The sequence below is a fragment of the Myripristis murdjan genome, chromosome 21 (assembly GCF_902150065.1).
Source record: "Myripristis murdjan chromosome 21, fMyrMur1.1, whole genome shotgun sequence".
Taxonomy (NCBI): domain Eukaryota; kingdom Metazoa; phylum Chordata; class Actinopteri; order Holocentriformes; family Holocentridae; genus Myripristis; species Myripristis murdjan.
The window spans coordinates 16,661,795-16,805,000 of NC_044000.1; the positions used below are offsets into that span (position 1 = coordinate 16,661,795).

At 39.3% G+C, this 143,206-nt stretch overlaps 6 protein-coding genes and 1 long non-coding RNA gene across 9 annotated transcripts; 5 read left to right on the forward strand and 2 right to left on the reverse strand.

Moving 5' to 3' along the window:
• Window positions 1-71,580: 71,580 nt before the first annotated feature.
• On the reverse strand, window positions 71,581-83,922 carry lnpa (limb and neural patterns a). 3 transcript variants are annotated; one of them, XM_030080727.1, is made up of 13 exons: window positions 83,820-83,922; window positions 83,099-83,198; window positions 82,391-82,432; window positions 77,825-78,012; window positions 77,673-77,731; window positions 77,545-77,585; window positions 75,615-75,698; window positions 75,463-75,514; window positions 75,140-75,361; window positions 73,913-74,018; window positions 73,441-73,511; window positions 72,965-73,117; window positions 71,581-72,742 (listed from the first exon to the last, which is right to left on the reverse strand). In XM_030080727.1, exons 2-13 carry the CDS (start codon window positions 83,123-83,125, stop codon window positions 72,567-72,569), a joined length of 1,221 nt encoding a protein of 406 aa, XP_029936587.1. In that variant the 5' UTR covers window positions 83,126-83,198; window positions 83,820-83,922; the 3' UTR covers window positions 71,581-72,566. The 3 variants fall into 3 exon arrangements, with proteins under 3 accessions (XP_029936587.1, XP_029936586.1, XP_029936588.1); XM_030080726.1 differs by having other exon boundaries at window positions 83,837-83,876; XM_030080728.1 differs by lacking the exon at window positions 83,820-83,922 and adding an exon at window positions 83,390-83,408.
• On the forward strand, window positions 83,518-95,016 carry LOC115379815 (uncharacterized). The gene is made up of 3 exons (XR_003930280.1): window positions 83,518-83,756; window positions 83,850-83,965; window positions 93,924-95,016. It is a non-coding gene; the product is annotated as an uncharacterized LOC115379815 (long non-coding RNA).
• Window positions 95,017-102,506: 7,490 nt separating this feature from the next.
• evx2 (even-skipped homeobox 2) lies at window positions 102,507-104,775 on the reverse strand. The gene is made up of 3 exons (XM_030081143.1): window positions 104,382-104,775; window positions 103,766-104,007; window positions 102,507-103,121 (listed from the first exon to the last, which is right to left on the reverse strand). Exons 1-3 carry the CDS (start codon window positions 104,773-104,775, stop codon window positions 102,507-102,509), a joined length of 1,251 nt encoding a protein of 416 aa, XP_029937003.1.
• Window positions 104,776-120,340: 15,565 nt separating this feature from the next.
• hoxd12a (homeobox D12a) lies at window positions 120,341-121,622 on the forward strand. The gene is made up of 2 exons (XM_030081112.1): window positions 120,341-120,908; window positions 121,384-121,622. The coding sequence occupies exons 1-2, from the start codon at window positions 120,341-120,343 to the stop codon at window positions 121,620-121,622; spliced, it is 807 nt and encodes a 268-aa protein (XP_029936972.1).
• Window positions 121,623-127,298: 5,676 nt separating this feature from the next.
• hoxd11a (homeobox D11a) lies at window positions 127,299-128,852 on the forward strand. Its single transcript, XM_030080751.1, has 2 exons — window positions 127,299-127,938; window positions 128,617-128,852. Exons 1-2 carry the CDS (start codon window positions 127,305-127,307, stop codon window positions 128,850-128,852), a joined length of 870 nt encoding a protein of 289 aa, XP_029936611.1. The 5' UTR covers window positions 127,299-127,304.
• Window positions 128,853-133,186: 4,334 nt separating this feature from the next.
• hoxd10a (homeobox D10a) lies at window positions 133,187-135,005 on the forward strand. Its single transcript, XM_030080750.1, has 2 exons — window positions 133,187-133,946; window positions 134,731-135,005. Exons 1-2 carry the CDS (start codon window positions 133,202-133,204, stop codon window positions 135,003-135,005), a joined length of 1,020 nt encoding a protein of 339 aa, XP_029936610.1. The 5' UTR covers window positions 133,187-133,201.
• A 2,444-nt stretch (window positions 135,006-137,449) lies between these two features.
• Window positions 137,450-138,990, forward strand: hoxd9a (homeobox D9a). Its single transcript, XM_030080898.1, is given in 3 exon segments — window positions 137,450-137,467; window positions 137,469-138,027; window positions 138,746-138,990. Coding segments are annotated over 3 exon segments (822 nt in total).
• The last annotated feature ends 4,216 nt before the right edge of the window (window positions 138,991-143,206 follow it).

A 143,206-nucleotide genomic window follows, 5' to 3' on the forward strand; every position in this document is an offset into this window, starting at 1 on the left:
ACAGTACACAAGCTCTCTTACCCGGGGAAGGAGGAGCATTTGAATTGCTGGCTTGGTACCAGAACAGCCTACATAAGTCTTCTTTAACTGTTTTCTTTCCAAAATCCTTTAAACATCTTTCAATATATGATAATAATACACCCTGAATAATGAGCACAAGTCAAATTTGTTTTTTTCATTTGAACTCATACAATTACTATGCTTCTCCTGTGTTAGTATATCTTATATCCATCCTAGGTTCAGTAATAAAAAACAGTTTGGGCATATTCTTTATTTTTGCTATCTCAACACAAGCCGCAATATTAATGCCACTAGCTAAACAATGTGAAATCTTGTTGAACTCATTACCACTACATCTATATTTCAATCAAACTAATAATAATAATAATGATAATAATAATAATAATAATAATAATAATAATAATAATAATAATGATAATAATAATAGTAACTACCACTTTTTCACCTGAATGAAAAATCTGGGTGCATTCATTCTAAATTCACTAATTTGTATGTGGACTGAGTCAAATAATTTGCATTGGTTGATCATATTCTTCTGATTGCCCTTAGTGTTATGTGGCTATTTACCCTACCTGTGTGCGCGTGTGTTTGTGCATGTGTGTGCGTGTGATCCCCACCGCCCCCCCCTTTGTTTCAGTGGCATATAAGTGTAGATAATTACAGATGATGGGTCGGTGATCAGCTGCAGGTATGGGAGCCACCTCAGGCCTCGCCCAGCCCTCCACCTCCAGCATTGCCCGCTCTGTCAGGCATGTTTGGCAGCGTCTCCCTTCCCCAAGTCTCCAGCTGTCCAGTGGGGTGCGCCAAGTCACAGCAGGAATGCCTGCCTCTCCATCTATGGCCCATCTCTTTCTAGGAGCGTGGGTGTGTGTCAGTGTGTGTGTGTGTGTGTGTGTGTGTGTGTGTGTGTGTGCATGGGGGGGTGTTCTTTCTGTCTCTGCTCGCATTACTCACTAGCAGACGGAGCACACTGCCAGCACCCAGCATGTCCGCCCACACGCCCCTGCCCTGCCGGTCAGACCTCACGGTTGGAGGAGATGATGGAGAGAATCTGGGATCCAGGAGGGGGGTGGATCCAGAGGAATCTGAGAGAGAGAGAAAGACACAGAGAAGCCCAGAAGCTTACCTCCAGCCCACAGGCCGAGCTTTGGACAGCCCTCCCTGACATGGTACTCTGAGAGTTTCCTCACTGAGGTTCTTTTGGTTTTTTGGGGTGAGACGGGAGGGATGTTGCTCTGAAATGACAGTCAAATTTTAGTTCGCTTTTGTTTAATCCCTTCCTCATATAACTGCTGAACTAAGTATTCTACAGGCATCCCTCTTCCCACGATAGCTTGAAGCTGATTTTGAGGGTAACAGTATACTTTCAGTGTATTATTGTTTGCAATACCTGTGATGAATTTACAGCTGACAGTCTGCTAGACATAACTTTGCCAGTGTAGTTTATAGAACATATTTACAAGCTAGCATGCAAGTTACACCACTGTAGGGTGATTCCCCAAAGTTTAAGAAGTGCAAATATGTGCTTACTCTGTCCTTACTGCAGAAATCATTTGCAGAAATAGGATACAAGGATTTCAGGATAAAAAGAAAATACTGTAATAAAGACTGAGTTTATTTCCATCTTTCAAATTTAACCATCAGTCAGAAGTTAAGAATGCAGAATGGTGGGTGTAGAAATGTGTTATGATATCCCTGAGTAATAGTGTGTGTTTGAACAGTTCTGAACAGTGCTTTGGAGATACTGGGAAAAGGGTAATCTGATCTTGTTCATCCTGAACATTTGGACAAATTTGCAACATCAGACCATCATCAAAATATAAATAAACAGGGGCTAATTGCTACAGGCTAGCACTACTTTCATGTACCCACAGGGGGCTCTAGTGTACCACAGATTCTGCTGCCCAGGGTGACGCTCTGTTAGCTGCTTCTCAAACACTGAAGCACTGCCTGTGTGGAGGATAGACCTTTTGAACTGCTGTGCTGTACCATTGATATAAACATTAACCAAGCTTAAAACAGAATATAATCATTTTGTAAAAGCACAAACTGGTAATTGTAAAATAGAGCAAGACTGTACAAACAAAAAAATATTATTCATTATGGAATCAAACAGTATGTACACTGCATTAAAGTACCATGAAAATCAGTGAAAAGCTTCAGTAGCTACACGCCTATATTGGATCCTGATATTTCTCACTATATGTGTGTGTGTGTGTATGTGTGTGTGTGTCTATATGAAATTCCAAGGTGGTGAACAGTACTTGATGAGCTAGCTCTGGAGACCTCTGAATTTTAATGATGTTGGAGATGATATTGTGTGTCCTTCAGCTTGTTATACTGACACAAGCACTCCATAAATCATCATACCTAGCTATCGTAAAATCAATACCAAACTGCTACCTCAGCGCTAACCCGTAATAAGTTTTTCAGCCATCTAACAGCTTAAACTTTGCTGTAATGCCGTTCGACCTATAGGTTAAGATCAGAGCATGCTTAATTTGTTTTGTAATAGAGACTTTCTAATCCTTAATGAAGCGCCTATTAGTGAGGCTTTTGTTGGCACATTGGTGATCAGTTGGTGGAACAGCCACTGCAATTAAGTTTGAATCTTTGTCCTGGAGCAAAAAAAAAAAAAAAAAAAAAAAAAAAAAAAGGAAAGCTTGAACGGTCAATAAATGTTAATCCAGTCAGAACTCGTCTGTGCCTTTGAACAGGACTCACACTGGGTTTTTTTCACATGCACTTTTTTCATCCCTCTCTAAGAGAGGCCATCCCTTAAGGATACTGCCACTGATCCTGAGACCAACATACCACTCCCTAATAAGAGCCCATGTGTAAGCAATATTGTCCACATTACACACATTATTAAGGGGCTTTGTGTAAAACAGAAACCATAAATATATTCAGAGAGAGGGCTCTTTAAAAAACAACAGCTATGGACTTGCTGCTGATTTCAAAGTGGCATAGTCGAAAGTACAAATTAAAAGTACCACTGCAACTTCTTTTTTCATGGTTAGTCCAATGGAGAAAATTTTTTAATGTTTTTTATTTTCTTTTTGTATTTCAAATTTCCAGTCCATGCTTTATCCAAAGACCAAAGACAAATCAAATAACAAAAAACAATATGAAAAGCCTGATGTAACCTTCTGGGGATGTTTTTTTTTTTTTTTTTTTTTAAAGAATGATGGCTATAACTGGGGCAGCAATTCTGAGATACACAACATATGTAAAAGCCTTTGCACAAGAGAGAGGCTATTGCCACAATTTCTGAAGCGTAAACAGCTTATGAAAGTCAAATGGATATGTGGCATAATCTGACATGGAGAGTCGCTGCTTCAAAAACATCCCTAACAAACCACAATGCCAGACAACAGCAACAACAGTTGCATGTTTTTAAACGCTCCACAGGTGATCTCGCTATAATATCAGACACCTACATGTCGACAATGAAATTAAACGGGTGCTTAACATGAGAAAGTTACATACTATTGAGATAAATCCTTTAATTTCTCTGTTATAAGGGGGAATCATTAATGCTGTGGCAAATGCTTTTCATGAACGTCACTGATCTGATCTAAAAATAAAATAAAGCTGCAGACTTCTCTCCCTATTTCCCTACTTCGACCTGGGTGGCAGCTCCAACTTTCAGGTTCCATTGACTAACTAGTAAAAGTCACACGGCGCCACTATCAGCTTGTAATTCATGCTTTTTGGCAGCAGGAACACCCACATACCCATGGTTTTGGGGACTCTGGCATTGGCTGTGATTTATGCCCAGTAAGAGGTGGTGACCAATTGTCCGAAGTCTTGCTGGCTGACCCTGAAACATCTGTGTTTAGGGTCTGTTGCTTATTACACATAAGAGCAGACAATGCAGCTGAGAGAACTATACATCTCAGCTATGCTGCAGCCACAATGAGCTTTGACTTAAATGACAGCAACACATAATGCAATCTCTATTTTTTTTTTGTCCTCATATAGTAATGCAGATTCTGAAACTCTCTGTTCTCCATTAATAACAGAACATCACAGTGAGACATAAAAACAACTGGTGGACTTGCATTCCACAGGCTCTTGTGTGATGCTGGATCTGTTTTCTGTTTTGTTGAAAATTGTTTTTCAGAGGCAAATCGTTAATGGTAGGCCCTTATGGCTGAAGGTGAACTTCCCTGTCTTTCCATGTTAGCACCACTTTTTCTGATGCTGATGCAAAGATATAAATCACTCAGCTGGCAGTGTCACAACTAACTTCCCTCACTGTTTTAAAGGGAATATCCACCTTAAAACAGAACTGTATCCAGTACAGAATATTTCTGTGATCTTGGTTAGAAATGAGAGATAAAGATAGAAAAAGACAATTTGTGATGCTGTTGAGCCTACAGTGTTTTCCATTTGATATCTGCTAAGATAATCACAGAATGTAGGTCATTTGAGTGGAAAAGCATGCAAATTTCTATTTTTCTATTGTTTTCCTCCAAGAACCTATAATTGGCTAGACTCACATGCAGATTTTTACTTGGCGTAATTTACCCACTAAACCAGTTTTCTGAGTGGTTTTGAGTGAGTATGTGTGACTGAGTTTATTTATTCACACAGCAGGATGTTTCTGTCTTCCATATTGATCAGCATCAGGTACATAATGTGAGATTTCTTTGAAAATGCTATTTTTTTTTCTTTTGTTGAACATAAAAAAGTAAATCTTTATCATTCCAACAATGCTGAATTTTGCCACTTATGAATTTATTTTGTAAGCACACTGCAGCAAGTTGTTTAACTTGTTCTGTTTCAAATTAGCTGAATGATATTTTTGATAAAAAAAGATGAAGGAAAATTAACCAAGAGTATCATAACCCCAAGTAATAAGTAACATTTAAAAAAAAATGCATTTATTAAAAATTGTGGATAAATATGTTTTTTAAATTAATTCTTGGTGTTTTAAAAGGGATATGCATAAAATAATTATGGTATAATCAAGCTATAGTATTTACATAACAATTGCTGTAGCTTTAGTATTTCCTTAATTAGATTATGACTGACTAATTACTGTGTGCACATGTGCTCACTAAATGTTCCAGGCTCTGTCCTTTGATGATGTTACAAACTAGAAGTTTAGTTCTCTTATTTTTTACTTTGGATGAGATTTGTATATGTTCAGGGAATCCAAACTAACCAGTACAAGAACATACATGAATTATGTTTAAAGGTGAATTTTCCCTTTAAGACAAAGTAGTCGATCTGTTTTTGATGCGTTGTTCAGCCTCATTTCTAGTTGATTGGTCGGACATGAAAATGCAGAGCAATATCATGTTCTGCTGGTATATCCTCAACATTGGTTTTAATAAGGAATCAATATTGAAACTGGATGATTTATGCCCTTGGGGTAATTTACGCAAACTAGGGTCTTGTAACATCCTCAGAGTGGTGTGTGTGTCAGTGGCAAGTGCGGCACTGGCTACAGTCATGGACTTAAAAAGATGTTGACACGGTGATTTTGCCGAGAAGACTTTTATTTAAATACAGGGCCAAATTGGAGCACCCTGGTATATTGCATGTCTGTCACAGGCCTCCCAAGTGGCTCCGATAGGGACTGGCTAGGCCAGACTGGGGCAGGGAGCGAGGGGGAGGGGAGGATTTACACTTTAGGCCTGAGCTGGGAAGCGTCAGTGTGGGCGGGTAGGGTCGTTTTCAGTGTGACCTGCCACCTCTGACTGAGCTTTGAAAAGTGCAATCTGATCCTAATGCTGAGCAGTCGTCCCTCTGTCTCTCTCGAGCCTGCGTCATCTGAATAAAGACTGCATACTGTAGTGCAATAGTGTTCTATTTATATTGACTTTATTGTGCAATTTATAAGCCACAGACTAGAAAATAGTGAACTTATTCTATGTAGTCATTGTGAAATAAATAAAGAAATTCGAGAAAATTCTGATCAACTATGTGCAAAATTCAAATTATGAAATTCAGTAAAATGATGCCGCAACCTTATCTGCATGAAAAACAAAACATTGGCTCTAAATTATATCCACACAACAGTATCTGCCACTTTAGGACACCATGGATGTAGTTTTTCACAATTGTGTGATGTGCCAAAAAGTCCAGTCTCGCCCTTTGTTGAGCATCTCGAGAGGAAGAAACACGGATAATAAAGGTCTCTTTATGATGAGGCTCCTGCACACAGAGCCACAAAAACTTAAGAAAAAAGATCTATCAGGAGGTGGGAATTACATTGCCCTGTACTGGGGTGGGAAAAATGAAGCAGGCATTTCTGAGCTGGCTGGCAACATAACCTTCAGAAACATCCTATTTTTCATTAGAGCTGTGTCAGACAGCTATGCCTTTAATAACATTCATCCCCGCACCAAGGAGAGGATAACTCAAGCTTTAGGCACATAATGAATGGGAGAATAGGCCCTGGCGCTGTTAAGAACAGGAGGGCTTGCCAAACAGGCAGAGCAGCACTCATGGCAAGCCTTTCACTGCACAGCATCCCCCTGTATTAATGCCATGCAAATGAACAGTCAGCTGCTTCCTGAGGTGGCTCTCTAATGTGGCCTTGTTAATTACTGTCATTAGAGCAGGGGCTAGGAGAGAGGACTAACAAGCCACCGTCCTCATGATCTCTGCATTTGAAAGTCATCTTCAGCAATAAAAACATGTCAGAACCCCAGTAAGAAAATTGCAAATTGCCAAATTTGCTGACAGAGTGGAAATTTTTCTGCTGACTCGGAGCAGCCCGCCAGTGATGGATGCATTCTTGACATAGTCTTGGTGTTTAGACTTAAGAAATAATGAGTATCAATGTCCCAACTGCGGAATATGCAAAGATGAAAGAGCGCTGTGTGGGTTTAATTAAGGGAGGCAGAGGCAGGGACTGCTTTCAAACAGACTGACCCGATATGATCAGGTTCTTATTGCTGTCATTTCTGTGCTGAATTATGGCCAGTAAGGTACGAGCCTACAGTACTTTAATAAGACCGACGTAATGTCATAACAAGTGAGCTTGAGGCGGCTGGTGCATGATAACTATAGCCTTTGGCTATTTTATACAGTACTTCTAGATTTTGGAAAATAGGTTAATATGTGAAGCATGACAACATTGAAATAAGGTAGCACAGGTTTTTTTTTTTTTTTTTTTTTTTTTAAGAACTGTTGAATTGCCTCTTACTGCATCATTACAACAATGTGGGGTGTGGGTATTCATTGTTTCCAGTCAAAGTCAAAGGAAGTATTTTGCTTTACAAACGCCCTTCCAGCAGCTCACACTCCTTATATCATGGTGAAAAAATACATATTTCACACACTCCAGAGAGCAAACCAAAATATCTTCTATTATGTCTATGATGCATCAAATCCCTTCTGTGGCCTTGAATTTAGTTCTTCCCCCAAAAAGTAGAAAATGACACAGTCAATATATATTCAACACACAAGGCCAAGGCTAGGCTAATATAGAGAACTCCCCCCCTCCTCTCTCCCACTCTCTCTCTCTCTCTCTTGTTTCTTTCTCAAATGTCTGTGCTGTTGAGGACAAATCAAAGGCTCTATTTTACTAATGTAACACTGAGCAGACTGTGAGGTGGCTGTGGGGATAATGAGGGACTGCAGAGATGTGAAACAGACAGGCTGAAATGGATAATTAGGACAGAAAGTTTCAGCGGTGCCAGCGACACTCTACAGGAGAACAGGGACATTAAGTTCTATTGGAAAGTTTTATAGATATATATATAATTGCTCATCCTATTCTTACATTCATTACATGTGAGCTCTCAGCACCTCTGTTTAACTTCAGATGCAACCCTGACCTCTGCTTAAGAATGTCAGAATGTAGCCAGCATAACTATCTTTATAAGTACCTGTGATTCATTCTGCATTTACATTTAGCATAATTACAGTATTGACCTGGCAGTGAAATACATGACTACGTCATGTCCTGTGCAGCACTGCTCCTTTTTCCACTTATTCTGTAAATTCAATAGTGTAGTTGTGGCGTGAGTGTACAGGCATCTAAAATGCAAGTTGTAATGTTTCATAATTAGGGCAACATAAGGATGGAAAGGGTAGCTTATATAGGTCTCATATAGGAGTATTGAGGAATATTTCACACTATACAGGGGGATTTGGTAGAGGGAAGTTTGATAATGAGCCGCAGCAGCAGTTAAAAGGCATTTGAGGGAGATATCATGCCATGTTGCTCTGATGCTATTATGATTAGATTTCTCCTTGACAACATGAAAAGATCAAATCAATATCTACTGAGATTTTGATGATTCACAAGCCACCCCCCATCCCATTCCCCCTCCTTAGGCTCTATTGAGAGAGCATGATCTGACATCACCACAGCAGCGATGTGAGGGTTTTCTCCGCCACTGTGAAAATATGTAATGTCGATTAGTGAAATGCTGAACAAAATGACCCGTGGTTTGGATTCTTTCCCAAATGTTGCTGTTTGGGTGCTGATGACAGGACCCTTTGTGCTTCACTTTAAAGCAATTCAATTAGGAGTCATTAGGCCTCTGAGTGATTACCAGTGGCCTATCGATAGAGAGGAAGGACACACTAATTAAAGGGCATTTAAATGTTTCTCCGTCTAGAGTAATGGGGAGCAACATAGCATTTAAAATGCAGTTTGGAGGAAAATTTCCTTGCACAGCAAATGACCGATATAACATGTTCACTTTGCTCTCTGCAAATTCCCTTTATAGACGCATATACGGGAAGGAATGGATCCCTGAGGAATACTAAATGTGGTCATACAACAGTCACCGAGAAGCTACCAGCCCTGCTAAATTGCAGGTAAATATTCCTCTGTTTATGGTTTTTCACTTTTGAGAAAATTTGAAAAATAAATAGCAAAACAGCTGTAAAATCATGGTGGGTATTTACAGCACATATTTGAAATTGAATATAAGCATGCCACTAAAACCAAGGACTGCATTATCTTTCATTTTTAATTGACTGTCACTGTTGTGCATCTTTCTAGCCATTCTATCAAAGATGGATAGGTAGTTTCACTGTCTATCATGAAGTTAATGCCATTCTTAGATGAATGATGGTGATTATGTTGTAGGAAGGTGACTTACTCTAAATCTGCTTCCCTTTTTGCACTAGGTCACTGTCAAACTTAAATGCAATCACACTGTAAGAAGTGGTCTCAAAGATATATATCAGAAAAGGTATTTATAAAGAGGTTTATTGTGCACATTTAGATTTCCTACATACAGAATTATACAGTATTTATACAGGGTCACAAAATATCACTTCATTTCCAGTGGCAGTATTTTCCTAAGTCTTATTATCTCACAGCACATGGGCGCTACACCTGGTAAGGGTTGCTTTGTGTTAACATAGTGAGAGAGATATTGATTAAAGTATGATAAGAAGAAGCTCCAGTCCCAGGGCAGAGCCTCTACAGCTATGATTAAATATGCTGCACCAAGGAAGGACCTATATCTCAGAGACAAACAAACCTTGCCCATCTATATACAGCACATTATCTGCCCCACTAATATAGAATCAAAGTGTGTGAGAACCCTAAAACAATACAATTTCAGAATAATTATGGCTCTTTTGACATTGAAACAGACTCATCCGATGATGCAGTCCATGTCTGCATCCTCCTAATGAGAATTTGCGTCACTGCTGGTCCTAAGTACTTCGATCTAAATCCAGTATGTTTTTTCTATATTGCATGAGTACAGTTGCCCTGTCTTTTTTATCATTGTCCAAAATGGAAAAGGCAGAACGAAACAATGCAGATAAGGCATTATAAGGCACTACAAGGCACCATTATCAGTTTATAAGGATGTTGGGTGCACTGCAGTTCCATCATACAAATATCTAATGCATTGTAGCACAAAATAAATCTACAATAATGAACCATGTGTTTGAATTTTATGAGACTATTATACGCTACAAGTTTACTGTCAGTGTTTCTTTTTCTTGGATATATTTAATACGGTATGCCACAAGAAGTTTAGTGAAATTAAGTGACAGGAACTCACTAAAACTGAAAAAACAAACAAAAAAAAAACTTTGTAATACAGGTGCAAAGACAATGATTTTTTTTTCTTTCTCTCAGTAGTTAGTTTCAGTCAAGGGATCTGACTGGTTAAAGATGTGTTCAGCCAGGTTGATAATACCTGTAATGGAATGAGCTGTGCTGAAGTGACCAAATGCTTCATTAATAGAAAGGTGCTTAAATAAATTTCAGAAATATAAACAGGAGGAATTAAAGATCTAAATTTAGGGAATATTTTCTTGATTTTTTTTTTTTTTTTTTTTTTATGTCCGTCTGCAGATGTAAAATTAGCTTTTGAGGAGCTTTAGCTTGTTGTAGATTAAAATGCATATATGTTCTACACCAGTCTTTGCAAATGTAAATAACAAATACCAATAGCAATTGCACATAACAAAACTTTTGAGCCATAGATACTTGTAAAACTCAAACTTTAGTTGTCAGACATGGTTAGACCGTGCATTAAATACACTGCAGTGCGAAATAAATTGTCTTCCTTTCAATAAATCATATAAATAAAATTAGGAAGGCACCAGTGATCTAACATGAGAAGCCACTCAGTTACACATTTGACACTATTTGGCACTTTTGCTCACGTATGTCCTAGAGGGCAGTGCTGTGTTTACCACACCTAAATATACCGGGGGTGAATTAAATAAATAACATATATGAATAAGAATCGGTCATTGCGTTTGTTGCAACACAGAGTTTTGTGTACAGAATGTAATACAGCACAGGATGACAATAGCCTGTCATTGGATGCACTGTAGTAGAATTTAGTTGTGTGTATTGTGCTGACGCCACGCTACAGGAAATGCTTCCCTGCTCAACCAATCAGTGTTTGTCTGACACAGATACACTCAAAATGTAGCTGAGAGTTGAGGCTCTGTGCATCAGCTCATCTGCAAGTCTCGGCAAACTCCAGTTACCCAAAAATCTTACTCTGCAGAGTAAGATTTTTTTTGTGAGGGTGGTTGGTGTCCACCCTCACATAAGTATGTGTCCAGCCACAGAGACGCCCCATGTGACCTTTAATGCCAATGATTTTGTAAACATGTAACTAAAGACCAGCTCCCAACTTCATGTGCTCTTATCCAAAATTTATCTGAGACTTTTCCATATTTCTATCTCTATCTCTATCTCTATCTCTATCTCTGTCTCTATTTATCTATATACATGGCTTTAATTGGCATAGTAGACTGGAGCAGAACATGTGTGCTCAAGATCCAGTCAAATGCAGTTTTTAGCTGGAAAATCAGTGCACAAAAAAGATGTGAAGATGAAGTTCAAACTAAAATACAAATGTTTATTTTTATTTTTATGATCTCTGACATCAACAGGCAAGAGCTATTAAATGTAATTTTGAATGTACTGTAAGCCCATAGTGAAAAGGGGTTGATTTGTTCTTTGTGTAAGATATGTCAGTACTTTATGGTTTTCTTTAGCTTCATCTAAATTATTATAGAGTATTGTTTATGAAAAAAAAGGTCTAAAAATTCCAAATAATTAGGTTTTAATTTTTCTTGTGGCATGTCACTGTAAAATATCAGTCAATGTGTATACTCCATGAAGCTCAGGACAATACAGCTCTAATAAATACTGTTATACTGAATTCTCAGTTCTGTATTGTAATTGCATTGACATTGCATTCATAATGCTTTTATAGTGTGCTTATTTGGTACAACAAATCTGGAACAACTGCCTCAGAGAGTGTGTAACCCACTAATTTATTTGAGAAGAGTCACACGCTTTCCATATGTAACAAATTTGTTCATGACCAAAATTTGATGATACCACTAGGAATGATATGAGGAGTTTCACACATCTAATCAAACTGTTAGTTGGAAACATGATGTATAGCATGGGTGTGCCAAAGCCTGACATGAACTAGGATGGGACCTCACCACTTTACAAAGATTAAAACCAAAGATTTTGTAAATATGCCTCTTTCCACAAATCCTTCTGCTGTAGAGTGCTGCTCAGCGCTTCTGCCCTCACTGCTACTTGTGTAATTATGATAAAGAATGCTCCTTTGGATATTGCTACCATAATATTAACTGACTTTCTCAAAAATTGTGAGACCAAACATAGTTTAAGGTTTCAAATGACACCGAGTGAGCCAAAGCGATCAGGGATCAATGACGAATTAATTAAGGTGGTGTTTTTCCTCTGTAAGCTTGTTTTTTTTTTTTTTTTGTAAGATTTGCAACTTATACATTTTTCCTTTTAAAAATTAAATTATCCAATTTTGCATGCCTGCTGCATTCCTTGGTTTTAGCCACGCAACTGAAATAACTGTGAGAAATGTCCCCTTGGTCTGACTTTTATTCCTCACCTTATTCCCAATGTCATTCATTTGCCACTGAAGGTAACAAGCCTTTTCCACTCGGTGCTCTGTAACGGCAGACCTTTAATAGCCATTTCCCGGTGTGGCGAGGGGAGAGAGGGGGAACATGTTTATTTGTGTGTCTGCACATGCCTCTCCAGCGATTCTCTCTGCTCCACTCACCCAGCTGCTGGCTGGAGGAGTGATTCATGGGCCTGACAGATGCCTGGTGCAGCTGGATCTGTCCTTGATCATCCCAAAAGCCTGGACAGCACTGTCATTCACCATTGCCCAAATTATCTCTGTATTGACTGCAGAACCCTCTGTGACAGCGCCGTAATGGCTAATTACCCAGGATGCTTTGGGTACTTTTAAACCCCAGAGTGTTCTCTTGCTGTCTTGCTGCTGCTGCTACTGCTGCTGCGTGTCGTTGTGAGGGCCACCGTTTCCTGTAGCCCCACCTGAGTACCGCTGCCTAAGGATCCCAGAGCAAAACACCCATGCAAAGGAGGAAAAAAAGGCACATTATCCTCTTTTCCAGAAATTATGCAGCGATGCTGAAGTAACAAAATATTTCTCCTGTGGCCTCAGTGGGGTTTGGTGGGCTGTCGCTCGGGGCATCTCATAGGAAAAAGGTTTACACATAAATTACCATTTACTCTTTGTCTGTTCTCTATCCACTGGCTGTTCAACGTGCTTTCTCTAGACGTCTAGGGAATATCCTTTTGAAGCTTCCACTCTCAAGAAACAGTCAATTAGCAAAATCAATCTAATCTTGTTAGAGAAATTAGCTAATTGAAATCTTTCTTTCGTAGATTGTTGATATGAAAAAGGTGGTCGTCACTGAAATAAAATTATAATTCTTCTTCTAATAGATATTAAAGAAATATATATATATATATATATATATATATATATATATATATATATATAAAACACATATATCAAAGTTGAAAGTTTGGATGAAATGACCATTCAGTGAGTACCCAACAGGGAACGTATACCATAAGAACACTCATCTGAGATCGCAAAGCTGGAATGTTACTTTAGAGTATGAAATGCATTTTAAGAGGAAGGTGACAGAGGGAAGGGAAAAGGAATGAAGGGAGAGAGACAGTGAGAGGGAAGAGGAAGGTGAGGGAATAGAGGGTACAAAATCCCATCCTGACTGTTAGAGAAGATGATGAGGTCCCCTGAGAACGGACAGAGCAGAGAGGGAGCAGCTTTTCCTCACAAAGACTCCAGTAATTTGCCACATCCTGTCCGCACACCCGGCATGGAAGCCACTCTGTCCTTAATTACCAGGATAACAAACCCATCCCCTCCCTGCTCCTTTGGTCCCGTTCTCTTCATGTTACTTTCCCCTTCAGCCAGCATCGCCGCCACCCAGGCTTCCTGCGCCTCTCCTTCCCATCAGTGTCGGGGTGGAAATGGATGGCCTCTACTGCTATCTGCAGACAGTGGGAGGATGGACACCAAATAAAGTGATAAAAGCTGAGAGAACGGCGCTGCCTCAGTTAGCAGCTCTGATCTTGATGGACAGGGGTGCTGTAATGACCGCGTGACACCGCAGCCTCACCTGGCTAAACTAGCTGTTCTGACAGCCATGTTGGCCATACACAATGGAAACCCTTCATAGTCCACTACACCCATACAGACATGTAATGTATGTACATGTTGGGCATTTCCATATATTCCATATATGTCCATGTCCATGTGAAATGTCTTACAATTTAGCATTTTTAAAAAAAAAAAAATATATATATATATATGGACATATATATCTAACATATGTCACAAATACTTGGGAGAGTTTATATGTTTGGTTTATATTTTGCTATATGTATACCTGAAAAAAGACACTGAGGTGTTCAAGTAATGAAAATAAGTTTTGTTAAAAATAAGGCAATCACTCCTGCATAACGATCAGTGTTTTCAGAAATAGCCATAGTTTGTATTTGTGCAGTAAAATTCATCAGCTATAAACTGTAGAATGAATTAACTACTTCTTCATTGTACTTTCAGTCCTGGAAAAAAGTCCAGATGATATAAAACTTAGTAAATAAACTATTCATAAAACCCTCAAACATGCATCGTCAGACACAGCAAACCTGTTATGACATCACTGTCATGAGCCAACCACAGCACAGGGGCCATGGCCTTTTCGTCTGGCCGTCGTCTGTCATCTCCAAGATGGCGCCGCGTCTGCCTCGGCTTTATTTGCATTGGCTTTTGCATACGTATGCGTTGCTGCATGCATTCTGACTCCACAGAATCAAAACAAAGGGGAGTGAGCCAGGAGGGACTGAGATACCGCCCCACTACAGTAGCTATACATGGATCTGGCTCCAAGATGTGACTAGGCTGAATTAACACAGTATATATGCTGTTGTCACTCGCTTGCTAGCCAGTGAGCAGCCAGTGGGAGGATCTGATATTCCTGGGGGTGAAGGGGTTAGAGGGGTCTGTGTGTCTGTGTTACCAGTCACCTGCTGCTAAATCCTATTAGCAAGGCCTGGGGGTTAAACCAACCATCACCATTAAAGACATGTCAGGGGAAAGCCCACAAATAATAGGACTGATTGGTACAACTCACAAATAATAAGGTGCTTTGATGCAGGATAATCAATTAGGGATAATAGGGAGAGACATGGCACTGTGATGATGTATCAAAAAGAAAAAGAAAAAGAAAATGCTATAAAAGTGAAAATTTAAAGTTTGTTTTATAAATGGACAAAACCTTATTTTAAGGCAAATATTAAGGTGTCATGAGGTGCAAAACATATATTTATGTCTATATTTATATCAATATATTATGAAACTGTGATATAACTTGTAATGAAATGGTTGGCAGTAAATTACTAAATATATATATAGCTACAGAGTAAACGTTTTTTATACTATAAATTGTTGTTAATGTAAACAATGTATGAAATAGTCACTTCCTTATCAGTGAGCATGTATCCATCATCGATAATTTTTAAATATATGAGCTGAATGTTAAAGGTAACACTGGGTCTCATTGGAACAATCTGAGGTTAAACTTTGAATGTTATCTGTGAAGTTACATTGCAATCGCATCTGATGGCAACTTTTTTGCGGAATATAAAGGTTGTAAGTGTAACTTATTACAGCTCTATTTTCTGTTTTTTCTACAAACACGCAATAGGGGGATCTGTCTTAACCTGTGGACAAAGCTATTTTAACTGACAGAGCTTTATCTTCTTTAGTGGTGAAGAACAAGAGAAAACCACAAGATAGACTATGTTTGTCGACAATTAGAGTGTCAGCCTAAACATTCCCATATGTTTTATAAAGTGAGGAAAACGAGGTGAGAAAAAATTGGCAAAGCAAGTGTTAAATGAGATGAGAAGTGACAGTTTACATCTCCAGCCACAATTAACACGTTGATGGCGTTTTTCGCCGGGCCCCTCACAGTGATAATGCCTGTTGTCAAATCTGTTTAGCACGCCAAATCTCCTGGAGCCTTCAGCTAGGCAGCAAGCTTTTGACAGATTGAAGGTTCAGAGATAGGCTATCATGACAGATGGAAGCTGGCATCGATGTTCAGCTCTCGCCAATCACAGGGGACCTGCCCCCCTTATTCTGCAGGGCGCAGCTCCGCAACCTTCCCCCCTCTGATGGGAGCGGGGGATGGCATTGTTAAGCAGTGCATCTGTGAGACTCAGTCTCCTCTGATGGAAGCATAAGGCAAAGAGCTCTCAAGCAAAAGACGGCCACTGCTGTAAGCGCATTTCAGATATGATGGGAGGCTAACTCCAGGGAATTGTGGAGGAGAAAAAGTTTGAAACATTTTGAGGAGCAGAGAGAGACCCAGGAGGGAATAGAGAGATTGCAGCAAGCCTCAGCTATTCAGTAATGCTATCATTAAATTTGATTATCACCTGAATGCTAGCAAATGCTCTGCGCAGTCACAGTACAATGCAGTTTGACAGACAAATTTCAATATTGAATATTCTCTGATCGTTTTCAATATCTGATTAGTGGATTGACATTTTTTTTTTTATCAGACCAGCAGAATCTCACCTATTTAAATACTTAATATTGATAGGAAAATCAATTTACATAGCCTTGGCTTGTGTATAAAGTCCTCCTTAGAACTCATACTACAGTATGATTACCCTTAATGAGATCCATCTGAAAACTGTGGCACTGGAGGAACTCATTAAACTGAGCTTGTTCTAATCAGACAGGCTAATATGGATTTTGCAGACATCAGAAATTGTTCTGAAAAAGAAAAATACACTGGGGCCTCTGAAACAGAAGAGGGGATCTGATAATTAAGTATCTGCCATGCACTGATGATACCACGAGTGTTAATGATCACTATAATGACAGTTCACGCAGCACCCAGTTGATTTACAATACACCTACTGTGAGGCACCGCTGCGACAAACACTGTAGCAAACATACACAAGCAAAAACATTAGTTTAGATTAAAAAGCCATAAGTTAAACCCAATAGGCGCTTTGAGGGAAAGGAATGAAATGCTTACTTGCACTATAAAATTTCCTCAGGTAGGTAACTTTGAGATGCAGGGTTGTTGGTTTACTTGCTGGCAGGCAGCCTCTAAGTTGTTTGGTCTCTCCCTCCCTGTTTAGGCGAACACATTGTTGATTCAGACCCATCATGTTGAGGCTTGAGGTCACCCTGTCTCAGGCTTGGCTAGTTAGCAGCAGCCCACCTGATGGCCCAGAGGAAATCACAGCAGCCGCACTCACAGGAGAGGGCCTGACAGCCAGGCCCCGCACCAGAGAGAGGGGTCCAGCCAGGGGGGTGGAGAGGGGAGGGTCAGTATGGGGGAGGGAGGAAAGAAAGAGAGAGGGTTATGGAAAAGAGGAGGGGTAGGGTGGGGGGGCTCTCCATACAATCCTGGAAGACGGCTCCAGCTGAAGAGAAAGCTATAGTGAGTTGTGTTAAGGGTCGCGGTTACATTAAGTGAGGGAGAGCTTGGTAAGGGAAAAAAATAGAGGGGCCTCAGTGATGAAAGAAGGATGGATAAAAAAGAAGCAGGGCTCTGAGAGTGAGTGAGGTGCACTTATTGGTCAGTATACCAGAGAGCGAAAAGAGAGATGAGAAATGAGAAAGACAGCTGGTTGGTTAAGTCATAGAAAAGGAAGGAGAGAGAGTCAGAATAAGAGAGTGATGAGGATCCTCATTCAGACAGATGGAGGCTTGAAATTTGGGCTGAGGGAGAGGGAGTATCTGTTCAGGTATATGGATCCATACAGGGGGCCGGTCTAGTGGTCTAGTTGTCTAGTTTTTCCAACACCTAACAGCAGTTTCTATTCAAGCAGAAGCGAAACTGTACTGTGTAAATGAAGTGAGGCATCATTGTAAGTTATCCTAGGGCAGTGATGCTGCTCTTGCAGAGAAAACGTTGGCTGTAAAATGCTGTGATGAACAGCAGACATTTCCAGTTCACAAGTCTCCCAGTCTCTCCTGAGAGTCTGCTTCATCCCTATTATAGCCAATAATAGCCCATTGTAGTCAAATGCTCTTTCTCTTCACTGTGACTGAATGAGGACACATTATTTACTGAGAGGAGACAACGCTAATACACCAGCTTCATTCCACTGCAGAAAACTGCTGACAGGAAGAGGGCAAAAATCATAGCTTTTCCCTTCCAGTGGATGTTAGACTTCTTTATATTTATAGTTATGTTTAATAACATCCAAAAATTTGACAATACACCTCAAGACAACATCCACAGCCACTCTCACTGCACGTTCTACATCTAGGTGGGAGACTGAAGAGATAAAATCAGTGATGTTTTATTTCCATGTATGGACTCTGTTAAGGTCATTCTGTCTTGTATGCAATGAAATCCACCTCTTCAGAACTGATAAACCATGGATTGTTTGACACACAAAACCAGATTAGGTAATTTCAAGACAGCATACATAGGTTTATATATGATTATATGAAGAATAGGAGATTAAAGGCGAGGAAAACAACATTTTTAAATCGAATACTTTATACAACAAAGTTTACTTGTTTTCAATTGCTGTCAAACTCCATGGCGTTTCTTGATTATTTAAGTCAGTGTGAAAATAGAGTATTAAGATGTCATTAGTTTGCACTGATGATAAGCAATGCCAAAATGAGAATGTGAAAAAAAGAACTAATTAAATGTATATATTAATACCCAATAAAACCAAACTTAATTTCAATGGATAAAGGCCCTATCTTCTGAAGCATTTTAATGGGGCAATGACTGTAAAATGCAGATCAAAACCTCACTGTATCCATGTTCCATTGAGCACAGTTTCTTTAGATTTCCATTTTGTGCCTATGTCCAAAGGCATCCAGAGACAAATGCCTCACCACAAAGTCATACACCATTAATGCAGTCAGTGGTGCTGCAGCCTCGGAATCTTATTATCTTAGTTGGTTCAGCCTCATTAGCTGTTCTATGCATATTAATGGATGGGAAATGGAAAACTATACCCCATTTAAGAACACAACACGCTCAAAGTACTCGCTGCATCGAGGTTATAGGAAATAACTCACTCTGCAAATTGCTATCATCGAGCTCCTGGCAGAACCCTGCTGTTTTCTTTACCCAAAAGCCCCTGGTTCCTTCACAGAGACAAAGTTTCATTAACCTGCACTGCATTCAGATGCCATTATAGCTCTAATTATGGTACAGGCTCGTGTGAGGAGCCTGGGTTCTCAGAGACCATTGTGGCGAGCTGTCCTGTCGCCAAGGCCAGGGTTGCCCCCGCTGCAGCCGAGGTTCCAGATAGAAAGGAGATGTGCTAATCTCAGATGCATTGAAGCTGGCTTTGAAGACTTACGCGGGCTTATCTATCATGGTCACGCCTGCATTAGAGGAAAGACCTTAAGTTTGTAGGCATTGAAGTAGAAAGGGGAGCAAATTAAATTCTTCTCATCTACCTCCTCAGCTGTGTCCAGATTGCATCAGTCAAAAAACCCTGTGCACTCTTGGGGGTAATACTAGCACCTAGCAATGCAGAGGTAACTCTTTTACCTGTCTTTTACCTCCACCATAGCATGTAAGGGGATACACTGATTAGAAGTGTTTTTTGCCATTCCAGATTTAGCACATCTGCCAACAGTGCAATGGAGACCTTAGTTGGGGAACAAATAAAAACCTCTGTCCAGTGTCTCATTATCCATGAAAGTATCTCCTTGGCTTTCTCGGGTTTAATCAAAGAGAAAGGAAACCCATGAACAAGGTGAAAAATTCCAGCATGAGGGGGAATGAAACAGTTCCCTTAGCATTGACCACTGCTCACTCACAGTAGATAGTGAAGGTAAGAAGTTCCTTTGGCAGGCGCTCTGGGCTGTCAGGGCTGTAGATGAGTTCTGCTCCTGGATAACATCTTGCCAAATGCTAGAAGCTTGTCAGTTAACAGTCCGCCAGAAAAAAAGGTGGACAGCTACTAACCTCTCTGAGAAAAGACAAAGACCAAAAGTAACTGTGATTCATAAAACAGTACAAGAAAGTTTGAAGCTCTCTAGTCTCATTGAGGGAGTATGATTACTGTGACATTGATGGAGGTAAGCAACCTGGGCAAACAGTGTGTTTTCATCAGTCTTATGCAAACACTGCATGCAACGGGAATGTCTGATGTGTGTCCAACTCATAAAAAAAACAAAATTCAAAGGCCCCTTATTAAAGGTGTAAGAATCTCTTAGGAGGGGGTTTTGTTGTTGTTATTTTTTGAGTCTGACGAACCCCTTCAGAAGAGACTTTTCTCAGGGATTTTTTAGGGTACAATGTTTTTAACTATTTCTTTTTTTTTTTTTTTTAACTGAAATAGTCTCAGCTGTTTGAATTGCTAAATGTGACAATGTTCTAATTTAATCTAAATTCAGTAAGTCATGTAAGTTCGCTTTAATTTATGAGTGTATGTGTGTGTGCAATCAGTTTCTAGAGCCCTGTCAATAAATTAATGTATTAAAAAAATGTGCTTTCACTTTCTTTTTCTCTTTGACACTATTGGGTGTTAAAACTTAAGCTATTTAAGTCATCCAGAATTACTCTACACACAAAACCTGTGAATCAGAGACCAACTTTAAACATGTTTTGAGAACATGTCTTAATTATAATAAAACATGGCAACTTTTCTTTTCTTTTCTTTTTTTTTTTTTTTTTTTTTTTTTCCAAAATAATATATGCATAACCCTTCTACACTGTATGGTAACTATATGGCCATTATAGTAAAAATAATTTTGGAAAACAGTACAATAACATGGTGGGTAAAACAGCAGACATTGATATAAGACATAACTCAGGGTTTTTAATTACAAAAATGCAGGCACTGGTAAAAATGATAATTTACCTTCTAATATGTGTGCATACACATTGGCACTAAGGATATTTTGATTCATTTCCTTGATTGCATACACAGATGGCTCAAGGTAGAAGGATGCATGGAACTCCACCCATGAACCTCGACATTGCACCTGCAGTGTCTGAGTTCTCAAGGGACAAGCTCAGGAACCCTAAAAAGGTGCTAAGTGGCACTTTTTTATTTAGAGTGTACAGGTAGGTATAGTTTTGTTTTACTGTCTCTAACATCCAGCTGAAGTAGTCCCGTGAGATCCCAAAGGTGACCTCGTCTGTAAAGGGAGAACAGGAGCCCTAATCCCTCTCAGGTGAGCTCAGCTCTCTCTCCTCTGCCTCCTTTAAGCCCGTGCTGCTACACACATCCTGTCTGGCTCATTCACCTCGATTCCTGTGGCTACAGCAATGAATCTGACTTATTGAACTATTCTAATATGGCCACATGAGTGAATGGAGCACAAAGGCATTACATGGAGAATATGGCGAGTGTTATTGATCCGCCAACGTGAGCAGGGTGAGCCATCTGTAAACCGCTCCAGCTGCTTATCTTTGATGACTCTCAGCACTTCTGAAGATTTAAGGAGAGCTGCGGAGATGCTCTTGCTATAGCAAGAGGATGTCTTCCCTACCTTTCATTTCCTTTAGTGATACCTAAGGGCGAGCAATCTGAATTAATTTGACCTCATCATTGAAAACACAATTGAAGCACGCAAGTTTGCAGTGTGCAACACTAATTCCAATAAACCCTTTTCCTATCTAAATAATTTTGCTTTAATTATAACAGCCATAACAATGAGCCACAGTGAGATAAATAAATAACTTCACTGTCCTCCCTGGAATTGTGCTGATGCGGAGGCCTGCCTAGGCATTATAAACCTAATTAGCAGAAGATTACTATGCAGTGTGCAAGGCTGTGGTCCAGAAAGACATCATTAGGTCTTCTGATGGGGATATGCCTTCAGCACATTGATTCTTTTTTGCTCCAAGAACAATGCAGATTGCAGACTTTATAATTGGGCTTTCAGGTCACTTGTGACTTCCGCTATGTGTGGCTGGCGATCTCCATTCAAACAAAAGAAGCTGAGAACACAAAGACATGCCCTTTGAGCTCAAAGAATGGAGAGGATGTTGATGGATTATGAGACACACCAATGAGACTCGGAATAAATAAGAATCATGCGTGCAGTACATACTGTATGACTGTGTAACTCTATCAAACACAGAAAAAAGATAAAGTGTTATATTTTAGTCATCCACATATTCACTAAAACTACTAACAATACACATGCCAGTTAAATTATTGAGAATAATATAAGTGAATCTATTATGACCATTGCCTTCCACAATCAAGGTTGTAAAGAGACTTAGTGATAAAAACAGGCTGTTTATGTTTTAAATACACTTCATAATTTAATTTAGAGTTTTAATTCCAAAAGTATAAAGTCACTTAAGTAGAAATGCACTGTATCAGTAAAAGCAAAAGTTAAAATTATCAGTAAAAAGGAACACGTTAAGACTGAGAGTAAAATCTATAATAATGATAAATATTCCAGTGCTCTATTGTATTTGTCCTGCTTGGGCTGCATTTTGTTCGCTTACTTTGCATTCCTCTATGTGCTCTCATAAGAGAGCTTGTTTAATCAGCTTTGCTTGCTGCCTGCCTATCTGGACCCACCCGTCCGGTGCCTGTCTCAGGCACCTCTCTCTCTCCCTGGCTGGCGTTTGTAACAGAGCACTGCAGCCCCATTTGAGGTATGATAATCAGCTGATTAGCCGGCGAAGTCCTTTTCCCAGAGGCTCCTTTGTGTGCAAAATCCTCACACTCAATTGACATGTGGACATCATCAAGCTGATGAAATGCAATTGTAATGAACAAGTGAGGCAGAGCATCTGCAGTGGGACCCTGAACGAAAAGGACCCTTCCCTCCTGACATGCTAATGCTGAAAGCTGCTCTCTGCCTGTACTCCCCGTGGGTCCCTCATGGAAATGTGAAGAGATGCATATTCAAACCAGGGGGCTAGATGTACGGAAGAGAGGGTTTGAGAAAAAACCCTGTGTGGACTTGGCCAAATGCTAATTCTGAGACAGATTATATTGCATCACGCGCAGTAATGATCTGACAGTTCATTTGTGAGGAGAGTTCAGGATCTGAGGTTTAATGCTTGGGTGGACGCAGGTGCCGAGCCCCAGCTCCTCAGAGCTGTCAGAGGCAGGCAGGGGGCTGCTGTCAAATTATCCCAGTTAAAAAGGCTGAGGCGCCTGCAAATATGAAAGACATTTAAGAAATTAACGCATTCGTATTCAACACATATTGCAACAGTGTTTCATTAGAGGTGCTCTAGTCATATTAAAACTGACATCTGACCTTTCACATTTCTCCAAGGCACTCAGGAACATTCTTATTACATACATGCTAAAGTCAAAGAGAAGGTAATTGTGATAACTAGCAATAATTAAACAAACTGACATTTTAGTGCCATCATTTTCCCTGTTATTTCAGTTCTTATGTCACCACACAGCAGAATGGCTGTGAAAGCCGCATTTGTGTGTAAAAGATGTGAATTGAGAGTAAGCTGGGGCTCTGTCAGTGTCATTTACAGCCAAAGCAGTGTATACCTTCATTTTATCTCTTGGTTGTTTTTTTTTTTTTTTTGTATTGTTTTGTTGTTATCGAGGAGACTTATTGCCATTGGTACTTTGTTACTGCATAATCTCGCTGTGATTATGATAAGCATGCATAATGGAGACAAATTCCATTCAATTTCCCTGATCAACATTTCCTGCTTTCATGCATAAAATATTCATCACAAACAGATACAAAGAGGGAAGTCATAGAGACTATAAAGTCAAGATTTCATGAATTATAGCATCAGAATTTCTCATCACCATCCTTCCAACAGGAGTGTCGTGCAGCAGCTCGCAAAGTTTATCCAAGCAAATTGTACTTTTCACAAACAGACCAAATCATTTGTTTTAAACCAGTCACATAAACAGAATGGAGGGCTGTATTATGAGTGCAGCTCCAGGTACAGTTGGGAGAGGTCAAGGCAGATAAACAGACTGATGATGCCATACATATTGTTCTATATGGATAGATGTAGGTCACTACACCTATGGCCTCCAGCTGAGCTGCTTTGTGATGACAGGACCTCTGGGCTTGGACCTCAGAGACAGAGCAAATGGGCAGTCAGCAGGCCCCCTGGTTCCTGAACCTGTTGGGGCACTGAGGTGACAGGGGCTGAGAGGGTCACAGACCCTGAAAGGTAGACTCGCACACCTGAACGCTATCCCCAACCCAGTGCAAGCAGGACTAGACCTTAGGCTCCGAGGTGGGCTCCCTCCCACCAGGTGTTCGGGATGGCATACGTGTCTTCAGGGTATGGAGTGCCGCTGGCCACCCAGGACTACACACAGTGCTGGGGGTCAAACATGGAGCCATGCTGGACCAGCTGTCGCTTTGCTGTTCCCCCCAGCTCTGAGCCAGGCCCGCTGGAGAAGGCCAGATGCGCACACTCAGTCACTCTTCTGCAGCAAACCGCCATGTGGGTCTCATTCTCTAAAGTCAGTGCATTTGCATTATTTTGCCGAGATCATTACAGTAAAGTCAGCAGAGACTTTGCGATCATGGCAAAAAAAGAAAAAAAAAAGAAAAAGAAAAAAAAAGAAATCTAACTTTGGGACTTCTGCACAACAGAACAGAGAGTCTACATGACGTGACAGTTCCTGAGTATTTCCTTAATAATTGGCAGGGTCACTGTTCAGTGTTCCCCATCAGCATACAAGGGCATCCATTAATTTGAAAAGGCTAAGCTACCATGCTCACACATGTATGCGCCCACATCACAGACTGCGGGCTGCTTTGGAAGCTGCAGCACTCCATCTTCTGTCTAACTGCAGCTAAAAGCATGAAAGCAGCAGTGAGATTTCATTTGGCTAACTGACTGAAGGCACTGAGGGAGTAAAGCTTGCTGGAGAGATTTATACACCCAGCCTGATGCCTCCTGCTCCCTATAATAGAACAAAAGCTTGTTGTCTCTTCCAATTACAGATGTCAAAACGCTTATTTTGAGGGTTGTGATCTTTTCCCTTTTAATCTGCTAAGATAAAAGGTCTCGGCTTCATTAGCATGTGTTCTCTCCCCCCAGACTCAGATTCCCTGCAAGCAGCCAGCTCAGCCTTACAGCCTATTACCCACTCTTGGGGCCATTAAGGTCTAACATTAATGATGTGTAATTAGCATATGATGACAAATAATAACAATGCGCTCCCATTCGATGTAATGGGGGGTAGGATAATAACATGGAATCCCACTGTTTCAAACCTACATAAAGCTCACAATATCTATGTTTTATTGCCCATGCTGTTGTTCAAAGGTATAATGGAGTGGGATGCACTATGCATGCATAAATTATTCAAATGAGTTTGTTTATCGAGAAATATCACAATTAAACTACATCTGTAAGTAAAAGTGCTTAATCTGCAGAAAACCTGACAATAATTTAATCATACCTAATGACAGCAAATGTAAGAGATATAATGCATTTCCATGTGTTCATATTTATGTTTTATTTTGCCAAAAAACCACATGAGAATACTGGTAACTCCCCCATTATACTGGTCACCCGACAAGGTCTAAATGTATACACAGAATTTTTGTATCCACCCAGTAAGTTAAATGGAGCAAATGGACAGATAATGGCACATTTATAACCATCTCCAGATCTTAGCTACATCCCTAATTCATAACTTATCTATTAAAGTTTAATGACAGTGGGAACACAAGTTAAATGGAGGGGTATTAGTAGACAAGTGATCAATTATGCTGTAGAACAGAGGCGAAGCGATCAGAAGTGACAGACCGTCTTCAAACGGCTCTTCTCATCCATTAAACAAGCTGCCTGTTTGTGTCAGCTGTGGGTCTGGAAGAAAACCATACAATTAAAAAGACCCCGCATGTTTACACACACATTCATATGCAGCTCCAACGCAGAGCATCTTGTATTGTGTTATGTGTAATGCAACCCGCACTACTTTTTCATTTTCCACATCTGTCACAAAACAACCCATCACCAATTATACTGAAGCACAAACACGGCCGGTTTCAAATTTGTTGGTTACCTCCTGTAAAGAAGATGGTGGGGCATCTCTGAATCAAACTAATGAAAGCACCTCAAAAGTAGAAATTGAATGAATATATCGACAAACACAAAAGCGAGGTGCTGTTGAAATAAACAAGTGCAAGATGCTGTAAGACATCCCATCGTCAGCGTGTTTTTCATTTGAGTAGTAAAATTGGGTATATATATATATATATATGTGTGTGTGTGTGTGTGTGTATGTATAACTTTCATGCTTGTTATACTATTGTCAACATTGTCAAATTCATCATTCAGGGGATTTTTATATAAAATATAAAATTGTTTTACCGATTACCGATTATTTTTAAAAACAGTACAGATTGTTGTGTAGATTTAGCATTACATATATAATAATTTGTCCTATCACAATGATAATAATATTACTTTAGAAAGTATAACTAGTATCCTCAGAGAAACAAAGATAACAGAGAATAAGATAAAACACAAAAATCCTTCAGTTCATAAAGGCAAAAGTGCAAAAAAGCACACACACATCTTAGCAATTTAAAATTGAATTTGCTCCTTGGAAACCTAGACATTCCCTTTTTTTTTTCCAAGCGAGCAATGCAGGGCTATTTGAAACCCTGTTTACAGCACCCAGATCTCAAATTGACTTGCTAATGTTAACTTTTATTCCGTTGCCATGGGTTACCATGTCGTGTGATTTGACACCGAGCTACAGACACTGCTGATTAGTAGCATCCAGTTCTGTCCATCTCTGTGCATCACTGAACCATCTGGTCATTTATTCACTAATAAGCCCCTAATGGCCCAAATATTCAGCGGCCTGTCATTGTGACATGGCAGAAAATGCCTACATCTTTCAACTCGCCTTGACATGTTGCTTGTTTCACATCAAAACTCGTCATTTACAGGAGAGAAACTCAGAGGGGTAAAAACTTGACCTAATCTGCAGTGTTAACACTGAGGCAGGGAGCTTTGTTATCTGCTAGACTGACTGAAGGGATGTTAACGCATTCATTCCTCCCCACTTCAAAATCGTCTTTTCTGCCACAGGGAGAAGGATATGAGTGCTGTCAATAGGAATTTGATTATGCACACATTGATTCGGTGCTCAAAAAGGAAAGATTATGCACAGCTCAGACTGGGAGATGCTGTGAGAGAATGCAACATGCTGCTCTTTTCCAGGCATGGTTCTGCAATGCGTTCACGTCCAACCTGTCATTTGTCGCCAAAACATTGACTTTTTGCCATAAATATTTCCAGATGAACAAAGCCAGCTGGAATTGTAATTGGTGACATGCAACCATAAATTTAACCTTTCCAGAGACACTGGCGGCAACCAATTAACTAGCCACTGAATAAAAAATATCCTCAATTATCTGTCTCATTATGGCTATATTGGCCTGCGTGTACAAAGAGCAAAGAGCAAAGAAGTAGTTTCAGAATTTTTTCCTCGTGTGGGATTAATTTTTAGCAACTGCAGAAAAAAAAAAATCTTGGTCTGTACTGTACACAACCACAGCAACTAATAGCTTATTATGAAATGCATAAAAATATGATTCCAGTATCATTCACTATCACTATCCTCATATTTGTGACAAGATGAAATAAATATTTCCTATACTTTAATGCAAAATTCCAAATAAGATCCTGTAACTAAAACCACTATCCCCTTATCATTGCTCTGACTGGCGGCTGAATGAGCCTCACGTTGACCGACTGGTTGCCGAACCTCTCTGTCAACTTAACTAGCAGCCCAGGACGGTGTGAATGTATATTTAACTCCCTGTCACTTAGTAAGGCATGCACCCTGAGTCTCCATCAAGAGGAGCTAAGTAAGATGGAAGACGAGCAGGCTTTGGCTGGAAAGGAGACGGGAAATGCCACCTTTGGTGAACTCGCCAGGGACAGAGATCTCTCAGACTTATTTGAATGTTGTGCTAAGGGTGAGAGGATACAGAGTGTGTGTCTTTCACACAGTTAATATAAGTTCTATTGAAGAAATGCAGGGGAGTATAGCTGTTTGAAGGATTTGCTTCATACTTGAGGCATCAGCGGGAAAATCCCTATTCTAGCTGATCTTTTCCCTGAGCAAATCTCCTATCATGCAACGGCATCGGAAACTATACCACAAGCAGAGGAAATAAAATCATCTACGTCTTAAACCATCAGGCTTCATAGAAAAATAAAGTTGAAACCATGCATTTGATACATGAAAGCAAGGGGGAAATATTTTATGTATGCAGCATAGAATCAGAAGGGCTGAATGTGAACCCGAGTATATATTTTGAGTCCAAATAAACCCTCCAGCTCTTCGAATTAGCCAAAGTGCTCTGATACAAACAGTCCAGCCTGTCTGTTGCCACTGCAGCTCTGTGGGCTAATTTATGTAAACTTGTTCCATTATATAGGCTGCTGAGAGTATCATTAAGGTTTGGCTTGGTTTTTTGGGGCTCTTTTAAAGCAAACCTACAATAAAGCACAGCCAGCTCGTCTCATTTGCTCTGTGTGTTGGATGTGTATTCTAATGAACGGCTTACAACAATGCGACCTGCCAGTGCAAATAATTAACCTAAAGTGAAACCAATTACATACTTTTCTGCCGTCACAAAAGCCTCTAAAAGCAATCATGTATAGCTTTCTCCCAGAATGTTTTGCTGATAAAGAAACTAAGTAGAGGATTCTGGGCTATTCTGTTGCAACAAATGAACACTGAGAAGTCTCTTTATGCTCACAGAGATATCTAAGGAGGAAGAAGATAAACAACAATTATACTGCTCTCCCTGTCAGCACAGCATGCCTCGGGTCAGTCCATTAGAGATCACTGTTTGGTGCACTCTTGTGCTGGAATAAGAAGTGCACCCGTTTGCGGCCGGGCTTTTGACTGGCAGTTGGGACCTGGAGACTGTGTGTGTTGTGAGCTGCCTGCGAATGCAGAGGGGGATATCCAGACATAAACTTCCGCTGTCAGCATGGGCAATCATGGCACTTCATTGTCCAGCAGCATCATTACAATATGGTTATCATCTGAGCTTGAGTCTGACACCTTCTCCAGGACCTCTCCAATCACCCCCATAGTAGGCTTCAGTACCAGGCAGTCAGGGCAAATCTCTGCTTTGTGCTTGTCTGCCTTAATAGACTGGATGTCACTTCTGCCTGTGGAATGTGCCCGGTCTTCAGCTGTCAGTCAGAGGCGCGGGTGTCAGGCCGGAGCGTGGCTGGAGCCGTCTGGATTAGAGGGTAGTTACCATAGCTGTCAGATTACTGACAGCCTGACACCCCCTCTCCCAACTTCCTCTTATTGTTTCTTTGTTTCTCTCAAACATCCTCCAGATGGGAGAATTACCAACCAGGAGAGAGAGGGAGAGAGAGAGAGAGAGAGAGAGAGAGAGAGAGGGAAGAAGAGAGAGTGTGGGGGGGGGGATACAAAAGCCAAGGCGGGTTTTAAAAGTTCTATGCCACGTTAGCTTTGTGATGAAGTAAAGCGTGCTTGGTAGATTCCCATAGAGAGAGGAGGAAAGGAAGAGAGAGGATGAAAGAGAGAGCATTACACCTATTCCCACCTCTCCTTGTTATCTTTGGTATTCATGTCAAGATAGGTGATTGTGTTGGTCATTAGTGTTCCTATACCCAACAGAGTGTCTTAGTTAGTACCTTCCAGGAGAGCTCCATCTTCACTGAATATTCACCTCTATGACTGCACCTGTCTCATACATCTTGAGAAATGTTGGGAATGTTCTTTAATTTCTCTTTCTTTCTAAGACAAATGAACTAACTTAATGTGGAGATGAAACACGGTAAGTAGACAGGCGTGCTAAAATCACTTAGATATAACCCGTAATGACTTATGGAATCTTTTGCGGTTACTGGAAATATTTTAATGATTGAATATGGACTGGGAGTAGGATATGGGTCAGCACTCGTCTTTACATTTTTTCACCCTTTTCAATTCAGCAGGCCTGTACGGGCGACACTGTCATTCTGCCACTCTTAAATGACCACAGGACTATCAGCAGACTCTGCATTACAGAGAGAAATGATGACCATGTGAAAATCCACATACCACTGCTTTCCAGGTTAAAGGCCATCTGGAATTTCATATGAAAAATGTAGATTTGTTTTGATATTAAATCATATTTCATGTTTACAAATATTAACAAGGACTCAAAAAAGCAGCGGCAAAATATAATCAGAACAGGCTTGATTTTAAAAGAATAGTTTCTTAATTTCAAAAGAAGTCTCTTTCTTTCAAGAGCCTCAAGCAGTGAAGATCAGAAACAATTACATGTATGTAAAATGAAAGGAAATGAGGTGTTATGTTTGTAAAATACACTGATACACTGCTTGAACCCCATGCCATCTGATTCTACCATAAAAATAACCAAAGGCAGATTACAGTTTGCCCTGACCTCCAATCTCCTCTAACAAGCCCAGCTACTAAAATCAGCTGCGCCGTCATGTACGGGTAAAGATAATGAGGGCGGCTGCCTGAGGAGAGACCCAATGCAAAACAATTATAGTTAGTTACAGGAGCACAGGTTAATATTCTCTCATGTCCCTCTCCTCACGCAATCCCTTTTGTCCTACATCAATCTTAATGAAAGTTATGAGACCTGTCCGCAATGATAAGCAGCCACTCAGGCGTGGTCTGTGTCAAGGCTCCCACATTATGCCTCCCCTTCAGCCTATGTTTTGCATAGCCTAAAGCATCTATTAAAATCCCCTTGTAAAATTCATAAAACAAAAATGTGGTGGGTCAAGTCTAGAGGGAGCCAAAGTAAGCTGCTTATTAGCAGGGAGTCGAAAACACAGATCCAATTACAGATCCTGAACAAGGAGCACTAAGAATCAGCATTGGGGAATAAGTATTTTCCTTTTCTCTCTCCTTCAATTGGCCTAGGTGCAGAAGAGAGAGAGGGAGGTATCAGAGAGCAGGATCCACGAATGGTAATTACAGTGGGAGTGTTTAGTGCATGAAGCTAGAGTTGGAGCCATTCAAGTACAAACTCATGTAAATCTTCACTTTGCTTCAGATAGTAAATTGGTCGGGTTTAAGAGGAATCCCAGAAGGAGCGGAGGAGAGGGGCTGCGCAGAGAGGAGCCATGAGCTCCAGAGATATGTAAAGAATCTCTGTCTAGAATTTAAAGGGCTACAAATTAGACCAGACATTAGCCTTTTTCTTCTACAGAGCCAGCAGAATGTGAATGAAACAGAATAAATAACTATAAGACGGCTTTTCCCCCCTTCTTATAAGATGACATTAATCCTTTCATGTGCAATGACAGCTTACAGGGTTTGACCTCCTCCCCAGACAGCCATATAAAGCCAGGAGATTTCTTAAGATCCCACCAAGAACAAGCTTCTGTTAATAAGAGGTCCTGATAGAGGTCTCCACCCTACATTTAATACTCTAGTTTACATCAACTTATTCTGTTCAACATGCTTAACTGATGGCTCTCATTAAGCCAATAAACATTGTTATTAAGCATTTTATTCCATTCAGACTTTTATGGTTTTTTTTTTTTTTTTCGTTTGTATCAATGCACATCTGTAACAAGCAGACAGCACTTTTTTAATTTTTTTTCTTTTTTGTTGGGGTAGTGAAGGCTGAAGCGTCTCTCAAGCGTACAATGGCGTGAGCATTTGAGCCCTTTGAAAGAAAAAGATCAAAGGCGCCAAGTCCTTCTGCTGCTGCTGGGTTTTAACTGTAACCATCACAGACCCTCCTCTCCACATCTCGGATAGCGCATAGTGGTGGGTGGCGAGCTGACTGATTGCCAGGAGTGTACTGTCAGCATCACTCTCACCATAGAGAACCATGATGGGGGACAGTGTGCAGGCAGCCCATGTGGACCCTCACACCAATACTATCAATTCTGTAGAGGGATGGTGGCAGCATGCATCTCCCATGACCTCAGTGGGTAATGTATATTAGTGTATCCCTGTCCAGTTACACTAATATCCAGACGGGGTAATTCATTTGCACAAATGGACAATCAATCAAATTTTTGCAGACAATAAATTCTGCACCAAACTAAGTGGATGCTACATTTCGTTTTATACATTTCTTAAAAAATGATTGAATATTTTCAAATAGAAATCAAGAGTATGTTGTGGTTTCTATAACTAATATTTAACAGTATGCCATTTTGATGCATTTCCTGCATGTATTCTTTTCATTTAAGACTGAAAAGGCTGCTGTCAGGTAATCAGTTAAGTGTAACACAATACGTAACATAAATTAGAATAAATTGAGATGACTGAGCTGCACTCACATAGACATAAATTATCAGGTAATTAACAAGAAACACCAGTGATAAAATTGTAATTGCGCAGTGACTATCCATGAATAATTAGTTTATGGTTTATTATAGCTACAATATATATGGCCACCACAGTTGCCACATTGGCTGCTGGCTATGCCAGAGGTTAAGGACATTAATACTAAAATAATTTTAAAATGCAAACATTTGCTTGGCTCTGTGGGCTGGGGCACATGCCATGTGGCCATGAGTAATGTTGTGGTTTGTGGCCTACGTTGTGTTTCATCCACTCCCTCCCCAAATTTTCTGCGACTCTCCATAATATAGTCCACAATATAGTCTGACACTCACAATGGACTCACACACACACACACACACACACACACACACACACACACCATATATATATATATATACATACATACATACATACATACATACACATATATGCTCAGGGGTTAAACTAAAAACTAAAGTGCAAGGTCCTTGTATTCTTAAATAAATGTTAACATAATGGTATGAGTTAACAGACATCTCTGTACAATTACCAGGCGACGTTCCGCCGCTGACATTATCAGGAAGGAACCTACTTTACAAATGGTCTTCTCTTGAAAACAGCTGCAAACTGGCCACTTTATATTCAATCACCTCCAATTTTACCTTTCCCTGGCTCTTTTCTTATTTCCCCTCTTCCCACTCAATTTTATCTACTGCCAATGGGCTTATAGCAAATACAATTTCTATTTATGCAGCAAGATCAGACTCAAAGCAAATAAAATCTGCAAGGTATGCAGTCCACAACAACATTTGCTAGTCAGTGTATGCAGATTAATTGGAAGTCTTTGTGCTGTGATTTCAGTTGAGTGCAGTTTGACTAACATCTTAACCTACTTAGTGCAATTAGTGCTTCATTAGAGAGGCTAACTAACTATTGCTTCTCTCCATAATGATGTGCAAGAGTGTAGACATAAAAGTACATAATCAATGGTTTCCAATTACTCCACAAGTGCAACCACTATTTCAAATAAACTGGATAATAATATAGAGCCATTACAAAGTCTAAGGTAGCAGAACCATTTAATTGCAGTGCAGTTCTTCTCAGCTCCAAGATTTTTTCACACTAATGAAGTGTCATACAAAAAAAGGCTGTATTGATTTTTTCACCACACAGCCTCCACCACAAATATGTAATTATCCTTTTTATATCTGGCAGGGGATTAAAGTAATCTATAGTATCTAGCCTTTGCGCTTCCCTGACAGGGCTATGTGGGGCTTTTACCCTTTTCAAAATATGCAGCTTTTTGATGAATGAACTTTAGACAAAATGCTGTTCTGTTCTATATTGTTTTGTCTAAAAACCTGTATTCTGAAGACATCATGCAGCATGTATAGCTGCCTGAGCTTTCAGTACACAATCATGGCATTTCAAACCCTGTCATCTCTGGGCCAGGCAGTTAGAGCTAACCATCAGCTAACACCCACACACACATATACATCCACACATACACACACACAAACCCACAGAAAAATGGACCCAGATGCACGGTAGCATGCACTCACACAGTTTCTTTAGAGATGTGTGCAAAGGAGTGAACTCAATAGAATTCATCACAGCTGGTTAATAAGGTTAATTTAATCCAATAATGTGTCCATGAAAATCACTACTTCCTCTAGAGCCAATTTCACTCTGCACCACACAAAAGCTCCCTGCTGTGCACTGTCAAACACACAACACACTCACACTCATCCTCAGGCTTCACATAATAACAGCTCAGTCCATTTAAACTTTGGGCCGGCAACTCTTCTCCTCTCTCTCTCTCTCTCTCTCTCTCTCTCTCTCTCTCTTTCTCTCTCTCTCACTCGGTCGTTGCGTCTCCAGACCTGAGATGGACGAGCAACCTTAAGACTACCCCACGCTGGGCTGCCCTTCACGATAATAAAAAGCCATTACCTTGACCGCTGACACGAGGCCAAGTGTGAGGGTCAGAGTGATATTTATTGATGAAACTCTGAGCTCCCAATCTGCTGCACTCAGTGCGCATCATACAGCTGTCAGCACAGACAGGGATCAGGCAGCATGATGGCCCTCGACATGGCCCATCTATAATTTATGAACTACACAGAAAACAACCAGGAGACAACAGAGAAGCCCCGGCTGCCCAGGGATTACCCTCCAGCCCAGCTAAAGAGATCTGAACGAGAACCATCTAAGGGCCACTGTGGGCCACGCTGATATGGGGCAGCAGGTAAGCACAATAGCTTGTGTTCCATATTCAGAGGGGCCTCGCTGGGATCCATCTCTCTGGAGGACACTGTTGTGAATAATATAATAGACAGTGTTTACAGTGGGGATGTAAAGTGAGTGCGCTGGTGCATCACACACCCCAGCACACTTCAGCTGAGCCCTGTAAATGAGCTAACAGAGGGGCAGAAGATGTAAAGTTTCACACTTTTTTCTACAAAAAGCTCTGGGATAGCCCAGTGGCACGGACGGCCAAAGGTGACCACCATGGGGCATTTACAATTATTATTATTATTATTATTATTATTATTATTATTATTATTATTGTTATTGTTATCCTCATTATTATTATTATTATTATTATTATTATTGTTGTTGTTGTTGTTATTGTTGTTGTTGTTGTTGTTGTTGTTATTATTATTATTGTTGTTGTTGTTGTTGTTGTTATTATTATTATTATTATTATTATTATTATTGTTACCATCATCATCATCATCATCATCATCATCATCATCATCATCATCATCACTGCTGTAAGCTTTTTTTAGACTATACTGAGGTAAGACATAATGTGGGTCAAAGGTTGACTGAGGAATAATGACAGGAACATCTCAGGTGGTAGTAGTATTACTACAGTAGTGTGATATCACTAACTGTAATAGCTATGTGTGAAAAATAGCATAAGCACCCCAACTGGAGAAAATTATTTTGCTTTAGTTAGTTAATTCATAGTTTTGTTGTTATCAATTATTACTTCAGGCATCAACAAGAATAATCTTATTTGTTTCTTTGGTTTGTTTTGGTGTTTTTATGCAGTATTTTTTTTTTTTTTTTTTTTTTCAAATCCCACTTGACAGTTCTTTGTGGGAAACTTTAATTGTGAATACACTTCTGGCCCATTTTTAACACTGGGGTATTCTGTCTCCATTCTTGAATTCCCACCCAGATCAAATGCAATCCTTCATCGGCCGATTTCCTTGACACTTCCTTTTTATCCTCTGAATTCATCTGAGTGCTTTACATGCTGTAGACTGACACATATTGTTTCTGATCAATAAATAACCATATAATTGAATACTGCTGCATCCCAAATGAAGGCCTCATTTACCAAGCTCTAGTAAACAGGTTACATTCTCTGCCTATCTACAGCTGACATTTCAGAATTCAAACACATTCAGGGCAGTGTCAGTGCAGAGAGCACCGGTTTCCTTCTTTGGCTCTCTTTTCAGTATGGAACTATCTTCACCCAATAAATTATTCTGGGCATCTCCAAAGTCATTACACATTTATTTTGATCTCGCATCATAATTCACAGCTTGGCACACAATGCATTTTCTCAAAATGCATGGTAATTCCTTGGTGCAGAGCAAAGTTATGATTCATTTATACTGGAGTGACAGCATAATGCAGAGACGTCAAAATCCATTAAACTGTTCAATGTCTTGGGGTTTATTTTTAGATCCAATTGAGATTTAACTGATGGTGAAAAATATACAGTCAGGTGTGTTTACCTCACCTTTAGAGAATGTGTTATGGTTCCAATTAATTTGTTATTCCTGTCACTAAAGGCGTTGTCTATGTCAAAACTGTCACAGCGCTTTGGGCTTTGTTTTCTGGAGAATGGCATTTAATTTCACTGTAAGACTTTCATAACTATGCTCATTTAAAAGGTGTGCATTTTATTTAGAGCCACTTATACTAACTACATGCTGATTTGATTGCTTATCACAATGGCAGATTGCAAAATTGCTGGGTGTTGCCTCAACCATTGAGCTAGTTAAATGATCATACACAGTTTAAAAGACATTCAATTATCCTATGGGTCTCTCCAGAGATAGATGTGGGGAGGAAGGTTTTGCAGTTTGAGTAAATGCTAAATTGCATTACTATGGACATTATGCTACCTCTTAACACAGTTACCTTTGTGAATAATTTCCACTGTAAAACACTGCAAACCTACTGTACTGGGGCACTGCATGCTGACAACTTGCATTGTAATATATTTCAGGGGCATCATGCCCAAAGGAACCCTGAGGGCAGCAAAATTTTGTTGAGAAGTGCAGGACAAATTGAGCGTATTTTCTTATTATTCATGGTACTTTTTGTGTAACTTTGCTGTACGCCTTGGTTCAAAATCTGTTAAAGTATGTGCAAATTACATTGTGCAGTGATTGTGCACTCCACAGCACTATGGTTCCTTTGTATGAAAGCTCAAAAGTGCAATGAGTATGGCTAGCTGCTCAGTGTCTGAGATGAGGAGAGGCAGGCAGGAGGGATTTTTTTTTTCTTTCTTCTACAAGGATTTTTTTGTGTGCAGTTATGGTCCATCATTATTAAATGTCTCTTGTTGGATGGGAGAGGCGCTTTATCAAAAACAGCCATTCATCAGGCGCTGTGCAAGACAGCTCACATCTGACCTCTGCGGCAATAATGCCGCATCAAGTAGGCCAACTACCTAGTTTAGCGGCAGAGCAGGGAGCAGGGGCCGGCTCCAAGATTAAGTGCGCTGTTTCAGGTTTTCATTCCCAGGGGCTCTGCCGGCTGATGTTGTATTGATTGCAAAAGTTTACCAGTAAGTATCACAAACAACAATAGCCAGGTCAACGATCGGTGATGCCTGAACCGCTATTCCCCGGCGGGGGGCTACATGTTCAGGGCTAAAGCACTGCCATCATCATGGCTGTGTGCAGGGCGCAGAGAGGGCTCTCTTGAGCTGGGGGAAGAGAAGTGCACTGGCTGTTCCCACTGACATTTAGGAAAGCGATATGTCAGTGTGAAATGAGCAAGCGTGAGATAATTATAAGCCTTTGCATTATAAAAGGCTGCATCGACAAACTGTCGGATTGGCCTGCCACAAAGCACCCAGCACTGTTAGGTACTCCTGAATAGGCTACTTCTTATCCCATTTAATGGTTTGGTAATTTTTTTACATCCCAAGGAAAGACTACTGTCATTATGCACACATCTGTGAATGATAAAAATCTGACATGAGGCAAATGACTAATGGTGTAGCTTATTTCCAAACCACTCACTTCCTATATTTATAGGAGCAAGTCCACTAGAATAACTGTTTGAAAGCAATATTTTCTAAAAGGAAAAAAGGGAACTGTGCTGCACACTAAGTGAAAAGGCTGAGCAGTAAAGAACAGGATTCACCCTGAGGCCATCTCCGGCAGGCTGAATGATGGTGCATCCTTGGCCCTGCATGGAGGACAGCACACAACCCTCCATCACAGTGCCACCGGACCATTACCAGGGGACTGCAACGCCAAGCCGCAACAAGCAGGCCTCCTCCACTGCCCCATGGAGCTAATCATGTGATTTGATGCAATGACAGAGTAATGACACAGATTGGTGGTGTGTTCAGCTTCCCCCTGCTGGAGACTGCACACGAGACGGCCCAAGTCAGAGCCAAAGATGCCACGTTGTAAAGCAACCTAAAGGAGATCTCCCAGTACTCTCACATGTGAAATCAAGATTAATGGTGCTGCTGAGGGATTCTTTTATGTTCTTGAGTAACTATATTTCTCTTAATGAGGAACATTAGCTGTAATAAAACTACTCAGAAGTACAAGCCGTTAATTAATGCCTCCACATTACCAGAGGATGAGAATAACTGAGTTGTAGGACCCATTGGACCAAATATTAAAGGTGCAGTCAGTAGGCCCATAATTTCCACTGCTCAGTGCTAATTCATCATTTCAGCACAAAGACATATCCCCATACTAAATTTCTAAACTATGATGGTGAAACTTTGATTACTATATTATGCTTCATTCCTCATTAGACTTAAGCTGTCTTCGGCAGAGTTTTAAATTACAGTATTTGTTTACTGCTTATTGTGATGTATGGTAGCAATGAATGTAAATCCTATTTGCAAATCTGTTTTAATGGTAACAGTACACTTTTAGGGGTTGCTCCTGTTGGTTTTCTTGCTATTTGAACCTATCTTATTATGGGAGCTCCTCTGTCATGTTTTCTAAAAGTAATTTCCAGGTGTTCGACTATCCCAACACCACAGAAAAACACCTTTATAACCTCCCTCTTATAGCACCTTTATCTAGGCTATAATCCTGGCTGTAATGTGCCCTCGTTAGGCAAGCACTGTTGGCCCACACCAGTAGCAACACAGGGAAGGCCTCAGGCACCACTGGAATTAATTACAGACAAAAGCGATGGTGTTTGCAATTGTCATGCCAAATTTATCACTAGCCACTTAATGTGCCTCATCTGAACTGATCCACACTAGCTGAATTGCCCCAGGGCATCTATTCTTCCTCTTCCAAGGGTGGGGTTGTAGGGGTGTGTGTGTGTGTGTGTGTGTGTGTGTGTGCGTGTGTGTGTGTGTATGTGTGTATATGTGTATGTGTGTGTGTGTGTGTGTACACAGGGCAGTCTGCATCTGCTGGGGGCCTGCCTAAATCCTGGGCTGGAGGCAGTGTGTGCTAACAATGCCCCTAGCAAATACAGCGTGTAGAAGACCATAACAAATGCACCCCCCACGCTCCCCCCACCCACCCAACTATGTCTCCAGAGGGAGTTTCAAAGCCAATCCTGACATCTTTAATTCTGTCATTTTAGAGATGATAATCCTTGATGTGTTTGGATGTGGTGTCAGTAGTCATTTGCTCCACACCAAAAGTACATCTCAACACTGGCTTGTAATACATATCAAATCCTCAGATCAATGATGAAATTTCAAGATACTTTTGTCAATAAATACATATATTTATATATATAAGATACATGGTAGTTTTCAAATAAAAAATAGAAAATGGTGGGTTATAATATTTTTTCTGTTCTGTGTGCAGTGTGTACAATTGTCTATCAGCACATCAGGAATTGTGAATACGTTGTGACAATCTCAGCAGAGCTGAAATACAGTTCACATCATTTAGTTGTTTTCCTTAATCCTGTCATTTATATGGCTGTTTATATCAAAAGGACAAAGGGTCTCCCAAATGCACACTTAGACATAAGCCACCATTATCTTTCTGCTTGTGCAGCTGAAAACCTAATACCTTAGTTCAATAATAATGCGGAAGGGAAAGCTCATTGGTAGCCCAGTGGTACAAGAGTATAATAGCTCCTGAGGAGTCCTGCCTCTCTAAAACAAATATGCAGGTGCTTCAATTCAAGTTAGGAAAAATGCAGCAAAAATATTGTATCCACAAGTGCATAATGCCTCATCAACACCGATTGGTTATCAATTAAAGCAAAAGCTTCTCATTATATTAATGAATGGCCTCACCTAGTAATGGTGTGTCTATTGATGTTTGAACAAGGTAAGCATAAACTCCCTAGCACAGCTTGCCTTCAGCATCGAGATCCACAGTATCAGCAGCTGAGAACAGATTTGCAAGGGTGTAGAAAACAAAAAAAGGAAAAGCAAAGAGAAATTGAAGGACACAACAGGCTAGTCTCAGAGGGACTGCATTTATTCCAGCAATTGTCATGCAAGCTTTGTTGTAAGTAATAATGTGGCCTTTAATGATGGAATGATGGACCTGCCAAACACTGCCTCTGCCATATACTGTCTGCATGTCCCCGCCGTCCGCTGCTCACATACCCATCTGGGACATATTAGCATATCCTCGTCAATTCACAGCCCACTTTAACATAATCCATATTTGTTGGGTAAAGTCCAACAGCGAGCCTCCCGTACAGCGGTCATATGATGCTATGACACACTTCAAGAGCCCGGCCCACATAAAGCATGCTTGGGCAGCTAAGCAATTCAGAAATGCAAAATAGTGGGGCATACTGTTCCCTACCTTGTACCTAGAGGGACAAATCCCTTTTGGCCAGACATCTCCAGACTGTTACCTTGGTATTCCTCCACGACAGTACTTGTGATTTTTATTCTAAGTGTTCAGGAAAGAGGAGAAAAAGAACAAAAAGGAGCCTGCTGTCATGGCTGGCAGTGAGTGTGTAGAATACATTGAGTTGCTGAGGCATGTCAAAGTATGTATGCTTCACCTATCAGGGAATAATGCCATATTTTGATACACATTTGCTTGGTAAATATTCTTATTCTTATTCTTAGTCTTAGTCTTAAAAGGCACTGGGTGGACTGAAAGAACACAAAAAAATAAACAAAATACTAGTATGATTTTAAAACTGATTACAGAGGAAAAGGGGAATTTTTAACTTTTTTTTTTTTTTTTTTTGCTATTATGTAAATAACATTAGCTTCTACAATTTTGAACTGACTCTCCATAAATGGGAACTAAAATAACAAAGGGAATAAATACAGTCATGGTAAATAAGGTTATGACTGTATACGCTACTCCTACATGCACATGGATGATAGCTGACTCAGTAACTCATTCCATAAGGACAATCATTATTTCTGGGAATTTCATGGAAATGAATCTTGAATGTCCTGACATTTATTGATATTGTAATGTGACTGTAGATTTTATCGAGCACACTCTGAAAACAGTTTAAGAGAATATAAACCTCCATTGCAATCAATCTGCTAATCCAATCAGAAGGTGTAGACATAAATATCAACTAATGATTAACTATTGGACTAATATTCATTATCCACTGTGCTTGTAAGGCACTGGTGTCCGTACAGCATGAAATTGGTGATATTGGTCCCGATGTTTCATTGATGTGATCTTTTGAAGTTCTCCACAGCAAAGACATTCAGCAGAATTCTGTTTCTCGGTTGAAAGCAATACCTGTCATGAACCATCATCGCATAAGCCTTCTGAGATATAATCTCAGAGAACTTTTAACCCAGGAATTTCAAACCCTTCTGTCAAAGAGAAAGCAGAGATCTTGGGATCATGACACTCAGTCAGCAGCAGTCACACAGCTCTGGGCCGGGTGCTACTCAAGTGCTGGACTCCACTGTCTGGCAGCCAGCAGGGCCGGAGGCTGCATGTAAGTGGTGGGTTTCACATGCCTTAGTTGAACACTACTCTACTTGAATCCACTTACTGTACCGCAGCATACATGACACTATGTAAGAATACATGAAGGCTCCCTGCATGGCATTTTCATCAAATAAAAAAAAATCTAACACCACTATTGGGAGGTAAACAGAGTGGAGCAAACAGTAAACATCAAAAAGGCTATAAATATTTCAGCCGTATCAATTGTCAAACCCACCTAGTGTTCAGGCCAGAAATATCTAGTTATGGATGAATTCTAACAGAGGTTGACTTATGATAATGGGATTCATTCACAGCACGATCTACTATATATATTCAGCACACCTTTTTTCATTTTTCAAAGTTGTGCAAGTTTTTGTGTTAGTCCTTTTCAGCCTCAGATTCACACGCCGAGCAATTATAGGAGATCTATTTAACACGGCTTCAATATCTTTTAAAATCACACACAGCAAATGCATTCCTCCTCAATCAAACAGTGAAAACAGACCAATTTGAGTTGCGCTTGAGAGAGGTCAGGCAGGAACCCTGCAGTTCACGCTTCCCCCTTGACCAAACCCCCCTATGCGGCTGTGAGCAGGACGCTTCTCCGAGGGATGTCATGCTGCATGTCATCAGCCTGGTTAAATTGCACTGCCAGTGGGTAAGCAGCAGGGGTCACATGAGGCCCAGTGTGGACTGCAACACGTAACGCATGGAAGACCACAGTCTGAAGGCCGTCCAGTAATGACTCCAAAACATCCCGATAAAGATTGAGGGGCAGCTGTTTTCATCTAAAACAAGTCGTCTCTCTCGCTCTCTCTCTCTCCTTCTCTCGCTTTCTCTCTCTCTTTCTCTCGCTCTGTCTCACTCTCTCTCTCTCACACACACACATACACAAAATGGCTAAAAGGTCGAGTAAAGCCCTGCAGTGTAACCTTAAAAAGGGCTGTAAGGTTTTGGTTGTTTGCACTACAAGAATCAATATATCAATACTATGTCAATAGAATACATCCATAATGGGGCAATTGTTTAGGGGGTGGTCTTCAAGTGTAGATGATTCTCATTTTAAGTATGATTAAACAGGCTAGCGTATCAAGCTGAAGTAAAATATCTGTTTTGGATAAAGAGAGTCTAAGCATTTGCCCTTGTAAACACAAAGCCCACATGCGACTCAGAGAGGCCTCAGTTGGGCAGACAGCAGAGGGAGTTAACAAAGCTAATTAGGAGAGGCTGACATGTTAAAGTGAGCTGCGGCTCGGGAGTCAGCTCTATCACATATGTTTCCTTTGTGGCGGGTGAAGTGGCTCCTTTGTTTGTGAATTGATGGCGTTTCGCTCCGCCGTCCCTTTGGGTAGAGGCACTGACCTGCGGAGGCCCCGACAGTGAGAGGAGGCTCTTTCTCTGTCTCCCCAATGCCTGCTGCTCCAGCTGTCCCACTCCTCCCAAACCTAAACCTTCCCAGAGCTGTGGATGCTCAGTAAGATGGGCAACACCTGTAAAAGAGCGGGCACCCCCTCCGCCCAGGCACCTAGAAACAGCCTGCCCACCTGCTACTGAGCTCTCTGGGCTCTGCAGCTTAAACGCTCATTTTGTGCCTCTCAGCACGGGACTTATTGATATAAATAGCTGTGCACAAAGTGCACACTCTGTTTTCTCTTGGTCTGATGTAGTAGGTGTGTGTGTGATTATATTCAATGGCAGCCTCTTTCAGGTAGGGATGAAATATGAGCAGTTTGGACATAGGGTAAATGACAATCTCTGCTGGATTCACTGAAAATGATTATAGTAGGATTGACATATATCGAAATGGACAACATGATTCTGGCACCCGTCTTAAATAAGGATTCAATATCTAATATGAAGACACAATATGCCCTATATTAAACATTACAGATAATGCAATACATTTAATGATGACCTGACCATTTGTCTTTATATAGCATGTCCTTCCTCAGTGGTAAAAGGTAAGGTTTGTCCTTGAATAAGACAATCTATGGTTGTAATGAAAAAGGCTGAATTTAAGTCCATATATTGCAAGCATTGCAATTACTATTCTGTGTAAATTGCAAAATCTAGTTTCATAACATGTCTGTTAATGATTAACTTAATAATGTGTACCTTTGTGTGCATGACTTTTAATATGCTTGCCCATTGATCTGATAGAGGACAACAAAATAGTAGCACAAATCTCAGTAAAAAGCCTCTCAAAGCATGGACATTAAAGCGTTAACTTGCCTTGCGGGACCACAAACAAAGTTTGGAAAAAGTCAATCTCTTTCACTCACCTAAGCCTATATGGCAAGAGATTAATCCTCACCCATTAGGATGACAAGACAATTTGTGGAGAAGTTGAGTGTAAATAAATACATTGAGGAGGAGATAATACATTAGGCTGCTGACCAGGCTATTCCATTACAGCAGCACATTTGTTTCCATACACAGAGGAAGCCATTCAGCGGATCGTGTCTTTCCTTCATGAGGTGAAAGTGGAATCTTGCCTCCATGAAGAAAATAAGGACATCAGGACACCTCGACATTAACTTTCATCACAAAAGTCATCTCAAGCACTAGGTATAGAGGTTCTCTCCAGGCTGCTCATAAAAAGGAAAAGCTGTAATACACAGCCTTCAGTTTAAGGGATAACAATAGTTTTGTCTCCATTAGATGTTATAAAACAGCAGCAACAAGAGGTGCATCTGGTGCCTTGCTATTTCAGAAATATCACTGTAAAACACTAGCCTGCAATGATTCTACAGCAATGGCTTCAACACAAAATAACCTTAAAAACTTAATATTTGAGGTGTATTACACACACCTTTAGATTTACAAGCTGCTTTACCATTCCAGGTGATAGTTTGCAGGGGGGAAAGGAGGCAGCACGAGCCAAGTGGCTACATTGATTTTGCAGTAATTGATCTGATGGTTGCTTGTGATAATTGACAATTATCCCTGATTACCAGACAGGGGCTTAAAATCAGTCTAAGTAAATGACCAGCATTATGGGATGTTGTACAATGGCTGAACAAAGATAAATCAATACACCTCAGACAACAGCTGAGAAAAACAACACAAAAGAGTGTCACACCACAGCACATGCTGCTCTACCTCCAACAGTCCCACAACATACTGTACTGAGCTGAACACAGGAATCATTTGAGATTACAAGATAGGTCCAAATTATGCTATCTCTTACTATATCACAACTAATATTTTGTTACAATCTGGCAAATCCATTGCCCAACTGTTTAACGCATTATTGTGCAAACAACTATGTATGTCTGCATTTGTGCACCGTGTGTGAGTGTGTGCGTTCATAGAGGCACGTGTTCATGTGTGTAGCTACATGTCTATATTTCTCCGTTACTATGTGTCTGACCTCAGCTGATTGGTCGTCTTGATTCAACCAGACAGATGCAACTCATTGCGGCTTAATAAATATAGGGGCCCAGGGGATCTCCACTAAACAGTTCTATTAAGTTGGAAACATGTCAGCCAATATAAAAGCAGCCTGACCCCAGGAAAGGTCAACTGTGACACGCATGTTTACTCAGGAAAACAACCGGAGGCTGGAAGGTCTTGTTTTATCGGATGTCCTCAAAAGCGAGAGGGCGTGTGTGCCCCAATTGTTGGCATTATGTGATTCTGGGCCTTTGGAAAATTTGGTGTTATCACTGAGCTTTTTACTCTCTCCATATAGACTTAAACATCATCTCATATTGTCTGTGAAAAATTTACTGATATATATGTATACCACATGGAATATATATGGAACAATATATGTGTAGATAAACAGAAAGAAAGAAAGAAAGAAAGAAAGAAAGAAAGAAAGAAAGAAAGAAAGAAAGAAAGAAAGAAAGAAAGAAAAAGACAGGGGGGAGACACAGTGAGGAGGGAGAGAGACAAAAAGGAGCTGGCAGCCGCTCACCCTACCTGTGACATGAGTGTAGAATGGACTTGGCTGCACTGGAACAACCTTCCTCGTCATTTTTTCTGGCGCTTGAAGAGGCGTCAGGCACAGACCCCCTCCTGCTGCGGCAACACACTGAACCCTGTCGCTCACGAACAGCAGAGGTGAGAAGGCCCCGCTTCCTTTCCTCACTAATCTGCCTCTACAATGTTTAATCAGCACATCAAAACATTCAGGGAGAGGAATTTCCGTGCTTCGTGAGCATATTAGGGATGCAGTCACAGCGTTAACTAGCATTGATGAACTGTTTGCTTATGCAGTAATAATTAACTTCCATTACATTACTTTGTGTGATTACTTTCTTAATTGCCTGAATTATGCATCAATTTAATATCTAATAACCAGTCTCAGACATTAGAGACTGTTCAGACACAAATTGCATGTAGTTTCCGAGCTTTAATTAAACACACTAGAATAAATGAAACGTTGTAGGATGGATGTCTTGCAGTGATTTCCTGGGTGCTTAAATATGCTATTTATTATAAAAGCATATAAAATTCACTTTCTCCTCAGGAAAGCAAACCACAAGATGCCAATTATAGTATGCAAGTTGCTTTGCCATGGCTTTTTCAGAATCTAGACTAATAAATTTGTTGAGTGGGACTCATTGTTATATTATGCAAATACATTACTATGCCATTTTTTAAGTTTCAAAATTTGTGTGCAGCGCAAAACATGTCCCCAAAGATGATTTTAATTATATAGCAGAATGGATTCTTGTTTTGCGCTGTTATTGTCCTATACTAAGGAACTGGTGAGCCGGGACAAAAAATGAGAGCCTATGCAGATCATCACATTATTTTTCATCGCTCTTAAATCCAATATGGCACATAAATGTTCTTGGTATGCGATCTGAACATGTGCTCATTGGTTAAAGTTTGAAATGAAGTATCTAATGAGAAATAAAAAGACTATGGGGACATTGTCGCCATAGTGCAATTATAGGAACGTTATTTCATAGATGTCATGTGTCGCTGTTGGAAAAGTCCCAGGCTCAAACTAAATGACCTTACTCATATCTTTCGATGAATGAACAAATAAACTCTTTTAATCATGCTCTTTGTAATAAATATACAAAACTGATTTTAAAAAAACATTAACAAACCAACCCAGGGAAGCGCCAGGTCATTAAATGAATTACATTTGCTTTTCATCCTTATATCATCATTTAACACTCACTTAAAGATTGACATGTTCATATCAGCAGAAACAGAACAAATCTATTTTCATCATCAACAGCTGATTGGTAAACATGATCGATGTAAAAAGAGACAAAAGAAAAGCAAAAAATATTTCTCCTTGAAAAAATCTGATCTGATTAAACCGGATCAGATTTTTGAAATTAAATACAACACAAACCAACACAAATCAACACAGGCCTCACTGTGTGAGAACAATCACTTATGGCTGAAATCACACTCTATTTAGCTGATCTAAACCCATGCAAATCCTTGTGACTGCTGTTAGGCCTGCTAGCATCGTTAGTCTGCTTTTTAAATGATCTCCAGAGCTGGTGAGCTGCTGGCAATGCAAGGTTAGACAGAAAATGATGGCAGCACGCGGATGCTTCACAGACCTCATGATAGTTTCCGTCTGTCATTATTTACGTCTGACTAGTCGCGTCATGTCAGCTACCTAGAGAGACACTTTTAATGTGAGCCCCCCTCCGTTCTCCTATTGCTTTTCACAAGCAGTGTAGTATACCATTATTTCTTTGCTTCACTACCTTTAGGTGAAGCTTGCCCTCCCATCACCCAGAATCAAAGACAGATCCTCTGCTTGATATTATACATGCCTGTGTTCTTACAGAGTTGGCAGAGAAGCTACACAGCACATTGAGAAAGGCAACCCTGTATCTCATTTGACTAATTAAAAAAATGCTAAAGTGGTGTCAGGGAATTTAAAATCAGGATCCCAAAGATTTCGGAGGGCACGGCTGCACCAGCAGCTCCATAATGAGTGTCTGAAATGTTTCATAGTTACCTTTATCCTGTAAACTACTGTGCAATGTGTAGTCATTAGCCCACGTAGTATATTCTCTTGAATAGTAAAGTATATTGTAGGGTGTTATGGGTTATTAAGATGCCAACAAACTAATGAAATACTGAAAACAAGTCTAAAGCCCCATCTTAGGGACTCTTTCTGCAAACATACAAACGTATTTCACAAGTTACCCTCAAGCTCAATAAGATGGCCATTTATCACAGCGCTACCCATGAATCAAGTTACGTTGTAAAATCGATCATTGATTCACCTTATTCCCTTGTTTTTCCATCTGAGCCACATAATGATCATTAAACTGACCACAGCATGTCCAAAAAATGGATTTATAATCCACTGAGCAGAGCCCGAAACATCATGAGAAGGATATACTGAAGAAGAGAAGACACTGTTATAATAGCATACAAAAACAACAATAATTTACTCTATTTAAGATGGTTAAGAGTGTATTTCCTCTAAGTCTGGGCTGTGAAACTATACAAACTGAGGGACTCAAGCCCTGTTGGCTAGAGTCCATCTCCATGCTTTGTGCACGTGATCCCAGCCTAGATGAGCATGCTTTAATGGGCCTGCTTAGCCCCATCATGACCCAATGAGTGCTGGCTGTGGAGTGGATGTGCCTGGTGTGTGTGTGTGTTCCCAGCAGGGAGACAGTGCCTTATGAAGGTCACAACTGCAGTAGTCTGGGGCTCTCTAAGTGAACCCTGGAGAGGATAACAAGCCACATCTAACGCTCTCTCTTTGTGCTCTCACAGCCACTGATCAACCTGAGAATAATGCTAGCCTAAAAAACAGTTAGCATGAGAGAAACCCAAAATTCTGACACTGATGCGATAACCGTGCATTGAATTCCTGATAAAAATGCTGCTTCCAATTACTACAGCAAATTATTCTGCAAACCATAATGAATATCCGCCCAAAAACATATCAGCCCTCACTCAGAATGAGAAATGTAGTGTTTTGCAAAGCAATTCTTGTATAGCCTGTATACAATGAATGGAAAAAAATGACGAATACCATTTGCCTCTAGGGATTTTCAATTCAACCAAACTGTGTGACAGTATTGCCCTGTGTTATGGCCGCCTAATGGACAATGTAGCATTAATTCAGCTTCAGATGAACAGGCAGGACAGCAGAATCAAAAATGAGGAGGGGGCCCTAGGTGTATGAATTATGCATATTACATTACCATAACCCTACAATACAATGTGCGACAAAACAATGCAGTGAAAATTGGGCTGCAACTGAGATACTGAACAATTTTCTACATGGTTCTTGCCCACCTTAGATGTGAAATTGTATTTAGCCTCCTCAATAGCAGGAGAACCCATATGAGGTTTGAATGTTCACATCCAGTCCAGCGAACAAAACACTATGTAAACAAGTCAGGCATAATTGAAAAGAAAGTCTCCTCACTGCTTTCCCAGAGACCTATCATTGAGGTAGATGGGAATTTGGCAGAGGAGAATTACTTTTATTCATTGATTTTCCTTTAGAAATCAAAGGCAGGTAAATCAAATAGAGCAATTTACTTTGTCTTGCTCCGAAAGGGTATTCAAGTAGGGTGCAAAACATGTCAGAAACTATTATTTGCAATCATGTAGCTCTTATTAATCCAGAGAAAACATGGATAAATGAAAATGCACAAAGGGATTCACTGGGCTACAACATATTTTCAGTTTGTATTAGGCCACAAATGGTGGCTGGAGACTCAGTCAGCCATACGGAGTAAATTGAAAGAAAAATTAAAGTGAAACTTTTAAACTGTTTTTTTCCCGCACCATAATCTTGTGAGAATTAGCTTCAATGGTCACTATCAGTGATTGAACCAGTTGCATCTAAAATAAATTTTAGATTTTAAATAAGCAGTCTCATACTGGCATAACATCACAGATTGTAGGTATTTTAAAGGAAGAAACACAAAATAATCATCATACAACATTCAGGATTTTAAATCATTTATGTTGTTTTGAGCATTTTCACAAACACAACTTAGTCTAGTAAGCCTACAAATAAATCAAACACAACTCAACCTTATTCTTTAAATTTCAGTCCCTATTATCTGTGGCTGAAACTCCATCTCTCATTTGCAGATGACTCTTGTAATGGAGACAGCCTCTAGTTGGGGTATACATTTGTGTTGTGCTGCGTAAAACAGCATGTGGTATTGGTAACTGCTTCTGTTCAAGCCTTGTAATCATTACCTGGCATCTTATGGCCTCTGTGGCTTTTAAAGCGCCTGCAACCCCCCCAGAAAACAGAGAGCTATAGCTGATCTTTTATTAAAACTTTAGGAGAGTGTCCCCCTCTGGAGGGGGTGGAGGAGGAGTGGGACAAATTAGTGTTGACAGTAGACACTTAAAGCAGGAAAATCACAGGCCCACTGGGAGGCAAAAGCCACATGGGGCTCCCCGCCTGTGTAAAGAACACTCCAGATTTCACTTGAGATGCAGTCGCCTTTTAACAGGGCAGGGGGAATGTCAACAGACCCCCTTGAATGAACCAATAAAGCCACTAAAAGGACAGGATTAACCAGCTGATATCAGGGACAGCGGTTTGTTTTGAAGCCAGCCCCCCTCTCCGGAACATGATCTGAAACACGTTGGGTGGAACATTTCCTTTGCTGAGCGTGCTGCTACACTCATAGACAAAACTGTCCACTTAATTTTGCAAATATTTGATTAGGGTCAGCAGAGTGAACCGTATAATTCTATTTTGACTTCACCACTACTACTTCATCAGATGTATAAATATGCTGTTTTCTACTCCTTTCTATTCCTTTCACCTCCTCCTGAGCTCACCTTTCAGTGTAAATGCGGTTTTATCATGAGGCTATTTCACTCCACCCTTGTATGATAGCTGATATATTATTGTTTTTGTTATCCATTTAGCAGGGAACGGTACGAGTCATAAGTGAGGCTGCACAACATGAAACGGTAATTACAAGACATCAGGGGCTCTCAATCTCCTATTAATTTCCGAACAGCTGTGATGGAAAGCCCTTAGCCCAATTAATGTGTCAAAACATGACCCAGCAATGTCATGGCCTTCTCACAACCCCATGAACACCAAACTAAATAAAATGTTAAATATGTATATACTAGAGACACAATAGCAGTGATGATTGCAACAAATCACCAAATGAACAAGCAGAAATTTGACAGTTTCAGAAATCGGACATTTTTTTTTTTCCTTTTTTTGCAAAGGTATTTAACCTCATTGCACAAGTGCAGCTAAAAGGCACGTTAAGGAGGAGAGCTAAGCTGTTGACACTTGAGATGAGGATAAATATATCTTGGAGAGGTGAAGTTTTAAGGGCAAGCTCTCTGTATGGACAGCCAGTCTAATGTACAGGCTGCAATGTGAGAGGACGGTGCTTAATATAGCTCGAGCCTTGCTGAAAATCACCACAACTTTTTGCTGGTCACAACAAGGCTTCACTGATGTACTTGTGCTACAAGAAAATGCTTAAAATGCTTTTATTGTAGATCAAGCCTTGAGTCCAGCTGTCAATATTACCTTCTCTTCTTGGAAGACCTTGGGATAAAGCTTAAGACTAAGCACTAAAATAAAAAACAGAATTAAACTTGATAATCTGGTGAGAAAACATTAAATTAATGTTTCCTTTGAGGTAATTGTCTTAAGGCAAATTATCTCTGTTATTTATTTATTTATTAATAAAACTTACTGCTATCATTAGCAATTAATTCACTGGTTAATATCCAAGTTACAGAAGTTTCTGTCATGCACCAAGAATATGTAAAGCCATGATCTTGTGCATGTCAGGAATGGAGAATTAGGCTGCTCTTCTTTTAAAGTCTGCTCACAAATTAACTTGAATTTATGAGTTTGGACCACCCTAAAAAATTACTGCTTGTGTCTTAACCTTGGGCCAATGCTTTTCCCAACACATAAATAATTAGCTGAGATACTAGCGCCCATGATAAAACTGGAGTCCTGCTGCATGTCTCGCACTCTGCTACTGTGTTCTCTCAAATACATACAGCATCTTCAATAAACATTTTGATGATGGCCTTTTTCAATAAATACCATCTTTATGATTTACAGGGCTGCTGTGCATTCACTGAAGAGGGCTTACCTGTAGTGGTTCATATGTGTCTCAAAACAAGGGTTTTTTTCATGTGTCAAGTAGATAATTATGGTATTCCAAACCGGCAATGGCATATAAAATACAGGCTGAACAAATGTCACGTTTTATAATGACTGACTCTAAAGGGTTGATGTGTGTGTCATAGCAATGCTGTTAAATGCAAAGGAATTAAAAAAAGAAAAAAAGAAAAAAACTAGTTATGCCTGAGTTATATTACACAGGCAAAAATACAGTTTGTATTTTTGAACATCTATCCCTTTACTGGTGTGTTTTTGTTTCCTGTATCAAGCGAGGCAGTGTGAGATGAATTTAGTCATTTGCAATGTGCATCTAATTTATTGTGGAGAAAGTGAGGGTAAAACATTGAGGGATTTCCCTTTAATCAGATCTCTTAGGGCTCCATGTAGTGGACCAATACCCCAATGAGTTCCCTTTTAAAAAGCCAGGAAAATAAGATTGGCTGCATGCTGCCTCAGTTTTAGCCTCAATCAAGGGGAATTGAGGGGATTTTGTTCAATCTAAGAGCCTTTTACATCTCTGAAAAGTTCATTTCTCTTCATCTATTAACTCTGAATAAAAACCTACCATCATTTATGCATTTGTCCACTTATAAATCCTCAAGCTCGTGAGCTGTAGATCTGAGCCCAAATTTGGAGCTCACGGATGATCAATCACAGAGGTGCGTGCCTCAGAGCTGAACCACAAACGGATACTTCACAGCATTGTAAATCAGGACCTCAAAGAGTATTATTTAGCCTCAAGCAAAGATTGCTTGTTTATCAGATGGTGCCTGACTCTGGGATAAAAACCTTCCAGTAAATCTGGGTACCTTTTATGTGCTCGTGGAGACTGCCTGGCTAATTTGAACCTTAAAGCTCTCAAAAATTGCAGTGGTAACCACGCCTTTCATGTCAAAGAGCAGGCGTTGTATGATGAACCCCTGACAAGTCTAGCTGTAATGTAGGTGGTTTATGGGACCTCCAAACATATTATAATTGGTCTTAATGCACTCTCAATGAGAGTTTAGATCTGACATGAAGTCACTGGAGGTGTGGTCAACCTTAACACTAACATAACTTAGCCATTACAGCAGCAAACTAACCATAAACTGTACATCAGTGGCAAACCACGATAGTTTAAGGGTGAATTCAAGGTGAATCTTTGGGTTGGGCGAAGGCATCTTGTCCATGATTTAGTATCTGTTTTCACACGAAATGCCAGTACACGCCACAACACATCCTACACTATATGCTAGAAGTCATCACTGCTCCAGCAAGACTCCAGCAGATAATTTTCTGAATATTTTATTTTGTCGTCTGATATACTGCTGCACAGATATGGCAATGCTAAACCCCAGAAGATAAATCAAACGTGCAGTGGCTGCTTCTGATAACTCAATAAGCACCTGGACTTCCTAACATGTCACACCTGCACTTCTATATCGTTCCCATTCTCTAGCCTCACTGGGGGGCTCAATACACCTGCCTAGTGCATTTCAGCAGCCTACCAGCTGGGAGAGAAACATCATGCATGCTTAATTAGGAGGATCTGGAACCATGGGAACTGGATGGAGGTTTTTTAATCCATACTATCCATACTGTAACATCTTACAGGCCTGCACACATTAATACATTACATGTCACTGATAAAAAATAATTAGATACACCGAAACACTACTTAAATACACTATATATTTAGTAATCAATGAATGAATTCAGTGTATTATTTAATTTCTCAAGCCAATTAAAAAACAAAAAAGCCTTACATATGGTGAGGAGGACTAACAAGAGCTCCTGTTCAGATTTCACAACTGAAACACTTTTTGTCAGTTATCATGTTCACAAAAAAAAAAAAAAGCCCAAATGCCTAAATCTGTACCCAAAATGCTTTTATCACCATCATGTCTATTTTAAGATGGAAATAGTTCCTGTTTTAGAAAAGTAACATGAATGATTAAACCATATGACTTTCTTCTTGGTGTGTTCTTCTTTATTCACTCTGCAGAGAGTAATATAGACTTGATTTAATGAGTATATTTAACAAGGGGATGCTGAGGGGAGACTTTGTTGATCAATATTATTGTATATTTTCTATCCAATCAATTTAGTGTCTGCTTATGAGCCATTACCAAGTTTAATAAATAGGGTTTTGTTTAAAAAAAAATAATAACATACTGATTCTCAAAACCCAAAGGCATTTGTTAAATTGTATAGAGAAACGTTCGATGTCACATATAGACAACTCACAAATAAGCCATTCAATGAATAGACTGCATACTTTCTAATTGTCAACAATGCACCCAGTATTTAAACTAAACATTCACATCTGAACATTCCTGCTGAATTTAAATGACTGTTCCGCAAATGCAAGAGAAAATTATCACAAATATGTATAGTCAAATCAGCTTGTCATCAATGGCTTATTCCACCGAAAAATATTAAAATTCATGGCCATATTTCTGCAACTCTGAACTAAAGCAGGTGGTTGATACTTGAGGAAAAAAAAAAAAAAAAAACAAGAATCCATTAATAATGCATTCATAATCAAGTCTAAAGTCAAACCAAAGAAAACAATAACTATTTGGATAAAAAGAAGTATTTTCACATCAGACAGGTATACAGTATGTTTCCTTGAAGGGGGACGTGATTCCTGTGTGCTCTATAGGAAGACTACTCATTACAGCGGTGTTATGGCCACATGCACAGAGGTGGTAGTGCCTAAGAAGTCATTTCAGAGAGGAAGTAACATTTCCAATGAATTTTTTAGGGTTTTATGGGGCAGTCTTCTAGCCAGTGCAACACTATTGGCTTTAAGGTGAGACTCAGCACAACACAAGCTAGGCATTTATTACAGACTTTGTATCCTAGGCCCCAATCTGATATTGGGCCCAGCATTGCTATGGAGTGAACTCTATAAGCTCTGTAAGGGTGAGGACGGGAGAAGTAGTATGATAACTCAGAGCGTCCTGCTGTAATTATGGTATTCATGAAAAGATGAAATTGAGTGCAGAATAAATCTGTAGCTGCAGGCAAAATCAACATCTTGGAATTACACCGTGACCCCTGCATATCTTGAGGATACAGCACACATACCAAAACTTTGCTGTTTTTTTCAGTCAAGACTGAGGGAATGAAGTGCATCGATTGCTTGTGATTATTAACTAGACTGAGATAAGCCCTCTCCTTATTATGCAGATTACTGAGGCTCCCCGCTCCAGCATATTGTACAGATGCAAGGGAGCAGCTGCTCTTACAGATGGTGGGTACACGGATCTATCATTATGCCTCCATTGTCTCCACTTCAATTGTTTGGGGGACAACAGAACTGCATCAAAAAGGAACCCAACTGCAATGAATTAAGAAAGAGAAACGAAAACCATCAAGTAAATTTATACACCGGAGGCCATGGAACGGAGAGGAGCGTAAAGCTGAAGCTATTTCATATATACAGCCATGGAGTCGCCCACTCATGTATACTGTACCCAAATCTGTTGGATGCAACAATGTGCACCAAACATATGTTGTTTTTGTAAAATTCATGCCAAACTGGAAAGAGATATTAATTTCTTAAGATAAGATTTAGCTTTTTACCCAAAAAAAAAGACAAGTAACTTTTTCAACAGTGCATCTCTTTTTGCTTCCTCTCATCACCAACTTGAATTATTTCAATGGGATACAATCCTCATTACCTTTTTAGATTAGGGTTAATAAAATAACCCTTCAGATAATTCAAAACACACATTCATTTTCAACTAGCGCACAACTCAGGCTACAACTAATGAGTGGTCCAGAGCAGTGGATTATAAGTATTTGAAAACAAGCCACAAAGGCGTGCACAACGAAGGAAGAATATGCAGACAATGTCAATTTTGCCCTCAAGGGGAACCTCTGGTTGTCCATTTGCCTCACCACACCTCCTGCTGTGCACTGCTGAGATCAGGACACTGGTAACTCCTCTGATCAAACATGACATTCCACTAGAGGGAATTACATGCTCAGATTATAACAGAGAAGGTCACACTGCAGTATATTGTAAGTCATGACGGTAGTCTGACACTAGTCTGTGGTTAGCAAGGGTAATATTACTTTAAGAATTAATACACAGACATCAAAGTGAGTACAAGTTCCTACCTTTATCATGAATGCTGGTGATGAAAATTACGCTAAAAATACTGAATTAAAATGGGAATAAAAAAATAAAAAATAAAGAATCTTACTTCACTGATCTTGCCATGGCAGGTGACAAGCCATTAACAATTTAGCATCCAAGAAGAAACAAACAAACAAAAAAAAGAAATTCATAAAACACCTGCTATATCCCAGTATACACTTATGCTCAATAAAACAGCCTTACAAAGCAACTAATCCAGACTGTCAGTAAAGTGGACAAGATAACTGTAGACCTCACTCACATTATATTTATGGGAATGTGTTGAAGTATCAGGTTTTGGATTTTGGTGATCGTTGCCTTTGTTTGCATTTATAACATGAATCATGAATCAAACGGCTGATGGCAATGCCAGACACCCGATAGCTTTAGTGCATTTAAACCGGATACAGCATACTTGCTTTTAACACATTTCCTTGCACATGATGGCCACCTCGTGTACCCTGCATACATTTGGTGTGTTGGTTGTGCACTTCCTCCAAAATTAAAGCTACTCTCCACGCAGACGCAGGACATGCAAGGCAGCGAGTATATCTCCGGCTTAACGTTCTCATCAGGTAACGAGAAAACAAACATTATTTTCTCCAAATAGAAAATCAATTCCTCAGCAGAACCCCAAGGAAGCTACTGTATTGAGAGGACTTCCAAATTAATTAAGAAATCCCTTCCTACCATCTGTATTTATAGTATGTATGTATTCAGAATTCATGTAAAATTTATGGCATAAATAGGGCTTTCTCAAAATTTAATGAATTCAGAAAATAAAAGTCCTTGCATGAGGGTAAAAATGCACAATGGGCAGCAGCAGTATCACAATGGGTCAAAAGCTAACTCATATTTCATAATTAATTCCTTAACTTGTATCTGCTGCATTAAAAAAAATGTTGTTCTTTCTTCAGTCAAGTGTTCGTGGTGGGGGGAATGAGCTGCTGTCACCGCACAAAGCTCCCCTCAGAAGTCCACTTTGCCTCGTCTGTTGTTAGGACCTCGTCCACATGGGGCCAGATCTGATTGGAAAGCCCAAAGGGAGGAGCTCCACCAGTCACAGGGGCATTGTTAGTGCCTCCAAAATGGCTAGAGAAGAATGACTGATTATGCAACCACAGCCAGGGTTACTAATAGGAATTCTATTTGAATTTCTAACATAACAGATGTTTGCTGGGCACCTCCATGGAGTGTGCATACACAGTTATGCTAATTCACTAGTGTTTCCCTTCAAGTTAGCTCAGAGTCATTAGAGCACACAGCTAGCTTGGATCCCTCTGTCAAACTAATAATTGGCCATTATTGATATTAATTAACATTTTTGCTCCCTATCTCCTTTTTGACCTGCTATCTGTTGGTAAATCCAGTTACTGAGTCCTATTAAGGCAAAACAATCCAAGAGATTGTGAAGTACTTGTGAGCCATTTATCAGAAAGAGAACACAAAGCCAATTAGGAATGGGTGCAGACAGTTGTCTTCATTCTCCACTGACTGCTTTTTGATCTCCATTATAAATTGCTAATAGGGCAGATACTGCTAAGCAAGGGAGGAGGAGAAGAGGGTTGCCATTGCTCACTCCCGGGATGACAGGTGAAAGGGACCAGTAATAGTATTCTTACTTGATGAGGCGACACCGTCATCAGCTGGTATTTTCTGTTGAGACACATCACCGCTCCACCACCACTCCTGGTCAGTCACTTTAATTAGCTTAATACTATAATATTACAAGCCATTAAATTGGTGACGGTTCTCCTCCAGAAGTAATAACGTTTGGTCTCTCCGCCATTATGATGCAATGAGCATCGGAAGCATTGTGCTCTATAGGTTTATGGGCTCAGATCAACAAATCCTAATAGGTATCTATCGACCAGTTTATTTTCCACAAAACTCCGAAGAGACTGGTGGTTGCAAGAAAATATATCAAAAAGGCTATCAACAATGGTTGGATCTTCTGTGTAAAATCAATAGAGAGCCATAGATGGCTTGAGTTTTCACAGTTCTCTCTCGTCATTTAAAAAGACTGTGGGCTACATTGCAGGGAAGGGCCCAGGAGACTTCTGTAACATAGCAACCGTCCTATATGTTTGATAAGATACAGATTATCAATACCTAATCTGTTTTGCCAGTGGTGAAAATACAGCACACTTACTGATTTGAACTTGGTAACAGTGGAGTTCATTGCTGTTCTGACCATGCTTTAAGAATGGATGGTTCACCTCTGCAGAACAAAATGCCTCAATATCATGAAGGATTATGAGTTGTTGTTGAATTAGGTAGCGTAATGTAACCCGCATGAATCGCAACTTACACTCCTGCCTCCTGAATCCAGATGCTCCTGTGGCAGCCCAGGTCTGTGACAAGAGGTATAGCAGTCCCATAACTGAGCAGTATTTAATAGCCTGGCTTCAAGTGTAAAGGCTTTTTCCCCTGTGTATTACTCCCAGAACCTAATTACAAGTTTCATCATCAATCATGAGCATTATTTATTCAGTGAAATGAATTTCTAATTAATAACTGATGAGCATTATGGCCTTGAAGACTGTAAAGCAATTAATTATGTTCGGCAATGGGGAATATCCCTGTAAAGGACTACCTGGTGCACAGTCGCAGCACAGCAGTGCCAACAGGCTAATGTCCACAAAAAAGATGCACTGGATTGTTTTTCTACCTAAGCTTTATTGAGATAATTACTTTCAGAAACGTTGTCTTACGGCTGTCATGCTGTTGGGGATGAAACAAGGGTTCAGTCGTTTAAAAAAATGCAGGGAAAATACTGGAAAAAAAAATACTTTTAAATTTCGTTGAATTTTAGTCTGAACTGTTGCCTTCTATGTCCACATATAAGATGCTGTGCTGGACTCTAATCCTTTAGATTTACTTTTACTATGAGTGTTGGCCCTGAAAGCATCTCAGAGGTCAAGAACACGAGCTATACTGCCATTTCTCTGGTTTCTGATTGTAAGAAATTTGTCCTTGGAGATAAAAACAGTGTCAAGGGTGAAATGGCTTCATTGTGCATTTCTGTGGTCATGCTGTGGTCTTTATCTGAACCTGTGGCTCAGCTTAGTAATTTTCATAAGGTAACTCTTCAAAGTTTCTAAACCTTATCAAACTACACGGTTACTTATTAATATTTGCACCTGAGTAACTAGTAAATTACATTAGCGTAGTTATTTAAAAATATAAGTGCTTGAACAATGTACTATAATTTGTGCATAACTTACCTAATATTAATAGCTATACAGTTAGGCCTGCATCTACAGACATTTTCTTTACAAACGATGTTAGAAAATATTTTTTGCTCATTAACAAGTAATGCTCAAACATTTCATAATTACGTAACTGTTACATCGGACTGTACTTGTATGTAACCCTTCAGATAATCCTAACAGATAACCCTTACATACTCATGTATGTAAAATTATTTTTATAGTGTGTCACATTTTTGCATGTCTTTGCAGCCTCGACAAAACGCAACATGTTCATGTTGTGTACAAACAGGTATATGTGTTTTATATATGTCGTTTGTGGGAGGTGGGGGAGCAGCTTTCCTCTTTCTTACCGTGATTCAGATGAGAGGACGCCAGTCTCGTTCCGGTCCTGAACGAACCTTGCAAGGGAAATTCACCTTCTGGCATCCTCAAGTACAACATGCATATTTATGGGAATGCAAAATGAAAATATAAAAACAAGATATTCAAGATAATTAATGGTAGATACATTCGGAACTATCTTTGATAAAACAGTCGCTTGCGCTGATTGGCTAGCTGCACGCTGCACTCTTCCTCTACAGGTAAGTTTTGGGTTGCCAGTTTTGTATGAGTAGGCAGTAACAGAGCCTTAAGTTCTCAGTGTTGTCGACATGCTGGGATATTGATACATACAACATTTGATGTAAAGAAATAGCATATAGTAGCCATGGCTTTTATTTGCAACAAAAAGAAAAATAATGAATGTTAAATTAATTTTCAGTCTCCAATCTGGACCGATTTAACCCTCCTGTCGTGTTCGCGGTCAAATCTGACCGGTGTACAAGTTTTCTCTCCAAAAAATGCAGTTAATTTCATCTGTTTGTCATGAGGTTCCATGACTTTGTTCACACATGCCATCTGAACACATAAAATAAATTTGGAGAATTTTTATAAATTTTTGAATGTTTTATTTAACTTGTATACACCCATCGTGTTCCCGGTCACAAATGACCGGTCATTAGAAATGAATGGGTAAGACTACAATTAGTGTATAAAATAGAGTTAAACACATTCCCACACTCCTTTCCCACACCCCAACATGCACGTGTCTTTGAGCAGACACAGATGTGTGTGAACACACACACACACACACACACACACACACACATACACACCTTATACCCCTTTCTGGCTTCCATGGCAACCCCCACAGGAAAGTATCTCTCTGACTTCTTTCCCACACCCCAACATGTAGGTGTCTTTGAGCAGGCACACACACACACACACACACACACACACACACACACACACACACACACCTTATACCCCTTTCTGGCTTCCATGGCAACCCCCACGGGAAAGTATTTCTCAGACTTCTTTCCCACACCCCAACATGTAGGTGTCTTTGAGCAGGCACACACACACACACACACACACACACCTTATACCCCTTTCTGGCTTCCATGGCAACCCCCACGGGAAAGTATTTCTCAGACTTCTTTCTCACACCCCAACATGTAGGTGTCTTTGAGCAGGCACACACACACACACACACACACCTTATACCCCTTTCTGGCTTCCATGGCAACCCCCATGGGAAAGTATCTCTCAGACTTCTTTCCCACACCCCAACATGTAGGTGTCTTTGAGCAGCACACACACACACACACACACACACACACACAAACACACACACACACACACACACACACACACACACATGGACACAGACACACACAGACACACACAACTTTGCCCCTTTTTGGCTTCCATGGCAACCCTCACGGGAACCTTCCACGGGAACTGCCAACACCTGACACCTGTCAGGTGTCAGGTGTCAGGAAGAAGACCCAGCTGAGGTTGTGGTCACCTTTCGGTCCAAAAATGGTCATTTTTCCAGGACCTCATCCCCACCTGAGAGGAACAGTCAGCTTCCATGTGAAAATGTCATGAGCATGACTAACTAAATCATAGTGGTCAATGTTGACGGGAACACAAAAGATGCTATTTTTTTGCCACTATTTAGAAAATTGAAATGTTTTCAAAACAGTGTCCTTGGAAAACATTGAAATGAAGTACTCTGTGATAAATACTACAATATGTTTCATCTGAGTATTTGTTATAGTCAAAATAATATCTATATAATGTTTTTTTCCCTAAAAAACGAATGGTATGATCTCAGGTAAATTAGGCCTACAGCACATACATAGCAAATAGAAGTTCAAAACTTGTCATTTTCACAAGAGCAGAAGTTGATAAAAAGATCTAACACAACATTAGGTGATAATATGTATCATAGTGGATTTATAATCAAATATAATGTTACCGGTCACATGTGACCGGGAACCTCATGAGTGTTAGCCCAAAATGAACAGAATAGGAGGGTTAATTTATGGTTAGTTACTTTGAATGTGGATTCACACACACCATCAGAAGCCATCATGATGTGTTATCCACAGTTAAACAGAATGCAATACATAGTTGTGTAGATAAACAGAGGATGATGACACCTGATCTTTGCACTGACAGCCAGGTGAGTGCAAAGATCAAGTGATAGGGGCCTCCTAGTGCCCACCACTATAAACCCCTGCTGATGGTCTCCCTCACTCAACAACACAGACTGGGGCCCGCTGGGCTTGTGGTTAGAGAGCTATGCACAAACTCACTGAACTGAAGTTACATCCAGGGTAACCTCTGTTTCTATGTCATACATGCTCCGCACTCTAACGGGCTTTGCTGTTGGTTTACTCCGAAGGTGAAGGGAGTTAGGGATGAATGTACTCCCAGCTGGGTCGGACCATTGACACTGAATGGGTAGAACCATAGACTGTACATGAACCGGCTGTGGCTTTTGATTCATGGCAAATTACAGCATTTAGAGGAGTTTGTTTATGTCAGGAGAACTGATACATGGTTAACAGACACATGTTCTGTTGTGAAAATGAAAAAAAAGAATTGTGAAAATTTCTGATTTTGATTAAAAACAACAACAACAACAACAAAACGTTGGTTTTGTGAGGAGTTGAGCTTTACCCAGTAGGTTGTTGGTGGCTTTGCCAGAACATTATTCAATAACTTTGTTCATAACAATGCAGCTAATTAGGATTAACTGGGCTCACATCTAATTAGCTAATATTAACATTAGTCTGGATTAACATTATGAATTAGCTTCCAATCATTTTTAATAAGTTTAGCAGCATGCAGATGATTTTAATTAATTTCATGCTTTAACCTTATCTTCCTCCTTCGTTATTGCTAAGAGCTGCACACCGTTATACAGAGATCCACCAAACAGGCAGGTGCTTGTTTTGTAACAATGGAAGTGTCAATAAAGTCATTCAAACAAACTCTTCTGTTGATATGGTGACATCAGTGAACACTACAGCTGCTGCCTCTGCAAGGTGAACCACCTGGAAATACTCTGAATTGCCATGAAGCAAAGGCTCACAAAGGCCAATGCCAGCTCTACCCATTAAGTGTCTATGGGCTGGACTGACACAGGCCCAACACAGCTAAAGATCCAAGGGTGGTAGTCCAACACAAGCATTTTGATAGATAGGAGCTCCAAATCTGCTGAGCCAGTGGTTCAAGGCCGTCAGGCCGTCCAGAACCGTCTGTAGATCCCACTGAGGAGCAAAGCACCGAGTACAAGGTCTCCACCTGAAGACCCCTTGGAACTTCTTGTGGCATGGAAGTACAGCAACATGGAGGTACGTGATGGTCAGATCTATGGATGCCATCCAGCCCGCTGGCCAGATGTCTTCCAAAAGGCATCATTACATATGTTACATTTAGGGACCGGTAATGTACAAATGATGCACTGATAAAAGTGTTTTGCATTTAACTGTAACCAATAGTAAGCTTAGAATTGTAAGGCTCTAGTTGACTTAGAATGGTCAGAATTGAAGCATCCATGTATCACATGTATCAAATGTCATGTTACATGTGTGCTATGTTTTAAGTAATTTTTCAAGGTTAAATATTTAATTATATACTAAGAGCATTTACTAGTTTTGCTAGCTGGGATGCCAACTCTTTGATACGTGATGCTCTCCCTGCACACTAGCCATAAAGAACCTTAAAGCTTCACGCTCACATAATGGCAAGATGCTGGCTACTACTGAGTTATAAATCATGACTATCACATGAAAACCTTGCAAGTCCAGTTTGAGAATTTTCATGTTTTTACCTCGGTTGAAGGATCCCATGCTCCTCTAGAGGATGGGAAAATTCTATCGCCCTCAGGCTGATGAAAGCCCGTCAAAACCAATTCAATAACCTTAAAAATGCATGGTGTTGAAACAAAAAAACATTTTTTTTCTTGTACCTGAAGAAATGGTATTCTAGAGATGCAAGATTTTCTCAGCAAAAGGACAGAACCAGAATATTTATATGATAACTAAGTCATTCTGTTTGACTTTTATTATTCTTCATTGTTGACTTCACCTGTGTAGCCCTGTCCTAGATTAATGTTTTACAAATGAGCTTCATAGTGAAGACAAAGATATGACATAAAAACAAGGTTACACTGCAAAAACCAAGATAGAAGCAAAACACAGAAACAACAGTAAAAAAGAGAAAAGTGATCACAAAAAAAAAAAAAAAAAAAAAAAAAAAAATCTCCAAACAAAAAAACACATTTGTAGAAACAGGTCTTAAGAAGTGCTTTAAAAGACTTGGATTCTCCTAGCAAGAATCCAAGTTACCGAATCCAACAAGAATAAAACAAAAGCACAGGCAGCACTCTTCATTGGCCATATTAATGAACAATAAAAATAAATGCAACAATGTGAGCTTCCATATTGTGTTATTAAGGCCTGAGTACTGTCATTTGCAAATTATTGTTGGTGCTAAATATGATACTGTTAATACATAATATCTTGTGTTTCCCAGTGTTGTAAGGCACCTCTTAGTGTAGTTTAAAGGATACATCAGCATCAGACCTGCGTCTTGTCTTTTCTGTAATTGTGCTATGTTAGTGATTCTTTTCAAGGTTCATTTCAGTTATTGTGTCTCTGCAGTAACCACGGGTCAGACACAGATTGTTTAAAATGAAGGTAGATTATTGTATATTTTCATCTAGACATTACAATAAAATAGACAGATTATGGAGGAGACACAAAAAGAGTCAAAATTATGATAAAGAACCATGAGAGACTGTAATTCTTTCATTTAGGAAATGGAAATCAGCGAAGCAGCTCCTTAATTTATCTGTTGTTTCAATTCAGCATAAATTTTTGCACATTTGTGGCAGTTTTTTTTTGCATATACTCATCTCATAAACTCTATCCACACCAAACAGAGATGGATTGAGTCATGCGTGGCTGTTTGAGCCATCTAGAGTAAATGTAATAAATGTGCATGACTATAATGCTGAATTGCAGCAGTATCTTAATCTATGTGTGTGTGACTGCTTTTTGGGGGGTTGAAAGACTTCTTCTTCTTCTTCTTCTTCTTCTTCTTCTTCTTCTTTTTTTTTTTTCTTTCTTTTTTTTTTTTTTTTAGATCTCTTACTTAATTAAGTATAAAGTTACCACCCTGGCATTTTTCCTGACCAAAGTACAAGAATGTTAATATGATAAGTAACAGGATGGCAACAGGGTTTTCATCCTGGTCTTTCCAAACTCACAGGAAAGGCCTAATGTGGGTTAATTAGGTCAAAATCTTGATTGGACCAATTAGGAAGTCGCACACCAATCTGAATTAAACCAAATGGCAAAGGTCTTTTAAAATCAGTTAAAAGTTAAAAACTTTTGTTACACAACACTCTCAAATAGCCCTTATATGAAAACATAAGGTATTCAAGTAGTTACAGTTTTATCAGCACTTTTATTTCATGTTTTGCAACTAAATTATTAAAACATGACATTGCTCATCACTCCATCAGTGTTGGTATACATGTTTTTCTACTGACCAGTATTTTTTTCATAGCAGTGGTTATGAAAATATGGTTGGGGGACATAATGGGAAATTTGCGCATAATCTTGAGTCTTGTATCTATTATTATCGTAATTTTTCTCCTACATTTGATAGCACTGTGTACAGTGTAAGGGACAGGAAAGAGAGGGACCGAGTCATAAGCCATGTCAGTGCGTGGCAGGTGCCCATGTGGTGTGTGGCCTTATTCACATCATGTTAAGCAACATGGGTCTCATGCAGATTTGGGCCGTTCCTGTTCACACTCTAACTATTCAGTATGCACCGTGGATTTGGGCTTCCTTTGGTTACACGTGGATTCATTCAAAACCTTGTCTTCTCTGTCCTTCAAAACTATATGTTTGAAATTCAGGCCATGAACTTTTGTCCTGTTCATGTCTCTCTGCAGAGGCATTGTCTTTAAATGTCATATCAATTATGTCCATATTAGCTTTAGTTAAAACAACGGTGCACATAGACTGAACTGGCAACGTGTCCTTTGGGACATTATTCATTCTTTCATTCATTTTCTTTATGCACTTAATCCAATCTGAAATGATTTTGTATATTCCTCACCTTGTTAAAAAGAAATCACAGAAATGTGTTATGTCACAAATGGCTTTTATAAAAATGTAAAAATGTGAATGTGAAAGATGCAAATTTGCTCTTGTGCACCAGGCCCTCTAAAGCACATGAACTGATGATGATGTTTAGAAAGCAACATGATGGAATTTATCTTTGATTACGTGTTGTTTATTATATCACTGTCAGGTCAGTATTTTAACATCTACTATATATACTGTACTGTAATATCTACTTCCCGTCATTAAGAACTGTGTTACTCCCACATCGTCTTCAGACCCTGAATCCGGCTGAGGCAGCAGCTGTGGCCGGACGGCGCAGGAGGGCCGTCGCTGACCAAGCAACTTAGCCACAGAGTCATATTTATTGCCTGTAAGATTTTCTTACCCAAAAATTCACACCTTGTTTTTGTTTTGGGACTTTGGTGTTTATTAATATGAAAATTTCTTTCAGATTTATTGCATGGTTTGGGGGACTTAAGGAAAGGAGTTTGCAAATGCCGTAGGTGTTTTTCAAACCTACAGTTTTTGGTTCAGACTCTCCTGAATTTTTTTTTTTTTGCAAATTTCAGATAATTTTGACACCACATAGAATGAGATTTTCACTAAACTTTCAAAAAAAAAAAAAAAAAAAAAAAAAGCTCACCAGAAATTGCACATCTCGGTCAGCTTCAAACTGAACTGTTGTTGTGATGTGAAAGCATTTCAATAGTTTCAAGTTTGAGGAAATTGCGGCACCGGCACAGGGCCGTTTGGGGTTTACTGCAGGACGTTTTACTTTAAGCCTTGTAGCAGCTTGTAGTGCGTTGCTACATCATGATGGTGTGGCATCGAGTGAAATGCCTCTTGAATATCTGGGCAGAGGACTTTGGGCAGAGGACACTGCATCCCTGTGTTTCTACTATGTGCCATTCAAGTAAGTATCAAAAGGTTCCCTTGCAGTTATGGCAGGGTGAAATTAATCTTGAAATGAAGCAGTGTAAGTGGACTCTGATACAGATGTTATCTACACCATGTGCAAAGACCTTTAAAGACTTTAGCATTTTGTTTTTCTTAAAATTAGGCCTGCGTTTCTCATAAATCTTGTTAACTTCCTGTTTTAAAGAGGATATTACTAGATGTCCCTCTCCCTCTTCCTGCTGTCATCCCTCATGTTTGTTTTGAAGAGCAAGAAAAAGTATAAGAGCTGATAACCAGGTCTTAGGCTGGTTATTTCAAGAAGTTTCTTAAAATGCAGTATAAGGGAAGTGGAAGTATAAGGGAATGGTAGGTCAGGTGGTGGATGGGAATATGCATTTAAATAAACTGGAAAAAGCTGTGCCATAAAGTAGATTCCATTTGTACCATAATGTAGTCCAGGAGATTTTCCATTAAATCTAACCTGGAAAAACAGTGTGTCAGTCTTAAGTGTTCTTACTTCTTTACAGTAATTATAATAATGTCTAAGAAGTAAGTCAGTGATGATTTACTGGTGTCAAAATGATAAATGCATCAAAGCCAGAGTTTGTACATTGTCTGTGAAGATGCATCTGTTCTGATTCTGATTCTGGCCCTTAGAGAATAAGATATCAAGATGCTAGACATAACAGGATTTGGGATGGATGGAGTTGAAGGAAAAAACAAAATATGTTTCTAATAGTGATTGAAAACATCATATTTTTCAGTGTTGTATGAGTAGTGCACTACTAGTAAACCACTGAATTATTTTACACAAAGTTTAGTGGATTGTGTGATCTTTTTTTTTTTTTTTTTTTTTTTTTTGAGGTTTTAGTATAAGAGCGGTTTGTCGTTAATAGCAGTTGTTATTCACATAGTTCATAGTTAGCATGTGACATAACAGTTTTAAATCTCTGAACATGATCCAAATCTTACACATAGTCTTTCCTAGTTTCTGCGTCACTATCTGGGTCTCGACTTCCCAATTCCACCTGAAACCCTTGCTTTTTTTCCTGTGTCTGTCTTTAGAGACCCACACATCCCTGCCTCACTCCAATGACCTGAGCATGTACTCAGCGCTGTCAGCACACGGTAGCCTACTTTGGATGTAGATAAAGTGCATATTTAAACCAGCTACATTTCCAGGTTAGAGTGTGTGTTGTCTGTCTTTGTGTGAAGTAACTGCATATCCCTCTCTTGTTAATGGATTAAACAGAATCGGTTTAGAGAACTGGCCAAATGACAGCAGGTCAGTTCATTATACATTATGCCACTCTTACAGCACTGCCAGCTCGCCCACTGCAGGCTCTCCTGTGTCATTCCTCAAGATGAGTGAGACATATAGAAGAGACAGGACTGTGCACATCCCATAACTGTCCTTCCCTGCAGGTCTTCAAATCTCTCTCTCTCCCTCTCTTTCTCACACACACGCAAACACACACACACACACACACACATGCACACACACACACACACACACACACACACACACACTGAGAGAAAGCTTTCTTCTTTCCATCTGGTAAAGTGGGCTGTTGTGATTGATTTGTGGATTTGCTCCCCCTTTTTTTTCTCTCCATTTAAGTGAAATAATGTATGGAAGCAATCTGGCGACAGACATTTTGGAAAATCTATTTGAAATCATTTCAGCTGAAGCCATGGCAGTTTGTCTTCTAAGGGGAGAGGAGCAAAGTATAATTGTCTGCAGTCTAGTAAAACACAGTATAACTGCCATCACACTTGAGTGAGCTTATAGCCAGCTAGTCCCATGGCCTCTAGAAGATAGAGCAGTTAATGTTCCCTTTTATTTTAGAGGATATGTCACTTGTATCGCAGATTTATACCATGATACAGCAATTTTGTCCAAACAGATGGATAATGGTGTCACCAGGAAAAAGCCCTGTTTTTATTGAGTTTAGAGCATATTGTTTAGATAGGGGACTGTGCTGAACAGCTCTGCCAGCGCTTTCTCTCTTTATCTCCCTAATCTTGCCAGTATTAGATTTGATCATTTTTGTTTGAAGGAGGAAAATGTGGCTGTAATGGCTTCCTAATAGCGAACACAGGGGATACAAATCCAGGGACCCTGTTCTGTAGTGCTTCCATAAGCACCACTGATTTATAGAGGTCTTTATGACAGAAAGGAAAATGATCTGCTGCAGGTATAAATCAGGTGAGGAGTAGGAAATTGAACTTAGATATCATCTTGTCAGATGCTTAATGCTCTTCCTCCTGTCACATTCGATAGGACCAATTTGGAGAATCCTGCAGAGGTAAAAAGAAGACAATTAACAATGACAGTGCGGTAATAGATGAAGCCATAAAATGAACCTGCTGCCTGCAGGATGCTTTGTATGATTTCCACTTGAGGTAGTGCCAGGGGTGTGCTGTCCTGGCCTTCCATTTCCCCTCCTGAACACGGAAAATTCTGCTTTTGGTGCATTCTGGAACACAACATGAGACGTCTCTCGCCTCAAAATATTGTTTTTGTAAAACAAAACAGAGTTTCAGTTCTCTTAAGGTCTGCTCTGCAACAGATATGTTTATAGTCCTGCATATGAATGGACTTGTAAATTTAGGTAGACCCTGTTTGTCTGATATTGATTCCTTGGGCATTTTCAAAACGCTATTTTAAATTAATCAATACATCAATGGTTGGGCAGAAAATGCTCTACAGAAGCACTAAATGTGCAAAATAAATTCCATTAGTGTGTTGAAATATAATATGCATTCCCGTGTATGATAGTAGATCAATTTTAAGTTACATGATTATCTAACACAACAACTAAATAGATATTTTCATACGTACAGTTTCTAATACACTCCAGGAAATATAGAGCTTTTAAACCCAATGCATTCTGGGTTTCTATAGTTTTGCCCTCGGAGCTCAGTATACAGTGAGGGTATGACAGTATGCTGTTTACAGTAATAATTGTTAGAATTGTTTTGAAGCTGCAGCAGATCTCATTACTCAGTTGTGTAATGAGTTCAGGATAGGACAGAGAATGACAATGCTCTCTGATCCCTGAATGTCACTCTGCCGCAAACTAAAGCACAGTGGTTTATTGCCAGCATCATGCATTCAGTGGCATGCGTTCATGACTTGACAGATAGAACATGCGGGGGAAAAAAAGGAAAAAGAAACAGGGTGCAGCGGTTTCAAATGACCTGAATTTTAAAAACTAATTTCTGTGAAGCTGATGACCTTTTGTGAAATCCCTTTACGCTGTTCAACTTTGTCAAGTGGCAATTCAAGTCCAAGTAGCTAAGAACTAATAACCAGAGATCTACTGCTCAGGAGCCATCACCTCTCATAGCTCATCAAGCCAAGCTCTTGTGCGATCTAATTTGATTTTAATGCTTCTCTGAAGGGGATGGTGCTCTTATTACTGTGTAATGATGCTGTTGTCAAGAGCCAATGGTGATCTCTAATATCCCAGTCATGTTAACTGCTTTTGTGACACTCATCTCAGCATTTTCCACTTTGTCTTCAATACACAATGGGCTGTGCAGCACATTTATTATTTTGTTATTCTTTCTTTTGCCAACTACTTTATTATTGACAGAAACATGGTAAATCTTTAAAACTCCCTCCTTTATTATCTCGGTGTGATGTGGTACATTTTGTATTCAGTACAGTAGATGGAGGATAACGATGAAGGTCTTCACTGAGATGAGGAGAATTTTGAAGTGCTCACACTCGGGGGCAGCAAATGGAAAAGTGACAAGCCTGGTGCACTTGTCTATTTTACTTATTCTGTGCCTCTGTTTCATATTCTGCCTCGCACTGTGGGGTTATTTTCCTCCAGGGTTCAGGAGGGCACGCTCTTTCATTTCTTCAGAAAATTGTTTCGCAGGATTTCAATCTTTGGCTGCTAGATATGACAAAACACAATATCAAGAACACTTATGTTTCTTATCTGCCATTTTTTCTGGGTATAAATAAAAGATCAGTATAAATTTAAGTCAAGTGGCCTCGAATGCACATGTGAGAGATGAGTATGAAAACAACTATGGACCTTGGGACAGCCCCACTGTACATTTTCATCGCTTGCTCAGAATTACCTTGGCACTGGGGCTTTGTGTGTCATTTGTCATCCTTGAAAATCAATTAGTGATACTATGATAACAGTACAGACGCAATCCTTTCACAGTTTGGACAATTGCACATAAAACCCTGAGAGTGTATCTTTTATTTTTACATCATGTAAACCGTTTGCCATGTGATATGCAATAGTTTCCAGTGATGGTCAGTTTCTGTACTATCATCACCGTAAACATCCTGATCAGGAAGCCGGGGAATGGTCTCATATACTGACTGTACCTAAACAGACCTTAAATTTGCTATCCAGTAAATATCATTTCACAATACAAATGTTCACAGCATCAGAGTAACACTGGACTGAAAGGCAAAAATATTAGACAATAGCTGAGCAGATATATTTTTAAGTCTCAACTATTTTTTTCCTGTACATCCTTCTGAATCTGTCGAATCTTTCCATCTGTCCCATGTGTTAAATCTTCCATAAATGAGGTATGGTTTTGTGACTGACATAATCTGCCAGTGAAACAAAAGATTGAATGCTCTCACACTGAGTTCAAACCTTTCCACACAACTAATAATTCTACTGGCTGATGAGTAAAAACTGTCAAAAAAAAAAAAAAAATTGACAAAATGATTTAATGCAAACGACAGATAAAAAGTATTACCCAAAAACGAGTTTTCAATCCATCACACGGGACAGAGATCTTCTTTTATATGTTTACTTAGGATGATGCACATATATGCAGCCTTTGGCGTATACTGAATAACCTCCCAACGGAGTGAAAACATCCAAACGTTGTCCTATTGATGTCCCATTTTTTTCCTGTTTGGCTCTTGTCAGAGGTCAACCTCAAACAGCATGCGGTGGAATCAGGCGTTACTGTTGGTGTCACATTGATGCATTACAAAGCCCAGGAGGTCACGTCTCTGTAAACATACATTATCAAAACCCATAGATGTGGGATGTTGACCTCACCAATAGTTTACGGTGTATCTTCAGGGGAAAAGGGGTCGTGCAGTGGCAGAGAGCAGCTTTGTAGCTGCAATGACTTTCTCGTTGCAAATGAAGAGGGTCAAGCAATCAAGACTGGCCGGGCTGAGTGTCAGCACCATTATCTTACGCTGTCTGAAATGATCAATGAGCTAAAATAAAATGATCACAAACTAAAATTGACCTGCTAATGAAAATGGACTGTTATAACATGCTCTTTTAAATGCTCCGTGGTAGGCTGGGTAGACAGTCTAAGGAAGCAGTTTACATTAACATAGATGCTGCTCACACAGGTAATAGCTACATTTTCCAAGAACACGTTGGAGTTATTACTATCATTGCTATTTACATGTTTTGCCTATTCTTTGTTGGAAATGTTTCAACAAGCAACAAGCAATTCTATGTTTATAAATCTGCCACTGTAGCAACTCCTATTCAATCCAAATCCATTGCTATAAATTCAACATCACTATCTTGACAAAGCTGGTATGATGCTGGGTACACATTAATGTTCTCAAAAGTTTATTAAATATTATTTAGACAAAATTGGCATTTACACATTCAGCACACAGATACCGTTGCGTAAACTGAAAACAGTTCAATGACTTTATTGTCTATACATTTATAAATATATATGACACACTGGCAATATTTTGAAGCAGTGGAGATGGGATGATTTGCACTGGCGGGGCAACAGTGGATTAGGGAGCAAATGTAAGAGAGGGACATAAAAACAGGGTTGGCTGCAACTTCCCATCCATATTGTTTCAAAATGTTGTATGTGTGTCATAGCCTTAAAATATAAAAGGCACAAAGTACTGACATAAATCTCTTTTTCTCCTTTTCAGCAATAAATACAAACGTGCACCTCTATAATGGTACCATGGTTGTGTAAACGTTAGCTCCACTGTGTTAAAGTACCAAACCTTCTCAAATACTGTCATGAAAGGCACAGCATTATAGAAAAATATCTATAAATATTATTTCCCATAAATAGAAATATCACTTCCCACAAACAGGATGCTTTTTGCAGTATATAACCTGGACAGAATAATGTTATACATTCAGTCAAGAAACCAGAAACAAAGAAAAAAATGTGGAAATATGAAACTGAAATACTTCTCCTATGCTAAAACATCATAGAGACAAAAAAGAAAAGAAATGCAATTGACATGAAATTAGACATCTCCTTGCTCTCGCTTATGACAATGGGCTGGACATGTAAACAAAGTTGAAAAATGGGGTTTGTTTGGCTGTTGCTAACAACTGCTAGTACTATGCATTTAATTAATAAATTCATCTTTATTGCTAGAACTACAAAAGCAATTCTGAAAAGAAAAGACTTTCTGTAAGTTGAAAATGAGGTTAACTATCGGCTTTGTTGATGCCTTGTTCCAACTTACGTCATTTACTTATGAGTTAACTATTATCATGTTTCCTCAGAGAAAGACAGTAAAGCTCCAGCAGGATGAAGTACATCGCTTTCTATTCCACTTCCATGGCAGACAAATCTTGCTCTGCATCAGATTTCTCAGAAGGGACATCCCGGGACTCCGGTGTGCTTTGCTCGTCAGATTCGTGGCTGCCGTCTGTGGTTGGAGTTTCCGGCTCTTGGGCAGCTGCCTCTGCTTCAGCAGGGGCTTCAGTGAGCTTGTTTTGGCCTAAGAATTAGAGATCAATTAAATTTTGACATGCATTCAGAACATGTATAAACAAAACTCCATAAAATAAAGCACCGTTTGAGCCCAGATAAAACAAATTAAATAGTGGTTTCTAATTTATACTCTCAGTATTGATGTTAATGGGCTGCAAGCATGACACAAAATTTTAGAGGCATGTTTTGTGTCTTACTGTGAGGATTAACCCATTTTGCATTAACATACCTAACCCAGGCTGCTTATCTGCGTCAGGACCAGATGATGGTAAGGGTGCTTCAGGTGACATCTTCCGCTCACCAATGATCTCAGGCAGCCGAGGAGCCTGAGGCCTGGTCTTTCTCGCAGGGTTCAGGAAATAACAGTATGCACATCGGAAGGCTGAAATAAGACACATAAAACATCGTACATATATTTCATGTCACCTGAGTCAGTCTAATACATTCTCATACAGACACAGATTAATATACATGAATATGAAACCAATGACAAAAGAAAAAAATGCCTGAGATGCATAAACACTTCAGATCGATGTGCAGCACTAGTTTGCATATTCAATCTTCTGTTTTTGCTTACAGAGGTCGGTGGTGGCAGAGGCATTTAAGAGCCATATGATATACTATGCTGCCAAATGGTAGAGGGCAAATGAAGGCATGGTGTTTGATGGAGACTGACAAAGAGTGTTGTGTTTCTCTAAATCTTACCAACATATTCAAATTCCTCTTTTAATGCCATGCCGTTATGGGACAGACACTGCTGGCATATGAGAGCATATCTAAGAGAGAGGAAAAACAATCTGGTTGTGAATGCAAACATGGAGTGACATTACAGAAAGATCATTCTGCTGATATATAGGATGACATTTCCCACAGCTCAAGTGGAGCACATGTATTGGTAATCCACTAATAATCTTGGGACATTAATCTGCAGTTTAACATTAATTTCCATAGCAAGAGGGTGTTAAATCTAGCAATTATGTACAATATGAAGTGCATCTAAATAAATCTAAGCAGTGTTGTAATTTCTGCAGGTTTGAACAGGGAACTCAGAAGTTCATTCTAAATAATTACACTTAAAAGAAAGAATTATTAAAAGGAATCATTATTCCAAGATAAACTCAAATATGAGTGTATTACTTATAAGAGGTTGCCCTGTCTAAAAGCATGGGTTGTGTACCTGTTCTGGGGGCCATCTCCAACAAGATACTCAATGACCCTGTCCATAGCACCTCTCTCCCGTGGGAGCACAGGTCTGGCCAGGGGCGGGCCTGGGGGGTGCATCCCTGTTAAAGCACAACACCCACGCCCATTAGCGACACACAACCCGCTGCAGTCTTGCATACAAATCACACTAAACAGGGCCGGAGTAGGGGAAAAGCTTGCTAAAACAGTGAGGCGCACATTCACAGTTAGCTGCACAAGGCATGATAAATTTTACAAAACCTGCCCCTTTTTCTTCATGACTTCAGACTGATTTCACTTGCAAAGCACGTGCAGATTCCCTGCTGTGTTGGTGAGTAGTAATTAATATAATCTAACATCAAGAGCAATCATAGGAAGATGACTGGTCATTTCTGTGAGACTTGGCAGAGTCTCAGTATCCTGCTGGTTATTAATTTACTAACATATGGAAACTCTGTGGTGACTCTTTGTATCAAATTGCTTTTCACTTTCAATTTTCAATAGAAGCCACTGATAGCATCAAGTCATATAAACCATTTGTGAGGTGTGCCCAATGCCAAAGGTAATTTCACCAAGCATTAAGAGACATTTAGTGAGATTCTACCACCATTGCCCAGAGAACAAACGCAGGTCTGGCTAATTAATCACAGTTAACATAATCTTGCTTCGTGCATACCTCACAGTTGGCATTCCACATGGCAATTACAGCATGCTGCCTCCTCCAGGAGCACATTTTCCTTTACTGCTAGCACTTATTTGCATTTTCTATGGAGTGTTCATAGTCCAGAAATAATTAATATTGAATATTCAATACTTCCACACTCTACAGAAACCTTCCTTATACAACATCGTTCTTTGGAGTCTCTCAGTGTGTTGGGTTGGCTGGCTTTTCAAATCTTTAAAAGCAACCAAACATCAACAGCACATTCTATATTGCTGGTGCCAAAGCAAATATTTCACATTTCCAACTGTATCAAAAGTAATTGCCTACTTTTCCAACTTAGTTCACTATTGTACACTTGTTTGAGAAGGGTTTAACCTTTTAGTAAAATATCAGAAAGCTAGATTCATACAATTACCCATTACAACTATAACATATACCACCCTTGCTGACAACACACACCAGAGCCTTGAGCAACTGGGGACACAGAGCCAGGGAAGAGTAAATCACACCTTAATCGACCACATTATGATGTGGTCCCCCTGTGTGCAGGTAACTCACCGACTCCTGGAACAGGTGTGCCAGGGGTCACAGGCTTCCTCATCAAGCTCTGCTGAGCAGCTACAGCCGACAGGCTCCTCTCTGGGGGTCCACCTGGAGCAGAGTGGGGAGAGCGTCCGGGGTAGGTGGGCCCCGAGGCAAGAGGGGGACGGGCTGCAGCGCTGCTCGCTGGATTCACCGCCACTGGGGGAGTCTTTGAGATGACATTACGCTGGCGGATTTCTAACACAGGAAACGGCAAGTTGCTCAACACTGGTAGGCAAAACCAAGGCAAAGTAAGGCTCTTTTCAAATAGCGCTGCCATGTTCAGAGATCATAGCTACCTTGTCCTGGTTTTGGAGTCATTTGAGGTCCAAGTACAGTGGCTTCCAGCTCCTTGATATAAACAAATAACAGACATGGTTTTGAATGGCCAAAATGAATGAATCATAAAATAAACTAAGTATGCAATTTTGAGGAAAACCATAAAACTCACGACTTTTTTCTTGGAATCAGGGTCAAATCTCTCCAAAATCATTTTAGCATTTTTATAGGTCTCAGTCTCCATAACTTCTTCAAGCTGAAAAAAAAGTGTTTAAAGGGTACATGTATAAACTATTTTTCAATATAGATTCAAAGAGGAAATCAAACAAAGAATGGCAGATCTAAGCTAGACTGCTCAGTAATGAGAAGAACAGTATCAACTAGAAGAGTGTACTCGGTAGAGTGCAGATCTCTGCCAGGTGTGTCTCCTCTCCAGCCTGCCCTAAGTGCTGAGCAAGACTTGGGACAGATTCAGCAGCTAATTGTGTTGTCAAATGCTTTTTAAATTACATATGAAATTACTGTATGTTTCAAAGATGATACACTACATTATGAATGTGTTTCATTTCATTAAACACATTATGCCAGTGGTCAGGAACCTATGTGTTTCAAAAAGAGCACCCAATTAAAAAAGCAAAATTCAAAATTACGACTTAAAGGTCACTCTCTCTACTCTTACGTGCATGTGTGCATGCACGCACGCACGCACACACACACACACACACACACACACACACACACACTCTAAAGACCCGCAACGATTAGGCAAATAGTCCGCTGACACATGAAACAGCAACAGTTGTTTTACACGTCATTTCTTACAGTTGTGGTCGAGCGAACTAAACAGTGAATGAACAGAGAGAGTGTAGTGAGCGAGAACACACATTTTTCAAAGTTCATCAAATCATTGCAACCATGAGACGTTCATCATACAGGTATAGGTGTGCACAAAAAAAAAAAAGGCTGAATTTAGGCCCAGTAGTTTTCACGATTAGCCGTGCACAGACAGACAGACCGACACAGATGACCAATCACATGATCAAACGCTGCATGGCGGAGATGATAATAATCTGATTATCTGATATGAGTAATGAATATTTCCAGGAATACCCACCATAACCTCAAAAGTTAAGGTGACTATGAAAGGACACCAGTAAGTTATCTCCCTAAATTGTACATCTTCATTTAAAATAAGTGCCAAACATTGCTAATTATTTACATATAATATGAAGAATAATTACATTCACTACTTCGATAATGGAGAGTGTGAAAATCCATCAGCCCTAATTATTGAAAGTTATTAGACTTGACAGAGGATGACAAGCAATTTCTCAGATTTATTTCTTTCCAGCGTTAAATGCTATTAATTAACATGACATTAGCAGAGTGCTTTACTGAGTTAAGTCACTGTACCAATCAAGTGCTGTCTGTATTGATATTAGATTATTTATTAAGAGGAGCAAATATCTTGCCACAAAAGCCTGTGGAGGATCAATAAAAGAACCATACATGCTTAGTACATGACTTAAAGTATTAAGTTTAAGTCCCAAATACATCCTCTGTAGAGTTTTTGAGTTATATAACATGTCTCTGACTCATCTGATCATGTTGTAAGCAGTTCTCTAAATCTGACACAACAGGATGATTTGAATGACAACTGTAGAGAGATGCTTTGACTTATCACCACCAACTCTGATTGCTGAAAAACCAATTATAATAATGGACAACTAAAAGCAAATTTTTAACACAACACTAACCCTAACCTCCTTTCTTCTTCCATACTCTTATCACTATTTTCATATTCAAATACACCATCAGTCTTTTCAGTTAAATTGTTTTCTTTTTGTGAAATGTATTAAAAGCATTTTAGGGCAACTTTGTTCATGCTTGTCTTAACACAGCATCTTTGTTTTACCAGCATCAAGAACGAGGACAACGCCAGCCTTGGGCCATTTCAAACCACAAGTGTCATGGGTATCAGTGCACTTTGGGGCCATGGGCAACAGAGTGGAAAGTGTGGGAAATATATAGATCCAAGAAGCATGAAGCTTCCCTTAAATAATCATATGTATTAAGTGAACAAACATCAGACAGTCACTTACTATTTTTCTTTTTTGTGCTTTGAGCTCCTCTAATTTTTCATCTGCAACAAAACAGTTTTAAAATTAAAATCAAAAGGCTTTTAATGAAACATAAAAATAACAATATGTATCAACAAGTAGTATCTTACTGTTTTTTTCAGTCCTCCGAGAAAAAAGAACAATGAGCATTTTTCGAAGTAACCAAACTCTAAAAGGAAAACCAAATAAACATTTTAAGGTAAAGAAAAACAAAATAAGCTATTTAGGACAGTGAAAATGAAGAATTACTTTGTATACTTACAATAATGGAAATACTATAAAGGGAAGAGCCAATATGAGCTGTCCCATCAGCTGTTCCGGGAGGTACCACAAATACACAACTGCACTTGTGATCAGGTAGAGAAGAGAAGAGTAAAAAAGAAGTCGCCCGACCCATATCTTCAGCTGCCTTTGATACTTTTCACTATATTCCTCAAGAGTCTGTATATCCTGTGAAAACAAGGACAATCAGTGCATTAATACAGGCAAGTGACCCCATTAATAGGACAAGGTCTGTTAAAAACATGTGAATACACTGAATTACAAAAAATAAAACAAGGTATTCAAGGTATCCAAAACAAGGTATATTCAGGTATCCACTTTACCTTAACCAGTTAATAAGGCTATAATCCCCAACAGACCTAATAAGATAGTTTCAGAATTTTCGAACACCTAATCTGTTTTTTTTAACTAGTGAAGCTGAAAAATCAATACCAACTTATTTAGCAGGATGCATAATCAAAATGCAAATATGCAGCACATAAGAGTAGTAGTATTATCCAACAGTGGCACTAACAAATGGGTGCATGTCTTGCAGAAACACTTGGTCAAATCATGTGCAAATGTGCCTTTTGGCAAGAAGGCCAACTCATTCAATGCAGTTCACTTTTACTTCCCAATTAACAAATGACTCATTCATCTTTCCTTTTTATGAAGAGGGAAATGTAACACCACTGAAACTGTTGATAATCCCCATCCAAAAATAGGCCTAGCTGGTGGACAGAATGGAAGTCAGTCTTAGTTACTGTGGTTAAAATGGTGCTGCGGCAGCATGTGTGTCTGTCACTCTGAGCACTGCACAAACTGATCTAAAACCTAGCCACATCACAGGCTCAGTGAGCGCACTGTAACGAAGAAAATACATTAAGAAAAAAAAAAGAAAACAAGCACAAACAAGAAGCTAAAATGCTCTCTTGTAATGTCAGTGTATCTACAGGAGGAGTAGCAGGCCAACACCCAGCTCTTCATGTCCTCACATGTCATGGTTCACCACAAGCTTATTCTTCCGCTCAGGTTGCAAGTAGTGTCTTCGTTAAAAGACAGAAGAAAGACCAGCACAGCAGTTAATAATGGCGGATTTAATCTTAGTACTATCAATGCCCACTACTGCCAGAGTACTCATGAGGAATGCCACCTAACCTTTCATGTAAATATGTACATTTACCCCAAGGCCCGGTACTAAAAAGCAACGTAACACCTGCTTAACTATGAAACAATGCAATGGGTAGTGGCTTTGAATCTAATTATAGGTGTATCCGTCCTCATACATAGAGACATGCAAGTAAACAAGTGAGCTCAGGAAACCCTAATCAAAAAGTCAAAAGTCAAACTGTCAAAATGCTGACAGGTCTTTTTGACCCAAGATACGGGACGTAGCCTATATTTCTATTCAACATGTGTGAAATTAGTTACAAGTTTTGGTGACAATGAGGAACACACATATTGGATGATGATTTGAACAATGTGTTCTGAAGTTTTCGTTTTTTTAAGTGCAATATTTTTTAAGTAAAGTAAGGGAATCCTGTTTTTTTTTTTTTTTTTTTAGATAGGGGAAAAAGATATACACTGCAAATAAGCTCCCATGGTATCATTTATTTAGACAATCAAACCAAAAATGTTTCGAGCACACAACTCTTCTATACAAATTAAACTGCATTGTGTATGTTGTTTTTTGCAGTTTTTAGTTTTGCCAGTGGTTGCCTGAGAGGTGCATGTCTGTTGTTTTAATTCAAGTTGTCCAACTGTTCAGCGAAAAATAATCAACACTCCAACAATTTCAAATAGAACACAACCTGCAAAATTAATCACAAAAGCACCCCAACTGGTGATTGCAGCAAATATTGAGCAAAACTGGCATTCACCTACTGGAATATGGAAACAGAATTTTTGAGTGCCAAAATTTACTTGTGTTAACTCATGGTCTAGACATGTACGCTCACACTGGGTCTATACAGCATTTTTCCTGCACCAAAAAGAGGCTTAGGTGCCAGCCAAGGATGCCAGGTTGTGGCTTGGTAGTAAAAGCAGATTACTGGATCTACATGAGAGATGTCTGCAAAATTCAAAAATGTTTAGGACACCAAACTGTAATGAAAAAGCATAAATAAAATTCATTAAAATATAAATTACTAGATTAATCCCAGCTCAAACCGAGTATCATCAGGGTGTTCCCTATAGCTTCATTGCCGGCAAAATTTAGCACACACCTGAATAAAGAAGCAAGTTCATCCACAAATGCATCAGTAGATTTTGTCATAATGTTTTTGTAAAACACAAGATATTTAACAAGGTATTGTATAATTACAACATAACAAATTTACACAAGTAAATATAAGTTTACTTAACTGTCTCAACATGTTAAATTGTGCTTTCATACTTATTCTTGAGCGACAAAGGCACATTTGTGCAGGAACATGACTGTAGCTTCAGACGAGTGAGGCCCAGGGCTGCAGAGGTGAAGTTGGCAGCAAAAAGCAAATATCAGAGAAGAGCACTTCTGCCTCAAGTGATAAGCACAGCAACCCTCTTGGCCATTTTAAAACAATGCTTCTCTTTTTTTACTGTGTTCATAAAATCACACCTGAGCACATAAATTATTTGGGCAATCAAGTGCCCGGTCAATAAAATACTACTGACCAGGTATCTCAAAACCTATTTAGAGTAACCTAGGTTTTAATCATCGACCTTAATACACCAAGAGGATAAAGACCATGTCGCTATTATCCTCTCCTGCTCTCGAAACACCTTTGCCCATTTGCCACACCAATCTACAATCCACTAACTTCTCTTTGCTTATAGCATTTACTTTCGGCTCACTACCACTGAGTTGCCATGAAGACACGAGCCTCTGTTGGAAGAGGACCACAGTGCATGAGTCACACTCCTACTCTCCTACAAATAGGCCATAGAGCCTACCCCATTGGTGACCTTACCAAATACCTATGGAGGGACAAATTATCTCTGTTTGTCCAGTGGATAATTCTGCCTCATCTTCAGTCACTGAGAGCACATTCTGTTTATCAAATTTTCTATTCTACCAGTCCCATTAACAAGCCTGGCAAGTTTAGATATATCATTAAAATTAAATTACCCTCCAGCTTGAAAGCTTTTGCAGTTCTCATTTTCTAACATTTAGAATAATGCACCCACATTTTTTTTTAACATAGTGTATATTAAAACATTGGCATGCACACCAGAAAACAGCGACTGGAGACACCAATGCCCCTTGGTGCCACTCCTCTCATCACATATTGGGTAGAGTGACAAAAGCGGTGCTCACTTTACCTGTGTATGTCTTACTGACAGCATACCTGCTGGTCTAGGAGCTTTACATACCCAGGAGAACTAAGACATGAGTAAGCAGCTGGCTTAATGTTGCTCACAGTGCTTAAAGATCTTAAATTGTGTATTGAATTTCAAATCACCTTAACATTGCACTCTTGCTGTTTTAGATACATTTCTATTAGAACTGAAGCTCAATCATCGTTTAACAAATGGCCATCATTTGCCTGCAATTTTTTTTTTTTTTTTTTTTGCCATTTTAAAGGGAAATTAGCAAAGTGTGTAGCTGATAATCATTTATATTATAGCTAATATTGTTGCAAATTACAACAAGTGTATCCGGTTATTTCTGCTGAATTTTTGCATACCTAAAACACATCTTTAAAGATTTAAGGCATTTATTCTTGCCCTTCATGTAATTCCAATATGATTTTCAAGTGAACAGAGGACATCTTAAGCTCTATGTGATATGGGACACAATGTCCTATGTCCAAGTTTATGTGGCACACTAAATATAACTGGTCTACAGAGCATGTCAATTTTAAGATGATTTAAATTGCCTATTTTTTTAAGTGTGGGAAAAGATAACAGACATTTACATTACGATGAATTCAGAATTGGTAATTGATCACTGTAGGTCTTCTGTAACCTCTGTCTATTTTCACCAAGGTTTAACCCTTACTGCTATTACCAAGTATGCAATGTAAGTATGTGTAATTTATTGCTGATATATGAAATGCATGTATAAAACTTTCTTACATAGCTGAAAATATGAGGCTAAAATCTGCCCAAAGGACCACAAATGAAATGTGCTTTTGAGCTTTACTGTGTCATCCAGATCCTTTTCTTTTAATTCATGTATATCTCATCTGAAGAAATTTACATGTTACACACAATGTAATTCTCTCAGTAAATTTAATCAATCAATCAATCAGCACTAGCTCTTGGGTTTTGTTTGTGCATACTGCAACAATATTTTTACTTCATGCTTGCTGTGCCTTCCTGTTTTTATCTCACTAGATGGCCACAGTTAATAGCCTGGCTTAATTTTCAAAGCCACAAAATGTTGGACATGGATTTGTAATGCTTTAGTAGGTCATTATGTAGGACATTATCTCATAGCCTATATCTGGAGAGCCAAAGAGGAAACACTACCAGAAGTAGGCTATGCTGTGAAAGCTTAACAGTATTTTATAGATTCCACACTAACACCTCAGTTAATCGACCTGAACAGTTTGTTAAAGCATACCCTTTGGGGAAAACATACCTTATCAATTCCTTCCAAAACCTCCACAGTGGACGGTTTAGTCTGTAAGACAGAAAGAGTTTGAAGTTCAAATCAAAAGGGAATGAATGTTGACATTTGCTACAGAAAAGGCACTATCTTTGCTCGGTAAGATGGTTCTTTGTGTGAATACATTCATCTCTGTTTATCCTATTTTTTGCATATCTTATCTTGTGTATGTGCATGTGTGTGCTGTACAGTTTGAACTGCTGCATTGCATAATCAATTAGACTACAGTTTAAACTGTAGGTTAAGTGGACTGTACAGTAGGAATGAGGCTCTGCTTGTAGCTATTTTGACTTGTACAACATATGCACTTCAATTAGTCGGCCTGCTTTAGTCCAATCAGCTTTACTTTCTGCATGTCAGTCTTGAATGGGAGGGGAACGGGAATGGCTTGAACCAAATAAACTAATGTGACAGACAACATCTTAATTCTCATTAAATCTCTACCTCTGTCTCATAATCCCCTCTGGAACATTTTGTGCTATGACAATTTTTGAAAGCACCAATGTAAAACTGTAAGCTTACAATAAAATAGCAAATTTACAAAATAAATGTGGCAAAAACTAGTTCTAGATGTTAAACTGTAACACCCCTCAGAGTAACTAATGCACAGGACAGATGATAGACATACAGCAGCACGTTTATATGGTAAAAGGCATAAACAGAGATGGTTTGGATACAAACCCTCCACCGAGAGACAACAGCCCCCATGCTGTTGGTCCAAGTGGGGCTACTGTGTTTCAGGGAGCCTTCACTAAATACCTCCCACAGACAGCCTCTCCACCTGTTGACAAAAACCATGGCCATGAAGTTGCTTCCACACCGAAACTGGAAGCCCACAGTGACGAGGCACCCATACTCTGAGAAGTATCACCATGCTTTTTAACGATTACAGCAGCTACAAATAGTATTTTGTCGAGCTGACCTTGTTGTGTAATCTAGAAAGATGTTCTGACCAATTTAGCGGAACATTACCTCCCCAGTTTGCTGATGCACAGTTATCCCTGGCTCAACACACCCCCCTTGCTAAAGTTAGCAGAATTGTGAATATCATTCCTACTTTGCGGTGTCAATCGACATTTCGCCAACTTAACTACAGTCACACGCAACCTTAATCGTAATGCTGACATTAATGTTACCACCGCATCGAGGATACGTTGTATTTCTATGCACAACGTTACCAACTAAGCCTACTCATCATTAAACTTGGCGCTGCCGTAAGCTAGATGGCTACTAGCCAGCAGCTAGCTAGCTAATAACACCTAAGTTCGTCAACGTTGCTGCTAAACTCGACATATTCGTCCTGTCTTGGCATGGACGACCACTGGCTCACAACATGCATGTAAGTGAATGCACAACGCTACTACGACGACACTGTTTTTGTAAATTGCTAGAGGATATTTACCTTGGCGGCTAACTTACACAGTCTTCACAGGACTCCACTTCTCTTGGCTTTTGACAGAGGGCGTGTTGGAGCCAACATGGGGGAGTGTCCACACCAACATTGGTCTTTACATGCAGTTGGGATCCGGACTCAAGTTTCACTAAGCAGTAAGAAGCTTTTTGTATCAATGAATAGCTTTCTAATGAGTCTTAATCGAAAGGCACTCGTTTACCACCGTGCCCATATTCTGTGAACACTGATTGTATTGTTAAACAGCATGCTGCCACACTTTTGAAACATATAACGTTAATATTCTCAAGGGAAAAGGATTTAACACATATTTAAGATGTTTTGCTGTAAGTTTCAGCAGCCTAACACCGGTATGAGGAGTTGTTAGTGTTTGGTGCAACATCAACAGTTAAATCTTAAAGCAAGCTCAAGGATGTCTTGGATGGTTAGGTCATATGTCCTGTACATTTTCATATTCTCCATACCAGTGCTAGATGCAGCGGGCACAATGCTGCCTTTGTAACAGGGTCACTCATGTCACTGTAAAATGCCAGCAGGCTAAATTTCCCATGCCCCCTTTAAGCCTTGTGACTGTTCCATGTTTTTGATTGTGATTATTGTGACACGATTATTGCAGCTGTAACAAAATGCTACCCGAAGAAGCAATTATGCATAAGATACAAATATGACCAGCCTAGAAAAAAAACAATCTCCAAACACATTTATTGTGAGTGCCCTACACTTATCAAGCCTACTTTGTAAGTGAAGAACATATTCAAAGTAAACTAATGTGACAGACAACATCTTAATTCTCATGAAATCTCTACCTCTACCTCATAATCCCCTCTGGAACATTTTGTGCTATGACAATTTTTGAAAGCACCAATGTAAAACTGTAAGCTTACAATAAAATAGAAAATTTACAAAATAAATGTGGCAAAAACTAGTTCTAGATGTTAAACTGCAACACCCCTTAGAGTAACTAATGCACTGGATAGATGATTGACATACAGCAGCACGTTTATATGGTAAAAGGCGTAAACAGAGATGGTTTGGATACCATCATGGATACCATCACACCATAAACCATACTCTGAGAAGTATCACCGTGGTTTTAACGATTACAGCAGCTACAAATAGTATTTGTTGGGCTGACCTTGTTGTGTAATCTAGAAAGATGTTCTAACCAATTTAGCGGAACATTACCTCATTACCTCATTACCTCATAGCGGAACATTACCAAAGTAGCCAAACTTGTCTGGAATAATAGTCCGGAGGATTTATTCAAACAACCATGTTTTACCATTATTATCCAACCAAGGTTAGCCTAGATCAGTGCATAAGGACTGTGAAAAAAAAAAAAAAAAGACAAAACAGCTGTGATGTCATCCATTCAGTGACTACCGGCCTGTGTAAAGCCCAGGAAGCTGGATTCCAGGGTGCTGACATGTTGTGTTTTTGGAGCCAGAGTTTGTGCAGTAGATTAAAAGGTTGGAGCAGGTTGAGACATGGAGGCTGAAGCTCACAGCTGAGGCAAAATCCAACCCATATGACGTGGTCATGGTAATGTCATTACCAAGAGGATTATGCATGCTTTGAATTAATGTAGATAATGGCGGAGTAACCAAATTAACTAACTAACAAACTGATTAGCATGAGGGGAGACATTAGTAGAAATTACATTACCTGCTGTGACTGTAATGTCTTGATGGAAGATTTTGTGAAATGGCCTTTCTCCATAAGTTTTCTGTCCCCACTGACTTGTGTGAAAGTGGGCTGAGTTTCAGGCTGTTGTGCAGTCGACCAGTAGAGAGCAACACGGGCAGTCTTTTCCAGGTTGGCCATGTTCGCTTAGCTATGACAGACTGTTTTTGTGTTGTTTTCATGATTATTAGAAAAACTACACTTAAACGTGTCTGATTCTGCTTTGTGACAGTGTTACATTTTACCTGCTGAACACAGCACATTGTTTTAGTTGGGGGACTGAGGAAAAAAACTGTATTATGTACTGTATTCATAAATATGTGTTCTTATGGCTTTCAGTTATCTCAGCTTTAGTAATGTAAAGATTGGCTGAGCTGAAACAAACTGCAGCACAACATACAAAGTAAATGCAGACATGAGTACACAGGGCTGTAAAGTGATACAACATCATTTTGTAGGCATAGTAGAGCCTCTCAGCTCTGGGGCAAAAACAGCTTAGAGCAGCTGGTTGCATTTCTACATGTAGTCCATAACTACAGGTTACTGAGCGCTGTTATCCAGTACATGCATGCACACACACACACACACACACACACACACACACACAAACACAAAACGGTTGTGCATGAGCGGGACCTTTTTTCACACCAATTTAGAGGAGTACCTTTTAAATTTTTTGGAGTAGCACAACATGTTATTTAAGAATTTTACTAGGTAAATGCAAATAAATTCAATTCACTATCGAGGTGAGAAAAAACATGACAAGCATGACCTGAAGATCTGATCGATCATTGCATGATTTTCCAAGAATTCCCAACTGAATTACTGCATTTAGTTAAAATACAAAAGAGAAGCACTGAAACAACCAAAGCCAGCTACAGCATAAAAGGAATTCTTATTCTGTAGTTTGGATGGACAAGATTCTCATTTTCCATTAATAATTTACGAGACAAGTCCATCTGATATAACATTGTTGTCTCTGATTTAAGGGTTTTTGTATACACAGAGTTTGCATGCACAGCATTCACTATGTGCTTAGGTGAACAGGTGCCCTTGATCAATTTATCAAGCAACAAAAATGAGCAGCGCTCATTTTCATGTTGTGGTAGGAAACTAATGGAGCCTGTTTTGGTTGTTTGGTGACCCAAACAACCAAACACAACCAAACACAATAGTTCATTTTAGTGATTTACCTAATTTATGTGCACTCATTGTGCAGTCTCTACTGCAGTTTCTACTGCATGTTGCTGTCATTTATGTCACGCTAGGTTCTCTTCTTTCTCTGCTCTCTGTGTTTCACTGAGGCCGGGGCTTAGCCCCTTCACACGCACAGGGAGCAGAGCAGAGGAGGGTCAGGTGAAGTTACTCGAGCTGATAATAAATCGTTACATTATTGTAAGTGCAATAAAAGATTCTCAAAACGAGCAATTTATTACTAATCCATCTAAAATCAAAGATGAACAAACATCGACCCCAAAGATCTGAAATATCTGAGTTTTTTAAATGCACCTAAATTGTAAAATCTGTCTGTCTGTCTGTCTGTCTGTCTGTCTGTCTGTGTCTCTCTCTCTCTCTCTCTCTCTCTCTCTCTCTCTCTCTCTCTCTCCCTCTCTCTCTCTCTCTCTCTCTCTCTATATATATATATATGTGTGTGTGTGTGTGTGTGTGTGTGTGTGTTTATGTGTGTGTGCGTGTGTGTGTGTGTACATATACATACTGAGGGCAACTGTTAAGAAATGTCCTGCTTTATCAAGTTCAGTCGTCATTATAAATTTGGTATACATGCCTCCTGCATGAAGTTGGATATGTTAGAACTTCCACCAGCATTTGAAGCCTGGTTCTCCATTCTGTTGTGACACACTAGAACAAGTGTGGAAAATTAGGAGATCCTGATGTAAACATTGGACTTTTGTACTCACAGTGCAGTTGTTTGGCTGCAAAACATTGCAAAATTTTTACCTCTGTGTCAGGTTTAAGTTCTCTATAGCAGGGTTCTGGATACATTTGTTCAAAATGTAATGAAGACAATAAGAAAAAAAGACACATTTGTTTAAAATGTTAATAAAGACAATAAGAAAACATTTTTTTCCATTGATTATGCCTTAGAAGTAATAAAAAAAAAAGAATCTTCAAATCATATTTTTTCTTAATTCAAATTTTGTTCAAAATATCATGATAGGCAATATGAATTGCTTGTTTGTAATTTATTGTTGGTTGGACTCTTTTCATAGGCCATTTACCAAGCAAAATCAAATGACGCTTGCATGAGTCAATATCCAGAATAATGATATTTACATTTTTTTTTAAATGTGCCTATGTCCTACTATAATTTTAACATTCTTCTGCACTGGCAACCACCATGGCCAGAGGCATTATGTTTTTGGGTTGTTTGTTTGTCCTTGGTATTGTTTTTGTGACAATACTGTATGGATAACTGTTGGTGCTTTCACAAAAGTTTTACTCAGTGAGATTTTTGATTAACAATCATCATGTGAATATGATGACCAAGCCGGTAGAGGAGTGGAGATAGATGAAAGTCTACAGACATAAACTCTGAGTCAGGTGCTGACCTACCTATGAGAAACAGCAATGGAGATAGACCAAGGTTGTAATGTATTAAACTGTGTACAGCACAGTTTAATACATTAATGGGGGAATCTTGAATTGGTTGGATTATACTTGGGTGGCTGTTAATATACCTGGGCAGGCCACCTGAGTATAACATATGTGTGGGAAACACTGAATATAACAAAAAAAAAAAAAAAAAAAAAAAAAAAAAATGAAACAAATAAAATATCTATGGATAAATGCATGTTTATTTATTCAGTGGAATAAATACCAGATATGGGCATGAATACATTAATACTAACAGCAATAAATACTAGTATAAGTAATTAATAAGTTAAAGTATTAAGAACAATGCGTAAATAAATCAACATGTCCTTTTCTCTTCATTCTACTTGTCCAAAGCTGATGTGAAGACAGCCATCAGGCTGTGTAGAGGCCACATCAACATCCTGATCGGATGTGGCCTTCTTCTTTGCCTGCTTCCAAGTGACTTTTGGCCCACTCTGCCTCACCAGCAGCCTGGGCAAAGAAAGAGGAGGACAATTCAGCCCTGATAAATTCTGCAAGGGCAGTTTATAATATTTGGAACAACAACAACAACAAAAATCTGGTCCATGTAACATTTATTAGTATAATTTTCCATATAAAAAAAATGCAAAATGCAAAATTGTATTTTTAGTTTGTCAGATCAATGTATGATTACGATTTTTGAGTGAAAAAATGAAAATGAGAAAAATAGAGAATCGGATGTTTTCTGTTTCTGTTTGTGTCTTGGGCTGCCTTAGACTGTAAGAGCTAGAAGCGCCCAACTCATCTTACACATGATTGGCTGACAGGGTCCAGCCAATGTGGTGCACAAGCTTTTTTTCCCAAGTCACCTAAATCAAACCTTGCACCTTCTCACCACTGACCTTCATTATAGTAGTGGGGCTTATTATCAGAGCCTCAAAATGGGTCGTGAAAGGAAAACAGCTACAGTTTGGTCAGTGGTGACCACTGATATGAGTCTATATGGATGGTATAACAGCACTGACGACAGCTGTCCCCTACACTAAGAGACTTCTGGGAAGGCTTTATCAGGACTTTGAACAAGTAGTTCAAGTTGCTTCTGGTTGCAGATACAGTCTGCCAACATGCGGGACCAATAGAAATAAGAACTCAAGCTGTTCAGAGTGCTACGTCAGCCCTCACTTCAAGGATGTGGTTGGCTAATTCTAACATGGGAAAGCCGGTCTTGGGCTCATCCCAAAAGCTCCTCAATGGCACAAGGCAACATCAGTGCAGATGAGACAACGAGGGTCAAAGGACTAGCTGGAAGGGCCTAGAAAGGAGGAAACTCAGCTTGCGTAACATCTGCGAAATGGAGGGATCACAGCTAAGTTTTGTCATCAGAGCTATTCATGAGCTCTTACCCGTACTCCAGATCCTGCTGCCTTTGACAAGCACCCGCATCACTAAGGCACATTTTAACAGGATGCACTACAAGCCTAACCCAAGGGTATTACACTTGGCAGCATAACCAAGCTCTCAGACAGCTGGCATCAGTTTTGGAACAGAGGTAAACCACCACAAATGATCTTCCACAAACATCAGCTGGAATTGTCCACTTTACACCATTTTTACCAGTAACCACCTAAGATCAAAGGATACAAGCATTCTGCAGGCTGCTCAGGACTGGAAAATGGACATGGATTTGGGAAAAAGCTTGTGTTTCCCCTAGACATTGTGGTTACCAGTATTTCCCACAGAATGCCAAAGCACCTGTGGTAGTGATGCCACCAATCAACCAGTGAAAACTTGGTTGACTAAGACTCTTCTTATCAGCTAGCGTTTGGTCGATTATAAGGGGTCAGCTCTAATTATTTCCACCACAATTGTTTTTGGTGTTGCTTCAATATAGGAAGAAAAAATGCTAGATATCCTAAATACCATATCCTCACATCTGAACTCACTGATTCTGCAGGTTGGATGAGAAACTTTGATGGGCTGAACGTGGCCTGCGGGCCATCAGTTGACAATCACCGCTCTCATGCCACAAGCAGGCCAAAATGTTAACCTTGTCATCCAGTTCTTGCACACATCTGTGGCCTCATCCTCATCCCAACCACTTAATGTTCTTAACGCTCTGTTCTGTCCATGAAAATCATGAACAGAACAGAGTAGCCTTGCTGGAGTCAAACACCCACCGGGGAACAAGTTTGTAATAGTGCAAAGAATGCAGCACAGCTCTCACTCTGGTTACATATGGACTGAATAGCTAACAGGAGTGACCTTAGCAATACCATACCTTAGCAGACCATACTACACAGCACCCTCCAAAGGACACCTCAGGAGACACAGGTACAAGAATCAGATCTACAAAGCACATGTAGACTGGATTTGTAATATCCCATGACCCCTCTAGTATCCGTGCTACAGTAAAGAGTTGGAATCTGCATTGTTCCTCTTGAATCTTAGGTTGGACAATATCCTTTCCTGCACCCTGATGTAAGCTTTCTCAGGGAAGCTGAGTAGTGTGAGGCCCTAATAGTTGGAGCACACTCTCTGGCCCCCCTTTTTAACAATGGGAACCACCACCCCTGGCTGCCACTCCATATACATGATCTCTGACATCCACATGACATGAAAAAAACATGTCAGCCCAACAGTATCCACAGCCTTCAGCATTTCAGGGTGGATCTCATCCAATTATGCCTTACCATCATGGAGTTTCCAAACTAGATCAGTGACCTTCACCAAAGAGCAACCTCATGTTCTAATATGATGTTTTGTTTTGGACATTTGCACAGAGGTCAGACAACAAAGCACCAGTCAGGCTCAAATTGGGTAGGCAGTCCTCCCATCACCCCCTCCAAGTTCCTCTGTCATTGCTAGCATAAATGTCCAAGTTTCCCTGTAGAACTATAAAGTCCACAGATGGAGCTTTCCCCAGGACACCCCCAGTGTCTCAAGGAAGGCTGGGTACTCTCAGCCTGATCAGACCCCATGGTGGATCCAGCCACACACTGTTTTTCCCACAAGCTCCCATCCCAGGTCTGGCTGCAGGAGCAGGCTGTGGTCTCCGTAACCTGGACGAGATACCTATTTTTCATTTGTATTTCATTCGTCGAAACTCCACAGGGGCTTCTGAATCACTCTTAGACTGGCCCCTAACCTGAGACCACTTCAGCTTGGGTGACCCTACCAGGAGCTAAATACTCTAGACAGCACAGCTCCTAGGTTCACAGTGCCACACAGAGTCTTCTACCAGTAAGGTGGCGATTCCAGGAGGATCTTCATTGCTATGTAGATTAAGTTAGCTCATTCTAAACCAACAAAACATTTTGAATCTTCATCTCATGTGAAATTAAAAGTAATTAAAACATATTTGAGAAAATGTATATTAATATTTCCCTCTGTGTGTTTTTATGGTTTAAAAATCAGTTTGTGATCCTTAAACATTTCTTTGTCTACTGGCTGCGTCCTGAAGAAAACATGGCTAGAATATAGCCAGTGTTGCAACAGTAACACTGCTACTCTCACAATTCAATGCTAATTTCTTCTTGAAAAATACTTTAATGACAAATACTGTCTGTACTTCCCAGTGTAATGTCAGTCTTATACTATTGAATTTTGAATTTTGTTATTTATGTTTTATAATTTCTATGTGTTTTAGGGCTGTCTGCGAATCTGACTGACCGACATAATTAATTAAACCTACACGAAGCAATAACAAATGCATTTTTTTACTGTAAAATGAATGATTGCAATGTGAGAGTCATCACTGTGCATCTCTTTTCCACCATACAATTTACTTATTCTGAAGATAAACATGTCCAAATTTTAGGTGAGTCATGGTAGTGCCTCTGTAGCTGCAATCAGCAGAGTTTGAGCTCTCAACATCCTCTAGTGGTGGGAAATGACTTGGTGCAGCTTTATCGTTATGTGTCTAATTAATATTAGGTGCATCGCCTGTTTTTGTTTTTTCATCATAGTAATTAAAGTGTTTTCTCTTTTCAGTAAACCAGTTGTTAGATCATCAAGCAGCAGTGTTTTCTGCAAGCATGCTGCCTTTGTAGCTAACAGTCAGACTGTGTGATTCAGATCACTGTTTTTAAGAACACTGTAATTTTTAAAACTGACACTTTTTATGTGTCTGTTTACAGTCTATGGAAAAGTTAAGTCCAACTTGTTAATGATGATGTAACCTTGGTAAATAGCTGTTAAAAAAAAAAAAAAGAATGTTTCTTGTCCAACAACAAGCCCTGTGTCACACCTGACCTGAAGGCCAAAAAAGGAGCCTTTAAATCAGGGTACAAGGAGGAGCTGCAGCACATATAGAAGGAGGTGAAACAGATTATTAGAGACCAAGAAAGACAGGAGGAGGACTTAGGCCAAGCTGTACCAGAACAACACTGCTGAGGTGTGGAAGGGCATGAGGAACATGGATTTAAAATGGCAAGAAGACTGAGGATGGCATGGAGTGAGCTAGTGAGAAGAATCTGTTCTTCAACAGATTTGACTCATGATCTCCCACCCAGGTACACCTTACTCCCCCAGCTTATGCCTCCTCCTTCCCTAACTCCTGCTTTTTGGAGAGCAAGACACTGGAACCTGGCTTGGGGCTTGAGGAGTTGTAGTGTTTATTTTCTGACAAACAACTTAAACTGTACATACATTGCACTGCTACGTTCAGAGCTACTGCTAACTCAGAACTCTGCTCTGGTTGACAGCCACTCTCTCTCTCTCTCTCTCTCAACTGCCCCCCCCCCCCCCCCCCCCCCCCCCCCCCCCCCCCCCTCCACGTACACAACCTACGCACTGAGCTGTTCTATATCCCAAGTTGTAATTGCTTGCTCACTGTGCTGTTGTTGTCCTGATATGGCAAGCACAGCGCTGGAACCGGAAGTGCTGCATGTGTCACCTAATGAATAAGATACATTTTAGTATTTTTTTTTTTTGGTCAACAGCTTTACAGTATTGCATGTTGGTATAGTCACAGGTAGTGTTTGATGTCAGTGCTCCCTCGTCATTGTCTTAGTCGTCATATGCATACTTGAATTTAGAATCAGCTTAGAGCCAATATTCTCAATCAATATTCTCAACTCTCAGTTACGACTAGACCAGACTAGACAACATGGCCAAATGCAGAAGGAACTGAAGTGGATCAATGCAAGGAAGGCAGCAGGCCCTGATGGTATCAGCCCCAGCCCCTTAAGGCCTGTGCAGATCCACCATGGACTTGCTACAGTTCACCTAACCAGCCACACACTGTCTGTCTTCCCCCTGGAGAAGGTGGGGAACCCTGTAAGAATCATGTTCTTCAACTCCTTCGTTGCTTTTAATACCAGCTATCACCACTGCAGGACAAAATGGTGCAGGAGAGGGTGGATGCTTAATGCCAATTTTTACTTAAGAGTTGAAGTGTAACCAGAGCTACACGGTACTTGCCTACACCGGAGTGATCACTGATAGTTCTACATTGGAAAGTAAAGCAGATTGCATTGGTCTGATTGCTGTAACTTTAGACAGCAGTTTGAAGATTTTTATTAATTCCACACTAATGAAGCACACACCAGAAATAAAGCAATTATGTTATCTGAAACAGAGTCCTCTCAGACGATGTTTTGGGATATTTCTCACCATGATTTAATTGCAACATTGTGCAGTTTGTATAATTTCGGGATGACGTTCAAAGGACATACAAATGAACATTACAATATATTCGCAAATCTCCTCTGCTTTTCTCTATTCATTCTGTTTTCATGTTTTCTTTACCAGCGGTTAGAAATTGAATAAGAAATCATCGAAAAGTACAAAGTGGTTAATAACAGTTGTTTCTCTCTTGCACCACCTTCCATGCAGTAACCCTTAGACGCATATAAGCTACGGTAGCAGCTTCTACATGTTACGAAGGAGCCACGGACACTGAGGGTGAAGCTACAGAGGCATTTTGACTCAAATGTGTAAATTGGCCATTAGTGTCTTGAGTAATGGACTACCTCACAAGCAGACCACAGTTTGCCAGGCTGCAGGGATGTCTGTCTGAGGGGACAATCTTCTTTCCTTTTCTGTTCACCTTTTACACTGCAGACTTCAGATACAGCTTGGGATCTTGTCACCTGCAGAAGTTCTTTGATTCCTCTGCCATTGTCAGCTGCATCAGTGAGAGGTGGGACCCACAGGTCATTGTTTTGCCAGTCACAAGTAAGCCTCAAGTTCTGCCATTTTAGTCGAAGTCAGGTCCCAAGTCTTGAACTTTGACATTTGAGTCTGTTTGAGTCAAAGTGAAGTCCAAGACATGCGACTCAAGTCCACACCTATACCGTCTTCTATCCAACATCCATATCGGTACCGGTGGACATTGGCACCGACCTACAAGTACCTAGTGGGAACATCAAGAACAAGCTGGACTGAACAGACAATACTTACCTACACGAAAAAGCTGAGAATTGTCTCTACCCCCTAAAGGTCTGAGGTCTTTTCTGAGGTCTCAGTGATATACCAGAGGCCTTGCAGTAGGAGATAGAAAAGACTGAGCAAATTAATGAGGAGGGTGAGCTCAGTCCACGGATAGACCCTGAAAGGTGATAGAAGGATGATGGAGAAAGCAGCAGTCATTGTGGAATCCATTCATAAAGTCCTGGCTGCCGTGCGCAGCTCCTTCACCAGACTGATACCCACTACGCACAAAGAAACACAGCTCTTTTGTCCCTGTAGTCATAAGGCTATTCAGCCAGTCCCAGTCCCTCACCATGGACTACTTTGTTCCACATCTGCATATTCCATGACATGCTACATATTCAGTTATGGTTCCACTGGTATAGTACTTTTACCACTGTATTTTCATGCTTTGTGACTGCTGTTATTTATTGTGTTTTATTACTGTGTATACAGTGTCTTCTTCCTCCTTTCCTTTTACTGTCATGTTTAAGTTTTACTGCTGCTGCCATAACAGAGTTTCTCCTCATGGAATAAATAACAGTTAATTGCACCTTTTATCTTATTTTAACATTAGGGATCATACAGCTCAACACAATTATCTGTGTTGGCTAATGTTTATTTTTTGTCTTCTTTGAATTGATTCTTGTCTTAAGCTCTACATCCTGTATCTCTTTGAAAAGAGAAGTGAATGTCTAAAGGCTCATTGCTGAGCAACTTTTTTCCACCATGGTCAGTTTACCAACCTTTTGAAATGTTTTTTTTTTTTTTTTTTTTTTTTTTCAAACTGAGCTAGCTTTAGCTGCAGCCACAAATTGGCATATAAACAGCTGGCTGTGGGTTTCTGAAACCTATCCATCCATCCATTTTCCAAACCTGCTCATTCCCAGTCAGGGTCGTGGGTGGCTGGACCCTATCCCAGCATGCGAGCTCTGGTACATGGAACAAAATCTCTGGCTAATTCCGTCATTATCGAGTGGGCAACTCCCATCACATTCAACACTGATCAAGAATCTGTACTGTACATAGTCTTTACGTTAATATAAAACTTTATAAAGAACTATTTACAAAGAGTGCTTATGTACTGATACAGTCTTTTGCAGCTTTTATTTCTCAGTTTTTGAATGACAACTGCTAGTAAGAAAGTTTGCCACCATGCGCAACATGATTCAGTGAATACTTTTAGCTTGTGCATGAAATAAAGTCAGTTAGCCGGCAATGACTTGATAAATCCAGTTAGCTTGTTCTTTCCGCAATAATTTGTGACATTTATATAGAAATACATTACACTTTGATAGTTCCTATCAAGAATCTAAATAACACAATACTGATTAAACTTACACCGATTGCAGGCAGGAATGTAATATGGTTTCCATTTGCTGTGCTGAACACCCAGTGTTGGACAGATGGTTCCTGGTAATTTCATGCCATACATGAACATTACATCATTTCTTTATTTTCTGCGGATTTTTGCCATGACAATAACTTTTCAAAAGGTAAAATAATATAAAAACATTTCATGTTATAAAAAACAGCCTACTGAAACTAACCTAACTGCCTTGTAATAAATATAGACCACTTTGTGATTTTATTATTTGAAACCATGAGCAGCCATTGTTGTTGTTAGGTTACAAATTAGACTTCATGATGTCAAAAAAAAAAAAAAAAAAAAAAAAAAAAAAAAAAAAAAAAAATACACTCCCCCTCCCTCACTTCATGATTATTTCCCTAGTGGATACAAATTTTGCCACAAAACCAAATATTCTAGTTATGGAAGAGCTGTTTGTTTGAACTGAATGGAACATGGAGACAAGAATAATAATTAACAGAAAATCTATGGTTTGATTGCCAGATAATAAATTAATAATAATAACAGTCATAATAAACAATAATCTTGTGGGTTATTGTTTGATGATTTTTTTTTTTTTTTTTTTAACTGTGCCTGGTTAGCTCAGTTGTTCAAGTTCAAACATTTGTGAAAAAACATTTGTTCACCACATAGTTTTTGTAAGTTGCTTAAAAATCCAAATGGCACCAGTCCCACATACAAATCAGGAAATCAGTCTTTAAAAAGCATTGTATGTAGTCTATCAGTTAGATAGTGGTTGCCTTTGAAAAAACAGCCTCCCCAGTTTGGTGTGCTGATGTTTTGTTAATGAACTGAATGAATCTGAGCACTGGATGTGTGATTGGCAATCTGCCACCACAAACCAAATATTTTATACCGCCAAATGTAAACATGTCGATTTGTTATCCAGTGACAAAAACTACACCATTTCAGTTTCTTGTGATGAAGATGTGTCCTCTCCTGCTCCTTTTAGTTGAAATTAGTCTTGTCAGTGCTGGGGAGTGCAAGTTTTATGACACTGTCTGGAAAATGGGTGGCCTACCCCCAGATTTGCTGGATACTCAGGAGACTGTTAATGAAAAAAACAAGTGTTATTGCGACTGAGTTTGGACATATGAACGAATGTCTTGGGAAAGCCTGGATTTACCCATGCATTCTTAAGCCCATTAAAAGACTGTTTCTCATTCATCTAACGTGCAACGAGAAGTCTTCATATGTGCACTGACCAGAGATAGGTCCACATCCCGTTGTTAAGTATGGCCCAAGTTATGAGCTATAAGAACAAGAGTCCATAAGTCTATACTATAATTTATACAACCTTCACCTCCCCCACACACCCACCCCCCTCAAAAAAAAAAAAAAAAAAAGATTCAACACACTGTCACCTATCATCTGAATTAGCAAGTCATAATATTGAGCTCAGTTGTTAAGGGAACGATGAACTCAAAATCATCCTTTGACTTTTCTATGTTTTGGTTATTTTTACATTTATTGTTGCAGTCAGTATCAAGGCCTAGGTAGCATTCTCCAATGGGCAAGGGTTTTAGAAGTCAAGAAACTCTGCTCTAATGTGTGGAGTAAAGACAATGTACTCAACACTGAGTCCTATGAGAGGAGGAGAGAGTGAACTTTCAGATTTGGCTCTCAGTGAGACCAAGCTGTCAATTAACTAGTAACCCAAAATTGTGAATATATATTGGAATAAGATGAAAATCAGTAGTGACATATACGGAAACCTTCTAGAGAGCGAACAAGTTTCCATCAGCGCCACTTAGAATTTGTAGCTGCAGGTTTCACTCAAAACCATATTTCTTTATTTTGTCCTAAGTGCATATAAATCTGCATGATTTCATGAACTGCCTTGGGGATCTGCAGCCTCCACTAACACTCAGACTTTTTCAAACTTGATTAGTTTTCATATATTTAGAAGTCATAGTGTAATCATACACTAAAAATGATTAGATTGCATATTTCACAACAGGTTCTTGCAGCATTTTATTTTAAACACTTTAAAACCTCACCCCACCTACTCCCGCACCCTGGAAACGAACTGTGCTGTATAAATACATGTGTAAGTGTGTAAAAGACATGACTGAAATCGAAAATTAGGCTTGAGTAGTCAGTTATTATATTCTAAAGTATATTGTACTGGAAACCCCACCCCACCCTCCCCATAAACAAACAAACAAACAAACAAATAAATAATAAGAGGCATGAGCTGCAAGCCTTTTAAGACACATGTGCAAAGTAGAAAACATATCTTTATAAAGCACACTGAATGAGTCAGGACTGCTCTTTGGCACAGAATATTTCTCCAAACGTTGCCTTTGCCCAATTAGTCATCCATAATTACTTTTTCCAGTAATATTTCAAACAAATTGTGACACAAAATGTAACAACTGGCTATCATGTGAGCTGTAATCCTCAGGCAATGCAACCAACAAGACAGAGGAATACCATTTTAAATTGCACCACCTTAACCGCATCCAGCGCGAAGGACCAGTGGAAGAATTAGTCTTTAAACCAATGAAAGCAATTTCCAAAGATAATTGAGAACATGTTGCAATACATATGCATGAAAAAAAGGATTTTCCATACGACCGACTCATATGCCCATGTAATTGATTGAGGGGATGACCCGTTATATTAAGTGTTATTTGAGAACCATCAGAACGCGCAAAATTGCAAATTACCCAGCTTGTATCTGAATTAATACCTCATTCATCATCGTTATGAGTTGATAAGTTAATTTAACCATTTCATTCTGTCTTAATGAGCTATAGTTGAATTAATGTCATGTAATATATGAAAGTAACATTTGAACAGAGGCAATGATTTGAGACAAACAGAGTTGAGACTACTTCAGAGGCATAATGGTGGCATAAATCTCCTCATCAGACTGCAGGGGCCATGCTGCTCGCTTTGCTCACATTTTGGAAAATAGTTCAAATAACTAGATTTTGAAATTAAAGTCTTAACTTGTAAGAATTACCTTAAGATTTTTGTTTGTTTTGTTTTGTTTTGTTTATTGGAAAGCCTTTTCGCAATATGATGTGATGCCTTATGATATTTTGATGAGTTTTGATTGGCTAAGGCTATGCACTGCATTTTGCCAGACGAAATGAGGCAACAGCTGGTATGTCATTTGTAAATACAGCCTACTGCATCGGATTCAAATGTGAGGACAATATGCTTTTAGAAATATGATGGATAAATCCCTCAGTTGGATGGAATCAAGCTGATGCTTATTTAAGTGGTAAATAGAGACTAAGGAAGTGAGGATTGTAATTAGTATTATAATTACGCATGGTCCACTATTACTCGATCGGCCATAGTAAACTTTGTCATTAAATGCCCTGATCTGGTTTTGAGTGACTCCACTTGACTACAGGAGTCTGTTTTGTCTTGTAGTTCCACCTTAAATGCGTTTTGGCCCCGCTTGCTCCCTGTAGTTTAGGTTTTTTGTCCTCCCGCAGCAGCTGTCACCCTGCATTACTCGCAGTCAGCTAAATGAAACATTATTCTAAACATATGCATCGTAATCAGTCCGGTCACACTTACAAGAACACGCGTTAATAAGGCAATCAATCACTCTGGAACAAGCAAGTTGTTCTGTAACAGCTCATAAACAGTGTGTAATGAAGAATTGGAGGTTAGCATGACACGGCGCTGATCAGATAATCAATGTCAAAGATGCGATGAATGTCAGTAAATGTAGTTTTCATGTCGTTTCTATAAAATCCTCAATTTACAACAAGCAGTTCAATTACCCTGAAAATACAGTCAATTAAATAGGGGTGATTGGACAGTAGGGGCAGGATCATCGATCTTTGCATTTCTATCTCGCTGGTGGACATTTAATTTGGTTTTTCTATTAGCACCGAAATAAAGAAAATATAAAATATATTAAACAACCCAAAGATTTATTTTCTTGTCAAAAACCATTCAGCGAAGGTGACAGACAGTCCTCTGCATTTTATGATGAATTCTTTTTTTTTTTTTTTTTTCTTTCAGTCTTGCACATTGGATACAAAACTAATCGTGTTATTGTGGCCAGTGTTTTTCTGGCCTCTGTCTTTTCGTCTTTGCACCTCCATCTATCTCCATGCCTTTGTTGTATGGGTTGCAACCCTCGCTTTAGTAAAGAGCAAGGAAACATGGTGATATATCACGCCCATATTTGCTGCCCTAATCCTATTTCTTTAATGGGGACGTTCAAAAAAGCAACTTATCTTAAAGTCCCTTGGGGGCATTCTAGTGTAGGCTATATTTTAACCAACTGCAATTAACGACAGTATCAGCTTGTATCATTTAGAGGTAATGTAAAAATAATGGTAAATTATAGGGCCGGAATGACCCGTGATGGCAGGCCTCATATTCCCAGTAGTTTTCCACGTATTTTTAATTAATGTTAGTCAGAGTTTCCTTGTAGAAATGGTGTCAAACCACCTAAGTAAGCGTAATCGGTAAGATGTCTTCATTGTCGCAGCGTATACAGTGTGGTTGAATTTTATTCTTGATATAAATTCAGTTAAATTATTTTTATGTAGGCTGTATCATTTTAGATGGTTATTCGATACGTCTACTGAAAATATTTGATATTAGTGTTTACACTATTTCCGGCAGTGAATGTAAACAATGTGAAATTAGAAAAAGAAAAAAAAAGGAAGAAAAAAACTGTGATGTAAAGACAAAAATCCAAGATTTCTTGTAACCTAAAAGCTGACATCGTTCATTTTGCAATATGTTTGTGTCATTAATGTAAAGAGGCGGAAATGTGTAAAGATTTTATTATTTATTTTTCAAGAACAAACACGATCAATAAATAACATGATTTACATTTCGTATTGCACATTTTTTAAGTTAAAATATTTAAATTCATACAGTCATTGATATTTTAAATACAGAGATATAGTCTAATGTACAGTTATCACAGAGACCCTAGGGACAAAGGCCAATACTATTTCCATCATTTAATTTCAGTGCTCGTTTATCAGCCCTTTAAAGCCTCTTTTGAGTGGACCATAAAAATGTTCTCCATCTCCATAATTCATTCTTAATTTGCACGAAATATAGATCATGAATTTGGGCAATTGGTGAATTCGCAGGCCAATTGTAGGCTATGTCATGGTCCTATTGGCGTGTACATCCAGTGTTTTAACATTGAAAACATTCAGCAAGTCACATAAATAAATGAAAAAGGTGTTTAAAAAGAGCCTACCATCCACATATTATGAAGTATTTTCCAGGGCGATCAGTGTTTCAGTTCTCAACTATCAGTAGAACTAGTCGTGATATTTGCAAAATATTCCACGATTTACATTTCACATGTTTTTATAACATATTGGTGATGTCCCAACAGGAACGAATAAAGTAGCACGTAGCCAGTTTTTACAGGCGCAGACAGATTGTAAAGCCAGGCTATTTTGTCTGAACTTTCGGCTTTGCTCAGTCCCGTGACTGTGTGTGCTGAGTGAAGAGGTCCTACAGGGATTACACATGGAAATAGCGGATTTGACATAATGAGGTTCAGCAATGCAAATAAAAGATAGCCTATGTGTCGAAGTATTTTCCCATATCAGTAAACACATTTTTAACGGCTCTTGGTACTTTGTATTTGCTGTTTTTGAAACTTCCATCTGTAAAATATTAGCCTTAATATACTGTGCATTCTGTGTACCAGGAATATCGGTTTATTCCAGGTCTTTTATATGTCTAATGACTTCCCTCCGCGGGTTGTTAGCACTTGACAGCGGGTCTCAAAACGAGGAACTTTCTTACAGTCATGTATTCAAAGGAGCTCCGTCTAGGTACATGATTGGCAATTTTTGTCATGATCCTCTCATTATTAACATAAAAATTGACATGATAGACGCGGTGCAAAATTATATGCACCTTCTAGCTGATTAGGGGTGTCCCTGGAGCGGTGGCTGGGTGTTGGAGAAGCTATTGCTGCCAAAATCTCAGTCTATTAGGCTTAGTGAAGAAAGATGCTGTTGGGCAGAAAAGCAAGCCCTTGTACTTTCTAAATTTAAACAGCATAATTGCGTTCGTGTCTTAAACCCAAAACAGTCAAGAAAACCAGGCTGGGTTTGTCATTTTGATTACTGAAGACTTAAGCCTGATAAATATGAAATGTAGCTGCATTTCAGTCAGACTGATTAGTGATTTTGCTTCATAGAGGGATTTACAGAAACAATAAATAAATAAATAAATAAATAAATAAATAAATAAATAAAATTTTTAAAAATGTGTTTTGAATAAAACACTGAGTGATACATGAGGAAAGCTGTCAACGTACGATGGTTCATTTCCAAATGCCTTGTTGTAGGCTATATGCAAGTTACAAGCTAATCCAGCACAGGCCATACAAAATGGTTCTTTACCGGCACAACACCAAGGGTAAATAGCCTAGGTAGAAACTTAATTTATTGTAAATGGCAGAAATTTCGGTGCTGTTAGAAATGGCACTTAATGTGCTTGATAATTTCTTTTTCGTTATGAAGCATTCTTTTGGACTGTGGAGAAATAAATCTGTGTGCATGTGTTAATTAACGAATGCTTTACCCCTCGGTGATATTTAAAGTAGGCCTATCCCCTAAACTAGGGCAGGAGCAAATTACGAAATGAGCGTGTAATGTGTGAGGCTGCGTGATGAGTTATCTGTTCAGAGAAGTTTCCTCTCGCTGATCTGGTGACGGGACTGAGGTCTTGCTGAGAACAGCGGCAGAATAAGGCAAAAATCCACTCTCGGACCTTTGCCCCGATGCTGTGCAGGTAAAGTCAGCGCTGGCACTCCTGGAGCCCAGTGCGCTCGCCGCCTGGCTGCTGTGACAGCTGAGGCACGAACAAGGCCCGGTGGCCGACGGGGCGCTGACCGCCGCTGCCGCCGCCGCCGCCGCAGCCGCCGCCGATGCCGCAGCTGAACTATTCAGGCCTGCGGGTGACTGGTACAGTCCCGGGTGCCTGAAGCTGCACAGGAGCTCTGGTCGTGAGTAAGGGTGTGAAAGTGCACGGAAAGTATCGAGGGGGCGGATGGAAGTGGCGAAAGGTGACGAGGCAGCACCGGTGGCGGCGGCGGCGGCTGCCGCTGCTGTGACACCGACGTGCGGGTAGTAGTGTAGAGGCATGTGCGAGTGGAAAGGGTAAGGTAGACTTCCGGTGGCTGCCGCGTGCGTCATCATGTAGGTGTAAAAGCTGGGGTCTGCTGGATGGGGCCAGGACATCGCCAAACGCTGCCTTTTATCTTTCATCCTCCTGTTCTGGAACCACACCTGCAGACACAGTCAAAACAAGGCCCATATTGAGACTGCCATGCTGGCTCCAAGCTCCAAATTTAGACCTCAGAACTTTGTGGAGTAGGCTCCTGTTTAGGACAAGGGAAACCCTACCCATACCTGCACTGTGCACACAGTCATACATATTGCTGCATTGCCAGTTGGCTATATATTTTTTAATCAACGCCAAAAGGCCAGTGGACTCCTTAGAGTTATCAGTAATCACGTGCTGAAGCAGTTAAAATATAACCATCAGGTTTAATAAGACACTTTGCAAATTTTAATATTTGCCATACATTTTTAAAACCAGAAACCAGATTTCATGAATTAGGCCTAATTGTTTACTTTATAGTTGTATTTTTCCCCGTTAAATAAGTGATCAGAGAATGGAATTCCATTTTTTTCCATTATTCCTTTCCATATTCCATTATTTGTATGGCAGCGCGCGCGTATGTACACATCAACCTTACTTCTGAGCAGAAAAAAATAATAATTGCATGGCCTATATTTTTAGTTCATTGGCCATTGCAATAATTATGTGTCAGATTATTTGCTTTCTCTCTTTAATACAAAACACTCACAACGCAACACACACGTCTATAAAACAATACTGAGAACAGAAAATGAAGATTGTTATTTACCTTAATTGTAGTTTCAGGCAGATTTAGTGCAGCGGCTAATTCACATCTTCTTGGTCTCGAAACATAATTTTCCCTGTAAAATTCTTTTTCCAGTCTTCCAATTTGTTCTCTGGTGAAAGCAGTCCGATACCTTCTGACTTGATCGGCATTTGAACTGTTTGATCCTCCCACTGAATTACCGTTCACATTGGAGAGGGAGGATGAGCTTGTATTGGAAGATCCAGAATTACTGTCTGAAAACCCTGCAAAAAGCAAAAGAAACAAAAAACAAAAAAATAAATAATTATGGTTATTGGCCCTGTTCAAAAATATAAATGTTTACAGGCCTACAATGTAAGCCATAACAATAATTAAAAAAAAATAATAATAATAATAATAATAATAATAAAATATGTATGCGATTGGTGTAGAGGTTAACCTATTTCATTACGCCAACACAAAACTAAATATAATATATTTATTATTAGTCTGTTATCAGTAAGTGTAGTTGTTTAATAATTATAATGATGATGATAATAATAATAATAATAATGATAATAATAATAACAGTGATAATTTCCATCGCTATATTTTGATTAGGAAAAAATAACTAAGCTGACTGAAGAAAATAATTTACCTTTGCTGTTTTCCTTGTGCTGGCTCGGGGAGCGGTGCGCTGGGCATCCCACCTCCACATCACTGTTCATGTCTGAGTCTTGCGAAACTTCAGGATAAAGGCTCATTTTCTTCCTGTTTTCTGTGGATGAAATTTCCGCCGAAGAGGTATTTTCGCTGTTGTGGTGTGTACCGAAAAGACTGTCAATTTCAAATTTGCCTTTGGTCGGGAGGTCCCCGAGATTTCCATGGAGAGAGGCCGACGTTATTCTCGGGCTTAGCCGTCCACTGTGCTGAGAGTTTTCCAGGGCCTCCAGCACTGAATTTCCAGCCGTGTCTGCAAGCCTCTTCCCCGCAACGGGACTGTGCAGACCTCTCTCCATCAATATCATCTCTTTTCTTATCCTCTCCATCATTAAGCCGTGCGAGAAGAAAAAAAAATCCCCAACAACACTTGTCCAGGGGGCTGGAGCACCAATGAGTTGTGTCGGAGCTAAATCCGCATGCAACTCAGCAACTGTCTCTAAATAACTGTCTCTAAACCTTTTTATAAGCAAGACGCAAAAAATGAAAGAATCTGAATGCAATCGACGAACGACTGCTCAAAATGAGCCGTGCATTCTCCCTATAGCACCAAAATGTCATTCATCAAAAGTGGTTGCTGTTCGTTGTTAAAATGCTCGGCTGACGTTGCTCCAATGATCATTTATTGTAACAGGTTTATAAGCAAATAAATAGGAGAGGGCTGTCACTTGATGATGGAGGCGGCCTTCGGTCAGACGAATAATATCCAACTGGAGGGAAGAGAGGAGAAGTGAGGAGCGAGGTGCTTGTCCCTGGGTTGATCTCTGAGTCTGCTTTAGATTGCTCTTGGGTTTGGCCTCTTGGGTGAAATTGACAGTCTGATTAATAAAATGAGCGGGGCAACATTTCCCTCTTCATTTAGGAATATTATTATGCTTTGATTCTCTATTGTTTCTCTCCTCTCTGTTCGCCCTCCCCTTCTGTAGTCGTCCATCTCTTTATTCTCGTTATATCCTAGATTTTTTTTTAATCATTCTTGCGACTTTTTAATCACTTTGTGAAATGCATTAACATTGAGGTGCAAGTGTATTCATTATGTAGCCTGCGACGAGAGATTAACATTACTGTCCTTCTCTGAAATAGTGTGGTTGAATCTTTTGTGCTATTTATGGTATCAGCTTTTTAGACTTTGTTCCACCCTTCTTTAGTCGTCAAAGGCACATTTTGAGGAGGTGATAATGCGTGCATCATTAACACATTTCCCTCCATAACTACACCTGTGCATCCTTATGTATTTATTTAAAGTGCACATTTATATAATACTTGCATAATAAAGTCCTACTTAAACATTACTTAGCCCTCAGTGCGCGTTTTATTGTCATCTTTATATTAAACAATAGTTTGTGGGATTTCAAAGGTAATTTCAACGCCACTCATCTTTTACATTTTAACCTTCTTCTTGGTTTACTTTGATTCTGATCGTATAGGAGCTGTTTATATGTCGTATTTTTATGTCTCGTTTATTTGTGAAACCCCATCGCTCTTTATGCTTTTTAAGAGGTTATCACAGCATCATTTTCCTCAACCTGTTTCGGTCTGGCTGTCGAACACGGTATTAAATGGTGGTTCATGGGTTATCTGTGGAGAAATGATTGGCTTGTGTATTCATCACATTAACTCTAACGGACAGTGCCTCATATATAGCAGCCTTAGTGGAGCTTATGAAATGATAGCCGGTATGTAAAGATATAAAAGCCGTGAACTCCAGGTTTCTTGATATGAAATGAGTATAAAGGCGGCATCAGAATATCGTCTGTGCGTTCTGTGGCGCCTCCTGCAGGTTTTTTATATGTATTGCAGTCTGTGGCACGGGGTGTTGTGCTGTGGGGTGTACAGTTTACCTGGTGTCCTGTTTTGTGTCTATTCCCTGAGCCCTCTAGGACTAGTTCTTATAGTCACATTGGATTCGTGAATAATAAAATATTTAACCTTGAGTTTTTTAAATCACTCCACAGCCACATCAGAAGAGTTGGGAGTCCCTGTTTTCCGAGCCAGCACTGCAATAGAGGTACCTAATACCCAACCTGACTTTTTAATATAGCTAAAAGATGAATTAGCGTTTAAATCTGAAAAACAGTCAGTCTTGTGCATTCTGCGATGACACTTGACAAGTTGCCAAATACAAGGCTGCAGAGCCAATTGCCACATAAAATACAATAACCTATTAAATTTTGAATTTGCATGTAGTTAAAATGACATATTCAGTCAGCTTAGTTATTTAACTTTCAGTTTTTCAATTAAAGTCATAGCTTAATCTTTTGATTTGGCTGGAGAATGTTTTACAACTTCCAGAAGGATGACAGCAATTAATGAAATTTTCACTAAACTTGCCATGTTACACATTAAACTGAAGTTGTAGTAATGAACATATTAGCATATTTTGCAGTGTTATTAATTTACAAGATATTCCTTTCATTTGTTTTAGGCTACTACATTAGTGAATGCAATGGGGTGCTTTTACCATACAACAAATAAAAATGTCCCGACATTCAAAGAAGACAGCGGTATACATATTCCTTTATGTAGTTTGGAATACCGGCCTTGAGATATTTCATTGAGCATAGTTAGGTAATTTGTGCAAATCTGCTGGATTAGTTGACATATATTCCATGTAGGAGAGTTTTACCTGAAGAAATAGATTTTTACAGTGCACTATTAAAAATGTGCCTTTTTAATATCTGGCCCAGAAAAGAGCTCTGGACAGGACGGGGGGTTTTAATAGTGTTACTGGGCAGATATGGGGCATTTGCTCTACTCCCCTACGAAAAGTTAATAAAATTTAAAGATAGATTTGTAAAATTTTTACATTACAGGATTATTCGATTATGAAGGTAAAATTACTTGAGCTGAATTGATATTAACCACAGTAAAACCCCCTCCCCAAATTTTTGACGCCAGAATAAACAGAGAATTAAGATTGAGTCCTTACCTGACCTTACTGGTCAATGAGTTGGCTTTATATTTGACCATGAAGTCATTCATGTGAATGAAAAAGAGCACTGTTAAGACACTTAAGTTGTTATGCTCTCCTTTGCAGAGTGAAATAATATCCTGTAGATGATGCATGTGCTGGGCCTAGAGCCCTTCAGTTTAGTGACATCATTGCACTGACGAGCCATAGCAGTTCACAGATTGACCCTAAGCCTCACACTGAATACACATCACTACTATAGACAGGTGAACAGAGACATTACAGTTTACAAGTATCCATGAATGATATGGAAAATGGGAATTATATATTTCCACAATAGAAGTGTTCAACAGTTGCTGAATAGCTGAATAGTTGTAGGAGGCATAGTGGTAGGCGGAGGCATTGAGGTTATCCCCAATTTGCCCTCCTTCTCCCTTTTCCACCAGTCATCAAAAGCAATGACTATTTGTTGGAGGAAGGTGAAACAGTTGGTGTGCAGCACATCGAGGACACAACTTATGAAACTGCTCAAAATAAGCCTTACCCAAGACTTGGCTTCACTTAGTGAGTGATTTGTAGACTCTACTAAAATTTGTAGGTTCCACCTACTTAGCAAAGCTGTCTTAAACATTTAAGTTGATCTAAGTTGCAGTAAATAAGTAAGTCACCTATATTTGCCATTTTGCATTTGGTCACTTTCCAGCAACATGTAGGATTAACATAGCCCTTGTAAACTTCCTTGAAAAAATCCGTATTAGGTATACTTTGCAATCGATTGGATGATAATATTAGAAAAGTTGGAGACATTCATTCATTCATCTTCTAAACCGCTTATCCTCACTAGGGTCGCGGGGGGGTGCTGGAGCCTATCCCAGCGCTCATAGGGCGAAGGCAAGGAAACACCCTGGACAGGTCGCCAGTCCATCGCAGGGAAGTTGGAGACAAAGAACCACTTATAACTACATATATGCAGACATTGACAAGGCTATGGACTTAAAAAAAACACTCTGAAATTAGATTTTGTGTATTTCCTTCACATTGACAAGGCTATGGACTTAAAAAAAAAACACTCTGAAATTAGATTTTGTGTATTTCCTTCACATGACACTGAGGGGGAAATTACTGACTGGAGAGCAACAAACTGTAATTTTAAAATGTCCCCATATTTCTATTGTCTTCAGTCTTAACAGCATAGTATAACTTCTGAATGAAGGAGGATTTAAATTCTTGATTTAGATTGATTTAAGTTACATTATAAGCACAATTTTTCTGTAAAAATGCACTAATTGGGCTGCAAAGTTGGGCTGCAATGCTAAGGTCACATTTTTTCGAAGTTGTGAAGTTCATATATATGTGTGTGTGTATATATATATATATATACACACACACACACACACACACACACACACACACACACACACACACACACATATATATATATATATATATATGTATATATTGTTAACCTGTTGCTGCCTTGTGGAGCCACGAATGTGCAAAAGTTTCCTAGTGTAGCTTTTGGTCTACATGCCTACATCAGCATCTTCAGCTCTGACAATCTGTTTATGGTGAGTGTGTGGGGACAGTTTCTGGGTTCATTTCCAAATGACTACCATCTTCAATCAAAGATGCCTGCAAGATTCTTTCAGCTCACAGCTAACTGTAGGCTACCTGCTAGGCTAACTGTAAAATGTACAACAGGCTAAACATGATTCTGCATTGACATATGGATAATGTACACTATGGGCAGGTGTAGATGTGTAAAAGAAACCGTCCCTTTGCAAGTTTGCTAGATTTTGAAAGCAAAACAAAATTTGGCATCTCAGGTGATAAGTGAGTTAACAAGCCTATATTCTAGCAAAATAAGTGGGCAAATATGGTATTAACTACACATAAGTCAGGTAGAATTACTAAACTAGCACCCACACACACATAAAACAGATAGGTGTCCTTTAAATAACTGCTTAGGCCAGTGTTGCCTTTAATGCTGTGTTCTGCACAGAGGTGCTGCAAGGGTTTCAAGGTCCTCTGACAGTAGCATCTCACCTCTTAAAGGCCTCCAAAGTTTTTTTCTTGTGTCTGTTGACTATTTACTCTAAGAGTGTGCTAGGCAATCATCGGAATAACATTTCATCGCAAGTGTTTGTAGACCTTAACCATTCAAAATTTAATCATAAGTAAAAGCTGGCACAAATTACGGAGAGAAAGTTGAAATAAGTGGTTGTTAAAATGCTGAGCAACCACTAATCAATAAAAACGGTAGAGGGTTACGCAATAATTTAACCCATATGCAAAAGCCCTCGATGTTCAGTGCTCATTAATAAAACTAAAATTGCTCAGTTTATATATTTTACAGGGAGGAAACTAACAGGGCAGGCATTATTCAAAATTTGGCCTGCAGTCATACCACTACTAACCCTGTCAGACTGACTCTGAGCAGAATGTGAGGTAAAGCAAAGGTTAGCACCAGTCTGTTTGTTCTATCCACTGAAGAGAATAACATTGTCTTGACCATGTTCAGTGATTTTATTGATTTTGAAGGGGATGGGAATTAAAACTTGGTTTATTGTTGTTATTTATTCCATTTAACAGGGACAATGCAAATTAATGAACATTTCTGTAAATGCACCAGAATTAGACATAAGGCTAGTTTTCATCTGCAGGCTCTGGCCAGATGTTACACAGTTTCCCTAAAAGTAAGTTGTAAAAAAGTAGGTAAAAGACAACACACAGCATAATTATAGAATACCAATGCATGCTAACAAAGTAATACTAGTACAATGACAGTTTTTAAAATTGAAAGTCATTTTCATACAGCTGAAATAATTTGATCATATGAATTGGACAAGGTTCCATTAAGCAAATACTATTATGCAGCCTGATGAGTAGCATGAAGCAAATGGCACATGACAAAGCCTAACATATAATGAATAAATAGATTTTAGTACAGTCAACAGGACTTTTTAACCTGGACATCATGAATGAGTGGTGTAAAGAGATACATAAGGATATAATGCACAAAGACAGTGTATAAAGCTACAGCAGCATAGATGTAAAAACAACATATGAATCACAGCGAAGTTACACCACAGAAAAAAAAAGAAAAAAAAAAAGACAAAGAGTAGCACATCCAGGTAAAAGACAGAATGGTACTTGCAGGGCGATGACAGAAAGGAGCATATGAGGTTGTGCTTACAAATAAGGTGATGAATATGAAATGCTGTCAGGGTCTGACTACAGCTGGTAATCCACCATTCTGCTGAAATTATATTAAATGTAACTGTAATGAACTAATAGTAAGGATGATCAAATACAAAGCCAGCACAAAGCCACAAGAAATTAGAACTTTTAACATGCAAAGTAGAGAAGCAAAATGAGGGCAGAAAAAGTATTATGGTGAGATACTTATTTCACCACTGGGAAGCGAGGAGGGAGACAAATGGAGGCCGGATGGAGCAATGAGCGGATTGCTGCAGGGAAGCGAGAGCTGATTAGAGCTGATGAGTTGATGAGAGTACAGGGAACTTGTGAGTGTAGTGCAGGACTGTGGCTTGAAGATATGTGGCCGAGCCCCACTCGTAGCCTTGTGTACCAGTGGTAGAGTTTTGATTTGGAAAAGATCAGGCATATGAAGCTGAGAGAGTGAAGGAAGTGTGAACTGATCCATGTGCTTCAGAGGTCATCGATTTCAGTTTCACTGCTGCGATTCATGCTGTCTGGAAAAGCAAGCTGAAAATCAGTCACAGAGAGGAGAAAGAAGAGGACTAATGAGCAGCATAAAGCAGAGGTATTTATAATTAACATGTTAAATCAAACTTCACCAAACTTATTGCAAATCTGTCAGGTTGTGACCCACCTTGTTAGCATGCTGGCATGAATAACACTGATCTTAGATAGAACATAACTAACATTAGCTGATTTTTAGAGCAACATCAGCACCACACGAGAAAACTGGTACTATTTTGACGTCTCATCACCAGTTGTAATTGTATTTGTCCATCACAGATATCAGCTGCGTAAGTGTGAACAGAAAAAAAAAACGCTTAGATAGGTTACTAGTCAAGGCCAATTTATATCATTTCCACCATCAAGTGTGAATTTGCAATAGCTGTGACCAGACAGACACATGCATCCATGCATGCATGCATTCATACACACACAACCACATAAACTCTTGACCTCCATGGTGAATTTCATCAGTGATGCCTCCCACATGTGTCTATAACAACTGGGTCATGAGTTAAGAAAGGGGACGAGGCAAAATGGTGTGTGTATGTATGTGTATGTATGTGTATATGTGTGTGTGTGTGTGTTTCTTCAAAGTTTGGCTACGTTACATGACTCTGTTTAGAAGATGTGTGCCTTTTTGCTACAGGCCACTCCCACTGCTACACCCCCTTTTGCCAGTTGGCATGAAAAGTTAATCTGCTGTCCTTTGGCTCATGACCAACCTTTCCACAAAATCTTGTGCAAGTCTGTTGATCCATTTGGAAGCTATGTGCCTTTTTGTGATAGGTCACACTCATTGCCACACCCTGTTTTAGCCAATTGGCATGAATACAAGCACACACCTTCACACACATCCTTGACATCCATGCCAAATTTCAGCCTCCTGAGGCAAAAACTGTGGCTGCCAAAGGATGGCTGAAAATTGCACCATGGAACAAAGAAACAAGTTTAGAGGGAGCACTTGCTACTCAGCGTGTCAAATGCCTAAACGGATGCCCCTTTTCCATCGCATTAACTATCCCCAGAACACAGAGACCCCCGCGAGGAGCCAAGAACTTTTACCTTGTTTCCACCAGAGGAACCAGTCTCTCTTTTTGCCCCGGGTCTTCAGTTCCTGGCCCCAAAACAGTCCCTGCAACTAAGGCAGTGCTCTCTGAGTTCCCTGGACTGTCTGGATTGTGTTTTAATGGAGAATATCCCTGACTTATTAAACATACAACACAATCAGCGTTAAGGTAACCCCCTCCCTTTTAAAAACTGGTGTAACTGACTGCACACAAATTATTGAAAGACTGTTATATCATGAGATCATTCCGCGAGCATTTGAGAGAAAAGAGCGCACAGTTTGTCTCCATTTACGACTGTACTCGATGTCAGAGTTGATCTCCATTACTCCACAAAACAGCAGTTTCCTCTTTTCAGCTCTTGCTTCTCTAGCATCCTCGTTCTCATTTATGACTTCTGCAGATGTTGTCTCCAAAACTAAATGCAACAGCCCAGAGGTAAAGTAATAAATAATCATGGTTATAACAATGACTTTGACATCTTCTGTGTTAACTGTTTGATGTTGTTAAAACACACAGAATAACTACACACGTGTTCCTTACTTGCATAAAGGTTGCTGTTCTCAGTTTTTGGTGGACAGATAGGCCTCTTACATCTCTCCAGAAGACACACTGAAGTTATCAACAAGTGCATCCTTTCAGAATATAATAGAGTAAAACTGTAATTTCTGGCAAAAACATGTCCCAGTCAAGTATTCACAAGATGGAATTGCCAATGTGCAGCAACGTAAAAGTTTCTCAATATAGTTTTTTCCCATTTTTTGAAGATGAATGGGAGTGAATTAGAGCAAGTTAGTCTAGACTTTTAAGCTGAGATCTGCTAGTCATATTATGCTTCAGTTAAGCAGAGATACTTCACATTGTAGCTTTAATTTTTTTTCATGAGCAAAATATTTCCAGAATATAATTTTTAATCATGATTTCTATTATTTATTAAGCAGAGGGTTAAATGTAGAGTATTCAAAGTAGCTGGTGGTGTGAGTGGTGGTCAAGTGGTGTGACAGTCAGCCTGGTATCTGTGCCAAAGGAGCATGATCATTTCAACCTTGGCTTATAATTCAGAATGTATGTGAGTCTTATGTGGACTGAGCTCTGCATGTATGAGCTGGTTGTGTTCAGACTTGGACTAACCTAGCTGATGTGACCAATAAAATGTGCCATTTCTTGTCCGCCAGTTTTCTCAAAGGATTGGCCTTTTGGTTCATCTCACCAGTACAGTGGAAAATCAAGCCATGAACATTTTTCCCTATTGATGCCTCTACATATTGGCACATTTAAGTACTTTACATAATTATGTGCTTCTCTGTCTGTCTATGTGTCATTAACACACATAAGTCATGCTGCAGTCAACCTTGTTGTTTTGAAGGTATGTCACATGATGCATGCCATACAGTGTTTTAGCGGTGTGTTAAGGTTAGTGGGTTTGTTGTAGTTCTAATCATGCTTCCCAGTATTTCTAGTTTAGTGTGTTAGAATTGCCGCAGTAGAAGAATGTGGCGGTTGCAATATCATCATGCATTATTGCTTTGTGTTCTTGTTGTTCAAATTATATTTTTCTGTATTTGTTTTAGCGAGCACATTATAATTCTGTGTGTTAGATAACCAGTGTAGTTACTGTTACATCATTGTTTATGCATTGTTTTGTTGTACAGGATATCAACATTGATATCTGATGGAAGCCCCCGCTCCCACTGAGGATGCAATGTCTGTAGCCATGGAGATAGACTCTGACAGGCTTGAAAACATTAGGGCTGAGCCAACTGGCTGGAGAAAACTACTATCCAGAGTGGATATTGTTTTTTTTTTTTTTTTTTTTTTTTTTTTTTTGACTACAACTGTCATCCAATCATTTTGAGCTTACAACCATGATTAGGGAAATGGCATATGTTTCTGGACAGGAGGTGGTGAGTAGTGTGAAGTCACTAAGCCCCACTACAACAGAGCCCGTTCCACATTGCAAAACACAGCTGCTATGTGTTACACTGTCCTTCATGACCCTTACGTTACATTACATGCAAGCAGCTTAAGCATCTCCCAGACACCAGAGCACAAGGGTGGGGGATATCATTATGGATCACCCACTTTTCTTTTAAAGGAGTCAGCTGCATAAGACCATGTCACACAAAGGAAGACTGATACCTATGTCCATAAAAAAAAAAGACTAAACATTATCTAGAATATAAAAAATCAAAGTCAGTTCATTAATGCTGGTTTGTTTCTGAAATCAGGCTTTTTAGGGCACATTTTTAAGCCTGAGGTCATTATTAATGGCTGTAGATGAATAAGACTGAATGACATGCAGTGTTGAAAAGGAAATCATGTTCTTTAGTTTGCAACACAGGAACTGGTGATCTGTGCCAAAATATTTTCCCATCAGCAACTCAGTATGAAATATTGCCACCATATGTTTCAATGTTTAAGACTGAATTATATCTGGATCTGGCTCCTGTCGTAATATGCATGCCATTCTCGAGGCTGTATTGACGACTCGGAACAAAAGTGAGCCCTTGCTCTTTTACAGACTTCTGTCCTTATGTTAAGTAAGAGGTCCATCTAGTGGCATTTTTCAGTGAATGCAGACACTTGAGAAAACACTACTGGGGTACCCCAACAAGGAACAAACCTAATTTACCTCCAAGTTCCAGTGTTATGAATATCAGATTCAATATTCATTTCGATTGGCATGGGGCAGAGCAGTTTATGGCAGTTATCACAACCATCACAGATGCCAGATGCTATGTAGGAATGTTATTGCATTTGTTTTAGCCTAAAGTATCGTTTTTCTTCTTCTTTAATATTGAAACAACCACAGCTATAGGCCTATATTCTCGTTCCTATATAGATAACCTTTTTGACGACTTTAATGTTATCTCTTACTGCTTCATGATGATGATTCATAAATGATTCATATCAGAAACATTTGGCTTTATACTTAATTCAATATTCCTTGAATCGCATACTTAAAGTGCACTGTTTTATTCGGCCAGAGCGATTTGCATTTGGTCAAAACAGACGTAAACTGAGTAGTCTATGTTTTTGACTTAGCCTTTCGATATTATTCAATAAATCTTATTATTTGGCCGCTGTAGCCTATAAACTCCAACACCTACTTTAGGCTCCTATTTCTGTAATACTCTCACTTACTATATAGCGATATCATTAATGGAGCCTTGAGGTATTAATCTGAATTTATGCAGTCTAATGTAACTTGAGTGATGTAACAGAATTTATACATAGCCTTATGTGATTTGGTTTTATATAAGCACTAGGGCTTATGTTTGATTAAAATGTCAATATTTTCGTGTGAACAGTGTGTCCCTGTCTACATTTTGGGGGTATTTTCTTTCTCTTTAATAGACTAGAATATATTTCTCCACTATCCACACTAAACTGCCTTTATTGTTAGGACTATAAGCTTATTGTGTCTACGTATGAAAAACGGCCATTCGTGGGATTTGGGCTGCAAATCGACCAATTCCGTTATTTGTTTGATTTAATTTGTACCCATCTGACTTTTATTTCGAAGGATTCTCTTACTAAGTCATCGCACTATTAAAATCCCCGCAGCCCCAGCGAAACAATTTCACCATCTCAAGGCATCTCAGCTTTACTAAAATCTATGGTAGACAAATTCAGGAATAGGGAACGAAAAGCGACCGATTTGGACTCGAAGACATGACTACTGGATTTAATTCAACATAAACTCCATTCAACGCCAAGCTGATGCTAATCATTGAAAAAATTTCCTATAGGCCTATATTGTTTTTATATAAATTACTTATATATATTTTTTTCAAATACTCTACTTCATTCTTTTACTCCTAAATAGGTAACACACAATTTCGGCACAATCTCCCAATTCATATTTTTTGTTACTTTCTTTTTGGTCCCAACAGCGACGTGGGAGAATTTTTTGTTTGAGTTTAGGATTGAATTAGCGCAACCATCTACGCGCGTTAGGCGAGAAAGAAATTTAATTAGTCTAGAATAATCAGTCTTATTCTCTATCTGGGCTAAACTCTGATGAATTAAGGTGGAGTAAAGCTTTTCTTTACCTCGCTGGAATCCCCGCATTCCTCCTTGAAACCCACCAGCCCAATAAACCAGTGGGATTTTAACACATAGAAGAATCTATCCCCATCGTTTCCTCCAGCCCAGAGAACTTGAACGAGGACAGAGCTGCAAGTTTATTACCAAGGACAAAAGACGGCGGATAGCTTCCTTCAAAGGGCCTCAAACAACCAGACGGACGCTCCTGTGATCAACAATTTGGCTCCAGACGCCGTGTTAAACCAAATGACACTACAACCAACACTTTTTTCTTTCTCTTTTTTCTAAATCTCACGTCGACTGGCTTCAAATTCTGCGACTTTTTTTATATTCATCACTTCTGATCACTTCTGATAGTAATAGCACACGGCAAAAAAAAGGCTATTGGGAAAAATCTGTCTAAAAATGTCATCATTTAGAAATAAAATGTGTTCTGTAACAAAGTGCAAACCATAGTCCTGTTCATGACCAGTTTGTCGTTGTTCAGTGTTGTTGCACAATACTACGTACATGATAACTTTATGAAAGACTAATGTCAAAAACGGACTAAAGTTAATTTGCAAGTATGGCTTGGGAGCTCTGTGAAAGCTTACATTAACAATCTATGTGCTATAGCCCAGGTGCAAACCATAGTCCTGTTCATGACCAGTTTGTCGTTGTTCAGTGTTGTTGCACAATACTACGTACATGATAACTTTATGAAAGACTAATGTCAAAAACGGACTAAAGTTAATTTGCAAGTATGGCTTGGGAGCTCTGTGAAAGCTTACATTAACAATCTATGTGCTATAGCCCAGGGCCCTTAAATGGATGAAATTCATGTTTTGTCCCATATGAACAAGGTCAAAGTTGCTTAAGCTATTTTTTCTTATTTGAGCGAAGGACCGCTTTGCTCATCTGGAAATGTGACGGTGTATTGTTTCCCCCAATATTCACTTGACGCTGTTCACTTTTATCTCAGCTGAATGATTTTTCTTTCCCTTAGGATTTACAGAAAGTGTAACTGCAAGGCGATTGGTAACTAATATAGCCTACTTATTAATTTGAGTGAACGGACAACCCATCTTCGTTCAATAACCTGTCGAACATCATATGAGCAACAGCGCAATTTTCTGTCCTACTAACCAGAAGCAAAATAATCATAAGTCATTTTTTGTGTGTCTATAGGCCTCTCTATTCAATAGGCCTAGTATACTCAAAGTTAAATACTAAATTCAGAAGCTTGCACTGTTATTAATGTTATTAATGTAAAGTTAAAGTTATGTTTGTGTTTAGGATTATATAGGCCTGTTACAGACTTATGTTCTTTAAAATCTGAAATATCGCTTCAGGATATCATTCAGTTTTCTAGTAGCCATCTTTTTTTTTTTTTTTTTTTTTTTTTTCTAATTTAAAAGTTTATATTAGGCAGAGTTTTGCCAGCTGTTATAAAAGTTTCCGCGTCTTGCTGGATTCAAATTGTAACATTATTAAGAGTTTTTTTTTTTTTTTAACCGAAATTACCGTTTAGGTTATTTTATTTCCACACACTCAAGTGTTAAGCTCTTGACATGTGTCCATTAGGTTAATCACTATATTTCCTCATTATATCCCAAACGTAGTTTAATGAACAGAAACTCTAGACAGTTTGGGTATGACCGTATGATCCCAGTTCGTGCACCTCCAGAAAGCTGCCCACCACCAGAGGAAATATTCTGCACTGCATGGCCACATTGGTGAGCTGTTTTTTGTGGACTTGTACCGCCACCTACTGGATTATTGGCGCAACAGCGTAAACTATAAGCTCAGCCTCACTAAAATATATATATATATATATTTAAGAACCACAACTGTAGTGTGGTTCATTGTAGATCATTCCCGTCAAGCTATAAGCCATCTATTTGAAATGCCAAGATATTTTCCAATAGACTTGGAGATTTTTCGATACCGGTCGATTCCATTTTCATTGTCTGGCAAAATGATACAATTGACCACAGACAAGAATTTTTCTAAAGGAATCCCATATATTGTTAGGTATAATTTGTTTATCTGTGTTGTTTGTGGGGAGGTAACAGGGGTTACAGAGAAACCTGTGATCACAGCAGTCATCCTCATATATAGCCTACCGATACATTCTCCCACTGTAGCCTACTAATGTTGCAAGAAATAATAAAACTAAACAACAGCCCTACTCTCTCTGGAGATCCCTTCATACAACAACTGGTTATTTTTGAACGGACTATTCTAATGTAAAAATGTACAAACAAAAACAAACAAACTCAATGTACAGTTATCCTAACCTTTAATACATTTTAGACAGATCTCACAAACATTACAGGAAAAAAAACTAAAAGTTCCTAAAGCTATTTTCATCGGAATGTTACATGGAGCAATAATACCATAAAGCGTTAAAGTCACTATAAACTTACAGAGAAGGCCACAGACACAGTATACATTCACATAAAAATGTTATGGGAAGATTATATGAATTTTATAGCGATACCATAGGAGATTAAAAAAATACCTTAATGCAGTAAGAGCACTATAAACCTACTACTGAATACCAGAGATACACCGTAGGTCTCTTTAATAATATTATAAGAGTAGGATTTTTCATTAAGATAGCAATTGCCATCTTTGATATAGGCGTAGCTGTACAGTGCTGGTTAGATGCACTTGGACTTGGTTTACTAAATTTAGATGCAATCGTTTTTGACCTTGAACTACAATGGTTTTTGACTTCTCGTAAAATGCTTTTATATATATATATAGATATAGTTTATTATGTCTTTTTCTATACTTACAGATGATTCTATAAGGTTCTGACATTTGGCTGGAGATTCACCAGTGTGATTGTACAATAGGGAAGCCATGCAGAGGCTTTTATGGCGTGTTTGTAATGGTCGTTTCCTTTACTCCAAAAAGGAGTACAGTTACTTTTTATCCACAGTGTCATAAACTGATCTTATAGTCCAGTTTAGTTTTAGGCGCAAGGACATTAAAAATATAGGAAGAAAAGCCTATAATTGAACCCTGCGGGCGGTATACGCTTGTAGAGGGAAAAAAATCAAAATGAATGTAGGGCCTAATGCTGCAGGACTAAAATGAGCTTTTAATGCATTTCTGTTGAAGTTAATTTAGAGAGAGGTGGAAGAGGAGCGTCAAGTGCATCATCTTGGAAGAGGAATTCTTCTAAACAATGAATTAAACAGGCTCTTTGATTAAATAACGGAGAGCTGCAAATTGTGGTACAGACTCCGAAAGTGATTTGTGCAAAAGTCCTTTTGAGGGGGAAAATATATGGTTATCGATATGGATTTTTCCCAAAGTTGTTTCTGTCCCTATATGTAGCTTTGACTGTGATGTTTTATCCACAGGCTGAAATAAATAGCCTGTAAAGTCTTTGTAAGTCTAAGGTTTCAGCTCATTGTGACATTTCTGTTTAGGTTTTTATTTTTATTCTGAAAAATACACATATACAATGCATTCTTGGTACGTGTTATTATCAGGATTTTTTGTGAATATTCTTAAAGCAGCTCATTCCTCTGATTGACTTTTATCTTGCAGAAATAACTTCGTAGTTGTGAATAAACTATTTTACCCATACAATTATGCAGGCTATTTAGGCCTACTTGATTTAGCAGCACCATATTTATGCAATGGTAATACTTAATTTTTGCCTAAGTGTTGGTCTGTATTTTCTGAAGTGTAGCCTATGCCTGTTTGGTTCGCAGGGTCTTTGTAGTGAGCTATACTGACGTCCCGGATAGCACACAGCGTCACCTTGTTGCTTGTTGTCATGTCACAGCACCATGATGGCAACACAGATTCTCTGCACATGTTGTATTTTCTAATAACCTTTGACTCTAAAACAGACATAATCTTTCCGGGAATTTCTGACAAATTCTAAACCGGATAATTGAACAATGCCTGAGGTTTTGTGCCATAAAATAAAACCTTAGAATTTACCTTCATTCCCCACCCCCATCCAGCAACCCAATATTTCCTTATGGAATATTTTTCTTTGCAGTATTGGGAGCAAGGGTGGGACGAACAACATATTTTGCATATCACGTGACACTGTATTAACAAATCAACAATTACCTACCCTTTATTCTTTAGGAGTTGCTAAAAGGCTTGCAAGAAGCGTTTGAGGAAAGCTCCATGGAAATGTGTGAACGGAATCCTTTAAATGCCGGCTATGTTGGTTCTCTGCTGAATTTTGCTCCCTCAGAGTCGCTGTATTTCTCTAACTTGCGGGGCAATGGAGCCCATATACCCGGGCTTCATCAGATCCCATACAATAGGAGAGATGTGTGCACGCTCCCGTGGACCTCCTCAAGTTCGTGCACGTCTCCACCACCAGCACCACCACAGAGCCGCGCCTTTGGGGGCTACTGTCCGCCGTTTCTGTCCGGCTCGGTGTCTCTGAACACTAATCCGTCCACCAGCCATGGCAAGGCGCATTTGGAGGAGTCGGCAAGATACTGCTTTCAGGACACACACCACAAGACAGAAGACTCCGGTAAAGCTCAAGTTTACGCTGCAGAGCATGGAGCCACCGGTGCCCGCAGCTCTAAATATGAATACTCAGATCTGGACAGTCAGTCGCACGGCTCTGCAGCCCATCTCGACCCAAATCCAGCAGGCCCACCCAGTGTGAACGGCACCAAACAGGCGCAGAATCAGCCATCATCCACTAACACGTGTTCCAGGACGACTTTCCCTGACGGTTAAGTAACTTACAGCACTGCATTTTGCTGTTTTGAACAGTTTCTGAACAAAATATGCAGCCTAACCAGCTTTTGCAAAGTTGCCATTCTGTTTTCAGTCTATTAAAAAGCTGTTTTAGTCCTGTAGGGAGTTTAGGTGGATCTGAGTTAGTCAGTGGTGGGTTTACAGTGAGATTATCATACTTTGTTTTGTTTCTGCCTCCTGTGTTATCATTATAATTTATTAATGACATTCCCATTATATGGGAATTCTTTTGTGTCTGTGTTGGCCATATGGCGGCTTTAGTATTAAATTTAATGTGGTATTTGTATTATAGGGTTACAACAGGCCAGGTCTGTTTTTGTTGGAGGGTATGGCCAACATCGGAAGCAATGTCTTAGTGAGCAGCTATTTCCTATACTCACGTTTTGGCTGTTGTTACTGCTGGTGTCAGTTTGAAGAATAAAACTAGTTTGTTCGTCTTTTCCCTCCAGGTGCCCCGTGGTGCTCCTCACAAGTGAGAACCAGAAAGAAGAGAAAGCCTTACTCGAAGCCACAGCTTGCTGAACTTGAGAATGAATTTATGATGAATGAGTTCATAAACAGACAGAAAAGGAAAGAGCTGTCAGACAGACTGGACCTCAGTGACCAACAGGTGAAAATCTGGTTTCAGAACCGCAGGATGAAGAAAAAACGACTTATGATGCGCGAACAGGCATTCTCGGCATACTGATGGCCTTGGGACTTGATCATGACCACATTACCTACAGCGCGCACAGCAGCGCAGCCATCTGAGAACAGATTTTGCTGTATTTTATATGAATCTTGCAGCACGTCACATGTCCTTTTGCACGAATCGGTTCTTGGCAATGAAATGTATTTATGGATATGTGTAAAATGTTGATGCTCCTTTTGATGTAATACCGTTTTGAACAGTTTTAATTTACTTTTAATAATAAAAGTAAAGTGAAGAATGCAACTCAGATTAAATTAAATCAGTTGGTATACTATATATGTAACGTGTTTGACCCCTTTGGTCTTTTCTGACATTGTATAAGTCCCGCAATACGCAGAAGGCTTCGCTCTTTGTAGGCCTTGGCTGTGGGAATTTATAAATTTGCGGGCCTGTTTCTTTTTTATCCGCACCGACAGTGGACTTATTTGACAGGACATGGCTGTATACGTTTTTGTGTACTTTGTATGATGGTCTACCCCATGTATAGCGTAGGCCTTATTTGTTTGTGTGGAGGCAGCCAGTCTGGGCTCAAGTTCATGTGTATCGATGGGAGGATTAAATGTTGACAAAGAGTATAATTATGAAAATGATTATGACAATTGCATGCCTATTGCCTGACTACTGTTGTTCAATAAAATGCCCGATGCTATTTTTCCTAGTCATTTTGCATTTTCTTTATAAAGGTAAAGTTAACCTTGCTCCAGGGTCGTGCCTGGTCATGGTCGGTCTACGGAGGAGTACGTAACGAGATTTGCATTTCGTTGCAAATATCCTATATTTGATGTCATCTTTCCATATTAATTAAACACTTAAGTTGGGTTTTAATTAAATTTTCAGGTTGATATTAGAAATTAGGCTGCGTCATTGTCTAATGTGAGAACACAGACAAAGCTTTGCCATAGCCACCATTTTACGCACGGACAATACTGAGTTTTGTAACGTGCACGAACCTTATAAAATAAATACGTTTATAAATTAAAAATACATTAAAAGCTCTGTAGTGAATCATTTGAGTTGGCTTTATATTCTAGCCGGGTCAGAGAATAAGCAATGGCTTATCGCTTGCGTGAAAACTGATTAGTCATTTACGTGATTCGACGTATAGTCTTGATTTTCAGTTGCACATTCCTGTAATTTGAAGGTCATATAAAAGTGGAATGTGACAAGACAGAGGCTTTTTTCTGCTTTGTGAACTCGTGAAGCCACATGATTATTTTTTATTTATTTATTTATTTTTTTTTAGGCCTGGAGGAAAAACTTCATACACCTAAGATAAATCACGGTGGTCAGTAAGGTGCGGCCTGTGGTGATAGGAGGACTGTCTTTATTTTTGTCATTGACCAGTTAAAATAAATTTTAAATTCTCTCCATGATTACACCATAGGCTGCGTAGATGTGTATAGAGAATAATTATTTACTTTAACAGATTAATGCGCCACTAACATATTTCTTAGATACTGTTGTCCACTCAGAACGCACAGATCCTTCTCTACAGTGAACTATCTACATTAAATAGAATTATAATTTTACCGTTATCTTACAGCCTTAGATGAGGGAACACAAACAGTGGGCATTCACACTCCGCATAAGAGGACCACTGCCTCCTTAATAACGCTGTAAGGTTACATAGTGAAAATCCACTTTTACTTTTGAAACTTCGCAAATTCAATAGCAAGTACTATTAAATTTAATTTTTAAAAGAATACTTTTACTGACTTTTACTTTTACTTAGGAAGATTATTTGTGCATTTCTTCCACCTTTGGTGAAATTATGTCTTTTATGCCTATGATTCTCCTACCCAGCAGAGATATGGCAGGCCTGATTCTTGGCTTCATAATAAATATTCACAGTATGGCAGCAGTTTTACACCCCAAGGAAACATCCACAAAACCCATGGAGGTTTCTGTGGTTTGAACCGGTCTTGATGCAGTTCAGACGCTGTAAACATCATTTCATAGCGGCACAGTGTAGATGCTACAAATGTGCTCATACCAAATACAGGATCAGCTTTTACTGCTTTTGGTGTTACATGTTATATTTTATTCCCGTGTATCCTGCATTGCACCATTTAGCATCCAAATGGCTCAGTCTTCATATTTACATAAAAACAAACAAACATGGTATTGGCATTATGGTGGAGAGTCTAAAGTTCAAGCCTGTAGGTCATAAGTTGTCAACCTGATTCCAAAGGCAGATGCTTTGACCTCTTTAACCCTGTACACTGCATACTTCCTTAGCCACTATCAAACGGTCCTTAAAGCACCAAAGCATCTGAATGCAAGCAGTAGGGGTTACACATGAATCATTTCATAACAGGATCTATTTGTGGTTTTCCCATTACATCATCATCACCACACCATTACAACAAACTACTTATGTTTCTCTGTATATCTGTTTGTGAGGAGCAGTGATTAATAATAATAATAATAATAATAATAATAATAAAGAACTGTGTTGCAGTTTCACAAAACAAATCAACCAGTTTTACTATTTTGAGCCTGGAATTCTAAGTTGCAGTTGTTGCATTTCTGAGATAATCAGCATCAAAGATTTGACATCTAGGCGCTAAATTTTGATTAAAAAAAAAACAAAAAAAAAAACCCTCAGATATATCTTCATAATTCTAGCTCACAGTTAGCAGGGAAGAAACGATTAGAGTTCTTCTGTTAGCAATGATTCTAGACAGTATTTTCCCCTGATTTTTATTAATAATATTTCATAAGCTTGTAATACAGTGTTTAAGCTACAAGTGACCCATACTGTATTTTCATCCTCACTAGGTTACTTCCCACGTTGGCCTATACTGATTGATGCATGCTTATTATAATTTATCACACATGCTTTGTCTGGTTTGACTCAGATTACCAAAAAATATTACCACACAGCATGTTTCACCAACCCTTCGTTTTTATTGGGCTTACTATTTGGAATGGCTACACCGAGTTTTCCACCTGAAGTAAACAGCATACTTTCCTCACAGTATTTATGCTGCTTTTCGCCCATGTGTCTCTTCTGCCAAACACTTTCTCAAAGCAGACAGCCTTACAGCTCCGGCGCTCCCAGTTAGTGGGGGCGCCAAAACAAAGTTAAGGTCAAGTTAGTAGGCTATGTAATGCTGCTTCCCAAAATACAACGACAGTTACTTGCCTATAAGTGTATAACATTTCCGCCATTGCTTTAAATGTGCTACTTTGCTAAACCATTTTTGGAACTTCAAAATAGCTGATATGCTCATTTAGGTTTGGTGAAATGCTAAGGTGTAATTACACCCAGCATAATCTCTGCAACGCGCCAATTAAAGTTAAATTCCTCAGAACCTCTCCCCTGCCGAGTAAAGCAGTTTTTAACTTTTCGGTGTTTTATCCTGGGAAAATGACCCTCACACTCACCAGACACACCTTTATTTGCCAACTACACAGCACTGGCAAATAAACTGACAATTATCCTGCTCCACACGTTGCAATAGCGTGCACATTACACAGGTTTTCATGGGCAAGAGCGGCCTACATATTGATGTCCAAAATATAGCCAAACAGGAGAAAGGTGATCCAATAATAATAATAATAACAATAATAACAATAATAATAATAATAATGCACGCATAATTATAGACATAGGTTTTGGAGACTTTTGGGTGATAATTAAGCAACAGGTCCCCGAGGTTATCTTTTCGAGAAGTTAGGGAGTAAATTCACTTTTTAATGTATTTTTAATGTTGATGATATTCTACGAAATGTTTACTGCTGTGTTGCTGATGGATAAAATAAGTGTTTCTGACACACACACACACACACACACACACACACACACACACACACACACACACACACACATATATATATATATATATATATATATATATATATATATATATATATATATATATATATATATAAGTCTGAGCTTGCTTGACTGTGACGTTTTGTTCATTGCCTAAGGCGCCACAACTTCAAAGGTGTAGTCACTAAAGTTGGACACAGAGTAGAACTGTGAAGCTGAATTTAACCACAGTCCCCCAAATAATACACTTTTAGACACTTTTCATAATAATGCTTTTATAATACATACGAGCCACAAGCTTACAACAATGAATAATCCCCTTATAGCCCAGTCCCTTAACTGCACTACCATGTGCAGGTCCACAACTGAGAGCTGCGTTTTCAGTGGAGACGCATAATTTGCAATGATGCTTCCAGACAGTCGCGTCCAATGTGGTCAGGCCTGCAAAAGCTAGGAGCTGCCTGCTTTCTTGAAGTGTAGCATTTTCCCTATGCGCTTTAGAAATAATGAACAACAAAAATATACTCACGGAGGCAAACAAAAATATTGTTCAAGGCTCGAAGACACGAGGTATCCTTTCACCAGTGATTTTACTCCGTTTTTCTCCCGCCGAGGAAGGCCTACACACTACAGGCGTACACTTCAGCAGAATGACTGCCTTTGTTTGTGCAATAAAGTGATTTGGGTGCAGAGGCTTCTTGGTGAGTGCTTGGTGGACATCACCTAGACCACAGACGGTCAAAGCCAGTTGTTTTGTACTTGGCAATGCAGTGCTTCGGTTTGCTTGGTCCACCATGTTTGCATCTGATATTAAATCTCTCTTCTGTGAAAAGCATATGTTTCCCAAAACCAGCGTGGCCGCAACAACGTGGGCTGTTTTACTTGGATGTTTTAAATTCCATGCTTCTTTGGAAAATATTGAGGTAGGTCAAGGGAACGAGCAGCGAATGCGTTTTATATTTCCAATTCAAATATTTGACATGAGTTTCTGTTTTGCTCGATGTTTAACTCAGTTGTGAATTTGTTTAGATGTTAATCCAGAATTTCTTGGGTGAACTAGGTTTGCTCCTCTGTAGTGTTTCTGATTTTTGCACCACGTTGTAGGCCTACACAGGCTTGTAGCCTCTGTGTGACTGATTTCAAGCGTCTCTCACTTAGGCTTCAGTTTGCATGGATTTAATCCCCCTAACACTCCACATCTTGTGTTAAGTGATTGTACATGTCGTTGCTATCATTATTTTGTATTCAAAACTGATATCAGTGTTTATTAATAACTTGTAAATCAGATTAGATTTATGGAAAGTTATAAACTGTTCAAGTTTCTTGTTTTAATTATGTGACAAACAATGCTTGTTGGCCTTGGTGGTCATTCTTCCCCAAGTTCTGTTTTAAGTGTGGAGGTCAACTTCAATGTTTCCGTCCTAACTGTTGCTTCAAACGCGTGATGCCCGCTCCAAACAGTGCAAAATACACCGATGAATACCGATGAGTATGGGCGGCTGTCATTGCCTGATGAAGATTATGTTGCCGTAAACCTTTCAATGATAAATATTCCAGCGGTGGTTCACAAATTTCTTTTCCGTGAGCTATAGGGCAAGAAGACGAGAGAGGAGTTGCCTCTGCAGCCGGAGAACCAATGAAGTCTCTTGCATGCGCCCACATGAGTTTCTCTGGACAGTTTTTAATGACTGATATTGATGTATGGTAATTTCTTTGCCGGATCACATGACACAATTACCTCAAGAATCGATCAAGATGAATTGCAGGTCTGCCTACGTTTCCGATTTTTTCTCCCTGGCGGGGTCTTTCCACACGCCTATGGTGCAATAGATGGACAAAGTTTAACAGTCTAGCTGCCAATTCCTTTCCTCTATTGCAAAGGAGGAAAGGAGAGAGATATGACGGAATACGATGATCGCAGCAACTGTGCGTCAAATATGTATTTACCGAGTTGTACTTATTACGTTTCGACGCCTGATTTTACATCAGTCTCCTCCTTTTTACCGCAGACTACTTCTTGTCAGATCAATTTCCCCTATTCTTCCAACATAGCCCAAGTCCAACCTGTTCGAGAAGTCGCTTTCAGGGATTATGGACTGGATCACCCCAGCAAATGGCACTACAGGGGCAATTACGCGTCGTACTACTCAGCGGACGAGCTAATGCACCGGGACCTAATCCAGTCCTCCAGCAGCAGGGCAGATGTGATTTTCAAAAACGAGTCCTTGTACGGCCACCACGGAGGAACGAGTTCGCCATGCAATTTCTTCACCAGTGTTGGCCGGAATGGAGTTCTTCCTCAGGGCTTCGACCAGTTTTTTGAGACTCTTAACTCGGAGAAGCCCAACCCTGAGCTCCCCAAACAAAAGACAGACAACGCTGTCCCAGGAGATGCTGCAAATAACAATCAGACTGCCACCAAACCAGAAGAGTCCAAACCAGACCCAACTGAGAGCGTCGACGAGGACTCATCTTCCAACTGCGGCGACAAGAGTAACCAACAGAGTAGGTATTTTCCCCCAACAATACTGAGTATAAGGTGTGTAAGGTATAAGCTATCATTATAGACAATGGCGTAGATGCATTGCACTGTGACCACTACCACGTCCGTCTAGGTTTATGTGCCTCTTTATAAGCATGCAAAGGCTTTTATATCCCAATAAGATTTACTTTATGGTTGTAAAGGTATTTACAATGGGAAACAGTTTAAGTAATCCAAAGTTGTTGCTTTCCTGGCATCTTAATCCTATTGATAGGTTGTTTTATCACGGGAATTGATTGGTAGGGACCGCTCTCTTGAGCTACTCTAGCATTGATGCAGAGAATTGACGAGAATTAAATAAGGTTTTATTAGAGATACTTGTATAGGCTATGTTATAGTGCCTGCTATGCGGCTATGCCAACACTGAGAGAAGAGAGCATGTGATAGCATACCTTAAAGTCTTATTATGTTCATAAAATCAGTACAGTGTAAAAGTTCATTTCATTGTTTTTTTTTTTTTTCATGAGTGTGTGTGTGTGTGTGTGTGTGTGTGTGTGTGTGTGTGGGCGAGAGAGAGGGAGAAAGCCTTTGTGTTGAATTAGATTAGTCAACCTGTTAACTGTACCAGTGTATTGGTAACCACAGCAACAGTTATCGCCTATATGCTATTCCTTGCAAGAAGTCACGAAAACGTTGCCTATTCATTTATATATTTTTTTCATCTACAGGTTCAACCACAAGGTCCAGAAAGAAGAGGTGCCCCTATTCCAAATACCAGATCCGAGAACTTGAACGAGAGTTTTTCTTCAATGTTTATATTAACAAAGAGAAGCGACTTCAGCTCTCCAGGATGTTAAATCTGTCTGATCGGCAGGTGAAGATTTGGTTTCAAAATAGAAGAATGAAAGAGAAAAAGCTCAACCGCGACCGCCTACAGTATTTTACTGGGAATCCCTTATTCTGATATCTGACATGATGGATAACAGATAGACACATAAGATGTGCAAGTAAAATTGGAGCTACATTCATTTATTTTATTTTATTTTTTAAAGACTGGACCCATCACCATTTTTTTAAAAATCCTGTCCATTTAATCTCGCTGAAACACATATTCACAAAGATGGCGTTTGCGTAAACAACGCTATATTTTTGTGAACAGTATACGAATATGCCTTTATTTATTTGTGTTCATACCTTTTCGCTTAATCAACAATACATAGCCTATTTCGGCACAATGTAAGCTATGCTATGAAATTATTTATAAAAGTAGGCTTCCTTGTGTATGTGCATTCAAAAAGACGCATGTGATGTACATTGTGGTGTAAAGTTAAGTGCGACAGATGTATCATTTTCAACACAAAACCTAAAGCTCACATGAACTGTCAAAGCCTAGGCCACTATTGTTACCTGTTCACGGAATACTGACATTGTTGGAAACTGTGGGAGGATTCAACAGTGAAGTTTGGCGCATTGGCCTATATGGTCCTGTTATTTCCTTTGCTTTCTAACACTGGATTGTTTACTAAACCTTGAACCGTCTAGACAGTATAATAAAAGTAGCTGTAAATGTCTAAATAAGGGGCTATTGGAGCTTTGGTGTCCCAACCCCCAGACTACAGGAGGACTGATTCCTTTTCCTGTCTGAGAGCACTTTGACTCTTAAGCTACAAATGTTTTGGAGAAATGTACGCATTTCAACACATTCCATCCACATTTAGCTCGATTTGACATCTTGGAGCACTTGTAAGGCTGCCAGTGTCAGGTGGGAAACAGTGGGAGATATATTTTCATTAAGGCCTCCAAGCCAGGCTCATCACGTCTCGTCTAATTGAATAAGCAGATTTTCTTCTTCTTCTTCTTCTTCTTCTTCTTCTTCTTCTTCTTCTTCTTCTTCTTTTTTTTAAATAGATCTGCTGCAGTGTGCGCCCTTAACTTAGACGCCCTCACTCTGCAAGGACAAATGTTTCTTAAATGGCTTTGAAACAGCGTGACTCCTGATGAATTCATACAGGTGAAGAGTTTCCATTGCTATCTAGCTCTACAGCTGGGAAAAGAAACGTCAAAGATGCTCTACAAAAATGAAATCTGTGCCGAGTCTATATCTTTAGCCTATATGTCTGTCACTCTTATTTTTGTAACCAAGTGTTGCATCAATAAAAAAGACGGATCACATGCATTGATTCCAAACAGCTTTATTTATAATTCATGTGAGGACTCTGGATGATTATTTTCACCTTGGAAATATGCAGTAACAAGTACACACTGTACACACCGGGTTTCGGTGTGCACTGGAGGGAGCATAATAGTTTTAATTTGATTCGTGATGGTTCACGAATCAAATGAAAACCAGTATTTTTTTAATTAATAATAATAAAAAAACACTGGGATTTCATTAAGACGCCGTTTAATTGTGCTGTCTTTATTGGCTTGGGCCTGTATACCAGGCCTGTGGAGAAATTATCACAGTGATATGCAATTCCACTTTTCTTCTCATTCTATCCACATGAGGGCAGACTTGTAACTTTCAGCAGGGTAAAACAGTTCAGCCAATTTGTGTCCTTGCTTTGAAAATCAGTCACTGGGTGTAGGAATAAGCCGTAGGCTACAGCACAGGCTTTATTTTGTTATTGCTATCATCATTACCATGGCCCAAATTCTCAAATTTCTCAAGTGGAAAGTTTTTGAAATGTGAAAAGAAAGAAAGAAAGAAAGAAAGAAAGAATCATGTCTGTGGTTTTGCATCAAACCTCTAAACAGTAAACGAGTGTGGCACCATGAGTTTCCTGCAGTAGTATATATCTCATATTTCACTGCTGCCAACGTAGACCTCTGCAGCCTACATTGGCTGTATTACTGCCTGATTCAGAAAAGTGCAGGGCGATTTATTTCATCTGCATACATAAACACAGGAAACAACCAATTTGAACATGAATATGTTTTCAGCGTTAATGGTTCACAGCTGAACTGATATATTGGCTGTCTTATGTGATGTCTTGTGGCAGATATAATTAAGTTTGAAGGTCGTACTGGTTTCGACATAATTTGGGAAATTACACAACCTCAGTTCAATCCTTTTTCTTGTTGTAAGGTCCCTCATGAGCCGATACATGGGAACATTTTGGTTATAGAGCAGAAAGCGACCTGGCTCCTACCTGTAGGCCCCACGGGTTTACAGGCCGCTGGGATCTGTCCCTCTCAACATATGAGACGAAGGTTTGCTTTGCATTTCTTTCATTTTAATTGTACCACACGTCTTTTCAATTATTTTCCCTCCCATGGCATTTTCAGTTTGCTTTCAGTGGGCAGTGTACTATTATTATTATTATTATTATTATTATTATTATTATTATTATTATTACCAAATTGCCGCTTTCTCAAGAGTTGAACCGGACAATAGTTAATGATAGTCTTTAACTATCCAACCAGTTTGTTTTCATAGTGTTAGACTATTTTATTTTGCAACATATCAGCCATTCCCAGAACATCTCATAATCTGCCTGAAGACTTGTTGAACTGTGTGAGTTATTTTATTTTATTTTATTTTATTTTATTTTATTTTCGTGTGTGTGTGGTTGGCTTGCATCTCATGAATAATGTATATATCAAGTATCGTGTTGACAATTCCATGCATTACAGGCTGTACAAAATATGCAGAATACCTTCTTAGCAATTATTCGTGCAGTAAAATTCGTTAAGTTAAATGTTAAATATTTTTCTGCATTTAAATAATTAAAATGTTGAATAATTGGCAGCGTTACACAGCTACTACTGTCATGAGCATGTTAATGTACTATATTTCAGTCTTTGTAAATCAGGCGTTCATGAGAGGACATGTACAAGCTATACCTACAAATGTTTACGTACAACCAATTTGAATATTTGCCTCGAGAGGCGTGCAGACATAGAGGCTAATTCTCCTTGTACGTATACAGGTCATCTGAAACGAATTGTGCGTGTTTATTTTAAAATCAGTGGCTAAATACCAGAGCTGTAATTATTTTGAACTTCGTTTTCTGTGTTCTTTGTTTGTTTGTTTTCCTGCTTGTAAAAACCTGGAGGATAGTGCAGCTCTGCCATTGCAGTCCTTTTTGGCCAGGCCTCTGATTTTCTATCTTTTGATATCTTGAGGCACAAAGTGTTTTTGTTCCTGGATTTAGCAGGCAGACGAAGTGTTTCCCTAGCACATATTTTCCTAACTTGCTGGCAAACACAATGGAACTCCGAGTAAAATAATCCCCACTCAGAGGACTTTATTTTGAACTTCACATTTGAACATCTTGCCTGGAATGCAGCAGTGACCACAACATGCAAATGAAGACACCCTATACTTATTTTTTTCCCCAAATAATAAAGGACGATTTTCTATCTGTCTGAGGGTGAATTTAATCAACAACACACAAACATATTTCAAGATTCTTCATTTTTAGTATACACAAAGTTGGCATTATAAATGACATAGCCTGTTCATTTAGTGAAATGGTGACCCACATTTTAACCTTCTAAAGTTGCCTTATTTGATTGTTGCCTTTCAGGAAGTCTGAAAGCTCTTCGTACATCGACTGAAAGTTTTGTTCTGATTCAAACTGTAAAAATAGAGACATTGAAGCAACATAATTAAAAGTGCAGCCAATATATTTAATTTTTACCTTCAGTATTTTTTTTTTTTTTTTTTTTTTTTTTTTTATCATTCATATATACCGGGGAGAGTAGGCCTATTCATATCATATTTGCAAATGCAATTCATATAACCATGGAGGTACTTAGGTGCCTCCTATCGTCATCCAAAACAAGACTTTTAATTCAGTTATGCTGGTTACCTCCTTTTAAATGGGGTGCAGTTGTCGCTTATGCGCCAAGTAGGCTGCACAAATGCACGCGCGCACGCACGCACACACATACATACGTCCCATCAGAGGCGTTGCGCGGGCGCATTTCAGCTGTTGAATGGGCCGTCTGTGAAGGGTGCAGTTCAATGTGAACTATTTTCGGACCTGCTGGATGTAATTTGGATTTGATTTAATTTTGTGCATCTCTAAGTATAGCATTTCTGTGCTCCCGATGCCCCTTTATGAGTCTCTACACCAATTTCAAGTCCGTGTTGTAGGTGTCGCTGTTGACCACGTCTGCATCCGAGCGGTGAGTCAGTGCGTCTGTGTGTGCAGAGAGGAGGCTGCGTCTCAAGGCCATTTTCAAATCTCATTGGTGGGCTTGTCATGTGGTCGGGAGGCATCCTGACTTACACGGAGATTGTTTTTCCTAGATATGTCAGCTTACAAAGGACATCTCTCTCCTCTATAGAACTTAACCCCAAAAATGTCCTTTCCCAGTAGCTCTCCTGCGACAAACACATTTCTAGTGGACTCTTTAATTGGTGCTTGCAGGACGGACAGCTTTTACTCCAACAGCAACATGTACATGCCGTCTGGCTCAGAAATGGGAACTTACGGAATGCAAACCTGTGGACTCCTGCCGTCTTTCGGCAAAAGAGGGGAGGTCAACCACCAAAATATGGGCATGAATGTCCACTCGTACATACCTCAAATAGATAACTGGACTGATCCGAATAGACCTTGCAGAATAGAGCCGCCCAGCCAGATGTCAAATTGTACATTTTCACAGAGCATAAAGGAAGAGAGTAACTGCTGCATGTACTCCGATAAGAGAGTTCAAAAAGTCAGCTCGTCAGATGTCCCCGCATATCCTAACATTATTTCTGAATCTTGTCCAGTCGATGGCCCAGAGATCCCAGTTCCGGGCTATTTCAGACTGAGCCAAACTTATGCGAGTGGGAAGCATCAGGAAAACTACTGCCATGAGACGCCGAGCCCAAACCCCACACTGATGCAGCTCAACCGGGTCACTCCCAAATCGCAGTCGTCCTCATCTTCTAATTTTGCAGAGGTGGAAAAGAAAGCTGAAGATGTCCCGCAAAACCCCGAGACCTCAAGGACACCCGTCCCCGTAGAAAGTCCAGATCCCAAGTCAAGCTCGGAGGAGAAAAATTGCTCCATCGAAGCCTCTGTCTCCAGCCCTGAGTTGCTACAGAAGGAAGGGAAAGGTGGGTTGCCTACAATAAAAGGTTTTTATCGTGTGGCGCGTAATGCGAAGGCTCCAGCATCATAAAACCAGTATAAAACACAAACAACCCTAAAGTCGTAATGTTTAATGAGAGCCTTTCTCAGGTTGCAGTAATAGGCAATAGACAACGATTTTTACATCGCAACAGATATTAGGTGTCTTTTTCCTTAGTATTTTTTATTCTAATGTACATTTCTTCAACTGAATACATCTGTTTTTTGCTTAATATGTAGACGCGATATTTCACCATTTTCAGCACCAAAAAGTTAAATATAAGCAATTCGCATTATTATACTGTGTTTTCGCTCATATTGTTGCCAGAAGGCAAATTGCAGCTATATCCCCCAAACATTTATAGTTCATTTTAAGCTGCCCTTTGTACATGCTGGCTACCGTGTTACATAGTTTAGTCTGCAGGTAACAAGTTTGGGAACGTTGTACAGTATGACAGCCATCACTATATTTTATGCTAAATTTAAAGCTCGTATTATTTTAAGCCAGAGGTTTCCTAAATATTGGACAACTATATATTTACTTTATAAAGAGAGCGGTTTGCTTACCGGGACCTAATTTCAAATGTATTTTCCTATTGATTGCATCTAACCCCTACAGTGCCATCTCCTGAATAGCATTTATTTTTGGGAAAGCATTTTGCAGTCTATTGTGTGTTATTTCCCAAAGGTGATATCCATACCATCAGGTTACATGTGTTCAAGCTAATGCACACTGCACTCTGAAAATGTATCTGCTTTGAATCCATACAGACTGCAAGACTGACACGCCAACAAGCAACTGGTTAACTGCAAAAAGTGGGAGAAAGAAAAGGTGTCCTTACACAAAGCACCAGACCTTGGAGTTGGAGAAGGAGTTTCTGTTCAATATGTATCTGACCCGAGAGCGCCGCCTAGAGATCAGCAGGAGCGTCAACCTCACTGACAGGCAGGTCAAGATCTGGTTTCAAAACCGCAGGATGAAACTGAAGAAAATGAGCAGGGAAAACCGCATCCGGGAACTGACCTCAAATCTCACCTTTTCGTGAGCTTGCATGTATTAGTGTTTTGTTTTGTTTTTCATCCCCTATCCAGTTTGATGCTGTAGTGGCATTGGACGTTTATCTTCAATTTCAACGAAACTGTGACTGTATGCCATTTTTATTCCTTTGTGTGGCATTGTGTATTTTGCTTTATTTTATCACAGGGTAACACTTAGGTCTTAAATTATTGGAGTAGTAGATATTTTCCCTCTGCCAGTAGACATTGCTGTTTTATTGTATCTGGAAAAAAAGATGTCGCAAGAGCGACCGATTTGGAAAGAATTTATTATTTCATTTCAGACATCAAAGCACATTCTGTGTCATATAGTGCAAAATTTGTTCTACAACGAGCGCAAGCCAGCCGCTCCAACAGTGAACATGTTTCTATGGGCCTTTAAGTGGCAGCGAACGATGTTTATCTGTGAATCTATTGCATGTTTGTAGCATGTATCAGTACAATAAAGAAATTGTTAAACTATATTGTTTTTTTGTATGTGTTCACGCATTTATATCTCGAGTTTACACTTATAAGGTACCAGCACACAACACGTTTTCAAATGCTATAGATCCATACGAGCAGAGGATGTGAGCGTTATTTAACTTGGTATTCTTACTTTAAAGAAGGTTATTAAGAGGCGCAAACGAGATTGGAGAGTTGCTCCAATTTTGCACTTGAGTGGAAGAAGGGAATGGTGTTGCAAAAAATAATAATGGTCCTTTCTCCAGTCTTCCTTTATAAAAAATCACATTATTCTTCTGTATGTTTACAGCTATTGGCTTGTCTTCATTTGAGGATGATAAACCTAGGCTGCCTTATTTTTCATGTATTGTTGGGTGCGAATTGCTTGCGATTTAGTGAACCTTTCAGCTATACGATTATGTGAACTGTGTTTGGTGTTATAACTGTGTTATTAGGCTCTGATCTTGAATATCTTTGAATGTTGTAGCGTAGTATTTTTTGACGCAAAATATGTCCAAAATGAAGAAATGATAGATAATAGCCAATGAATACGATGAGGACAAAAATGCCATTCTCTTCCACCATCCACCTTCAGTCTTACTATAGGCAATGTTTTCGTATTATCTAACTGTTGTTGTTGATTTAGATTTTTGCTGTTTTTTGCACAGTCCAAGGCTACAAAAGAAAGAGTAACAGAAAGAATAAGAGAGCAGCCTCATCAAATTCACATGATGTTGCTTTTATTTTTTGCGGCCTGCCAACAAACCTTTAGTTTGTATATGACTGTGTGTGCTTATACGTATGTTGAAAATTTTCCCTCCCAGAATTAGCTTTTCCTGTACGCGCAACGTACGCACAACGTAGGCCTGGTGCATTGTCGTATTGCGTTTTGACTCTTAGTTCAATATATTTCCTTTCATCGTTATATGTTATTCTATATTAAATGGTAAAACATAATCGCTGGTCATCTCCAGTCTGCTCGTTTGGCCGATATCTATTTCACACACACACACACACACACACACACACACACACACACACACACACACACACACACACACAGTTTATCTTAATTAAAGGTCACAAAATGCACACTGCTTCATGGCACGCAAAAAGTGTTTTTTTTTTTGTGTTTTTTGTTTGTTTGTTTTTTTGTTTTGTTTTGTTTTGTTTTTAACCAAAAATAAAATATATTAATTTTAAATTTTAAGTTCCACCATGCAGACAGCAGTGAAGGCCTGCACATGGAGGTTGTTTCTCCGAGGTTTCTTTTTCTTTTTTTAATTCACGGCATGTATAATCACACGCACCTCATAAAACATTTATTGATACATAAAGCCATTATTGCTGTCCTTTGAATGAATACAATAATTTCTCCACTGCTATTTCCTGGTTAGTTTTTTTTTGTTTTTTCCTAAAAAAGAGACCTATCCAGAAAATATGCCTCTTCACTGCATAGATATTAAAACAATGGACACACCGCAGTGTGAACGGAAATGGCGTCTGTTATTTTACAACATGTTATTACATTTATTTTACGAGGACTCCGTAGTCTATAAACCATTTTACTAGCATTGGGGGTATCATGACGATATTATAAGAGTTTTCTCAAACATCAACATACAGGACATCCATGATGATAGGCTATTGGTTATGTGGGAGGAAAATGTGCATAGACTAATCCTGTGTGAGGCAGTCCGGCATCGTCCCGCAGCCACACGCGTTTGTTAATGCGTAAACAACGCCTTCAAATTCATTAGGACGACTGTTTTCTCTCTGCAGACACAACTGGTGGGGCTTTTTTGTTAATTCTGAACTGAAACTCTAAAGTAAACCTCGGGAAAATGAGCAAGGGCAGGACTGATTTACTCGCTGTATTGGTAAATATGACCACGTGATCCATGTAACCAATCCCTGTAGATGCAGGCCAGCAAAAATACTATGATTGTTCATAGAGGGAAGCTTCCCGTAACAGTGTAACCCTTATTATATGAGTAGGAAGAGATCAAAAAATGTCTACCAGTGGCACTCTCAGTAACTGCTATGTGGACTCTATAATGGGGCAGGAGCCAGAGGATGTGTACGGTGCTCGCTTTATTCAGGCTCCACACACGGTGACCCCAAGGCCATCAGGTGCTGGGGACAACGCAGATTTCTCCTCTTGCAATTTCGCACCCAAGTCCGCCGTTTTCCCGTCGTCTTGGTCCTCGGTTCACCCGCAAGGGATTTATCATCCTTACGTGCACCACCACCACCACCACCACCAGTCCCATCTCTCTGCCTCGGACGGCAGATATGTAGGCGTCCGCTCCTGGATGGACCCTATTTCCAACCACGTTTCTTTTTCCGGCTTTCACTCCAGCAGTCGCCAGTATGGGACAAAGCCCGAGGTTTTACCACCGAAAAGTACCGAGTGTGACACGCTGGAAGCGGAGGCTCGACCGGTCGCCGGTGATTTTGCGTGTGGAGTATCCGAGTGTGCAGAAAAAGCGGCTAAAGAGCACATTGGAAGTGATCTTTCGAACCACAGCGAGCCTAAAGAAGAGAAACAACAACAACTTGACCCAAGTAAGTAAACGAAATACCCAGCCCTGATTTACAACCCTAAGAACTGTATGAGCTGGGTGTGTAAAACTGGAGGTTTTACTAACCTATAAAAGTGTCTCGTACTATACCACGGCTCGGGAAGGGGGGAAAAAACCCGCCCTATGGGTTATTGCAGGGATTCCCAAACTTTTTCATGTAATGATACCCCGACATAGATACAGGTAAACGCCCTTTTACAGGACTTTGCCCAGAAATATTTAATTGGTTTTGATTTGTTGTTTGATATAGCCTAGCCCTAAATGTTACAGGATTGTTTAGTGAGGAGGTATCATTGGCTATACCGAAAAATCTATATCAAAGTAGTTTGACTATACAGTCACCTTCCTGCTTTATCTCACTGTGACTTCGTCAAATTAAAGAATATTGAAATTACATTATTCCTCATTTTGCTGACGACCCCCTAAAAGCTCCTCAAGGACCTCTGGAGGTCACCGGACCCCGCTTTGGGAACCGCTGACCTAGCCTATAGCATAGGAAGTAAAATTCCTCATACAACAAACTCAGAGGTTCAGAAAAATTATAATGCACATAATGCACAACCACATTCATATTTGGGTCTGGGAGCACTTTTTCCAGGCCTAGCGTTCTGCAAGGAGTAGCAAAGACTTAAGTAAGCAAATACTCCTCCATTCACATATTTGTTTTTATTTTACATGTTTGTATCTTCCCCTTTTTGCAGACAACCCTGCAGCAAACTGGATTCATGCACGTTCAACGAGAAAGAAGCGATGCCCGTACACAAAATATCAGACTTTAGAGCTAGAAAAGGAGTTCCTCTACAACATGTATTTGACAAGAGACCGACGCTACGAAGTTGCCCGCATACTCAGTTTAACCGAGAGACAGGTGAAAATATGGTTCCAGAATAGGAGGATGAAAATGAAGAAGATGAACAGAGAGAGGATCAGCAGTGATCAGCTATGAGTTACCTGCTTTAATGCCATTTCACATAATTGATGTTTGTGCTAATGAAACCATCAACATAATGAAACTTAATTTGACAGGAGCTTAAGTAGACTTTTCTAGACGTCTTAGGTATCTTATATGAGTGGAACTGCCTGGTAAAGTACATTTAATGTACAGGAAATTATCTTGGTGAGATTGATGTAGCTACCTATGTCTGATTTTCTCTCTGGTTTCTTTTTTTTCCTTTCTTTTCTTTCTTTCTTCTTTTTTTTTTTTACTCAAGAAACTGGTCTTAATTACATGTTGGGGCTATTCAAGCAACTTCATTGTTAACCATTTGTTAAGTATCCCAACGGTAGGGAAATGAAATGCCTGTATGTACATTGCTACTATAGCTGTTTAAAATTTGGAGATGTATATAAATCTTTTTTTTTTTCACAGCCAAACTACTTTCACTGTTTTTTGTGTCATGTGTAAAGACAGAGCTGCTGTGTCAGTGGGCTATTCTCTGACCTATTTTCACGAGTGTTTTTAAGACTTTCTGTTGTTGTGATGGAATTGTTGCTTGGGCCAAAAAGCTGCACAACTACACAGCCTACGCCTGCTTTGCTCAAAGACCACATTAAGTCAGTGTTAGATCTTGGGGAAAATATCGACTATAAGTATCATTAAATATCCAAGATAACAACATGCTATTTTTTAATACATTAACAATGCTTATATGTTACATCTCAGTTATTTTATGTATTTTAATGTAGGTTAATTTGAATTTATTTAGAGGCAACAGTAGTCCTATGACCGCAGAATACTTTCCCAATGCCTTGAAAGGGTGGGGATACACTACGGAAAATCTAACATAGGCCAATACCTTTAATTCATTTTTTTTTCTTTTAAGCAAACACAATTAATGAATCTGTGTTGGAGGTTCAAGGGATTAAAGTACTATGTGAGAATAAACTGCACCGAAGCCTTTAGGGAATAAGGCTACTGTTTTTGAACTGCAGTGGGCCTGTAAATTCAAAATAGTGGATTTCATTTGAAACGTACAGGAACCAGTAATAAAGTGTTTACGATTGTGAGAGGTGTTGCGCGGATTTCGAATTTATTGTCCAACTTGTAGGACTACGTATAATTACTTTAAAGCAGGAAGAAACGCGGTCCAATAAAGCTATAGAAATGACTAGACGTCTGGCCTAAATGAGTTTATGGGCCAGGCCAGTAATTACACTCTCCTTTGAAACCCTCTTTCCTGCGTGTTTGTGTCTGTTGCTGACAAACAGAAATGTAGACACTTTTCTACAGGGTGTCTGGTCGATGAATGGTCTGAGAGGAAATCACCCCCCACCTTAATGGTCACGTTTATTCATCAACTCCATTTCCCACTGCTGGGACAAAACTTAACTTTGACTGCAGTCCGATGCCATCTTATATGTTCAAATGAATTTCGTTTTAATGAAACGTCAAGACCTACGTTAATGTGCTCTAATCTAACACCACAGGCCAGACTAGAATTAAACATTAAAACGTTTATAGAGCGAAATCTTCCAAAAATTTCTGATAGGTCTTAAGCCTGTAAAATTAATTTAATAACTACATTTTTTCTTCAGTCTGTGAAGGGACTCTCGTCCATTTAGGGCTTTATCTCCCAAAGCGGTCATCTTTATTATAAAAGTAATGAGAGCGCTAGAGGGCGATATTGTTCTTTTGGAGTCAGTTTGCCATTTACTCATACTTGGAGATACATAATATATCAGTGAACCATACCCTAGTGCGTGAATTTATATATATAATGATATATAATTCATCATATAACTTAACGTATAATTAAAATATCCATAGGCCTGCGAAAAATGTGCCCTGTAAAAGAAAACCCCTGTGACCTTGGAGGAGCCTTTCAAATGGATCTCTAAAGATAGAGTATATTCAAGAGTGTGGGGGGCTTTATTTTAAATCTTTTACAGCAGCAGCCATATAATGGGATCGATGTTGACGTGATTATAATGATTATAAATTATATATTTAAAAAAGTTATTAAATAAATTAACAAGGTTTCTACAACCAGAAGAAAGTATTAAGGTGCAAAAATACAGGATTCATTTGCTGATGCATATAACTTTTGGGCACCGTCTTGACTCAACATTCCAGTCCATTTTCACCTCGTTTTTAGGGACGGAGGTCTAATCCACCTTAAATTGGTCTGTTTACTGAGTAGAGCTGCATTTCCTTCCAGCACATTACAGTCAAGACAAACATGAACAGTTAACTAAGAAGATCATAGTCTTAAATTTGGACACAAACTTATTTAAAGCCACATTCAGCTGACTGGCATTTTTTGTTTTTGGTTAGTGCAAGAGCACTTTCATGCAAAAAGGTCTATATTATCTCATCGTTATCAAAAAAAAAAAAAAAAAAAAAAAAAAAAAAGGATTTTACAGTTTACACATGTATGTTTAGTAGGAATAAAATGTAGTGGATAATTTTATTCCAATCACTGAAATGAACAAAGCGTGTATAGTGGGGTGATAAAGCACCAGAGGTGGCGCTATATTTTGGCAATAGATTGAGCCTTTGAAGAATAGTCCCAATACATTTTTTTCCCTTACCAATAGGAAATAACAATGAATTTACAATGATACTATACAAACAACACACAATTGCAGCAGTAATATCTAGGCTTCGTGCCAAAGAAGACTTAACGTGAGTACAAAAAAGCTTTTAAAATACAATAAAGTACAATAAGGTCACAGTAAACTCACATCTGACTATATAATAATCTCTAGGGTTGAGCTGCGGTGCCTGCTGGCTGGAGTTGATATCCCAGGCCAGTGTACTGAGATTGGGTTTGAGATTTGATAGCCATTGCTGTCTGCATTTCTTTAAGTGGATAATCCGCTTTAGACCTTTAAACAGCTCACGAATTGACACAAATACATGAAACTATGTAAATATTTTTCAGAAGTTGCTCCGTTTTGTTTTAATTAATTTATTGCAGAGGAAGAAGACGAGGCGCCTCTTCAGAAGACGAGGCGCCTCTTCAGTAAGCTATACAGCCTAAACTTAGAATAAATAAATTAATAAAAATAAGTGATTATCACTGAGTTTATCGAATGTCCGCATGTGATGATTGCCACATTGGTTCCTGATTTTAAAGGTAGATTGTAAGATTTTCGAAGCCAGGCATGCACATGATAGCCTACCAAATATCGGAACAATGGAAGAAAAAGCCAAAGTAGTAGTTTAGTTTTGATCCACTGAGGATTAGAAATTAAACTATATCTATTAGTGTTACACACACAACCCAGAATACAGAATGACGAGAAGTCAGCTTTAAGACTGCGGCCTGAGGTGACTGTCACGGGTGAAAACTTGACCCAGGAGGATGAAGAGACGATGCTTTGTTATGCTTTTTACTCGATTTGAAACGTAACCACTGATGACTTTAAAAAACTACTCTGTTTACACACAAATAATTTGATTATAGCCCTTTCTTTGTTAAGAAAAATGATTCGAGTAATGCTTGTTGATATTCCCATTTCCATGCAATTATCCACCCTACAAGATTTTTTTTTTTTTTTTCAACAGAATAAGCCTGCATGAGTCCTGTTTTTCCCATGTAGCTTTCACGCACTGTACACAACACAAAAACCTGTGTGACCATTCAAAAGCTGCACGTGAACCAAGATAGTACAGATATTAGGCCAGCGGCTGAAAGACGGGCTTTTCCAGAGCGCAATAACATCCTCAGTAATGAGACAAATTATAAATTGCAGTGTAGTTCCATATGTCCTTAAGAATAAAAATATTAGGACAGGAAATGCATTTTGGGGGGAAAAAATATGAACGCAAACTAGAGGAAGATGAATTTAAAGCACTTAAAACCGTTTAGTAGCCTAGCCTATAGCCCATATGAGCAGATATCATAGAGTACGCTTCCTGGAAAATAATGATTTAAGTTATTTCAAATAGTGGAAATGACAGCGTAATGAACATCAATGCTTTGGGACACTACCCCCCATCAGTATCTCACACTGGGTGATTGTCATTTGAATTTAGTTTTCAGATACAGCCTGCAGATTGAGTGTATCTGTGTGTAAGAATTTACTGAATCACAAAAGGTCTATGAAAGACCTTGACCACCATGCATTTTACTGCTCGCAGAGTGAAATTGTACTATCATGAGACATTACACAGTGTATCAACTTACTTTACTGAGTAGGTTGCAATTTCAATGGAG

Excerpts from the sequence above, each read along its gene's own strand:
- lnpa (XM_030080727.1), bottom strand. The coding sequence starts at position 83,125 with ATGGGGGCTGTTGTCTCTCGGTGGAGG. Across the intron at positions 78,013-82,390 it reads TTTTGGAAGGAATTGATAAG|GATATACAGACTCTTGAGGA; the intron begins GTATGTTTTCCC and ends TTGTTTTCACAG. Across the intron at positions 75,362-75,462 it reads GACTCCAAAACCAGGACAAG|AAATCCGCCAGCGTAATGTC; the intron begins GTAGCTATGATC and ends TTCCTGTGTTAG.
- evx2 (XM_030081143.1), bottom strand. The coding sequence starts at position 104,775 with ATGATGGAGAGGATAAGAAAAGAGATGATATTGATGGAGAGAGGTCTG. Across the intron at positions 104,008-104,381 it reads GCACAAGGAAAACAGCAAAG|GGTTTTCAGACAGTAATTCT; the intron begins GTAAATTATTTT and ends TGCTTTTTGCAG. Across the intron at positions 103,122-103,765 it reads TGCCTGAAACTACAATTAAG|GTGTGGTTCCAGAACAGGAG; the intron begins GTAAATAACAAT and ends CTGTGTCTGCAG.
- hoxd12a (XM_030081112.1), top strand. The coding sequence starts at position 120,341 with ATGGAAATGTGTGAACGGAATCCTTTAAATGCCGGCTATGTTGGTTCT. Across the intron at positions 120,909-121,383 it reads CAGGACGACTTTCCCTGACG|GTGCCCCGTGGTGCTCCTCA; the intron begins GTTAAGTAACTT and ends TTTTCCCTCCAG.
- hoxd11a (XM_030080751.1), top strand. The coding sequence starts at position 127,305 with ATGACGGAATACGATGATCGCAGCAACTGTGCGTCAAATATGTATTTA. Across the intron at positions 127,939-128,616 it reads TTTTCCCCCAACAATACTGA|GTTCAACCACAAGGTCCAGA; the intron begins GTATAAGGTGTG and ends TTTCATCTACAG.
- hoxd10a (XM_030080750.1), top strand. The coding sequence starts at position 133,202 with ATGTCCTTTCCCAGTAGCTCTCCTGCGACAAACACATTTCTAGTGGAC. Across the intron at positions 133,947-134,730 it reads GCTACAGAAGGAAGGGAAAG|ACTGCAAGACTGACACGCCA; the intron begins GTGGGTTGCCTA and ends GAATCCATACAG.